Source organism: Dermacentor silvarum, unplaced genomic scaffold (genome assembly GCF_013339745.2).
Source record: "Dermacentor silvarum isolate Dsil-2018 unplaced genomic scaffold, BIME_Dsil_1.4 Seq351, whole genome shotgun sequence".
NCBI classification, from domain to species: Eukaryota; Metazoa; Arthropoda; class Arachnida; order Ixodida; family Ixodidae; genus Dermacentor; species Dermacentor silvarum.
Genome location: NW_023606097.1, coordinates 11,810 through 134,395, shown reverse-complemented (window position 1 = coordinate 134,395; position 122,586 = coordinate 11,810). Strand labels below are relative to the sequence as shown.

Here is a 122,586-nt window from a genome sequence, read left to right as displayed (position 1 = left end):
TTGTTTGTCGTCAGCATAGACACTGATGTAGCCGCAGCTGGCACGGTATGCGCCTGCGTAAGTGACCACTGTCCTGTCTTTATTGCTTTTCCTAAAACTACTGAAAAAGAAATAACTTGCCATGGGGATATCGCTAAATATAGATGTATGTCTAACAAAAATATGACCTCATTCCGTATGCGTATGCTCAGGGAAGATTGATCTTCTGTTTATGATAAGCTAGACCCAAATGAGAGCTATCGTGAATTCTTATCTATATTCACTAGTCATTACAACAAATCTTTTCCTTACGTAAGCGCCAAAGCTAACAGAAAAAGAAGAAAACCTTGGGTAGGGCGGGAGCATATCAAAATGATCAAGAAAAAAAGTCGCCTTTTTAAGAAGTTTTTGCGCACAAGAGATATTAAGGATTTTGAGGCCTTTAAAACTTACAGAAACAAACTAACTGCGGCATTGAAAAAGGCAAAGACCTCCTACTATAACCACATGTTTTCTGACATCTATCGACGGCGCCCAAACCAAGTATGGAAAGCCATCAATCAGGCACTGAACCGCAAAGCGGGTCAGAATACTCTAACGGAAATAACCATTGGCGGGAACAAACTTTCCGGTGTGCCTTTAGCTGAGTACTTCAGTGAGCACTTTTCTAATGCAGTGCAACCACTGGGAAGCATTGCTCATACTCGTATTGCGTACCATAATGCTGATACATTTTTTCTCGCACCTACAGATGAGGCAGAAATAGTACGTACATTTCTTTCCCTAAAAAACAGTAAAGCTGTCGATGTCGATGGATTTCAGGTAGAAGCGATTAAGCACGTAATTGACCTGCTTGCTCCTTCTCTAGCTTACGTGTTTAATCTAGTCTTTCAGTCTGGCTGTTTCCCAAATCTCATGAAAATCGCAAAAGTTTCTGTTATATTTAAAAGTGGAGATATTAATGATGCTAATAATTACCGACCAATTTCAATAATACCTGTATTCTCTAAGGGATTAGAGAAAATAATACTCTGCCGCGTAAATAGCTTCTTTAACAAACACAATATACTTTCAGAGTATCAGCATGGTTTTCAACGTGGTAAATCTACACAGACTGCGCTGTTAGCTCAAAAAGAATTGATAATTAAGAACATCGAAGAAAAAAAGTTTACGCTTGGTGTTTTCATTGACTATAGCAAGGCCTTCGATACCCTAAACCATTACATTTTACTCGGGAAGTTGAACGCTTATGGGGTACGTGGTGTATCTAATGCATTGTTTAGTTCATATCTGTCTGAGAGGAAGCAATGCGTTTCAATTGCTAACTGTTTTTCTTCTTCTAAAACCATTTCTTGTGGCGTGCCTCAAGGAAGCATATTAGGACCAATGCTCTTCATTATCTACATAAATGATATTGTTAAGATAAACAATGATGCCTCATTCCTACTCTACGCCGATGACACTAGTATTTTTGTTTCTGGACAAAATACAACTGAAATTGTTGCCAGAACCCAAAGTGTACTTTCAGATGTGCTGCAATGGTCCACTGCTAATGGGCTACGAATAAATGCGAAAAAAACAAAAGCTGTTTTTTTTCAGATCCCGAGGCATGGAGGTAAACGTGAACCAATCATTAACGCTTGAGGGAATACCCGTTGAAATAGTAGAGAAACATAAAGTTCTGGGTGTGACTTTTTCTGCTCATATGACATGGACTTGCCATATTGAATCACTGACCAAATCATTATCGCGTGCTGCTGGTGTTCTGTCACGATGTAGGCACTTTCTTCCAGAAAAAGCTAAACTTCAGATTTATCATGCTCTGTTTTCTTCCCATATAAATTACTGCCTGTTAGTCTGGGGCACCACAACCCTAAGTAACATAAAAACAATTCACCTATTGCAGAAGAGAGCACTTCGGTACATTGCAAACGTCCCGTGCAATAGTTCTACAGGTACATTGTTTGCTTGCTATAAAATAATCAGTGTGAAACGCATATTCGATTTTCGTTTGATGTATGCTTATTTCTTCGCAAAGGAACAATTCAGAGCGTTTATTAAAGATTCATCCAACATAAGCATGCATTACACGGATTCACGCACCCGCAGCGCCGACAGGTGGCTTGTTCCTCGTTCGCGTACGACCTATTTTTTGCAGTCTCTTAGATTCACAATGCCATCCCTACTTAATAAATATGAAGAGAAAGACTCTAACTTTTCTACGTTTACAAAAAAACAAATGCGTGAATTTTTCTAACTCTTGTGTAAACTTTTTTATAATATACTGTTCGAACACGATCAAGAATGCTTCATTACTCTTTATATCGCGTTTATTGTTTTCGTCATTTTATATGTGTTCACATGAACTCCGAATATTTCAGCTCCAAAACACAACCGTCCTAGAGTGTACTTATATATCCTCATTTGTTCTACTGTTCCATTGTTGTATTTCCACAACCTCTTTTTAAATTTTTTTTTTACCTGCATCTTTTTTTTTTTCTCTTATTGTAAATTTGTTTTTGAAAGTATGCATTTTAACACCGCTGTCATGTACGTGGGCCCTTAGGCATTTTCAAGTGGTGTTATTACCGCTTTTCGCCTAAGGGACCCCCAACTGTCGTTGGAAATAAAGATTTGATTGATTGATTGATTGAATTAGGTTTTGATTTATCCTACATGCGTAATGGACAAATGGTGCAACAGAAGGTCCCTGGATTGATGTACGCAGGCGACATTGTGCTACTAGCGGACAATAAAAAAGATTTACAGATACTTGCGAATATCTATGGGAATGCAGCGACAAATCTAGGCCTTAAGTTTAGCACAGAGAAATAAGGAATTATGACCTTTAATGAAGAGACGAGTAACTTCGTGGTGTCAATTCATCAGCAAGTAATACCCATAGTGAAGCAATATAAGTACCTCGGCGTACACATAAACGAAGGAAAGCATTACTCAAGCAACCACCAAGATAATCTGAAAATAAAGGGGAAGCGGAATGCAGCATTAATGAAACACAGAGCACTGTGGGGCCACAATAAGTATGAGGTGGTGCGTGGAATCTGGAAAGGAGTAATGGTGCCAGCGCTAACATTCGCAAATGCCATTATATGCTTAAAATCGGATATATTGGCGGGTTTGGAAGTTAACCAAAGATCAGTAGGCCGGTTGGCTTTGGGAGCACACGGTAATACGACAAATGAGGCAGTGCATGGAGACATGGGTTGGGCCTCTTTTGAAGTCAGAGAAGCACAAAGCAAAATTAGTTTTGAAGAAAGGCTCAGGAACATGGATGAAAATAAATGGCCGGCTAAAGTGCACAAGTATCTCTACATGAAAAGCGTGGACACAGAATGGAGGAAGAGGTCAAGGAAGTTGGCAACCAAGTACAGGATAATCGAAACTGTAAATAGACAACCAGGGGTCATCAGAAAGAAAGTGAGAGAAATAGAGACCGTGAATTGGATGCAAAGAATGGAAACGAAAAGGACAATGGAGATTTACAAGAATGAGAAGAAAGAAATTAGAAGGGAAAATCTGTACGATAACACAAAGGGCAGTGCCTTGCTATTTGAGGCTCGAGCCGGTTGCCTAAGGACGAAAACATATCGGAACAAATATTCGGAACTAGATGAGACATGTGTATGCTGCAGTAAAGATCCAGAGACCACTCAGCACATCCTAATGGAATGCGACGGGATCCACCCAGCGAGAACCGTAGGTAACGTGCAACTCCCAGAAGCGCTTGGGTTTAAAGTGGAAGGAAACAAACAGATCAGCCGTAGATATCAGCAAGAAACGATTAGAGTGCTGGTGGAAAAAAAAGCAGGGAAAAGATGGATACGACCTGATCTCTTAAAATCATAGGCAGAGGTACAAGCTAAATTTTTGAAAAAGAAAGATAATGAGAGGTATACAAAAATGCTAGATAAAGAACATGTGTAGTATACCTGATTAAATCAAGCAGGCTAGGTGACTATTTGTCGCCACCCCGTTTCAAAGGGGATGCCAATAAATCATCATCATCATCACCAGCTTAGCGGCGCCGGCGGCTTGGCATTCCTCTGCCTCCGCTAAATTTCCGTTCGAAGTGGAGTGAGTAAATCTCAAAGCGCGAAAAAAAATCGTTATTTCACATTAAAGTGATAAGTGTACCAGGCTTCGTTAACATGAAGGTTCCTTGTGCAGGGCGTGGATGACGTGAACACGGATCAATCGGGCAGCACTCAAAGCCCACTGAAGTTACCCTCGCGCGCGCAATTTGTTTCGTCCGGTCTAGCCGTTCATCCATGCATAAAAAAATGAAAGTGTTCGCCCACGTGCTACTCCTCGATCAGAAGAAAATAGTGACTGCACCAGAAAATGTATTTCATGCTTATCGCTGCTTCCATTGACATTCAGAAAACCGTTCAATCATCGTTGCGCTAATTCAATGTGGCCGCGATATAAATCAAGAAATGAAACGGCGCAAGCTTGCGATGTGCAATGCACTAGAGCTGTTCATGGCTAGAACTTAAGATGAGAATGCACATCAGCTATGTAAAAACTCTTTCAAATGGGAATTTATTAGGCGGGACGAAGGCAGGCGTCTATCTTGAATTAGAGCATCACTACCACAGTTTACTGATGAAAATCTGAGCAAATGCCTTTTTTATTCCAATTCCACTTAACATAGGCCATGTATATTATTCATTGGGCTTTCGTCCATTGAGGACTGAGTGACTCTTGCAGGATCTAAAAAGAAGAGGTAACTTTCTTTTTTCTTAAATTGCATATGAGAATGTGCCAATGTAAGCGTGTTTGACAATGCATGCTACAGCCTGTCCATCAAATACACTTACACCCACCACACAATAATCCCCTAGACCTTTTTTTTTTTGCATAGACACAATACGAAAAAACTTGTGCATGAAGCAGATCGATAATTTTAATAGGTGATAACCATCCCAGAAGCTTGCGGTCTCACACACTCCCTCAATGGAAAAATGTATAAAAACATGCAAGCGTGTAATATACACCGCACGCGCATTGTAAAAAAAAAAAATCCAGTAGCCAGGATGGAACAAATTTGAAAATCAGGCACACATCTGCACAGAAAACAGCAGTATTTTACAGTGTGCACAAATATTTCAAAACGTGCAAATGTCACGTAGCTGGACAGAACCATAGTAATGTTGTTGCCGTCTCTTAGAGATACTCGGTTATTTTTTACATTTCGCCTAATTAGATAATTAGTCGTATTTATTGATCAACTTCTCAATTATTATAATTACATTAAAAGTGTCAATTAGAAAATTGTAGAGCAACATCAAAGACTCCCGATACAGCTTTGTATTGCTCAATACGTGCTACGTAGAAGTGTTTTTCCGAGCATGAAAGAAGCTCACGAATACACCCAAAGTGCCTCGAGTGGCCAGTCGCGCGGCAATATTGCTGTATTCGCGGGTTTCGTTCACGCTCAGAAAACACTTTTATGTATCACGTATTGAGCAACAGAAAGTTATTCTGGGAGTTTTCCACGCTGCTGTACAATTCTCATTATACTTTTTATCCAATTATAGCATTAAAAGAGTTGATTAATCAATTATGAAAATAATTATGTAATTAAGCGGAATAAAAAAATAATCTGAGTATCTCCAGGCGACGGCAGACAACATTACCTTGGTTCTGTCCAGCTACGTGACATTTACATATTTTCCAATCTTGGTGCATGATAGTAAACCACCCAGTATATATCTTTTACATGCAGCAAAATTTGCACAACCTACTGCGGCACACAGGAGGTTCTCTCTTCCGCAGCGGCTTTCGAGGTTTATTTGACCGTGTGAGGTTCTTTGGACAGTTTGGAAATAAGGTGGGAATCCTTCTATCGAGCGCTCCGCATAATATTGCCACGTCTCTAGCGCGGCGATGACGACGGCATAAGACACATCGGCACTTATGAAAAACATAGCAAGAAGAACAAGAAGCAGTGACTAGCGCGCGCTATTTTAAAACCGTCCGTTCTTGTTACTGCCTCTGCCGACAAATGCGTTTCGTTTGTCCCTCGAGCTTTCGACGTCGTGACAATATGGCATCGATATCGTATCCTCTGAAAAATGGCTGTGCAGACATGGTCGGTAGGCGCGTTAGAGTTCGGTCTGCCCTCAGATTTGCAGGGCGCCACTGCTCTAGACGACCGCTGTCGGACGGCGCTTTGAATAAAGGCACACGCTCCGCACAAATCAGGTATCCAGAATTGCAGTTCGGAACGAAGCATTTTTTAGCCATTTCAAACGCCCCGCAGAAGGCCGCTGCCACCTTCGTCGAGGGCCCGTGGCGACAATACCCAAGCACAAGCTCATGAAACGAACGCGAACAAAAATCGTGCTTCAAAACAGCGCAACTGCACATGCAAGCAGGAAGACGAAGCAGCGGCGGGACGCGCCTTGCCGCCGAGGCTGGGACCGCATACCGCAGCGCCCTCTACGACGGCGCCAAACCAGCTGCAACCAAGCCGAACATAATCTGGACGCGAGCGACCGGCGCTTCCGCGCGCGTTGGGGGGAGAGTGTCAGCACGTCTCCTTATTCTTACACCGTGCTTGCAACACTCCGCTGCCGCCGCTGCTCTCACCTCCCCCTTCTAGCCACCGTACGGCCGGTGCACTGTCGGTTCGTTTGCCATCTTCACAGCCTGCCGAAGTCGCCTGCTCAGCTATTGAGGTATGACGGCTACATTGATCTCTATTTTATCCATTAGAATAACGGCATGTGTTTTGTTTGCAGGTGCCATCAAGCCCTAAAGTGAGTGAAAAGCCGTACACGCGAAAGAAAGCGCCACTGCACACAAATGCTGTATTTGAGGACTTCGGATCTCGCACCGGCAGCCAGCAATCAACGGCCCGAGTAATCGCAAGTCAACACATCTTCGTAAAGAAACAACTGTTTAGTTCCTAGCAGTGCGAACGTGGTGTTCGCCGGTCGGTACCGCGCAACTGAATGTGCAGGCTCCAGAAAGCGCGCGACGGCGCGCGTCGGCCAGCGGGAAGCCACTCCCTGCTTGGGAGCAATGTGACACGCGTGTGCCGGCCAGGGTCCCGCGCGCCGAGCAGGAGGCAGGCGCACACTATGCACTGTGCTGCCATTTTGTGGTTTCTGCCACACGTATATTCTTGCTTGTGACTGTTCTTTATTCTGAAGCTTGTGCCTATAATTAATCGTCGTAGGGATTGACAGTACAAATAAGTAAATGTGATAATCGAACGATACCTCATTTAATGGTGTTGTCTTTCCCATATTTTTTACTCTGTTTAACATGCTGAAAGGAGTTTCTATTGATTTTATATGTATTCGTGCTGTCCTAGCTTCAGTCATGATATCTGGATCTGTCAATTTTCTTTTTTATCGGTGAGTATATTTGTTATGAACATTATTCATGTGTGCATCTAGGAGTTATGTATAAGGCAGCAATAAAATATTTATTGTTTTTTGAAGCTTGTGTGGGCCTATTTTTTAGGTTTATTTACAGCAGAGCAGTGACAATGAAATGCATTGAAGCACCCGACCAGTTATATATATATATATATATATATATATAGGTGCTTGAATGCATTCCACTATTCATGCTTCAAGGTGTGCGCACACACATCTATATTGTCACGTAGTAGTGACGCTGAAGAAAACAGTCGTAAAACAGTGTACGACGAAACGGGTTGTTTATTGGGCGAACCTGTGCCCACAAAAGCAAGGTACACTCAAAGCACAACGATAGCGGCGAACACAGTCGGCGATCGTCGAAAATCAGATCAGCGGCGAAACGCGTCGGCTTTTATACCTGAGTCATCGAAGGTTCTAGATTAATCCCTGATGCCCGCGTGTCTTCCAGAAAGTTCTAGACAATTCGCGTCAGTCATGCAATCAGATAACAGAAGCGTCGGTGAAAACAGGCAATGGAAAGAAGCATCGATAACGTTCTAGAAACTTCCGATACAGGCGCGTCCTGCGCCGAGCGATAACGTTTAACATTTGTTAGCCGGTGGAAAGCGGCCACCGGTGAAAGATAACATGTATACGTGTCAATACCCTCCCCTTAAAAAGCATCGTCCCGATGCTACAAACAAATGTGAAAGCGTATATAAACAAAACCACGCGTAATAAAGAAAAAAAAATAAAGTAACAAAGTACCTAAGTTAGTCAGCGGGCGTAGAAAGGTTTAAGACGCACCACATGGATGACTTCAGGTTGTGCCCGGCGACGCTGTGATTGCGAAATGCCGTCTGGCACGACCTCATAGTCCAGTGCGCCAATACGTCGGATAATCTTGTAGGGTCCGAAATAGCGACGCAACAGTTTCTCGCTAAGTCCTCGTCGGCGAATCGGAGTCCAGACCCAAACACGGTCGCCGGGCTGGTACTCGACGTAGCGTCGTCGTAGATTGTAGTGTCGGCTGTCGGTCCTCTGCTGGTTCTTGATGCGCAGGCGGGCGAGCTGTCGACCTTCTTCGGCACGCTGCAAATAAGTGGCAACGTCGAGATTTTCTTCGTCAGCGACGTCTGGTAGCATAGCGTCAAGCGTCGTTGCCGGGTTCCTTCCGTAGACCAGGTTGAACGGCGTCATGTGCGTCGTTTCTTGCACGGCCGTGTTGTATGCGAAGGTCACATACGGAAGGATGGCATCCCACGTCTTGTGTTCGACGTCGACGTACATTGCCAGCATGTCGGCGATGGTCTTATTTAGGCGCTCGGTAAGGCCATTCGTCTGCGGGTGGTAGGCGGTGGTGCGGCGATGGCTTGTCTGGCTGTACCGCAGAATGGCTTGAGTTAGTTCTGCCGTAAAGGCCGTGCCTCTGTCGGTGATGAGGACTTCTGGGGCACCGTGACGCAGGAGGATGTTCTCAACGAAGAATCGGGCTACCTCGGCGGCACTGCCTTTTGGCAAGGCTTTTGTTTCAGCGTAGCGGGTGAGGTAGTCCGTAGCGACGACGATCCATTTATTCCCGGACGTCGACGTCGGAAAAGGCCCCAGTAAGTCCATCCCGATCTGCTGGAACGGTCGGCGAGGTGGCTCGATTGGCTGTAGAAGTCCGGCTGGCTTTGTCGGCGGTGTTTTGCGTCGCTGACAGTCTCGGCATGTCCTTACGTAATGGGCGACGTCGGCAGAGAGGTGAGGCCAGTAGTATTTTTCTTGTATCCTCGCGAGAGTGCGTGAAAAACCGAGATGTCCAGCCGTTGGGTCGTCATGGAGAGCTTGCAGAACCTCTGGACGCAATGCTGAGGGTACCACGAGGAGGTAGTTGGCTCGGAGAGGCGAGAAGTTCTTCTTTAGGAGAATGTCGTTTTGCAAGAAAAACGACGCCAATCCTCGCCTGAACACCTTCGGCACAATGACGGTCTTGCCTTCCAGGTAGTCTACAAGGCTGCTTAGTTCCGGGTCGGCTCGTTGTTGTTCGGCGAATTCGTCGGCACTGATGGGTCCCAAGAAAGTGTCGTCATCCTGGTCGTCTTGTGGCGGCGGTTCGACGGGGGCGCGAGACAAACAATCGGCGTCAGAGTGCTTTCGCCCGGACTTGTAAACGACGGTGATGTCGAATGCTTGAAGTCTCAGGCTCCAGCGTGCGAGGCGACCTGAAGGATCCTTCAAGTTAGCTAGCCAACACAAGGCGTGGTGGTCGCTCACAACTTTAAAGGGTCTGCCATAGAGGTAGGGGCGAAACTTTGATGTAGCCCAGATGATGGCGAGGCACTCCTTTTCTGTTGTGGAATAATTTGCTTCCGCCTTCGATAGCGACGGGCTAGCGTAACTTACAACCCTTTCTAGTCCGTCAGTCCTCTGCACAAGCACGGCGCCGAGTCCTACGCTGCTTGCGTCGGTGTGGACTTCGGTATCGGCGTTTTCGTCGAAATGCGCAAGTATTGGCGGCGATTGCAGGCGTCGCTTCAGTTCTTCGAATGCTTCGACTTGCGGCGTCTCCCACTTGAACTCGACGTCGGCCTTCGTGAGATACGTCAGTGGCTCAGCGATCCGTGAAAAATTCTTGACGAAGCGCCTGTAATAGGCGCACAGTCCAAGAAATCTACGCACTGCCTTCTTGTCAGCGGGCGGAGGAAAGTTGGAGATGGCCGCAGTTTTCTGAGGGTCGGGGCGCACTCCAGACTTGTTGATGACGTGGCCCAAAAACAAGAGCTCCTCATATGCGAAGCGGCACTTTTCGGGCTTTAACGTGAGTCCGGAGGTTTTGATTGCTTGAAGAACTGTTTCAAGGCGCCGCAGGTGTTCTTCGAAGCTTGAGGCAAACACAACGACGTCGTCCAAATAGACGAGGCAAGTCTGCCACTTCAAGCCTGCCAGTACTGTATCCATCACGCGCTGGAAAGTCGCAGGTGCCGAGCAAAGACCAAACGGCATGACCTTGAACTCGAACAGTCCGTCTGGTGTTATAAAGGCAGTCTTCTCCCGGTCCCTCTCGTCGACTTCGATTTGCCAGTAGCCGGTTTTGAGGTCCATCGACGAAAAATACTTTGCGTTGTAGAGTCGATCCAACGCGTCGTCAATCCGTGGGAGGGGGTATACGTCCTTCTTCGTGATCTTGTTGAGCCGACGATAATCGACGCAGAAACGTAGGGTTCCATCCTTCTTCTTCACTAACACCACGGGGGACGCCCACGGACTCTTGGACGGCTGGATGATGTCGTCGCGTAGCATTTCGTCGACTTGTTGCCTTATGGCCTCGCGTTCGCGCGCCGAAACTCGGTACGGGCTCTGACGGAGTGGGCGGACACATTCGTCGGTTATAATGCGGTGCTTGGCGACAGGGGTTTGTCGAACTTTTGACGACGACGAGAAGCAGTCCTTGTATTGCAGGAGCAGAGCTTTTAGCTGTTGTTTCTTATGATTGGGAAGGTTCTGATTGACGTCGAAAGTTGGTTCAGGTACTACAGTCGTCGTTGAAGGTGCACTGGAATCCGTGAAGGCGAAAGCACTGCTGGCTTGTACTATTTCGTCGATGTAGGCGACCGTGGTGCCTTTGTTAATGTGCTTATATTCGTGGCTGAAGTTCGTGAGCATCACTCTTGCTTTCCCTTCGCGTAGTTCACCTATGCCTCTAGCGACGCAAATTTCACGGTCGAGCAGTAAGTGATGATCGCCCTCGATGACGCCCTCCATGTCTGCAGACACTTCGGTACCGACGGAAATCATTACGCTTGAGCGAGGCGGAATGGTGACTTGTTCTTCAAGCACATTCAAGGCATGGTAACTGATGCTTGTATCCGGCGGTATCGCTTTGTGTGTTGAAAGCGTTATCGACTTGGACCTTAAGTCGATTACTGCACCATGTTGGTTTAGAAAGTCCATGCCTAGGATGACGTCCCTGGAGCAGTGCGGCAGGATTACGAAGCTCGCCGGGTAAGTGCGGTTGTTTACCGTGACTCGCGCTGTGCAGATTCCAGCCGGCGTTATTAGGTGACCTCCCGCTGTCCGTATATCGGGTCCTTGCCAGGCCGTCTTCACCTTCTTTAACTTGGCGGCGAACGCGCCACTGAAAACTGAATAGTCGGCGCCAGTGTCGACGAGAGCGGTGACGTTATGACCATCGATGAGCACGTCTAGATCGGTAGACCGGCGTCTGGCGTTGCGGTTGATTCGTGGCGTCGGATCACGGCTGCGTCGGCTTGCTCTGCTGCTGCTACGTCGCGTCGGAAGGTCTTCGTTCGGCGGCGATGTGTTGTCAAGGCTGTTGCTAGGCGGCGTGCTGATATCTCGTCGTGATGATTCGCGAATCGTCGTCGTCGTCGGCGGCCGAGGATCTTCGGCATTGCGTCGTACAGCAACCGCACCTCCATCGGTTGCTGCTTTTAGTTTCCCGGGTATGGGCTGGGAGATCGGCCCCGGGTGTGGCCGGCATACAGGCGGCGATGCGGCGAGATGTAGCGGCCTGGTGACGGCGAGCGTGAGGGTCGTCGTGGTTGCCACTGCGCTCCGGCAAGGTAGTCGGCGATGTCACGTGGTCGCTCGCCAAGCTGTGGACGTGGCGCGTTGACGGCGAACCCTCGTAGGCCCATCTCGCGGTATGGGCATCGGCGGTAGACATGGCCGCCTTTCCTGCAGTGATAGCAGAGCGGGCGGTGGTCGGGGCAACCCAAATGTCCGTCTTTCTCGGGTAGCTGCGCTGGGTGACGGGCGGGCGTGCTGGCTGCGGTGGCGGCGGTGAGCGACGGAACTGCGGCGTTATGGGGCCCTGGTGCGAGCGTGAAGGAGGGCCTTGACGACGGGCAACGGCGGCGTAAGTCAGCGCTTCCGGCTGGGGTTGCGGCGATTGCGGCTGCACATCAGGAACTCCAAGTGAGCGCTGAACTTCTTCTTTGACGACGTCGGCGATAGATGCCACTTGAGGCTGCGACCTGGGAAAGAGCTTCTGCAGCTCCTCGCGAACGACTGCTCTGATGGTGTCGCGCAGGTCGTCGGCGCCTAGCGCTTGAGCATCGGCGTAATTGGTCAGGGCACGGCGGTTGTATTGCTTGGCGCGCATTTCAAGCGTCTTCTCGATCGTTGTGGCCTCGGAAAGAAATTCGGCGACAGTCTTGGGCGGGTTGCGCATCAATCCGGTGAATAGTTGCTCTTTGACACCCCGCATCAAGAACCGAACTTTCTTTTCCTCGGACATATCGGGGTCGGCGTGGCGGAAGAGGCGAGTCATCTCCTCCGTGAAGATTGCGATGTTCTCGTTGGGCAATTGCACTCTGGTTTCTAATAAAACTTCGGCCCTTTCTTTTCGCACGACATTCGTGAAGGTCCTCACGAAGTTCTCGCGAAATAGGTCCCAAGTCACCAGGGTGGTCTCTCTGTTCTCAAACCATGTCCGAGCAGCGTCATCCAACGAAAAATAGACATGGCGCAGCTTGTCATCGTCGCTCCATTTGTTGAATGTCGCGGTCCTCTCGTACGTCTCCAGCCATGTTTCAGGGTCTTCAGCTGATGATCCACGGAAGGTCGGTGGCTCCCGAGGTTGCTGCAGCAGGATGGGGGACACTGGGGCTGCCATTGTGGTCGTTGACTTGGCCTTGATCGCTGTGGTCTTCTCGGGAAGAAGTCCGTATTCTGGCAAAAGTCCTTGCTGCCTACGGCTAGCTCGCTGGTCCTTGGCGACGTTGGTCTCGTCCTCCGGTTTCGGGCTTGGGTCGCGGCTTTGCGGGGGCGTCCGCTGCATGGACACAAAAGCACCTCCACCAGATGTCACGTAGTAGTGACGCTGAAGAAAACAGTCGTAAAACAGTGTACGACGAAACGGGTTGTTTATTGGGCGAACCTGTGCCCACAAAAGCAAGGTACACTCAAAGCACAACGATAGCGGCGAACACAGTCGGCGATCGTCGAAAATCAGATCAGCGGCGAAACGCGTCGGCTTTTATACCTGAGTCATCGAAGGTTCTAGATTAATCCCTGATGCCCGCGTGTCTTCCAGAAAGTTCTAGACAATTCGCGTCAGTCATGCAATCAGATAACAGAAGCGTCGGTGAAAACAGGCAATGGAAAGAAGCATCGATAACGTTCTAGAAACTTCCGATACAGGCGCGTCCTGCGCCGAGCGATAACGTTTAACATTTGTTAGCCGGTGGAAAGCGGCCACCGGTGAAAGATAAACATGTATACGTGTCAATATATACCTTGAAGGTCCTGTGAATATCCACAGGACCGACGTGTTGGATATCCACGTCGGACGTCCTACGGACGACCAAAGCGGGTACCTTTGGATTTCCCAGTGACGTCCCTGGGACGTACGCTGGACATTCACGGATATCCCACGGACGTCCAGAATATCCAGAATGGATGTCCGTCGGACGTTGCTCGGATGTCCGTGGTTACTTGGGTACAGGCTCTTTGTTAATGATTCATTACGGGTATGGTAGCGCAAGAGATGAGGTCAACTGCCCGTCCTATTCCCTTGCCTTGTGCTACAGCGCACCCATGGAATATTGCATACCACACCATGCTGTTACCGCTTGCGATTCAGGTTCTTGCGATTGTGTTTTGGCCCGTTTCATAGGCGTATCTACCGGGGGGGGGGGCACTTGCTCCCCCCCTGGCAAAAGTGGGAGGGGCAAAGTATGCCATTTGCCCCCCCCCCCCCCCCCCGACCCCTCACTTTTGCAAGTCGACACTTTCCAACAAACACAGCTGAAGCAAAATATAATTTCTTTTCGGTGACGAAAGCCGATTGCCAATCAATACTGTGTTTTTTCGTGATGCTCCGCCAGTGCGCTTGACACCGTGTACCCTTTGGCTACATCATTGCGGTGCTGTTGTAGGCTTGTTTTTAAGTTCCTAGTTCCGCCTTATAGCACGCCTGGCAGTCTTGGCACGAATTTTTGTGGAACGATACCAGGGTAATTTCTTTTTTGAGGTGGCTTTGACTCTGAAGAGTTGCTGCGTTATTTGCTTGTAGATATGTGGCAGATTAGTGTGGTGGCGTGGAGCAGAGGTAGAATACCCGGCCTCAAATCTGAAGGTCGTAAGTTCGAATCCTACTCCAGTCCACCACATTTTCAGGCATGGAGCGGTGCCTGACACCGGCAAGAAAAAATATATATCGCCGAGAGCTAGTGGGGCTATACTAGTTCAAACTAGGAAGGCCCACTAAGCTTCATCAAAGTCACTCCCTAACCAGAACAGGAATTGGCCTCCCTGGTGCAGTATTCGGCCGCTACCTCCCTCATGACTCCGACAATTAACCCATGGCCCTCAGTTCCCAGTGGCTGCGGAGCACCTGACCAAGGCGGCGGTCAGACCTGCTACGCGGCAGAGGGTGCTAAGAATCTCTGGGTCAAGACAGGCCGCCAATGGCAACTGAACCTGGCAACGTTCAACACGTGCACCCTCTCGAGTGAGGCTAGCTTAGCAGGACTATTTGAATAATTATCAGGCATTTCCTGGGATATTATTGGTCTTAGTGAGGTTAGAAGAACTGGTGAGGCTTACACAGTGCTGACTAACGGCCACGTCCTCTGCTACAGAGGTCTTCCAGATAAGAAAAAATCCGGGGTAGGATTTCTAGTGCATAACAACATAGCGGGCAACATTGATGAACTCTACAGCATTAATGAGAGGGTAGCAGTCGTCGTAGTAAAGCTGAATAGGGTACAAAATGAAGGTAGTACAAGCCTATGCCCCAACCTCTAGTCACGATGATGAAGAAATAGAACAGTTTTAAGAAGATGTTGAACTAGCAATGAGAAAGGTGCAAACTCAGTATACTTTAGTCATGGGCGACTTCAATGCAAAAGTGGGGAAAAAGCAGGTTGGTGAGGAAGCAATTGGCAACTACGGCATCGATTCTAGGAATGCAAGAGGAGAGATGTTAGTCGAATTCGCGGAAAGGAATAGGCTCCGAATAATGAATACCTTCTTCAGGAAGCGCAGCAACAGGAAGTGGACCTGGAAAAGCCCTAATGGAGAAACAAGGAATGAAATTGATTCCATACTCTCTGCCGATCCAAGCATAGTGCAGGATGTAGAAGTGTTAGGTAAGGTTAAGTGCAGTGACCATAGGTTAGTGAGGTCTAGGATTTCTCTCAATTTGAAGAGAGAGAGAGAGTGAAATTAGTCAAGAGGAAACAGGCCAACCTAGAGGCAGTAAGGGTAAAAGCAGACCAATTCAGGCTGGTGCTTGCAAACAAATATGCAGCTTTAGAAGAGGAAGATAAAGACACCATAGAGGTAATGAATGAAACCGTAACTAGGTTGATCTCAGAAGCAGCAATTGAAGTGGGAGGTAGGGCACCAAGGCAACCAGTAGGTAAGCTCTCCCAAAAAACAAAGGACCTAATAAAGAAACGACAGAAGATGAAAATGTCCAACTCAAGAGATCAGATAGAATTCGCTGAACTGTCAAAACTAATCAACAAGAAAAAAGTAAGGGATATTCGAAATTATAACGTGGGAAAGATTGAGGAAGCCGTAAAATATGGACGCGCAGCATTAAATCAGTAAGAAGAAAGCTTGACATAGGACAAGTCAAGATGTATGCACTGAAAGATAAGCATGGTAATATCATCAGCAATTTCGATGACACAGTAAAAGCAGCGGAAGAATTCTATACTGACCTGTACAGTGCCCAAAACAGCCAAGCTACTTTAATTCAAAATAGTGATGAACAGGATACAGAGGCTCCTTATATAACTAGTGATGAAGTTAGAAGGACCTTGAAAGACATGACCAGAGGAAAAGCTGCTGGAGAAGATGAAATAACAGTAGATTTAATCAAAGATGGAGGAGATATCATGCTTCAAAAGCTTGCGGCCCTTTAAACGCAATGCCTCACAACTTCATGTGTACCAGAGAGCTGGAAGAGCGCCAACATTATACTAATCCATAAGAAGGGAGACGTTAAAGAACTGAAGAATTATAGACCCATTAGCTTGCTTTCAGTATTGTATAAAATATTCACCAAGATAATTTCCAATAGAATCAGGGCAACACTTGACTTCAGCCAACCAAGAGAACAGGCTGGCTTCAGGAAGGGATATTCTACGATGGATCATATCCATGTCATAAATCAGGTAATCGAGACATCTGCGGAGTACAATCAACCTCTCTACGTGGCTTTCATAGATTCTGAAAAGGCATTTGATTCAGTAGAGATTCCAGCAGTCATATATGCATTGCGTAATCAAGGAGTACAGGAGGCATACGTGATGAAAACTGAAGACGACGAAGAGGAGAGAACGCGTGAGAAAAAGGCTCGCGCTAGCGCCATCTTTGAGCAGTCGGTTCAATAAACCGCTACCGGCGGACGCGCAGTCGCTTCGTTCCTTACATTTATGGTGCCGTGAAACCCGGGAGACGACTGGCGTCCTGCACCGACGATGGATCGACTGCGACGCAGCAGAGGCGTACTTCGAGCCGCTGCTACAAGGCTCATCTCGTCCGCTACCGAAGCGCTACAAGCCGAGCATCCTTCGCCATCCGACCTGCAAGTTATTCTGGATGACCTGCAGGACAAGGACTCGGCACTAGCAGCGCTCAACGAGATGATTGCCGACCTCATGGACGATGGTGACGAGTATGAGGCGGAAGCCACCGTCGCTCTGGAGTACCACGACAAGATCCGCAACACCATGAGCCGGGTCCGCTTCATTCTGAATTCTGCTGCAAGAGCCGGAGACAGCGCCACACAGAGCGTTCTGAGCGACACCGCCACCCAAGGCGTCTCCACTCAAGCAAGTTCCCGAGCACCGTTACACCGAGTTGCCCTACCGAAACTACAGGTACCCGTTTTCTCCGGTGAACTTCGCGAGTGGCAGGGCTTCTGGGAACATTTCGAGGCCACGATCCATAACAACCGCGAGCTGTCCGACATCGAGAAATTTTCGTACTTAAGATCATACTTAACCGGAACAGCGAAGCGTGCAATCGAAGGTGTGCGTCTGGCGGAAGCGAACTACGCTGTAGCAGTGAAATTGCTCCAAGAGAGGTTCGGCCGTCATACCGCCCTCGTTGACGACCACATCGACTGTTTACTTGCCATTGCGCCCATTGATCGCTCTTCTCAAGTATCGCAGCTGCGGGAACTCTACGAAGAGGTGCACTTTCGTACAAGCTGCCTCGACAGCCTCGGCGTTCCAGCGTCAGAATACGCGGTCATCCTTCATCGCGTTCTTATGCGATCGCTTCCCGAAGATATCGCTATTCTCTACCGTCAACGCATGAAGGAGACTGAGCCCGATGACGGGGCTACTCCGAGGTCGCGGCAAGAGGAGGTGAGAAAGGTCATGAAGTTCCTGCAGGTGCAAGTCGAGAGCAGAGAAGAGAGCCACGCCTCCCGTTCAAGGTGCCTACCGAAAACTACCTCCGCGGGACAAGGGCGGTGCCGACCTTGTCTACCACCGCCGGTACCGTCAGCATTAGCCTTGGCCGCAGGATCAGCATCGAACGAGCATCCCTGCTGTGTACTGTGTGATGACCGTGACCACACCATAAAGGACTGCCACGCCACTTTGTCAGCCCACGAGATCAGACGCCGGCTTGCTGGAAAGAACTGTTGTTTTAAATGTGGCAGAGAGGGCCATGTAGCACGAATGTGCCGCAACGCCGCGTGGATCAAGTGCAAGTTATGCTCGAAACGTCACCTTTCCGTACTTTGCGCCATATGGAACCAAGATCGCAACTACCCGTCTCCGGAGAGCAGGGATCCACTTGTCCACCATGATCCAACGAAAAGTGTCAAGCCGCCAGTGACAAGTGCTCCAGCTAGTAGTGATATGTCTGCACCTGTCTTGATGCAAACGGCCACAGTTTGGGCGTCCGGAAAACACAATTCCGTGTTAGTTCGACTACTGCTTGACACCGGCAGCCAGAGAACCTTTATTCGACGCGACCTGTCCAAAAGGCTCGACCTGCCTTCCCTCGGGACAGAAGACCTCTCTCTCTGGACGTTTGGCACTTCTAAGTGTTCCCGCCCTTACAGCTGTCGAAGTGTCAAGCTCGAACTTCATAGTCGGTTCGACTCACGTAGCGTCACCGTAGATGCGTTGGAGGTACCGGAAGTCTGCACCGTGAAGACTCCAGCCATCGGACCAGATCTCCTCGCACAGTTGCGTGAACGCAAGATGTTTGTCGCAGATGATAATCGACTGGGCGATCGGCCGATACCGACAATCAGTGTCCTTATAGGATCAGATTGCTATTGGCGCATAGTGACCGGAAGAATAGAACGTCTACGCAGCGATCTATGCGCGGTTGAGACGGTCTTCGGTTGGCTAGTGCAAGGCGTCTACCCAGTAAGGCCCGCCAATGCCTTGCCTAATTGGAACTGCAGCGCATCTGCCCTATTCCTTGCGTGTGAGCGGAATGGGCAAGCCGAACCTGACATTGCTGACCCGACGGAGATGTGGCGACTCGATGCAATAGGGATAACCGACCCTCAGGATACCGCTGGAGTTTGTGACCAAACGGCAATGACTCAGTTCACACAGTACGTGCACAAGGAAGCTGGACGTTACGTGGTTCCTCTGATGATAAGGCACCAGGGAAGACTGACTAGCACCAATCGAAGTGTCGCCGAAAACCGGCTCAGACGCCAGCTTCAGCGCTTCGACGGACAACAGGAGCTACTCCAGGAGTATGACCGCACCATCAGTGAGTACTTCAAAGAAGGTCACGCCGAACGTGTCGACACCTCTCGAGAACCCGAAGCGACGGTTTACTACCTTCCGCACCATGCAGTCATCCGTCGGGAAGCTATCACTACGAAGATACGCGTAGTGTTTGACGCCTCTTCCCATGAACGGGGCGAGTCATCGCTCAACGATATCTTGGACAAAGGGGTGAAACTTGGTGCCGAGCTCTTGCAACTGCTTGTACAGTTCAGGATGAACCCAATTATCCTGACAGCGGACATCCGGAAGGCTTTCCTTCAAATTTCAATCCGACCTGAAGACCGCGACGCTCTCCGCTTTCTATGGGTTGACCGACTGCCCGGCGACGAGGGGAAAATACCTTCCATCGTCGAATGGCGAATGACTCGTGTGCCCTTCGGAGCGTCGTCTAGCCCTTTCCTTCTATCTGCTACTTTGCAGCATCACTTCGAAATGTGGAAAAGGGCTCAGCCAATAATAGCTACACGCCTAAAGACATCATTCTACGTGGACGACCTCGTCATAGGAGCTTCCACTGAAGAAGAGGCCCTCGAAATCTACCGTGCTGCATTAGCCATCTTAGCAGATGCAAGTATGGAGTTGAGAAAGTGGTGCTCCAACTCCAGCGTTCTTTGCCATCAATTCCTGAAGGACAACACTTCTCTCGACACCATTGGAGAAGCCAAAGCAACAACAAAGCTGCTTGGCTTAGTATGGGACCGCGAAGCTGACGATATCGTGCTTACCACCAAAGCCGTTTCCGAGTATGTCGCTGCGCACTCAGCCACGAAACGCACCATTCTGCAGTCATTCGCAAGAATCTATGATCCTTTAGGTCTTATGGCTCCGTTCATCATTCGAGCGAAATTATTGTTCCAGCAGCTGTGGCGTAGGAACTCACCGTGGGATGAGCCATTACCGGAAGACGTCGAGAAACAGTGGGAAGGCTGGACATCCGAACTACCAACGCTCTCCTCGCTGCGAATTCCACGCTGCGTCATCTGTCACAATCCGCGACAGATTTCACCGTTTGAACTTCACCTGTTCTGCGATGCAAGCCCACTGGCATACGGCGTAGCCGTCTACATGCGCTACGAGATCAGAGGAGGAACAGTTAAGGTTCAGCTGCTCATGAGCAAGTGCAGGGTCGCACCGCTGAAGACTACCTCGCTGCCACGCCTAGAGCTGCTTGCGTGCCTGTTGGCTGCCAGGCTTTGGAACTACCTCCGAGGAATTCCAGAGACATCCAGCTGTCAGGGCGTGTTTTGGAGCGACTCATCGATAGCCCTACACTGGATTGCTGCTGACGCGAGACGTTGGGAGACTTTCGTGAGAAACCGTGTTCTCGAAATCCAACGCTTGACTTCGGGGTATTCTTGGAGGCACTGTGCAGGCACCGACAACCCAGCAGATTTGCTCACGCGTGGAGTAGCAGCCCAGTTATTGACGCGCAAGTTTTGCTGGTGGACCGGTCCTACGTGGTTGTCACAGCCCCATTTGCAATGGCCTGCGAATATTTGTTCTGCTCCTTCACCGGAGGCCCTTTCTAGCGAGACCAGTGAAGAGATATCCGCTTGCCCCACCGCAGTAGTGGTACTCTCGTCGCCCCCACACGAGCCATTGCTTGAGGTTGCAAGCTTTGGACGCCTCTCCCGATTACCGCGAGTAACGGCTTGGATCATGCGGTTTCGTCGGAACGCTTCGCAGAACATGCCATCTTGTACCGGACCACTTACGGCGTCAGAGTTGCACCAGGCGGAGATGTATTGGTTGAGGCATGTCCAACACTCCGCATTCGCAATCGAAGTCAAGGCCTTGGAGGAAGAACAACGAGTTCCCAACACCTCCAGTGTGCTGACGCTACAGCCGTTTCTCGACCGTGACAGACTACTTCGTGTAGGAGGCCGACTGCAGCAGCTTAACGACCGAGAGGAATTGAAGCATCCGATCTTGCTTCCTTCAGATCACCGGTTCACCGACCTCTTGGTTGATGCAACACACGTAAGGCTCCTACATGGAGGAGTTCAGCTCACCCTCCTGGACCTTCGGGAACGCTTTTGGATCCTCAAGGGGCGTCGCACAGTGAAGCGCGTTCTGAAAGCGTGCTTAGCATGCCGCCGACGGCGCCTACTTCCCGAAGCTGCCCCTGTAGCACCCTTGCCAAGGGAAAGAATTAGTGAAGCAACACCGTTTGAAGTGGTGGGAATTGACTTCTGCGGGCCACTCTATTGTCGTGCTGAATTACCATCCACTGTAAAAGTGTACATCGTTGTTTTTTCTTGTGCTGTGACGAGGGCAGTACACCTGGAGCTCACCACAGATATGACAGCGCAAGCATTTTTGCTAGCCTTCAGACGCTTTGCAGCACGACGTGGAATTCCTGCTATCGTGCACTCTGACAACGCGAAAACATTCCGCTGCAGCGCCAAGCATTTGTGCTCCCCTGTCAAAGACAACGTTCAAGACTATGCCAGCTCTCACCGAATCCAATGGCGCTTTATTGCTGAATGTGCGCCGTGGTGGGGAGGCTTCTGGGAGCGTGTAATCCGCACAATTAAGGATGCACTGAAGCGTTGCCTGGGACGGAGCAGCTTGAGCTACAACGAGCTACTCACCGTGCTTGCTGAAGTTGAGGCGGCAGTTAACTGCCGTCCGCTCACCTACTTGGAGGATGACGTCACATCCGCAGAAGTTTTGACGCCCTCACACTTCTTAGTCGGCAAGCGTCTCGTCACTTTGCCAACAGAACAAGAAAACCCCGCTCTTATTGCTGACGCGCCTGACCTTCGACGACGAGCTCGGCATCGGGAACAGCTGCTTCGCAGGCTTTGGAAGCAGTGGAAGAAGGAATACCTTCTTTTCCTGCGCTCTGCTCACCACAGCAAGCCTGTGCCGTCATCGAACTTAAAGCCCGACGATCTTGTCGTCGTCGAGGACATAAACACTCCGCCTATGGCATGGAAGATGGGCCGCGTCGTTAAGGCGTTTCAAGGAAGAGACGGTATTGCGCGGTCCTTCCTGATACTACTATCGAACGGCCAGCAAGTGCGACGTCCCATACAGCGGCTTTACCTCCTGGAGGCGCACACGTGCAGCGCGGCCGCGGGAGTGTGATGAAAACTGAAGACGACGAAGAGGAGAGAACGCGTGAGAAAAAGGCTCGCGCTAGCGCCATCTTTGAGCAGTCGGTTCAATAAACCGCTACCGGCGGACGCGCAGTCGCTTCGTTCCTTACATACGTGAATATCTTTGCAAACATCTACAAGGATTACACAGCTAACTTGGTTCTCCACAAGAAAAGTAGAAAGTTACCTATCAAGAAAGGGGTCAGGCAAGGAGACACAATCTCTCCAATGTTATTCACTGCATGCTTAGAAGTATTCAAGCTCTTGGACTGGGAAGGCTTAGGAGTGAGGATCAACGGCGAATATCTCAGCAACCTTCGATTTGCAGATGACATTGCCCTATTCAGCAACAATGGAGACGAATTACAACAAATGATTGAGGGCCTTACTCGAGAAAGTGTAAGAATTGGGTTGAAGATGAATATGCAGAAGACAAAGATAATGTTCAATAGCCTGGCAAGGGAACAAGAATTCAGGATCGCCATTAGGACCGTGTATCATTGCGCGCAAAACGACATGGACAAAAGAGGGAACACGTATAACACACACGAAGCGCAAACTATCAACAGATTTATTGCGAGAAGACGTGACCTCTTTATACCTTGCCACAGGCAGTACAGCGCATGACACCAAGGGCGGAACCACACCGACACAAAAAATCCACACGCGCGTGACGTGCTATTCAAATACGCTATTTCCTTAGCTGATAGGGTGATAGATGCCATGCTAATACATTTATCTTTTAAAGTTGTGATGCAGTGGGCCTCAATAATGAGTCGTGTCATCTCATTGTTCGACTTTTCAATGATCATGCACTCTTTGAACATTGGTCTACAGCCGCATTCATCACAATGAAGTGCCAGCCACCCTCCCGTCTTGTTATTTACGTTGTTAGCATGCTCGCGGAGCCGGTCGTTGATGAAACGGCCCGTTTGTCCGACATAAAAACGCTTACATGATAAAGGTATCTTATATACTACGCCGACACTGCATTTCACCCATTCGTTTTCGTGATTCTTGCCACATGCTTTCTTTTCTTTCTTGTTCGGGTTAGTAATTTTGCAAATTTTTCCAAGCTTATTTCCAAGCAAAATTATGGATAATACACGGTCTTAATGGAAAACCAACAAGCCCAAGTGAAAACCCTACTGCAGGATCGCCACTCAGCCTCTAGAGTCTGTAAAGGAGTACGTTTATCTAGGTCAATTACTCACAGGGTACCCTGATCAGGAGAAAGAAATTTACAGAAGAATAAAATTGGGTTGGAGTGCATACGGCAGGCATTACCAAATCCTGACTGGGAGCTTACCACTGTGGTTGAAAAGTGTACAATCATTGCATTCTACCGGTGCTAACATATGTAGAGTGACCTAGAATATGGGAGAGTGTCCAAAGCGCCGCGCGAATGCATGGGAGGAGCGAGGACCTTTTTGTGTGAACTCCCGCGCCGCGGCGCTGCTGTACCGGACCCGTGTTACCGAAGACGGTAACATCTATGAAGGCGATGATGCGCTGCGGTACATCACAGACGTTATCAGGCATAACTTCGGTACGAGAAAAAGCGTAGTTCAGACAACAGATCCAGCAACAACAGAGAGGCTTGAGAGATCAAAATTCAGCATAGAAAGCTTTTATTGGAAAAAGGCAGCAGAAAATGTCCCTAACAACACGGCAGCAGGACCCGATGAAATCCCAATACAGCTAATCAAAAACCTCGGTCCAAAAAGCAAGGCACTGCTGACTAATGCCATAGAGCAAGTGATTAGAACAAAGAATATTCCCGTTGTATGGCGTGAAAGCAAGATGAATCTCATCTACAAAGGCAAAGGAGATAAGGATAAGACGAGCTCGTACAGGCCAGTTACAGTAACGTCGGTGATATATAGAATGGCAATGCAAGCCATAAAATTAGAACTGTCGAAGTGGGTGGAGGAAAACGGTGCATTGGGGGAACTACAGAATGGGTTCAGGCCAGGCAGACGCTTAGAAGACAATATGTTTGTACTAACTCAGTGCATAGAGATTTCAGTAGCTCAGAAAAGACCTTTATGGGTAGCATTTCTAGATGTTAAAGGAGCTTATGACAACGTAGACAGGGAATTGTTGTGGGATATTCTTCAATACGAAGGCATAGATGACGATTTCGTGGAGCTGCTGAGGGAGATATATCGAGACAACCAAGTACAAGTGGCATGGGAAGGCCGAAAAGGAAATGAAATGGTGGGAATTCACCAAGGATTGAAGCAAGGATGCCCTCTGTCACCATTGTTGTTCACGCTTTACGTCAAGGGCATAGAAAGACGACTGGAAAACAGCAAATTAGGTTTTGATTTATCCTACATGCGTAATGTACAAATGGTGCAACAGAAGGTCCCTGGATTGATGTACGCAGACGACATTGTGCTACTAGCGGACAATAAAAAAGATTTACAGATACTTGCGAATATCTGTGGGAACGCAGCGACAAATCTAGGCCTTAAGTTTAGCACAGAGAAATCAGGGATTACGATCTTTAATGAACACACGAGTAACTTCGTGGTGTCAATTCAACAGCAAGTAATACCCATAGTGAAGCAATATAAGTACCTCGGCGTACACATAAACGAAGGAAAGAATTACTCAAGCAACCACCAAGATAATCTAAAAATAAAGGGGAAGCGGAATGCAGCATTAATGAAACACAGAGCACTGTGGGGCCACAATAAGTATGAGGTGGTGCGTGGAATCTGGAAAGGAGTAATGGTGCCAGCGCTAACATTCGCAAATGCCATTATATATTGGCGGGTTTGGAAGTTAACCAAAGATCAGTAGGCCGGTTGGCTTTGGGAGCACACGGTAATACGACAAATGAGGCAGTGCATGGAGACATGGGTTGGGCCTCTTTTGAAGTCAGAGAAGCACAAAGCAAAATTAGTTTTGAAGAAAGGCTCAGGAACATGGATGAAAATAAATGGCCGGCTAAAGTGCACAAGTATCTCTACATGAAAAGCGTGGACACAGAATGGAGGAAGAGGTCAAGGAAGTTGGCAACCAAGTACAGGATAATCGAAACTGTAAATAGACAACCAGGATTCATCAGAAAGAAAGTGAGAGAAATAGAGACCGTGAATTGGATGCAAAGAATGGAAACGAAAAGGACAATGGATATTTACAAGAATCAGAAGAAAGAAATTAGAAGGGAAAATATGTACGATAACACAAAGGGCAGTGCCTTGCTATTTGAGGCTCGAGCCGGTTGCCTAAGGACGAAAACATATCGGAACAAATATTCGGAACTAGATGAGACATGTGTATGCTGCAGTAAAGATCCAGAGACCACTCAGCACATCCTAATGGAATGCGACGGGATCCACCCAGCGAGAACCGTAGGTAACGTGCAACTCCCAGAAGCGCTTGGGTTTAAAGTGGAAGGAAACATAAACAGATCAGCCGTAGAGATCAGCAAGAGACGATTAGAGTACTGGTGGAAAAAAAGCACGGAAAAGATGGATACGACCTGATCTCTTAAAATCATAGGCAGCGGTACAAGCTAAATTTTTGAAAAAGAAAGATAATGAGAGGGGGGGGAGTATACAAAAATGCTAGATAAAGAACATGTGTAGTATACCTGATTAAATCAAGCAGGCTAGGTGACTATTTGTCGCCACCCCGTTTCAAAGGGGATGCCAATAAATCATCATCAGTGGGCTTTCTCCGCTGCGGAAGCCGCGCCAAGGCGGCGGGCGTCTGCTACGAGCATGACATTTTGGTTGCTATTAGCCAACATCGCGATAATTTGGGATATATTAAGTACCATATCACCACAAGGTAATACCACAGTGACTCACCCCACAGAGAACGCGTTTGCCAGCTGTGAATACGGATATTTTGTCTATTTCCTTCTAGCTCGCTTGGTCCGCGCTTACGCGGCGGTTTGAGTAACGCATTCAGCGCGCTTACTTCATTTAGTTATGCGTGGAACGAGCAACGTGAACGTGCTGCAGAAGAAAATAAGCTGGAGACCGCGATAATAACCAAGAGAATGCTAACGCTTTTACACCCTATCGTTTCCTTTCTTTTATTTCATGCGTTCGATTTGCTTTACAAGACTGCAACCGGCGCTCTTTTGTTTCTTTATTAAGGCGAAATGCTTAACTGGGCTCTTGGGAAGCGGAATGTGTGTGTTGGCCGATGCCGCGGTACCAATTAAAAATAAATACAAACCGCGTAACTCTCGGGGCTCGTTCACTTGGTATATATACCAAAGTATAGTGCGGAAAGGCACAAATGTGTGACTAAGATGACTGATGGGTCATGGCATTAGTAACTTGACATACTTGCACTCAAGTCACGATTAACGATAACAATATGACATGTGGTCATATGACGACGGCCAGAAATCCTTCTTATGCTGTGGGTAGTTTAGAAGAACTTCTTGCTGGGCGAGTTGGTGCATAGCTGTATCGGGAAGCGTTGCGCGTACAAACGGACAAACACAGGAAAAAGACGTGAACGAATAGAGCGCAAACTTTCAACTGGTTTTTTATTTGTGTAGAAGCCACATTATGTAGACTGCTTTGACACGTGCCCGAAAAAGGAAGGGGGGAAGGGAGAAGGAGGGCTGGAATCGGCTCTCACAAAGTCTTGTCCGCATGCAATGCATGACAGCTTCTACAATCAGATTAACAGGCTGAATTCAGCCGGCTTCCCCTGCGAGGTCATCACGGCTGTGGCTGAGAAACTTCTTAAGAAGGTGAAACAGGAAAAACGTGGCAGCAGCACTGAGCGCCTGCTCAGAAAGAAGACCACGGTCGTGCCATATATGCACAAAGTCGCCCACAACATAAAAAAAGTGGCCAACAGACATGGCGTCCCGGTGGTTTTTTTCCGCTCCAAAAAAGCTATCTGGGTTATGCCCGAGGATCAATGGAGGACTTCGGGGAAGCGGTTGCGGAGTGAAGCATGCCGAACCGTACGTGAAGTGTGCCACAGGCGTTGTTTACCAAATCCCGCTCAAATGTGGACGGGTATATGTGGACCAAACAGGGCGCTGCGTGAATGAACGCGCGGGGGAGCATGCCTTGTCAATCAAAAAAAGAGAAGGAGCGCACTTGCCCGCTCATTGCATTGCATGCAAAGGTTGTGTGCCTATGTTCCATAGCATTAAAGTTTATAGGCAGGAGTAACGACAAAACTTATCCAGAACTTTTAGGAGCCTTCTATATCAAGAAAAAAGGCGATACTTGCATAAGTGACACTTCTGTTACCCTGTATCGAGCGGAAAATAATTTTCTGCGCAGCTGCTGTTGAATTGAGGTGGGCGTGATTTGCAACCCCCCCCCCCTCCTTCTCCCTTCCCCCCTTCCTTTTTCGGGCACGTGTCAAAGCAGTCTACATAATGTGGCTTCTACACAAATAAAAAACCAGTTGAAAGTTCGTCTTTTTCCTGTGAAAAACGTCTTTTTCCTGTGTTTGTCCGTTTGTACGCGCAACGCTTCCCGATACAGCTATGCACCAACTCGCCCAGCAAGAAGTTCTTCTAAACTACCTGTCTAACACAGAGGGCCCTTTTATGAATGTTTCTCCTACACCTTTGCAAATCAACGCCTGTGTCAACCTCATATCAGCTCAACATGTCGCGCCAGGTACATCGCCTACTGCCTGCGAAAGAGAATCATACCAGAAGATGTAAGTGCAATGTTCGGCTGCTTCAAACCGCGAGTGGGCCTTTTGAGGCGCATATGCAGATATTTAAGATCGGAACTGTGGCGCTAGGTGCGAAGGTTCCAAGATCTTCTACGATCGCTTTGCTATGCCTCTGACCCGGCTTGGCTAGCGGAAACCAAGCTACGGTCTGCCAGACGATTTGCTGCCCAGATGACTGAATTTTGGTGGGCGCGGTGTCTTCACCAGGTCCTCGCCCATACTAGAGCAACGAGCAAGAAGGAGGAGCCAAAAGGCTTTATAGTCCTGGGAGACGTAGTGCTGCCCGAGGAAGTTGCATGCATACTTAACAAGGGCCCAAAGTACAGTTATGAACCTTCGGTTCCTGCCCACGACTTACTAGCGCTGAACCGGCGAGTTTCAAGCAAGGCTGACACAGAAGGACGTGAAAGATGCCTTCTAGAAGGTGTAGAAGCCCTTACAAAAACGGTAAACACGACGTCCACCAAGCACTCGAAGACCCGACTAGAAGCGTAGTTTTGTTCTTCAAGCAAAACAATCTGCGATTATTGCAGGCTGATAAGAATGGAGGATTCGTCGTCTTACGAGAAGAATTCAGCCAAAAGGCAGGTCAAGCTATTGCTAAGAACTTTGTTCGTGTAAAACCGAGTGCCACAAGAATCAAGAGCAGAGCTGCAGCTCTTTGCAGGGATAATGAATTGACTAAGCTTGCAAGTTCGATAACTAACTGCAAAAAGAAAGCGCTTTCAGTTTTCTTTACTGCAAAAACCCACAAGGACTCTGTGCCGTTCCGAACAATTGTCAGTGAGAAGGGTTCATGGCAATTCCTAATTAGCCAATACTTGCAGAAACATTTGAGTGCGTTACAGGTTGAAGACCCATTCGCCACAAAGAACTCTGGTGATGTTGTGCATTTCTTGAAGTCAAATGCTCTTGTTAACTACGTATTTTCTGTTGATGTGGAGGACTTGTGTTATTCGGTACCTCATGATAAATTGTTTGTTGCCGTCAGAGAATGCATTGAAAGGAATGGCGAAATAGCATTTCAAAACTCCGCTGGGGTTGCTGTAGACAGCTTCATGTCCATCCTCGAATTTTATTTGCAGGCCACCTTTATATCTTTAACGATGACTTTTACATTCAAAGGAAAGGTATTTGTATCGGTTCCTGTGTCGCCCCGATCCTATGTGATATATTTTTAGCTGCTATTGACAATACCCTCAATCATGAAGTTTCTAACCAAGGGGTACTCAAGGCTTTTAGGTATGTCGACGATTTTTAATTGTTTTATCCAAACAATAACCTTGACCAACACGGATTCTGTGAATAGTATTTTAACGCTTTTTAGACAATATGGCAATGGTTTGACTTTTACTCACGAACTGCAACTAATGGTTTGTTGCAGTTTTTAGATATTAAATTACAGATAGGCTTGCATAGACTTACAGATAGGCTTGGAGCGTAATGCCAACAGATATGCTGGCATTACGCTCCACGAGCACAGAAAGAGCTTCTTCCATATGATTCTGCGCATTCGAAGATAGTTAAGAGGGCGATTGCAAACTCGTGCCTGGAATCTGCTCTCACAAAGTCTTGTCCGCATGCAATGCATGACAGCTTCTACAATCAGATTAACAGGCTGAATTCAGCCGGCTTCCCCTGCGAGGTCATCACGGCTGTGGCTGAGAAACTTCTTAAGAAGGTAAAACAAGAAAAACGTGGCAGCAGCACTGAGCGCCTGCTCAGAAAGAAGACCACGGTCGTGCCATATATGCACAAAGTCGCCCACAACATAAAAAAAGTGGCCAACAGACATGGCGTCCCGGTGGTTTTTTTCCGCTCCAAAAAAGCTATCTGGGTTATGCCCGAGGATCAATGGAGGACTTCGGGGAAGCGGTTGCGGAGTGAAGCATGCCGAACCGTACGTGAAGTGTGCCACGGGCGTTGTTTACCAAATCCCGCTCAAATGTGGACGGGTATATGTGGGCCAAACAGGGCGCTGCGTGAATGAACGCGCGGGGGAGCATGTCTTGTCAATCAAAAAAAGAGAAGGAGCGCACTTGCCCGCTCATTGCATTGCATGCAAAGGTTGTGTGCCTATGTTCCATAGCATTAAGGTTTTAGGCAGGAGTAACGAGAAAACTTCCCGAGAACTTTTAGAAGCCTTCTATATCAAGAAAAAAGGCGATACTTGCATAAGTGACACTTCTGTTACCCTGTATCGAGAGAAAAATAATTTCTGCGCAGCTGCTGTTGAATTGAGGTGGGCGTGATTTGCAACCCCCCCCCCCTCCTTCTCCCTTCCCCCCTTCCTTTTTCGGGCACGTGTCAAAGCAGTCTACATATGTGGCTTCTACACAAATAAAACACCAGTTGAAAGTTTGCGCTCTATCCGTTCACGTCTTTTTCCTGTGTTTGTCCATTTGTACGCGCAACGCTTCCCGATACAGTTATGCTGTGGGTGTGACGATAAAAACGTGTTGAATGCCAATCTCGATCTCAACGTGTCGAACTTACCCATATATCATGAAGAACTGAGAGCACAGGTAAAGGGTAATAATAGTAATGATAATTTCTGAGGTTTTACGCCCAAAAATCACAATATGGCTATGAGAGACGCCGCAGTGGAGGGCTCCGGTAATTGCGACCACCTGGGGTTCTTTAATGTGCACCTAAATCTATGTACACGGTGTTTTATCCATTTCGCCTCCATCGAAATGTAAGCCGCCGTGGCCGGGAATCAAACCCGCGTCCTCGAGCTTAGTAGTACAACCTACCAAAGCCACTAGCTACAGCACGGCATGTATAGGTAAATTGTACGCGAGAAATATACCCGGCAAAAAACAAGACAAACCAAAATAAATGAAACGCTAACAGTGCAACATTGTATACGTATGCCTCATTTCATAATTACGAGCAGCTTAGAAACGAACATGATGGATTACGTATGTGCAACTCGTCTTTCGCCTTCTTTTGTTGCAAGATCGCAAACACTAATTGAATTTTAACATGAAAGTAACTTTAGGAATATTTATTGCTTATGCTCCCTGGTTCGTACACAGCAAATATACTTACTGATCAATAACTACGTACTTATAGTTACGTAATGAAAGAGGCAACAAATCACCAGAACATAAACGTTTCATTTTTGCTGTTATTGAAGGTAACTATTTTAGGGATATGTAGAATAAATAGCGATATTTGTAGTGCATCAAAGACAATAATTTTCAAGACGATTTTCCGCTCAATAAAATGCAAGCACAAACATCGTCACGCGCCATGAATGCTTGCTAGTTCACGTACAAAATCACACGTTACGCAATAACTATGGTATAATGAGAAGTTACATGTTGGTAATTTTAGAGAGGATTCACGGATTATTAAAACAAGGCTATTGCAGTAATAACTTTTACATAACAAATTAGTAAACGGCTAGGCCAGCAGTAGCTAATCTATTCATTTCAATGTAGAAAAAGAAATGTATTTGGTTTAGCTATATTGGCTGGATCGAATGGCTTTTCTTTCGAATGTCTGACTTTGAAAAAAGCTTTGCTCACGGTGACCCTAAGGTACATCATGCGCGAAGTTTGTATTGAAGAGAAGCGTACAGCAAGAATTGTTCGTGTACGCAATCTTTGAAGCGAAATAAGCCAACAATATTGCGGCGTTAGGGCCGTCTTTGCTCTTCTCTTGCTTTCCCTTACACCTTCTCACTCTGCTCTGTTCATAATAAATATTGCCGTGGCTAAAAAATATTCGAATAGATACATACGCATATAGCTGTAAACCACTACTGACCGTGAGCGAATAGCGCGTAATGGTGAGCGAAGCGGTCACTGCACGCACGTAAGTATTTCACTTGACTTCGCGAGTATTTTACTTTTTTCGTTACTCTTATTCTTGCAAGCATGATGCTATTGCCCGCGTACCCATGCGAATAACGTTTTTTTTTTTACGTTCTTCCTTGCGCGGGCTCATTTAGCACGTTTTCTACGCACTGAGAGTGGCGCACCGACGGGGGGGGGGGGGGATTCGGGGGTTGGAACCCCCCCCCCCCCTGGGGCCGACTTAACCCCCCCCCCCTTTTGTTTAACCCCTTTTTTTTCCTTAAGCATTTGAGTATTGCAACTAAGATGTAAGACGCGCAATCGTCTGCACACTCGCAAAAAGCGCATTTTTTACAATTTCCCGTGAAGAAATCGAAATTAGTGCTGGTAGATGGTACTGGCAAACTGTTCAACCCCCCCCCCCCCCCCCTGGCAGAGATCCTGGGTGCGCTACTGACGCACTCACAGTTACCGTATACCATTCCCGAACTATAGCACCGGAGCTAGGCCGCGCTGGTGAGTTTGATACGTTAGTTTTTGCATTATCTTGCTGCCCAAGCACAAAATAAACGCTCAAAGATGGGTAAGCTCCACGCAGCACCCCACTGTTGAAGTTAAATAGAGTTTAAGTGCTTTGCGTGGAAAATGAACGCAAAAAACTACAGCGCGTAGCAGACGACCCTCGCTTCCCGCGCACTTCGCGAGCTCGAAAAGCCCACGGGTCCGGAGCAGCAGCGGCGCGGCGCGGCAGTTCACCGAAAAAGGCCCTCGCCGGAGCCGGCGCTTTGGACACTCTCCCAAATTCTAGGTCACTCTAACATATGGGCAGAAACTGGGAGGTAACGAAGAAGCTCGAGAACAGTTAAGGACCGCACAGAGAGCGATGGAACGAAAATCTTAGGACTAACGTTAAGAGACAGGAAGAGAGCGGCGTGGATCAGAGAGCAAACGGGATAGCGATATTCTAGTTGACATTAAGCGGAAGAAATGGAGCTGGGCAGGCCATGTAATGCGTAGGATGGATAACCGGTGGACCATTAGGGTTACAGAATGGATACCAAGAGAAGGGAAGCGCAAGTCGAGGTCGGCAGAAAACCAGATGGGATGATGAAGTTAGGAATTTGCAGGCGCAAGTTGGAATACGCTAGCACAAGACAGGGGTAATTGGAGATCGCAGGGAGAGGCCTTCGTCCTGCAGTGGACATAAAATATAGGCTGATGATGATGATGATGAATGTGGCAGATTCGCACTTCGTAACCTATGAATATCCTTGAAATGACTCGCTCACCCCTCGTGCCTAAGGAAGTGAAGCCCGCTTCCTTGTCCTTGCCCTGGCAGGAGGGTTAGCAGCACGCCTTTTTTCCGTCGTTATAGGCTGGTCGGATAGCCATTGTCGAGGAAGTCTTAAGCTCAAGTTTTCGTGCGAGCATAGAACAGCAGTGAAGCATAAAAGTGGAATGTGAAATATATAGGTGAAACTGGGAACTTAAAAGGAAGGCTACAACAGCGCCGCAATGATGTATAACCAAGTGGCACAGTGTGTCAAACGCACTGCCAGAGCATCCCGAAAAAACAGGACACGGTATTGATTGGAAATCGACTTTCGTCATCGAAAAGGAGACGAAATTATCATCCCGCTTGTTCCTTGATTCATTTTGCATATAATATACGGTACACACGATTGACCGGACACGGGGACTCCCCCTGAGCTATACTCGAACGCATTCGTCATTCGGCATGTACATAATAAAGACCGTCATGTACCTCGTTCTTGTGAACAAGGCACCCATATTGGGTGCAAAAACGCCAAAAACATTCTCGTTTTTCTTTCGTTTTTTGGTTGGCGAGTGCTCGTTTTCTTCAACCATCTCGCAATTTTTATGCGTTTTACACGGCATTTAGGTGTTTTTTCCCGGTATCCTCGGCAAACTATGCGAGGAATGTTGCTATATTTCTTCGAAATATGAAGCAATGTTCTGAGTGAAGAGCGGGTAAATCTTTATTCTGTGTAGGTTCATTACAGAGTTTGTAGAAAGTTACTCATTCAAGCATTCCAGAGTGCCATACTGCCACAATGTAAATGTGTTCCAGATTCATAAAACAACTGCACGTTATAAGAACTTGAAATTTTGTCAGAATATGGAGAATTTGAGTGACATGAGTTGCTAAAAATTCACATTCCTGCTTTAAATGGAATTACTGCAGATCATTACTAAACCCTTATTTTTCCATGTGCTTCTTGTGCATCATATGAGATTCGTAACTTGTTTCTAGGGTGTTCTTGGTGAGCTAAACAAGGTAAATGGTTTTATATCTGGGGGAAAGCTAGGGGCATGATATGGGTAATGTGTAGGGGATGTTTCAAATGAGTCGGTTAAATGCGTCTTTCCAGTAAATTACATATGCAAGTGGTCCACAGCATTATTAGCGTGTTTTATGAGCGGTGTAAACTTATACTGCTGCACTGGCATAATTACAACTGAGGTCTAATTTTTGCGAACATAAGGGGAACAATACGCCAAGTTATGTACGATGGTAAATGCGTGTTGATCAAACACAGTTTTGAAACATCGCAACCAAGCATTTGAAAATATCACACTACGGTTATTGCAGCGACAGCTCTACTACTCCAGGTACAAACCCAGAAAACGTCTGGTTCCGAAAATCTGACCTTCACGCTCAGCAAAGGTCAAACTGGGACTATACCACTACCGGCGGCGGCTGCGTACAACCGCTTCCCACGAAACACACACGCAGCTATTTGATGTCTAAAAGATGTCTTGAACGGATAATTCAAAAGTCTAATAGCTGTCCTGGTCAAGACCCTTTTCTAGCCGTGGACGTCTACAGATACTTCGTAAGCCCTGCTAACGTTACGCTAAAAGTTGGCTAATAAACATCTCGACAAGAACAACTTTAAGAACTGTATTAGACGTTCCCAGAATCTGTAATAATGACTTTGGAAACATTACGCAGGGCTTTTATAAAACATCTTGACAAGAACAAGTTAAGATTTTATTAGAATAACGTCTAACCAAATTTTTAATTAAGCTATAAAAAGCCTGCATATTGCTTCCGAAGTCATAACGTATAATGGCTTCAGAAACAATATGCAGGCTTTCATAGCTGTCTTTGAAGTAGCATTTATAGATTGTCATTCTACAGTGACGTGGTAACCAAAATTATTGGCCACTTCTTCCGCATACCATGCATCCGTATGCTAGCTTCATAGTACACATGTTACTATATAGAACTGAAAATTAAAATTGAAGCATTACATTATATTATTTATGATAACTTGCATAAAATTGTTTCACATATATCAAATGTGCAATACACATCCAAAGCAAATGAGCATAACAACATGCAGAAAAAAATTACCTGGCCTTGTGAGAACGCGGCTTTATTGACTAATCAATTAAAGAACATGCAGATTATTTTACAAATTTTATATACAGTAGAAAGGTGACCACAGAAAATAAGACGTAGCTGCAGTAACCACAGCAATCAAGGTCCCTTCCCTCTTGGATGCCACTGGCTGCTCACAGAAGTTCGCTCTGTAATACAACAGTGAAGAAAAAGTGAGTAAGCCACACTTGATTTACAATAAAGATGTGGAATTCGGTATTTCAAATAGCAACATAGTGCCATTGTTTTACCTCGGTCACATTTACTTTATTTAAGCAATACTTTCTCTTAAAATCTTATGCTGTACGACGACGTTCAGAATTATGTTGCAGATATGGTATCAAAAAGCTACTGTAGAGTGAAATTCAACTGGCAACTGGTTTGATCCACACACGACTTTCAGTAGGTCATTCGCAGTTAGATGGTTTGCAACAAATCTCTTACAAGTATGCTATATTTATTTAAGTATGGTGTTGGTGAGTTGTAGCAACAGGTGGCTTAGCCTGACAATCAAGGCCGCAACTGCACCTTCCGAGTGTCTCTTACAATATCCCTGCGTTATGCACCACACGTCAATAAACCATTCTCTTCCTAAAGGGACCCAAAACACCTTAACTAATCATAGAATGGCCTCACTATATTAAAGGACGTCGTCTCACGAATCTCATGCCGCAAAATGTTTTCCACTCCTCCAACTATAAGTGAATTTACCACACCAATGCAAGACTATTTTCCTGCCTGCATGCTAGCGTGCTGGAAGCTACACAGAGAGATGCCAAGAGCAAAGCCCCGGTTACTACGCAATGCAGCACGCTGCTGCCATCTTAAGGCCACACAGAGCTAGAATTTCTGTAATCATTCAACCAATTATGTGAAACTCCGGCTTTACCTCCCAGATCACAAAATAACGTTCGCCAGCACGGGCCTGCCAAAACAAAAGTGGCGTGCAAGCTGTAGCAGGTAACGTATACGTACCGTAAGGAACTGCACCGTATCTGCAGCGCTGGTCAAGGCTTGAACGTGAGCAAAAGACTTGGAAGAGAAGCATGAGCACTGGCGAGCGAACGCGCGGCTCTTTGAATCGCTCGCGGAAACTTCAGCGCGCCCCCCTGGTGCGGTCCAAGACACGTGGTCCAAGAGCAATAGCATTCGCTCAACGGAGCGCACGTTTGCGACTGCGCGTGGCGACTGTTGGTGACGATAGCTGTATCGCAATTCAGGCTTCTCACCGCTGTTCACACAAAGGGAAAGGAAGGCGTGGCTCTGATAAGACGCTGAACGGGCGCGCACGTGTGTGCCCGGCCGTTTTCTTTTTATTTTTTTCTAAACTTTGACTGTCGTGACAGACTCATCGAGTGAAAAATCGGAAAGGAATCAAATAACCCCGCAGGCTTTTTCTCGCTTGTTCACACCAAAGGGGAAAGCAGCGAAAGGCTATATGATGCGACGTTACGGATTGCATATGGCTTGTTAAAGTCGCACGGAATGTAACGCTGCGCATCGGCACGCGCATTTAAATCTTTTTCACTTGTCGCACATTTTCTGACAAAAACATCTAAAAAAGTTCTTGAGTTATACGCTCTCAAGCGTTCACCAAAGTATACCGGTGACGCCAGAAGTGTGCTGTTACCACAGCTGAAACACAATAGCATATTTGATTAACCGTACTTCTTGCTACATAATGTTTCCAACAACATCGTTTAAACGTCTTCGCGTAGACCAAGACGTCTATAGCCGTTTGTAGCCGTTCCGAGAAGTTTTTAAGACGTTTTGTGTTTCGTGGGTTGGGCGCCCGTACCCCTTGCAAGCGATCTGCGATGTGTACAAAGTGCGCCGAGTGCTGGTAGCTTCATATGCGCTGTGCTTTCGACGCTTAGTTCGCGTTGAAGCGAGACGCAGCATGAAGGTCAATTCGCCCGCTGCTGCTGCCGCGCCGAGCAGCGTCTGTGTGTCGTATGTGTGCAATTGCAGATGCGGTAGTTGCTGGAGTGCGCTGAGCAGTGTGGTTTAACTTGGTTTAACCGCGTTGAACTGCGGCAAATCTTTACCCAGGTATCCCAATGTCCCAAGAGAACTCTACGTTTCAGAAATTTATACTTTGAAGGAATAAGCAGCATTTTAAATGCAATGTGTCGCGAAGTTCTAACGGTTAGTGGCTTATTTAGAAGCGTTACGAATAATTCTTGAACTCTCTTCTTTTCTTGCGCGATATATTAGGCTCGCCTGGTGTTTCACTGAACTATTTAAAAAAAGCAGCTTCTTTATGTTTGGTAACTGTAAGGACCAGGAATGGGGATCTGTAGGTAAGCTTAAAATAGATAGGTAATCAATAAATTCCCTATGCAAGTGCTCTAAAGCGTTATGAGCGTGTCTAACGAGCGGGGCAGAATTGAGATCGCTACCCTGGCACACTATGGTAAATGTTCTGGCGAAGTAACATGTGTGTTGGTGAATTACTGGCTTTTAAAATGTATCCCAACACGAAAAGCTCCAATACATTACACGTGGGCATGGTTTCAAACGCAACAGCCATACGGGCAACGTTTTCAAGCATTCGATATAATTACAGAAGTAAAACTTTATTGCAACTGCTCGAAAGAAACGCTTCGCTGGAAATGGGGTAGTAATTATCCAAGGTGGCACACATCTGCTGTCTTTTTTTCTTGTGAATATTGCAAGTAATTTATGTGTATTGTTTTTGTTGCCCTATGACCTCAACAATACTATACGTTACTAGCGATACATTCGTGCTGTAGACATCAACACCAAGTAGAATTTTTTGTTAATTATTAAATTATTTGTAGCAAATATGCTTTTTTATTATTGCGCGCCGTGCTGCTGCTACAGTGCGGGATCAGGGACCTCTGTGAAGCACTCATTGCCTTAATACCTGCATCATCTTGAATTTGTATAGTTCCAAGAAATAAATGCAAATTAAAATAATTTCTCGGGCCTCATGGTCACCATATGTCATGATAAATAGGCCATATAAGAACTAACAGACGCCTTATCCGGGCTCTATCACATAATATTATAGTAATTCGTAATTATAATATATATATATATATATTATATATATATATAGAGAGAGAGAGAGAGAGAGAGAGAGAGAGAAGCAGGTGGTTTGCGGTTGCCCCCCCCCCACTCGAGAATAGTTGGTACGCCACTGGCTCGTTTATCTTACGTTATTGGTATTTCATGGTCTTTAGAGGAACTTCGTTTCCAATTGACATGGGCAAATTCGATTTTCTTTGGCACCTCGGCATGGTTGCGATATATTGCGCTGCTTATTGGAACTTTCTTCTTCTTATAGTTTTTCTAGTTCGCGAATGGATACCGCAATACGCTGCATAACTCGCTAGTGGACACTGCTTATGTGAATCAAGAATCCCCTTTTCGTAAATATCCTGTTATTCCAGGTAGTCACCATTATTTGCAGTTTGTGACTGGTGTCGGACGCTCCGTGGCCTTGTGGCATTTAGTCGGCCGTCTGCCGAGTTCGTGCGTGTGCCAAGTAAGCACGGTGCTTGAGAAGTGCTCGCGCGGTTCTTTCGATTTGTGCGCTCTTCGTGCACTTCGCGCAACACGACATGCCGCGGTTCTTGGTCCTTGTGCATCAAACTTTCCAATCGTACATCAGACAGAGCAGAGGAGTACTAGGCATAACTGGTCCCTGCGGGGAGGTCTAAGTACAAAATATGGTTACAGGGCAACAGTGTTCCAAGAAATAAATGCAAATTAAAATAATTTCGGGCCCTCATGGTTCACCACATGTCATTGATAAATAGGCCATATAACAAACTTAGCTGACAACGCTGACAAACTTAGGTACTTTTTACTTTGTTATTGTTTTTTGTTATTTTGTTTATTACGCATGGTTTTGTTTTCGCTTTCGTGTTTGTTTGGAGCATCGGGACGATGCTTTTTAAGGGGAGGGTATTGACACGTATACATGTTTATCTTTCACCGGTGGCCGCTTTCCACCGCTAACAAATGTTAAACGTTATCACTCGGCGCAGATGCGCCTGTATCGGAAGTTTCTAGAACGTTATCGATGCTTCTTTTCGTTGCCTGTTTTCACCGACGCTTATGTTATCTGATTGTGTGACCGACGCGAATTGTCTAGAACTTTCTGGAAGACACGCGGGCATCAGTGATTAATCTGGAACCTTCGATGACTCAGGTACAAAAGCCGACGCGTCTCGCCGCTGATGAGATTTTCGACGATCGCCGACTGTGTTCGCCGCTATCGTTGTGCTTTGAGTGTAGCTTGCTTTTGTGGGCACAGGTTCGCCCAATAAACAACCAGTTTCGTCATACACAGTTTTGTGACTGTTTTCTCTACCGTCACTACTACGTGACAATATATATATATAGAGAGAGAGAGGAGTGAGAGAAGAAGCAGGTGGTTTGCGGTATGCCCCCCCCCCCACACGAGAAATAGTTGGTACGCCACAGGCCCGTTTTATCTTACGTTATTGGTATTTCATGGTCTTTAGAGGAACTTCGTTTCCAATGTGACACGGCAAATTCAATTTTCTTTGGCACCTCGACATATGGTTGCGATATATTGCGCTCCTTATTGGAGCTTTCTTCTTCTTATAGTTTTTCTAGTTCGCGAATGGATACCGCATATACGCTGCATTTAGTCGGCCGTCTGCCGAGTTCGTGCGTGTGCCAAAGTAAGCACGGTGCTTGAGAAGTACTCGGAAGTCTCGGACGAATGCATTGTGACTGAATGTGGTGTCTTCAATGGTAGTGATCGAGCAGTTGACATGACATAAAACGTGATAATGCTTTAAAGTGCGCATAGCGGCTTTAATTATTCTTGCTCCCTTGGAATGTGCCAACTGATCGTTCTCATTCAGTCGACTGGCATCAACACAGCGGCCACTGGTTAAAGTGCGGAGAACACATGAACATACATTGGGACATCTTCCCTCATCTGCTTTAAAGGGCGTTCTCCAAATCGCTTAAGAAATGCAAGCAATCACACTGCTAGCACAGGAAGGGCGAGTGAACGCAATTTAATTTAAATTAGCTGTCGCTAATTTCACTTGAAATGCTTGGTAAATTTAATGTAGAATCTACATATGTATTTCATTGAGCAGCCTCTTCAAAACAATTCCTGCAATAATTTTTATAGTACCCCTCATTATGTTTGTTTTTATGATCCGGATACAGTGTATATTTTGCATATTTTGTGTACATAACACTTTCATAAGTCATAATAAAAGTTATCATGTCTTTAACATTGTAGCTTACTTGTGCATGCTGTTATGTTTCATTACAAGCTGCAAAAATTTGAAAGAATGCGTAGGCCTCCCCACTTATCTAGCAAGCACACCTAGAGGGAAGTCTTCAGTGCTATACACCTCAGTGCTACCTCTGGTGCTACCAAGTGAAGAGCAAATGCATATACAGGGTGTCCCAGCTAACTTTAGCCAGAATTTTAAAATATGTCGATGCATTCTAACGCAACCAAACCCATGTTGCTTACCATATTGTATGGCGTAAGTCAGTATTTTTTGTATTCTGCTTAATTGCATAATTAGTTAAGAATAATGAACCAACTTCTGAAGCAACGAAGTTAGGAAAGAAGAGTGGTTTGCAAAACGTCCATAAACAGTTTCTAACTTTCTATTAAGTATTATATAGTATTTCCCGCTTACTGCAGATGCCCCAAAATACAAAAAATACCATGTGACATGCCCCCTTGTGCAAAGTACCGCCATCTACTCTTTCATCCGCAGCATCCTCTCCTAAGCGCTTGCTTTTTTCTTTACTTTTTGCTTGCGAAAGCCAAGTCGACGGCGGCGCACCTAGAAAGTCTACGTTGAAGCTTTCAGGTCGGGCGCGCGCCGCCGCCGCCGCCGGCGACTGAGCAGAGGACTTTCAATATGGCTCTGAGGCGGAAAAAAACAAAATATAAAGAAGTGAAAAGCGCGCGCTATCATCGTCCAACCGGAGATACAGGCACGGCCGGACTAGAGGGGCGGCACGCGCGCACTCCCAGTGCGCGTGCCGCCCCTCTAGTCCGGCCGTGATACAGGAGAGAGAAGCGGCGTTTATCAAAGGATGGCGGTACTATATAGGGACTTTATGTGATGATGATGATTTATTGGCATCCCCTTTGAAACGGGGCGGCGACAAATAGTCACCTAGCCTGCTTGATTTAATCAGGTATACTATACATGTTCTTTATCTAGCATTTTTGTATACCTCTTTTCTTTTTCAAAAATTTACCTTGTACCGCTGCCTATGATTTTAAGAGATCAGGTCGTATCCATCTTTTCCCTGCTTTTTTCCACCAGTACTCTAATTGTCTCTTGCTGATCTCTACGGCTGATCTGTTTGTTTCCTTCCACTTTAAACCCAAGCGCTTCTGGGAGTTGCACGTTACCTACGGTTCTCGCTGGGTGGATCCGGTCGCTTTCCATCAGGATGGGCTGAGTCGTCTCTGGATCTTTACTGCAGCATACACATGTCTCATCTAGTTCCGAATATTTGTTCCGATATGTTTTTGTCCTTAGGCAACCGGCTCGAGCCCCAAATAGCAAGGCACTGCCCTTTGTGTTATCGTACAAATTTTCCCTTCTAATTTTTTCTTCTCATTCTTGTAAATCTCCATTGTCCTTTTTGTTTCCATTCTTTGCATCCAATTCACGGTCTCTATTTCTCTCACTTTCTTTCTGATGACCCTGGTTGTCTATTTACAGTTTCGATTATCCTGTACTTGGTTGCCAACTTCCTTGACCTCTTCCTCCATTCTGTGTCCACGCTTTCATGTAGAGATACTTGTGCACTTTAGCCGCCCATTTTTTTCATCCATGTTCCTGAGCGTTTCTTCAAAACTAATTTTGCTCTGTGCTTCTCTGACTTCAAAAGAGGCCCAACCCATGTCACCATGCACTGCCTCATTTGTCGTATTACCGTGTGCTCCCAAAGCCAAACCGGCCTACTGATCTTGGTTAACTTCCAAACCCGCCAATATATCCGATTTTAAGCATATAATGGCATTTGTGAATGTTAGCGCTGGCACCATTACTACAAAAATGTGCGTCGTAATTGGAGTGCCCCCAAACGTTCCGTGTACAAACGAACATGGCATTTAGCAGGGAGATGCTGCTTAAAAGGCGACAGGGCACCGACACAGGCGTTGGCTGCGCGATTTACGCCAGCAAACGTTATCGCTTGCGCTGCGATAACGCTTGCCCTGTCGTGTTTAAGCGGCAGCACACCCTGCTAAATGTTGTGTTCGTTCGTACGCGAAATGTTTGGTAGCTCTGCAGTCACGGCGCGCAAGCGAGCATGTCACATGGTATTTTTTTTTTTTTCGCAGACATGAGTAGTAAGAGGAAAAAAACTAATAGTACTTAATAAATAGAAAGTTAGAAACTGTTTAATCGGACGGTTTGCAGACCGCTCTACAACTTAATAATTTGAATTTAGTTTGCTTCGTTGGTTATTTAATATAAGTTAATTATGCATTTGAACCGAATACAAAAGATAGTTTCATTTAATGCAAACAATAGTCCGCAACCTGCATTTGGTCGCGTCGTCTTAGTGTGCAGCGGTATATTTTTAACTCTGGCTAAAGTTAGCTGGGACACCCTGTATGTGCCAGCAATAGTATGAGGGCAAGAATTCTGCTGAAGCCACTGCATTTGGATTCAAAACATTTCAACTACCAGCGTAGTGCAGGATACATGTCCACTTCGACAAAATGGAGCACTAGTGCAAATATCTGGGCGTACTTGTCCAGGGCAACAAGTGTGTATACATTAAAAACATTTCAAGTACCAGCATGTACGACAGTTCCATTGCAAGAGGCACTGAATAATGTTAAGTGGTGCGCTCCCAAGCAATGGAATACTGCCTGGACTGTGTGCCAAATACTTTTGGATGTGAAAGTTGGGATTCTATCAGCCATCGTCATCTTCCTCGGCCGCCTTTTATATATGGCGCACTCTGTCGCGTGTGTCTCGTGCTTCGTGCTGCGAGGTAATAAAAAAAAAAAGGAGGGAAATAAAAGCTGATTCTGCTCCTGCCATCGGTCCGAACGGTTCTCAGATGTTCCGCTCGCTGAACACATTGTTGTAGTGGACCTAACCTCAGACGTGGTGACGGACGTGATCGTACGGCGAGCACCCCGTCATGGACGATGCCACCAACGAGAGATCAACGACCAGCGCAGAGGGCCTCGCCACATTGGAAATTCACCTGCCGTCCTTTTGGCCACAAAATCCTGCAACCTGATTTACTCAGGTGGAGGCCATATTCGACCTTCGGCACATTACCTCGCAGTGCGCGTGGTTTCTCCATGCTGTCTCGGTACTCTCTAGACAGAAGTAGTTGACGAGTTTCAAGAAGTTGTGGACTTGCCCCACGACACCACACCTTATTACCACTTCAAATCGACGATGCAGGATCGCAAGTCCGTGTCTGCACGCAGGCAGCTTCAGCAGCTTCTAAACCAACAGGAGCTCGTCGAGCGTCGGAACTTCTATGTCGTATGCGGCGGCTTCTGAGTGACTGGGCTGGACACAAACAGGCCGCTGCTGCATGAACTGTTCCTTCAGCGCCTGCCGCAGAATTGGGTGGTCGCCTTGGATGCCGAGCTGGCCAACTGCATCGCTGACAATTCAGCAAGAGGTGCTGCGTAGCAACAACGACCGTCCCGCTGTAGCACCTCGACGATCCGCAGTCTTGCCTTCAGTAAAAGAATTTAGTACCGTTCAGACCGATGGCAGAAGCAGAAGAAGCTCTCTTGTTCTTCCTTTTTTTTAACCTTGCAGCACGAGACATGCGCCGGAGTACGCCGTATACAGACTCGACAGGGGAACAGCGCAAAAAGGCTAAGGACGACAAGGGGACCACACATCAGCTCTGGTGTGTGTTCCTGTTTTTGTCCTTCGTCTTTTCGCGCTGTTCCTCTGTCGAGTAGTACCGACTAGCCCAAGCCTCTAGTTTCACTTAACTAGGGCCAAGCTTCAAAAACGTGCAAAGGCTACGTAGCTGGACAGAACCAAGGTAATGTTTGCCGTCGCTTGGAGATACTCAGATTATACTAGATACTAGAGTTGATTCAAGCGACTGAAAACGCTTGAATCAACTTTCACGTCGCGCTCAGCAACGGAAACCGCTACGGCTGATAATGCCTTGCACCAAACTTCAGGGCATTTGACAAAAATTACGCCCAGGTGCGAAGATAGACAAGATGCTGAAAATAGACAGAAAAGATCAAACCTGCTTTTCTTCGGGTTACAAGACGATCCTAACGAGGGCTGGGCAGCACCTGGACAAAAAATTGTGAAGTTCTGCTCCGAAAATTGAACGTTTCAATGACTGGCGCACAGTTCGAACGTGTGCATAGGTTAAGTAAATTCATAGACGGCAAACAGAGACCCATAATAGCCAAATTCACTTCTTTAAGGATAAGCAGCAAGTCCTTGCATCTGCTTGAAAACTTAAGAGATCGCAATATTCGATGGAGAAGATTTTTCCCTGGCTACACGACAGGCAAGGAAAATGCTGATAGAATTTGCTAAAGCACAAAGAAAACATTTAAACTCTCAGTTGACAGGATGTGCATGGACGGCATATACTCGACCGTGTGAGCAAAGCTGTTTTGTTGGAAAGATAGCTCGCAACTAACACATGTGCGCGAAAGCACCACCAAGGGCCACCTCTTGTCACTCCTTCCTTTCATTTACGAACATTCGAAGCATAATGCCAAAGTGCGACGCCATCTGCTCTTTACTTGAAGACAATGATTCCGATATTCTTGCGCTCACAAAAATCTGGTTGTACCCTGCAATCGCAAATACCGAGGTTCTTGCCGATAGTAAACGCTACAACATATATCGCAAAGATCGCATCGACAAAAGAGGTGGCGGTGTCCTTCTTGGTGTAAAAAACATGCTGACTTCGTACGCGCTAAATCTGGACTCGACCCTTGAAATCATCTGGATAGTCTGACTAAATACGCTCAAATCCTAATTCGCATTTGCTACCGCCCGCCGGATTCTAGCAATACCTTTGTACACGAACTTCGTGCTAGTATCACTAATGCCAAAGATCTGTGTCCCACAGATGTAATTTATCTCATTGATCAGCCGACCCGTGGTGTAAACACGTTAGACCTGTTACTGACGAACGCTCCGGAAACACTTCGGCAGTGTGTTGCCAAAAAAGGCTTTAGTGACCATAATTTAATTGAAGTAACATTGGACTTGCCTCTACCATCACAGAATATCAAAAAAGAAAATCCGGGACTACAACATGGCCGACTATAACAAAAATGAACGCAGAGGTCGAAAATTTTAATCTAGTTTTAACTACTCTTTTGACAATCGGTCTGTAAATGAAAACTGGGCACTTTTCAGAGATAAAATGTCCTCACTCGTGACCAATGTATCCCAATTATCACAATTTCTAATGATAAATGAAACCCTTGGTTCACCTAATCCCTCGTAACATAGAAACAGAAAAAAACCTTGTACTATACTGCGAAGCGCGTTGGTACATCTCTGCTTGGGAACAATACAAACAATGCTGACCAGTTACTGTTCTGCAATATGCAATGCCAAAGATAAATATTTCCACACTATTTGCCTTCCCTTTTGCAAAATATTCAAAGAAATTCTGGCGCTTCATATCCCCTGGCCAAGGCCAAACCAGTTATCATTACTGGATGATAACAACTTTCCTCTCTCAGATTCCGAGTGCTCGTCTACATTTATTGTTTTTCTCATCTGTATTCACTCGGCAAGATCCTTGCGACGTGCCCATATGTCTCGGAGCACCACTACCAGTACATGCAGCCCATTGAAATCATAGTGGATGGGATCGCATGTAAAATTAGAAAGCTTAAGGGCATCTACATCAACCGGTATCGATGATATTAACTCCAAAATGCTAAAAAATACCGTTTTTATATCCAGCACAATATTATACCACATCTTTCAACAGTCACTGTCATCTGGACAGCTGCCAGACTCTGGAAAATTGCTAATAATAACCGATTTTTAAATCCGGAAATACGAATTTACCTGAAAACTACCGTCCGATATCACTCACATGCATCTGCTGCCAACTTCTTGAGCATATAATCGCCTCCCACATCTACAATCACTGGAGACTAACAAATTCTTCTTTCCAAACCAGCACGGATTCAGGAAGGCATGGCATGCGAAACGCAGCTACTGGAATGACCTGACCTTATTCCAACATGAACAATGGCCTACAGACCGATTCCATATTCTTGATTTGCCAAAGCTTTCGATCGCGTCGCCCATTGCCGCCTCATCATTTCTAATTATCTGCCCTTCGATTAGATTCTCTCACTTTATCATGGCTTTGGAATTCCTTTCACTTCGCAAGCAGTTCACGATTTTAATAATACTTCCTCTCACTCTTCCTACGTCTTTTCTGGCGTTCCACAGGGCAGCGTTCTAGGCCGCTTCTTTTTCCTGATCTATATAAATGACCTGCCAAATAACATATCATCAAGTATTAGAATATTTGCTGACGACTGCATGTTATACGAAGCAATAAACAGTCCCGACGACCACTGATCCTTCAAGACGATCTCAACACTATCTCTACTGGTCTAGCACCTGGCTCCATGACCCTAATACAAACAAATATAAATTATTTCTTTCGAACGTAAGCGTGACGTTTCCATTTTTCCTAACCACATACAGGAACAAGCTTTCGCGGGCATCATGTTATAAATATCTGGCGTTTACCTTACACCAGGCCTCTCCTGGTTTGAACACATCACTGCTGCGTGCGTGAAAGCCTCAAAAACTTTAGGGTATTTACGACATAACCTCCGTCATTGCCCCTCAAACGTTCGCAAATCTAACTTTATTCCGCCCACAACTTGAGTATGCCTCATCTGTTCGTCCCCTTCCGCTCATTATCAATTAACATGCTTGAAGCAGTTCAGAACAGCTGCCCCTTACATTTCAAGGAACTATGACAATCATTCAAGTGTGACTCAACTTAAACTTGATCATTCCCTTAAACCATTGGCTATTCGCCGTCAAATGTCTCTCCTATGCCTGTTCACAAGTACATCTACAGCATAAAAATAGCCTCGTTACACCTTGAACGCCCCGTTTTCACGTCACGCAGGCTACATAATCACCTCAGCTTCAGCGCATCTTTGGCAATACGAACGCTTTTAACACACATCCGCACTTCCACAAGCCATCTGCATGTGGAATGATCTTCCCGATGATATCGCCTGATAACCTTACACATTTCGCCACAAGCTTGAGGTACATATTTTTTGTTAATAAAAGCGTAACATGGTCTCGTCATTTAAGTTCTTTTGTTTATTTTGCTACATGTTGCAAGCTCAAAGGCTCTTTTAGGTGCTTATTATTCGCAAACGTATTCTGTTGTGCTGCATTTTTTTTCTTCACTTGCGTTGGAGACTTGTTTTGCATTTTGCAATTTACTCTGTTGCTTTGCGTTTTGATGTTCACCTTGCATTGTAACCCTGTTCATACTAGTTTGCTGTGCTTTCATTGTATTAAGTAAACCCCCTTACTCGATGCCCTTTGGGCCTGTAAGGTATTTTTAAATAAATAAATAAATAAATATTTTGCATTCTGCCTAATTATATAATTGCTCTTCAATAATTAATCAACTTCTCAGTTATAGTTAATTATCAATGAGATAAGTGTCAAACTGGCTCGAGCGGCCAGTCACGCAGCAGTTCTGAGTGTGTTTGGGGGCTTCTATCATATTCTAAAAACGTTTTTAAGTAGCACCTATTGAGCAACAGAAAGCTGTATCGGGAGGTTTTCATGTTGCTCTACAATTTCTCATTGACACTTATCTAATTATAATAATCGATGTTGAAGAATTACTGAAGACTAATTATCTAATTAGGTGGAATAAAAAAAATAATCTGAGTATCTCCAAGCGGCGACAAACGTCCAGCTACATTGCATTTGCATATTTAAAGTTTGGGCCAAGTTACGTGAAACACCCTGTATAAAAAGCGGCTGAGGAAGATGACGATGGCTGCTAGAGGGCGAAATGATAAAGCGTTTCCTCGGGGTTACATGTGCAAAAGCTTCTTGTCATTCAGAGCGCTTTTTTTTTTTACTTTAGGAAACAGGAGATGTGTGTAAAGTGTAATATGGCAGTGTACAAACGTATTCACTGGTTTGATGATTCATGGCGACCTTATGCTTGTTTTTTTTTTTTCCAGAGTGGTACATATGTGCCTCTTGTACAATGCTTTACATATAAACCAAGAATTACTTCCTTGGTTACTTGAATGAAGCTTTCAGTGCAATAGTTCTAATTTCCAGGTTTATATAAGTTTGTAATATCAGGCTTATACATCCATGTCTCGTGTACTAGAATGCTAAGATTATTTTATTTGTAGGATTGCTCAGTCTCATCGTACACTGCAATACAATGATGTACACTTGTGACACTGATTTCCCCTTTGAGTATTTTACTATTTTTACTTGATTGTTGCTTTTGGTTTTATGGTTCTTTTAATTTACACCATTACATCATTGGACTTATCCCAAAGGTAGTATTGTTTTTTTTAACATGTTCCCAGTGTTTGTTTTTGATACAATGCAGCGTTATTCATTTTTGTGTTCTTTTCAAGCTTCTAGATTATGGTAACATTGCTTGTAGGCAGCTACCATGCGATCAAATCACATTTCTCAGTCTGCTTCTTGCAGTTGCTGTGATATCAATCTCTAAATAACTCTAGTCTGTTCATCTGACTGAATCGGCTGTTTACTTTGCTAAATAAGAAACGTTACGAGTTTTGTTTGCATATTGTAGTCATTGTTTATCGGTTTCTAGTTCATTAAAAATTGTATCTCCAAACTTTAGTCATTGTTGGGTACTTTTAATTAATTTACTTTGTATTTCTATACATTTTGCTGAAATCTTGCATTTTTTCAATAAACTTTTGCTTCGTCGTACTGTACGTCCTCATTCCATGCGCACTTGGCGCAAAAGCCCGGGCCTGGACGCTCATCCAGACACGCCCATTTTTTCTTAGCGGGATTTCATTCCCATTTTGGTTGTAAACATCGTTGCTGCATACCAAAGACAGTATTCTAGATTCATTTTCGTGGACTTGTTCATTTTCATGTGACTTGCATGGTAGAGGATGCGTCGGCGTCGATGGGCAACAGTGCTTGGCACTGCACCAGGAGCTCTTTTGCACTCGACACCGACGCTTGGACTCATCTGTAACCCCCGAAAATTAGCTTCAGATTATCGTAAACCTTCCAAGACCATTTCTAGACCCAGCTTTTTGATAACGTCTTGAAAACGTTTAGAAATTGGATATGAATAGCTTTGGCAAAGGGCTTATTGTTTCTTTTCCAATCCTATTTCTAGACGAGCTTTTCGAATATGTCTAAGACATGTTATAGATCGTCTCAGAAAAGTAATTAAGCCGGACATTAGCCGATATATACGACGTTTTACCGACGAAGTTGTCTCACTGATGTCTTCTTTAAACCGTTTTTATCGTCTTGGATAAACGCTACAAAAACGTTATGTACTCTTTTGTGCTACCTGGGTAGGGCGGTACCGCTTATAGTGTGGATATTCGCGACTCCGGCGACATACGTTATAAGCGGTCTACACTGCATTATGAAAAAGGGGACAATAGAAATGTTTGGCAGACGTTTTAATGAAAGGTTAGCCAACAGCCTCCACCCGAGTCTTACTGTGAATAGTTCCATTGTCAGTTGCAATGGTTCTAATGCTTTATGAAGATAGACATTTCTTTTCCGCTTGGTTCTTATCTAGTTATCAATATGTATGCCTTGCCACAGATGCACATGGCCTTGTTCACACTTTTCCATGTGAAGCAGGAGCAGCTTCCATGTGAAACGTGAAGCTGCTCCTGCAGGTATGTTTCCAAGGGGGCCTTTATAGCAAAGAGACTTTTCTGACCGACTTTGTTTCAGGTACCCAAAACTTCTCCAATGTGAAGTTGCCATTTCATTGTAGCTGCTCCCAGGTGGTTGCACTGGTGTGCGTCCAAGCCCTCTTTATATGCAACACTAAACTCATGAAGACAAGAGGAACAGATAACATGAGCCCCGTAATCTGTTCCTCACATCATTTCAGTGCTCTCTGTAGCCTAGTATTTGGACAAACTAGTGTTGAGGGTCTGTGTCGCTGCCCATGGAGGAAATTCGCGACACCATCATGCACATGTGCTATTAGAATATAACTACTATTTTCAGCTTGTCACATCAGAGCTCTATCGTATGTTTCTCCAACTCGGGAACCGTAAAGCACACATAGCACATGGCTCTTGTGGGTGACACTGTGGTGTTTACAAGAAAAGAACCGCTCGCCTGAAGCTTAAGGTTGGTTGAACAAAAAAACTTAACAGAGTTCTTTAGCTTGCTAAAGTGCATTACTGATGGGACTTGTAGACAAAGAAACATGTAAGACAAACACGGTGCTGCTTCCAACTGGAATTAATGCAAGGGTAACAGAACGTATACAAAAAACAACAGATAATGTTGCCCTCAATGTGACCAAGGCGAATATGCAAGAAACCATAGTTCTTTGCTCGATGAGGGCAGTAATGTGGTTTAGCAAGTTAAATGAATTACCCACTTGCCCAAGTGCACACCTTCTTAACAGACTTATCAATGCGTGCATTAATTACGTGGAGGCAACATTCCAGGCCAGGGGCGTAGCCAGGGGGGGGGTGTTCAACCCCCCCCCCAAAAAATGTTTTTTGCGCAACCCCCCCCCCCACTTACCCACCCTTTTTTCTCGTCGCTTCGCGCTGACATAATTCAAGAAACCGGTGCTACTATCACAATTTCATTCCTGGGCGCTTCCGTTTGGGTTGGTAATTTACAGCGAATCATGTCTGCATATGGAAAAAACTGTCACGGTGTTTGTCAAGGCTTTGACACCATGTGGGGTTTTAGGCGAGAATGTGGCGGCCGCATTCTGCAGCAACAAATGCGGCAGCCGCATTTTAGATGAAGGCGAAAATGCTCGAGGCCCGTTTAGATTTAGGTGCACGTTAAAGACCCCAGGTGGTCTAAATTTCCGGTATACATTTCCACCGCTACCCTTCAGGTGCCGGTTAGGCCGCGCTCGCGCAGGATCTAGTCTGCGCTCGAAACGTTTCTTGTATCTGATTGCGCCCCTACGGAAGGCTGGTAGTTACTGTTGTGTTGTTGAATCCCAAACCAGCAATTACGGAAGGCTGGTAGTTGCTGTTGTGTTGTGGAATCCCAAGCCAGCAATGTACACACGAAGAGGTTGATGCCAGGAGTGAAATTCCACTGACTCGCAACAGAATGCACGAAACAGACAGCCGACAAGCATGGATTACTGCTGTGCGCAGTACAGAGTAAGTAAACTCTTGTTGCAGGTGCCGACAGTTCTCGTCGGAGTTCACGCGTCCTGAGAAATTGATTATGTGCACTATGCACAGAACAAGACCGGAGTTCATTCCTGCATCACTAGTACACCAATCAGTCGACGTTCTGTGAGGTACAAGGCCGCTTCCTGTTTGCACCGGCGTAAGTGAAGCAGAAATGAGTTGCACGCACTACTTAAAATGCGTACACATGCTGTGCGGTGAAATATTCTGTACAATTCTGAATCTGTTGACGTAAAGGCAAATGACGGCTGCACGCTCGCACACAACGGAAGACACAGCGGTCCATGCACTTGCCGCAGGAAATGCAACCTTCTTGTATGAGAGAGCAGGGCAACGAAAGCTTTGAAAAAAAAAAGCATTATGCGTTCTTGCGCGTATTTAAGTTTTCTAGAGCAAAGACGCAGCGAACAAGCTATTGCTATGGGAGTAGGTATAGAGCCTGGTCACATGTGCATTTTCACGTGTATAGCCGTCCTTGACTTGTGAAACGCACTTCGCCCCGATGAGGACGACACCATCTACGCTTAACGGAGATTAACAATTAATGATGTCTTCTCCGATCGGACGGGTCGTCTCAATGATGCGTTTCGAAGACTGGTCCATTCATAGGCGCGATGAGAGACCGTTGCTCCAAACGCCCACTGTACCTGTCGTACTTACTGTATTTTACTGAGCTTACTTTACGTTTTACTTAATTTCTTCACAAGCACACCGAGGGGGGGGGGTAGTCCCATGTTTTGATATACATGTATAGAGTCTGCTTAAACTACCGATATTTGTTAGCGAACACGTCACATAGAGGAAAGCAGATGCTTGCCCCCCCCCCCGCTCAGGCTGGTGAACCACCCCCCCCCCCCCCGAAAAAAATTTCTGGCTACGCCCCTGTTCCAGGCATCTATTTTATAAGAGGCACTGCCCACACTAATGGCAAGGGTGGACACAACATTTTGAGCAAAATAAATGTCAGAAAACCTTTATTGAGACAGCTCACGGGGCACTTATGCTGTATATAGTGTGCATAACTGAAGAGTCGGTTGCAAAAAGAAAAATGTACAAAAGTTCAAACAACAAGTTGTATGAAAGAGCAGCATTTTAGTGCTCACATTTTAAACTGCTAATGCAAGCACAGTGTAGCCGTAGCAGTTATCACTAGTCATTGTGCCCACAGAACAAAGTATGAATCATGCACTAGTTGACCTTTTGCTTATACTACTGTAGGTCTCATGCGAAAGCCATGGTAGTGGCAAGACATTTGAAAGCACTTTTGTGCAAAGTGTCATGATTGTGCATTCGTCCATGGGAAATGCTTACTACATAGTGTGTGAACACCAACAAACACAACCAACATCAGTGCATGTACAGGCTTGTCATGCACATGTGTTAGACAAGGCATATTCATTGACATATCCCATTTCATGTTATATAGGGAAAAGTTGTTACCAAAGATATTAAAAAAATATGGCTACCTATAAGACCTCTCCTGAGAAAATGTATTGAAATGAATACCTGAGTGCATTGAAGAGCCTGCTCCCACACAGTGTGTATCCCATTTATCAGAGGCATGAGCACAAGTGTTCTGTTTGTTTTCTGCCCCTATAATAACAAGGTTAGAACAAGTACACTATGGAGGTAGGTGCAAACTTTCGGAGCTATAGGAAACCTGAGAATAATGTAACTTAGCACAATGCTACAGTGCAAGAACTGTGTATAAACTGGAATCAAAAATGAAACCGACTAAACCAGGTAAAAAAAGCACACATGAGCCTTAGCTTGATGACATCATACTGAAACCTGCACTGAATAAAATGCTCTTGAGGTAGTTGTAGGACCTGTATCCCCTGCAATGTTAGACAAAACAGAAAAGAAACCACCGGACAAAATCTGTCACTATGGCAAATAAACAGATTGAAGTAAAGTGCACAGTGAGCCAAGCAAATAACATGCTGCACATAAAAACAAAATAAGTTGAGCGTTACGAGTGAAACATAATGATAACTGATAAGCCAAAGCATGTTAAAGGGGCCCTGAACCACATTTCTTTGAAGTCTCGAAAATATCTTCGAACGAGTATGGTACCCCTAGGAATACTTAAGTGAAATAATTTTTCAGTAAGACCTAGTTCGAGCGCCAATACTTCAAGCACCATATTACCTTTCCCCCCATTCGCATAGTTCAACGCTAGTCGAGTGCTCCACACTAATCAAAATTAGTGAGAGTTGATGGCAACGACACCCAATAAGCAAGGTTTCATTCCTACATGGGCAGGCGCAACTGAGTATGAGCAGACGACAGTTGGCTCACGCATCATGATTGATCTCGGCCGATAGCAGCCATGTATGAGAATCTGCTATATGACGAAATATGGAAGCCGCCAGCAGCACCTTTGAGACGAAGGCTTTTACTGAAGAGAGAGTGTTTGAGAAAAAGGGGAATCTGCACTCCGCCTGCGAGCCTAACACCCCGTGCACAAGTGCAAAATTTGTTTGAGATGTTCAGTATGTGCTATCTGTGGAAAGTGTTTTTTAACCTAGCTCGAGGGGTGGTTCAGGACCCCCTTAAGCAGGCATGAAATGATCACATTGTTGACCTTAAGAATATAACAGAAAGAACGGTTTTGTAAACAAATGCACACTAGGAAAGTTCACTTGAAATAAATAAATAGTTCGAGGCATTTCTAAAGTTTTGTGACCTCAAGTGCAGTAAACAAATGTTTCCTTCTGGCAGCAAGCAGATGAGATTATAACAGTAAGTGCAAAAAACTAAATGCAGCAACTTGTGAGACTCTATGATGAGCAACATACTGTGCAGTTCAAACATTTACCACAAACTTCTCAGACCTGAACTGACTTGCAGATTATGGTGCTGCAACAATAGTGTAAACCGGTTCCAGCTGCCAAGTGACTGTCTGGGAAAACGAGGCCTCGAAGAAGCAAGGGTGTGAATGACAGAAATTTTGGCAGGGTAGGAATAGAAGGCGACATCATGCCCTAAACCTTACACAGGTGGCCAAGTTCTTGGAAGTTGAAGGGAATAAAATCACAAGGGTACTTCGTGTTACAAGTGCAATACCATTGATACCAACACCAACATTACAAACAATCATGAGATGGTGACCTTGCACAACACAATATCCTGGCGAAGGCTGAGCTTTTTTTTTTTTTTTTTTTCAGCAGTGCCTCAACAAGTATGTTGCAAGGAGAAACTAGAACATCCACCACTCTTGACTTGGTTGTTCTGATGTCTGAAGCCAGATCAAAGTGCATTAAAGAAGAGTGCTATGGCACGGCTGAAAGTGGTAACAATGGCCGCTACCACTACATGAGAACATAACACACAACTGAACAAATAAACGCAGACATCAGAAGAATTGCCTCATCGGAATCACATCCACTCCCTGGTGGCACACAACTCTGTTGAGCATGAATTAACGAAAAGAGATATACAGTCAGTGCATATCATATTTGCATGAATACATATAAGTGACAAATAATGTGAAGAGGCACCCAACAGATTTTAAAGAAGAGAGAATTACAGCTAAACAAAACATATTGGGAACATGACCACATCCAGTGCTTTAACTTACATGGCAAGGCACATTAAACCCTTGTGTGACAACTTGCACATGCATGCTGCGTATTATGGTGGCAGATCATCAACTACAGTAAACAGGGCGGCAATATTTTAGGGGTTCTCATATCATGCTGACAGCACAAACATGCATCACCACAGTGCACAAGGCCTTCCTCGGGAAACAGAGTGGCTTTACACCGCCCTGGCCCTCCTGTAGCACAATACTTTCCTAGCATCTCGAAATTCACTCTGTACCAAAGCTTGTGATGTGCAATAGCTATAAAAACCATTCACTGCTTACTTTTGAATGTAGTATAGTATAATTTGCAAGGTGCTTTCCCAAGCTACTGAATTCGCAATACATACAAAAAAAAAGAAAGAAACCAAAGAACCTGCTCCAGATATTCACAGTATTCACTTAACTTTAGGCACCCATAAACACTTTCTTATTTCAACTGTTTCAATAAGTACAGAACATGTCAGGTCACTTTCCAATATGGCCACCACTACAATTGGGCTAAGCAACAGGCAGGTTGGTTTCCACAGTGGATGGCACAGCTGGCAGTGTAGCCACCATTGTTCAAGTGAGCTCAAGTCAGCAGCAGCTGATGATGATGGCAGCCCTGGGACAACCTCGAGGTAGTGAAATGTGCAGCTGGAACTTCCTGCAAGATTGAATAACGAATACATCAGGAATTTCACACTCAAGTGTGTGGGGTCTCATACGTGCTCTTGGGACAAAGGAACGACAACACAGTAGTACAAACAATGAAAAGGGCATTCATTGCACCTTTCATACACTAATACGCGCTAGCCGAATTACTACCCATAGAACATTCACATGGGCGTGCTACAAATCAAGGAAGTCCGACTCAGCGCGACCAGATAATGAGCGAATATGTTCGCCCCATGCTATGACACCATTGTCCAGTCGTTCACGTGTACGGTCACGCGAACGGTGGCGCGTTCGAACGATCTGTCTTCGTCCATACCGGTGCCCTGCTCCCAGCCACGCGAGACGGTCTCGCGAAGCGTGGACCGGCGCACGTGCGGCACGTCCGCATCGCTCGCCGATCCCAACCCGAAGACGCAGCGCCTTCGACCTTTTTCTGCCAAGTCACCCCGCCGTTCGGTGGCGTTAGCATCGCAACACTCGTGCCATCTCTCGCAATGCACCGCAACCAGCACGACCGACGCCGGCGCTTAGCCACGCGCGGTGAAGCGGATTAGAGGAGACGCGTGAGAGTCGCGCATCCCCACATCCCCCCAACCTTAAATCACTACGCATACACTGGCGAAACATGTCACACGGTCTGTCAACGCAGCGTCGCGAACAAATGCGACAATGGCCGTGCCGAGGAAATGTCTACACGTTATCCACAACATGCAAGCCGACATTGTCTCTGGAGTTCACCGCTGGCGTCCGTTGGTCACAGCATCATCTCTGCAGATTCGACGGCACGACTCAAGCCCAGGTGTCCGGAAACGGCGATGCAGAAGTCGGCAAGAGCAAGTGTCGCTCACGCCGACGCGCCCTGCTGGCTCTTTTCCCAGCCGCCGAGGGTAGCGAGCCGGAACAGGCGGCCGCCGAAATATCTGCACCGAACTGGCCACAGGCATCTGCATCGCCTGGGGTAGCTCAATTGTAGTCCGGGGCAGCAGCACTGACGATGTGCAAGTGACAGCAAACCAGGGGTGACTCCGCTCACACTGCGTACGCTCAACGCACTCGACAAACACTAAAGTAGTGCAAGGAAGAGGAATTCAGCATACGTATCGCCCACGTGGTACGATGTTCAATTCGGCTAGCAAAATTTCGGGCGTCTATTCATATGCTAGGTTCACGTGAACAAAGCTTGCTTTCTTGAGTAGAACGAGTAATTTCAATTCGTGCCAGGCGAACTAATGAGGGAAGCAATGTGCGACCCCTAAACACCACGGCCTACCATGTTGTGTCCCTCAACATGCGACAGCCGGCTTTGTAAAGCCTTAGGCCTAATGCGTCGCTACTTTGACAACAACCGGCATCCAAAAACAAAACATCACCCAAAATGGGCACAACAGGCAGCCGCGAGAAGACGTTAGCTCTGTGAGGTGGTCCTACCCCGCTCGGTGCACACAGCATCCGAGGTTGACGGCGCCCACCGTCCCAGACGGTGTCGGAGCGCCCGGTGCCAGGCCGCAATACCAGTCAGCCCGTAGCGGCACCCGTGGCCCTAGGCCACCCGGCTTCCTGAGCCGTGATTTCTGAAGTCAGAGATAGAAGAAGCTATTGACATAAGAAATTCGGCCCACCACGACACTTCCGTACTCACTCGCTTCAGGCTTGCCATTGCTCTGCGGGCGCTAGGCCTCGCTCTTCCAGGATGCAGACCACGTGGCTTCGTACCGACGAGTGTACTTCAACAAAACACTCGTGAAAGCACTTAGCATGTTGAAAAGTTCAAACACGCTACAGCAACCATCGCCTCGCTCAAGAAAGCATGCCGGTGACACTAGCGATCAAAATCCACGCTAGGACTACGCTTCGGTTGAGACAAAGGTTGCCTCGAACCTAGCAAAACTTAAAATTATCGTCCGATGCCCCAAGTGGTTCCCGTTGGGCAGCCAGATGTGGGGTCTCACACATGCTTTTGGGACAAAGGAACGACAACACAGTAGTGCAAACAATCAAAAGGGCATTATAGCACCTTTCATACACTAATACACACTAGCCGAATTACTACCAATAGAACATTCACATGGGTGTGCCACAAATCAAGGAAGTCCGACTCACCGCGACCCGATAGCGAGCGAATATGTTCACCTCATGCTGTGACACTATCGGCTAGTCGTTCACATGTACGGTCATGCGAATGGTGGCGCGTTCGAACGATCCGTGTTCGTCCATACCGGTGTCCTGCTCTTAGCCTCGCGAGACGGTCCCGTGAAGCGTTCGTGTCTGTTGGTCGCCGATCCCAAGCCAAAGATGAAGCGCCTTCAACCTCTTTCTCCCAAGTCACCCCGCCATTCGGTGGCGTTAGCATCGCGACAATGCGCCGCAACCACCACGACCGCCGCCGGCGCTGAGCCACGCGGTGAAGCCGGATTACAGGAGACGCGTGAGAGTCGCGCATCCCCACAAGTGACAGCATGTGATGCAACACTTGGTATTAATCGACAGTACACGGCCCTGGGGATGTAGATTCAGGAAATCTCGGGATGCCCTGTACAGTCCTAGGAAAGCCTGACTTGTTTTAAACATCCCACACATCTATATGCAGCAGAGCCAGGTGCCGGTACTGGAGCTCTGTTAAATTGGAACCACACGGCACGATTTTGGGTGTTGTCACGGCTTTCGGTGGACTAAAGACAGACAGGGACAAGTCGAACGTTTAAGACAAACATTTATAATCGTAAAAACAAACGGCAAAGACAACAGCACTAAACAAACAATTTACAGCACAAGTCAATTCTAGAAATACCCCAAAGTCCTCAGCTACCTTGAATTGATAAGTCCAAAATATTTACATGGCGTCCCTCGACGTGGCCACGTCACCTCGTCGTCGTGGCTTCCGGCGACACGTCGTTGGGCCCGCCGATGCGTCGTAGACTCGAAGTCGCTGTGTCCGACGTTCAGTCCACTGTTTGGCCTGTTCGGGGGTCAGGATGGTGGGGTGACCGAGGCGCCTGGATCGCCGGTCAACTCCGCAAGCCTGCGGATCGTAGCCGCAGGGAATCCGGGAAGCGGTGCCGTCAGCCTGTAGCTGCGGCTTCCGATGGGGCGTTCGCTCAGCTCGCGGGTCGTGGCCGCGGCAGCTGAAGCACAGCTTCCATTGGGTTGCCGCCGTCTCCGCGATTCACCCGTCCTGTTCGGCCTCCAGCTCCTTCTGCCTGCCTGCGTCCAGAGCGTAGCTGGGCTGCTCTCCTCGGCTACGTGTCCCTTCTCCCGTTGGCCACGTAGCTGCGCGTGCACTTTTGCGCTTCTTCTTCTACTTTCATATTGCATTCCTTTTATTCAGCCGCTCTTATTTTCTAACTTCTTTTTTCTTTATTTCTGCCACCAACTCCTCGAGTCTTCTTGTTCTCTTCTTATCTTCTGCTTTTCTTCTTTCTTTCTTCATTTTGTGGCTCATGACAGGTGTAATGGATGAGGGACAAGGGCGTCATTCAACATTGATGCCCACAGGAATTGTGTAGCTGCGTATTTCTGTCGGGAGTAGAAAAAGGCATGTCACATTGCAGTGCACTTGTCTGCTAACAAAAGTGCGGACAAGCTTTCAATAGCTTGGAATACACCTTTATGGATAGCATTTCTAGATATTGCTGCATTATCTTCATCGTGTCGAAATCCTCCATTGACGCTCCCAATGAACGAGAACTTGATGTTCATGTTGACGGTGTCCCTTTGATGGCGTTAATAGATACTAGAGCCCAGTTGTCCATAATGAGTTATAACCTCCGTCGTCAACTGAAGAAGGTTCTCACGCCTGCTACTACACGAGCTGTATGCGTTGCCAATGGCAGCACTGTTTCCGTCACTGGAATGTGTGCTTCCCGTATAAGTATCGATGACCGCCACGTTCCAGCTCTTTTTACAGTGCTGACCAATTGTCCCCATGGTCTAGACTTTCTTACGGCGCATTCAGCTTTGATCGACTGTTCTGCCGGTACCCTTTGCCTCGAACTTCCTCTACTCGCGCATATTCGTGCCGAACAACTTTAGTACGACTGCCTTCGTCCACCTGCCGCCTAAAGCCTGACTTTTGTTGATTTGCCATTATATGTCCCTGTGCCCGATGATGATTACGTCGCCACACCTGTTCCTGATGTCCTTTTGATGTGCAATATCACTGTGCCCCACTCCGCCATAATTGTCGCCGCTAACCGGACATGCCTCCTCGTCGTGAATTTGACCTGACAAAAGCGAGTTCTCCCCCACGGCATATCAGTTGCAAGGCTGCCTGCTATAGGAGATGACCACGTCCCGGCGTTATCCGTAGACGTCTGCTCCGATTCTTCACCATGTCCACAGGATGCTATTTGCCCTGATGCAACATTTCGTCCCGTGATTGCTGCAGACCTATTGCCTGAACAAGCAGCAGCTCTGTGTCGCCTTATGGTTATGCTTGCCAAAGGCATTGTTGAACCCTCGTCGAGCCCTTGGACGTCGCCCGTTTTGCTTGTTAAAAAGAAAGATGGCACATGGCGTTTCTGCACAGATTATCATCATCTAAACCGAACTGCCAAAAAGATGTCTACCCCTTGCCTTTCATTGATGACACCCTCGATTGTCTCCATGGTGCCAACTACTTTTCATCAATAGACCTTCGGTCTGGTTATTGGGAAATTTCTGTAGATGAAAAGGACCAAAAGAGGACTGCGTTCATCACCCCTGAAGGTCTATATCAATTCAAAGTTATACCATTCGGTCTATGTAACACCCCAGCCACGTTTGAATGTATGATGGACTCTGCTTCAAGGGTTCAAATGGTCAACATGCCTCTGCTACCTAGACGACATTCTCGTATTTTCGCCTATATTTGAGACACACCTTGAGCGCTTGTCAGCTGTTCTTCAAGTCTGCCGTGAGGCTGGGCTCCAACTAAATTCATCGAAGTGTCACTTCGGTCGTCGGCAGATTACACTGCTGGGCCACCTTGTCGACGCTTCCGGTATTCAACCAGACCCGGAGAAAATTTGTGCTGTCACGTCTTTTCCTGTACCTCAGTCTGTCAAAGACGTCCAAAGCCCTGCAGCACTCAGCTCCTACTTCCATCAGTTCGTTAAAGACTTCGCAGTGATTTTCCGACCACTTACTGATCTTCTCAAGAAGGACGTGCCATTTATGTGGGTCCCGCTCAAACTGCCGCGTTTACCCACCTGACCAACATTCTCACCACGCCACCTATACTGACCCACTTTGACCACTCTCCTACAGACGTCTGTACCGATGCCAGTGGTCACGGTATCGGAGCCGTCTTAGCTCAATGCCAACAGGGATGTGATCGTGTTATCACCTACGCTACCTGTATACCTACAGGCCTGTGTACCGAGACAATATTAAGGAAGCCTATGACAACATAGACAGGAAATTGTTATGGGATATTCTCAAGCATGAAGGCATAAATGACTAATTCGTGGAATAATGAGAGAGATTTATAGGAACAACTGAGTACAAATTGCATAGGAAGCCCGGAAATGCAATGAAGTGAAGTGGCGGAAATTCACTGTGGACTGAACCAAAGATGTCTTCAGTCTTCATTTTTGTTCCCGCATTATATTAGGGGCATAGAACGACTGGAAACGGTGAATTCGGGTTTGATTTGTCTTGGATTCGTAATGGGCAAAGAGTGCAACAGAAGGTCCCTGGAATGAAGTTTGCAGATGGCGTGGTGCTACCAGTGGACAATGCAAGAGGTTTACAGAGACTTGTGAATATTGTCACGTGGCAGTGATGGCGAAGAACACAGCATCAAAACTGTAAATGATGAAACTAACTTTTTATTGGGCGAACTGGTGCCCACAAAAGCAAGTAACACTCAAAGCACAACGATAGCGGCAAGCACAGTCGGCGATCATCGTAATCTAATCTGCCGATCAAGCACGTCGGCTTTTATACATGAGTCAGCGAAAGTTCCAGAGAAATCGCTGGTGCCCGTGTGTCTCCCAGAAAGCACTACACAATTCGCGTTGTGCATACAATCAGATTACATAAGCTTCGGTGACAACAGTCAACGGACAGAACCATCAATAACATTCGAGCAAGTTCCAATCATGCAGGCGTGTCTTGCGCTTAGCGATAACGTTAAGTTGTTAGTGGGTGAAATGCAGTCCCCGAGAAAAGGATAAATAAGTACGCGTGTGAATGCCCCCTCTTAAAAAGCATCGCATCGTCCCGATGCTACAAAGAAACAAAGTTCCAGAGTTAGCGCTGGTAGAAGGGCTTAAGGCACACAACATGGACTATTTCAGGCTGTGAGTGGCGGCGCTGTGATTGCGAAATGCCGTCTGACACAACCTCATAGTCCAGTGCACCAATACGTCGGATGATCTTGTAAAGTTTCTCGCTAAGTCGCTAAATCTTCGTCGGCGTATTCGGGTCCAAACCCAAACACGGTCGCCAGGCTGGTACTCGACATAGCGTCATCGAAGATTGTAGTTTGGCTGTCGGCCCTTGCTGGTTCTTTATGCGCAGGCGGGTGAGCTGTCGGGCTTTTTTGGCGCGCTGGAGATAGGCGGCGATGTCGAGATTCTCTTTGTCAGTGACATGCAGCAGCATGGCGTCGAGAGTCATCGTCGAGTTCCTGCCATAAACCAGCTTGAACGGCGTGATCTGTGTTGTTTCTTGCACTGTCGTGCTGTATGCGAAGGTTACGTATGGCAGGATGGCAATCCCACGTCTTGTGCTCGACATCAACGTACATTGCAAGAATGTCAGCGAGAGTCTTGTTAAGCCGCTCCATAAGGCCATTCGTCTGTAGGTGATAGGCAGTTGTCCTCCTGTAGCTTGTTTGGCTGTGTTGCAAAATGGTGTGGGTGAGCTCTGCAGTGAAGGCCGTTCCTCTGTCGGTGATGAGGTCTTCTGGGCCACCATGTCGCAGCAGGATGTTCTCGACAAAGAATTTAGCAACTTCGGCCGCACTACCTTTAGGCAGAGCTTTCGTTTCGGCGTAGCGAATAAGGCAGTCAGGCATGATGATCCACTTAATTCCAGATGTTGACGTCAGAAAAGGTCCCAACAAATCCATCCCGATCTGCTGAAATGGTCCACAAGGAGGCTCGATTGGCTGTAGTAATCCCGCTGGCCGTCGTTTAGCAAACGAGGACGCCATTTTGCAGCGAAACAAATACAATCCTCGCCTAAATGCCCAAGGGACAACGTCGGTGTTGCCTTCCAAATACTCGACGAAGCTTTTTAGTACTGGGTCTGCTTAATGCTGCTCAGCGAAGTTTTCTGCGCCTATTGTTCCTAGGAAGGCGTCGTCATCCTCGTCACCTTGCGGCGGCGGGTCAATGGGGGTGCGTGATAAGCAGTCAGCATCAGAGTGCTTCGGTCCCGATTTATAGATGACGGTGATGTCGAATTCCTGGAGTCTCAGACGCTGGGTGTGAGGCATCCTGAAGGGTCCTTTAAATTTGTCAGCCAACACGAGGTATGGTGGTTGCTTACAACTTTGAACGGTCTGCCATATAGGTAAGGGCAGAATTTCGTGGTAGTAGCCCAAATGATGGCAAGTCAATATTCCTTTTCCGTCGTAAAATAATTAGCTTCTGCTATTGACAGCAACCGACTAGTGTAAGCAATGACCCTTTCAAATCTGTCTTTCCTTTGGACTAGGACGGCACTGAGGCCTAGGCTAGTCGTGTCAGTGTAGATGTCGGTGTCTTCATTGAAGTGGGCGAGCACTAGTGGTGACTGCAGGTGCTGTTTAAGCTGTTGGAAGGCATCCGCTTGCGCTGCTTGCCACTTGAAATCGACGTCTGATTTTGTGAGAGAGGTTATTGGGCCTGGCGATGCACCAAAAGTTCTTGACGAAGCACCTGTAATAGGCACACAAGCCAACGAATCTGCGCACTCCCTTCTTGTCGATGGGCTGTGGGAATTTAGCGATGGCAGATGTCTTCTACGGATCAGGGCGGGCTCCAGAATTGCTTATGACGTGGCCCAAGATCAGAAGCTCATCGTAAGCGAAGCGGCACTTTTCCAGCTTCAGAGTGAGCCCTGATGACTAGATGGCCTCTAGTACTGTCCCGAGCCTCCTAAGCTGATCTTTGAAATTCCCGGCGAAGACGACGACGTCATCTAAGTAGACTAGACAGGTCTGCCATTTCAACCCTGCTAACACCCTGTCCATCCCACGCTGGAAGGTTGCAGGTGCTGAGCAAATCGAATGGCATGACCTGGAACTCATGGAGGCCATCTGGTGAAATGAAGGCGGTCTTTTCGTGATCCTTCTTGTCAACTCTATTTGCCAGTAGCCAGTCTTGAGATTCAATGCATTGTCTATCCATGGGAAGGGGCATACGTCTTTCTTTGTGATCTTGTTCAGCAGATGATAATCGACGCAAAAACGTAGGGTTCCGTCCTTTTTCTTCACCAACACTACAGGAGATGCCCACGGGCTTTTCGACGACTGGAGGATGTCGTTGTGTAGCAATGCAGAGATTTGTTGCCTTATAGCTTCCCATTTCACGTCGAAACTCGGTAAGGGCTCTGGCGGTACGGTCGAGCACACTCTTCAGTTAATATGCGATGCTTTGCATGTTTGTCGAATCCTCGATGACGTCAAAAAGCAGCCTTTATATTGTCAGAGAAGGCTTTTGAGCTGTTGCTGCTTACTTTTGGGGAGACCAGGATTTATGTTGAAGTTTGGTTCGGGAACTATGGTCGTCGAGGTATATGCAACGCCTTGCTGGTTTCCACAATTTTTGTGATGTATGTGGTCGTCGTGCCCTTGTTGAGTGCTTGAACACCTGGCTGAAATTTGTCAGCATCACTTTCGCTTTCCCTCTGTGCAGTCGAGTGATCCCTCTTGCGACACAAATTTCCCGGTGGAGGAGTAGACGTTAGTCGCTCACGATGACGCCTTCTATGTCTGTGGGCATTTCGGTGCCCACAGAAATGATAATGCTGGAGCGAGCGGGATGCTGACGATCTTCGAGCGACCTCAAGGCATGGTGACTATGAGCACTCTCCGGCGGTATCACTTGGTCTTCGGATAGCGTTGTCAACTTCTGACTTCAGGTCGATGATTGCGTCATGTTGGTTCAAGAAGCACATGCCGAGAATGACGTCTTGTGAACATTGTTGGAGGATAATAAAAGTGGCAGGGTAGGTGCGGTCATGCATGGTAATTCTTGCCGTGCAGATTCCAGTCGGTGTTATTAGGTGCCCTCCAGTGGTCTGAATTTAAGGGCCTTCCCATTCAGTCTTGACTTTCTTCAACTGGGCTGAGATGGGTCCACTCATGACAAAATAGTCAGCTCCCATGTCGACTAAAGCAGTGACAGCGTGGCTGTCGAGAAGCACGTCGAGTTCGGTGGTTCTGTGTCTTGCGTTGCAGTTTGGTCTTGGCGTCGGATCACGGTTGCATCGTGTTGACCTGTGGCTGGAATGTCGCGTCGTCAGGTCTTCTTTTGTAGGCATATTTTTTTGCTTCTAGGTTTCATCAGGATGGTGACATCTTGTTGATATGTCGTCGAGATATTCTTTTCAGTGTCCTCGGTGGCGGCGGAGGTTCTCCGTCAGTTCGACGGACAGCAACCACACCTCCATTGGCTGCTGGTTTTAGTTTTCCGGATGTGGGCTCATGGACTGGCCCCGGGTTGGGCCTGTGTATGGTCGGCGCTGTGGCGACAGGTAGCGTCCCGTAGACGGTGAACGGGAAGGCCGTCGAGGTCTCCACTCAGTGGCTGCGATGTAATCGGTGATCCTACATGGCTTAGCACCAGGCCAGAGGACATCTCTACGCATTAGGATTTCCCGCAGTGCTATGCTTCAAACCCAGTGCCTCCCACACATGAAGTAGATGCTCTACCAGTGGCCACCATTGCGGTTGCTGGCTGCCCTTCTTGGAGATAACCACTCGAAACGGGCAGTCTTCCTAGTTTGTCTTAGCTGTGAAGAATGGAGTCAACAACCGACCAAATTTCGGCTGTTTTTAACCCTGGAAGCCCAAGACACGTGAAGCGCCGAGACCAAAAAGGAAGCTGTGAGTTTTTGTGAAACAGGATTGTCCGGTCTGGCTTCCAGGGTGAAGAACTGCCAAGCGGTGGCATTGATGCCATAGTAACTGGAACGATTCATCACCATTTGACTCTCTCATACGCATGCACCGGCCTCTGAACGAAGTTGTGCTACTGCACATATGGAGTCAGCTCCTCTCGCATGGTCGAGTATGCTTCGTGGGGTCCCCCCAACATGCACTTTAGCGAACCTCAGACGAGGACACCAGGTGCCAGGCGAGCATACAAATTGCACACGCATTGGTCACAACATGTGGGGATGCGCGACTCACACGCGTCCTCTGATGTTGTTTTCCCCGCATGGCTCCCGTCTCCTGCAATCCGGCTTTGCCGCGTAGCTTTACGGTGGCGGAGTTGCAGCGTATTACGAGAGATGGTGCTAGTGTTGCGCTGCTGACACCACCTGACAGGGGGGGGTTCATCATCATCATCATCAGCCTATATTTATGTCCACTGCAGGATGAAGGTCTCTCCCTGCGATCTCCATTACCCCTGTCTTGCGCTAGCGTGTTCCAACTTGCACCTGCAAATTTCCTAACTTCGTCATCCCACCTGGTTTTCTGCCGTCCTCGACTGTGCTTCCCTTCTCTTGGTATCCATTCTGTGACCCTAATGGTCCACCGGTTATCCATCCTACTCATTACATGGCCTGCCCAGCTCCATTTCTTCCGCTTAATGTCAGCTAGAATATCGTCTATCCCTGTTTGTTCTCTGATCCACACCGCTCTCTTCCTGTCTCTTAACGTTACTCCTAAGATTTTTCGTTCCATCGCTCTTTGTGCGTTCCTTAACTTTTTCTCGAGCTTCTTTGTTAACCTCTAAGTTTCTGCCCCATATGTTAGCACCGGTAGAATGCAATGATCGTACACTTTTCTTTTCAACGACAGTGGTAAGCTTCCAGTCAGGATTTGGCAATGCCTGCCGTGTGCACTCCAACCCAATTTTATTCTTCTGTAAATTTCTTTCTCATGATCAGGGTCCCCTGTGAGTAATTGACCTAGATAAACGTACTCCTTTACAGACTCTAGAGGCTGACTGGCGATCATGAATTCTTGTTCCCTTGCCAGGCTATTGAACATTATCTTTGTTTCTGCATATTCATCTTCAACCCAATTTTATACTTTATCGATTAAGGTCCTCAATCATTTGTTGTAATTCGTCTCCATTGTTGCTGAATAGAACAATATCATCTGCAAACCGAAGGTTGCCGAGATATTCGCCGTCGATCCTGACTCCTAAGCCTTCCCAGTCTAAGAGCTTGAATACTTCTTTTAAGCATGCAGTAAATAGCATTGGAGAGATTGTGTCTCCTTGCCTGACCCCTTTCTTCATAGGTAACTTTCTACTTTTCTTGTGGAGAACCAAGGTAGCTGTGGAATCCTTGTAGATATTTGCAAAGATATTCACGTATGCCTCCTGTACTCCTTGATTACGCAATGCATATATGACTGCTGGAATCTCTACTGAATCAAATGCCTTTTCAGAATCTATGATAGCCACGTAGAGAGGTTGATTGTACTCCGCAGATTTCTCGATTACCTGATTCATGACATGAATATGATCTATCGTAGAATATCCCTTCCTGAAGCCAGCCTGTTCTATTGGTTGGCTGAAGTCAAGTGTTGCCCCGATTCTATTGGAAATTATCTTGGTGAATACTTTATATAATACTGAAAGCAAGCTAATGGGTCTGTAATTCTTCAATTCTTTAACGTCTCCCTTCTTATGGCTAAGTATAATGTTGGCGTTCTTCCAGCTCTCTGGTACACTTGAAGTTGTGAGGCATTGCGTATAAAGGGCCGCAAGCTTTTCAAGCGTGATATCTCCTCCATCTTTGATTAAATCTACTGCTATTCCATCTTCTCTAGCCACTTTTCCCCTGGTCATGTCTTTCAAGGCCCTTCTAACTTCATCGCTAGTTATAGAAGGAGCTTCTGTATCCGGTTCATCACTATTTTGAATGGAAGTAGCTTGGCTGTTTTGGGAACTGTACAGTTCAGTATAGAATTCTTCCGCTGCTTTTACTATGTCATCTTAATTGCTGATGATATTACCATGCTTATCTTTCAGTGCATACATCTTGCCTTGTCCTATGTCAAGCTTTCTTCTTACTGATTCAATGCTGCGTCCATATTTTACGGCTTCCTCAATCTTTCCCACGTTATAATTTCGAATATCCCTTACTTTTTTCTTGTTGATCAGTTTTGACAGTTCAGCGAATTCTATCTGATCTCTTGAGTTGGACACTTTCATGTTTTGACGTTTCTTTATTAGGTCCTTTGTTTCTTGGGAGAGCTTCCCTACTGGTTGCCTTGGTGCCTTACCTCCCACTTCATTGCTGCTTCTGAGATCAGCCTAGTTACGGTTTCATTCATTACCTCTATGTTTTCTTCATCTTCCTGTTCTAAAGCTGCATATTTGTTTGCGAGCACCAGCCTGAATTGGTCTGCTTTCACCCTTACTGCGTCTAGGTTGGCCTGTTTCCTCTTGACTAATTTCACTCTTTCTCTCTTCAAATTGAGAGAAATCCTAGATCTCACTAACCTATGGTCACTGCACTTTACCTTACCTAACACTTCTACATTCTGCACTATGCTTGGATCGGCAGAGAGTATGAAATCTATTTCATTCCTTGTTTCTCCATTAGGGCTTTTCCAGGTCCACTTCCTGTTGCTGCGCTTCCTAAAGAATGTATCATTATTCGGAGCCTATTCCTTTCTGTGAATTTACCAACATCTCTCCTCTTGCATTCCTAGAATCGATTCCGTAGTTGCCAATTGCTTGCTCACCAACCTGCTTTTTGCCCACTTTTGCATTGAAGTCGCCCATGACTACAGTATACTGAGTTTGCACCTTTCTCCTTGCTAATTCGACATCTTCATAAAACTGTTCTATTTCTTCATCATCGTGACTGGAAGTTGGGGCGTAGGCTTGTACTACCTTCATTTTGTACCTCTTATTCGGCTTTATTATGACGACTGCCAATGGAAACTGAACCTGGCAACGTTCAACACGCGCACCCTCTCGAGTGAGGCTAGCTTAGCAGGACTATTTGAGTAATTATCAGGCATTGCCTGGGATATTATTGGCCTTAGTGAGGTTAGAAGAACTGGTGAGGCTTACACAGTGCTGACTAACGGCCACGTCCTCTGCTACAGAGGTCTTCCAGATAAGAGAGAATCCGGGGTAGGATTTCTAGTCCATAAGGACATAGTGGGCAACACTGACGAATTCTACAGCATTAGCGGGGGGTCACGCCGGCGCAAAAGGGAGAAGGCTCAGCTGTTCCTCTTTGGTGGGGGTCGGTGAGCGATGCAAGCGTCCCACGCATGCGCCGATCCCCGCTTCACGAGACCGTCTCGCGTGGCTAGGAGCAGAGCACCGGTATGGGCGAACGCGGATCGTTCGAACTCGCCACTGTTCGCGTGACCGTACGCGTTAACGACTAGGCGATGGTGTCATAGCATGGGGCGAATATATTTGCTCGCTATCCGATCGCGGTGAGTCGGACTTCCTTGATTTGTCACGCCCATGTGAATGTTCTATGCGTAGTAATTCGGCTAGCATGCATTAGTGTATGAAAGGTGCAATAAATACCCTTTTGATTGTTTGCACTACTGTGTTGTCGTTCCTTTGTCCCAAGAGCATGTGTGAGACCCTACAAACGATAGGAATGTCACAGCTCACATGCTACTGTCACCCTGCACCTCACACGACTCTCCGATGCCAACATCACTACACCTAGCCTTCCTGCAGCTGTTAACACTTTGACACAAACATCGTCAAACGCTGCAATTGGATATGCCAACGATATCCCCAAAAGATGCTCCAGAGACACACAGCAAGGCTGTGCAGGTGAGGAGCTTCTCTCAAGCTGACTATCTATATATTTATTTATTCATTTCACATACCCTCAAGCACCAAGGCATTATATAGGTGAGTGGGGTACATGCGAAAAACAATAACAATGATTACAACAAATTTAAATAATGCAAGTGACATGTGCAATGGATGGAATCATTAAGAAATCAAATAACAAGAATACTATGACATTCAAATTATATAAACCAAGCAACATCTGAAATAGACAAAAGGAAAATACGGCGCGACAGCGCTTGTGCGAATACGGCGATGTGGCCACGTGCATGGTCACAGTTGACAAAAAGCAAACAAGGTTTGGCAGAAAAGTGCTCTGTGTTCGATTGACACGATAGCATCAGGAATGTGGTTCCAGTCGTTCATTGCATGTCGAATAAATGAACATAAAAACCTGTTTGTGTGACAAAAAGTGCCTGTTACTTTATGACGGTGATCAAGTCGAGATGACAGATAAATAGGTGCTAGAATGAGCTCACTGCTAAGGATAGATGATGAAATACTTTATGAAATAGGCATAAGCGAAAAGCCTTTCTGCGCAGTGATAAAGATGGCACGCATAAGTTGCTTTTCATACAGTTGATAGCCACAACTTTTTTTAGTGCACAAAGCAGAATGCAGGACTGAAAGGAATGATGTGGACACAGCGCTGTACACATAGTTCCTTTCAGTCCTGTTCCTTTCTTCAGGAATTCACTGCAGGCGAGTTTTATTTTTTTCCGAGTCTTACATGCTGTTGGCCGCACCTTCGTATCTCATTTTTAATTAGCTTGGTCCGAGTTAACTGGGACACACTGTATATGTGTTGTTTCATTGCCTTGAGCACATTCTTGTCACTCACACCCATTGACCTAGTTGTGTGGCCTGATCCAACTTTAGTTGCTTGCCTTTTATGTTTCTCCTTTTTTTACCACACACACTGGGGAGAGCCACTGTAGTGGCACCCCAAGCGGCCACCTTAGATGGCGATCGGCCAGGAACAAACAAGAACATTCCCGCTGGCTGGAATGGCATCTCTGGCCAGCTCACAATAAAATGTGGACCGGCTGCCTACATTTGGTGACCAGCAACTTTAGCCTGCAAGGCACAGTTATAAGGTCGTCCTATGAGACACTGCTGGCCAAAGCTGGTCAGTGAGAAGGCGCACCACAATGGGAGCTGTCCCTGATGCTCAGACGTAGGGCTGCCAGCCAGGAAACAGGCGGCTCAGGTTGTGTGGGTCCCTGGCCTGCTGGATGAGCAGGTTCACCTGTCCTGCTACGCTCAAGGGCGCGCCCTCCTCCAGGCCTCGCAGCTTTTGCTCCAGCCGCAGGAGCATGCGCCGCGCCAGCCGATTGTCCCCTGCAACAAAACCCAACGCTTAAGAATGCCTCAATCATTACAAACAGTTTGTTATTATTATACATACATTCACTGTGAGGCATTGTTGTAGGTGGGTGTTTAGACTGGAAAAAGTACAAAGCACAACTTAAAAAAAGAAACAAACAACACATGGGTAGGCATGAAAATATAGATACACTCGAACCTCGTTATAACCAAGTGAAATTATCCTGCCAATGGATATAATGAATAAAATAAAACCAATAAAACCAAAAACATACCCGGCCGTTGCGCACCGAGTACCTCACTTTCTGCAGGGTTTGGCACTCCTTCGCCGCGGCAGTTCAAAACGCCCCCGCACCATCGCACGTTGCTACGATCCTGCTTAGAAGCTCACTATATCGCACTTCCTCACTGACAAAGTCCCTAGATAAACCAGTTTTCAATGTAGCGCCACTCCTCCTCCAACCTCCTCTCCATCACTGTACATAAGCACTGCCAAGAAAGTTCATAACTAATGAGGCCATACAGAAAAATAGGAATTTATTTTCTCATCAACTATAAGTAGGTCTTTATAAAAGCATTATTTCACACACAGAGTAAGCTTTCGTTTATTTTCTAGTACAAGCTATTACATAAGGAAGAATAATCAGCCCAGTCTAACTGTCAACACTCTCCAGGTTGTATTTTATACACTAGCCATGGCTTCTCACATGCTACCTTGCATGCGCCCACTTCGATCCCCACGCTCGTTACTTGCTCTCCACTCTGATGGCAAAATAAAAGGCGAAATCAACCATCACTAAGTCTTGCCTCATTCTGAGGGCAGGACACTATCTATGTTTTGTCATTATTGAGATCAGCTCTTTGTTTTGATGCTGTTAGGCCTACACAGATGATGCCAAGATATAAAACGGGTTTGATTTTAACCTAGCAGATGGCACCACAGCCTTAGCACTGATGCGGAACGTTTTAAAAGCCTAATCGTTCATTGCGTTATTATTTTATTTTTCTTCTTTCTGTGATTTTCCATGCCAAAACCAATTCTGATTATGAGGCACGCCGTAGTGGAGGGCTCCAGGTTAATTTTGACCACCTGGGGTTCTTTAACGTGCACTACAACGCAAGCACATGAGCGCTTTTGCATTTCGCTCCACTGAAATGCGGCTGCCGTGGCCGGGATTCGATCCCGCGATATCGTGCTCAGCAGTGCAACGCCTTAGCTAACTGAGCCACTTCGGCGTGTTACATTATTATTTTCTACTCCGCTCTTGTATGGTACACAATGACGGCGACGAGCAAACGCCAACTAGGCAGATGACGTGGTGTGGGTGAGCAACATCAAAAGGATGTTTGCCCGTGTTATCAGCTAAGCAAACCTCAAGGCACTGCTGAGAAAAAGTACTGCAAATCAAATGAAGCCCCAGCACTAAACTCGGCCTATAGTTACAGCACCGAAACATTTGCTGTTGTGATGTATCACCGACGCCGGCATCTGGCTGCGCATTCGCTGCAATGGCCTGCTTATACAGCAGTTCTGGGGACCCGACGTAGGCGGCATCTCGTTATAAAAAAAAAAATCACTGCCCAAGCACTCCGTACAGATGGTTAACCAGCGAAGCTGAAACGTGTGGTCCCGGTGTTTATGACTGGGTTAATTCCGATGGTTCATTAAAGTATTTCTCAATTATTGGTTACATCTTTGTTTTTTACAGCGAAGCTGTTAAGGCCTAGGTTCCCCAGGATCATGTCCACGTGTAGAAAAAACTTCATCATCACATTGGCTCGAGCATCGTCCCTTTTTCCATAGCTGGCTCGTTGGCACCCCTTGGTTTGCACTCGTGCTGTTGGATGCTGTGCCAAGCACGCGTGCTCGGCACGCGCAGATCACGACCGTAGACCGACCGGCGTGTACAGCAATTTCGGTTCCATGTGCGTGGTGGTTTGGCTCCATGTGCGTGGCGGTTTCCCGCCAGTTATGCCTTAGCACAGCTGTCAAAACGGATGACTGACATGACTGATAAGCCATGACATCAATAATATCACGTGTTCGTATTTATGTTACGATTAACTATAATAAAATCCCGGGTGGCGCATACCCACATTGGATATGTGGGTATGAGACAGGGAAATGGGTATGAGCCAGGAATGAGAAGGAAAGATGGAAGGAAGGAAGGAAAGAAATAAATCACGTGTGGCTCATACCTGCGTTGGATATGTGGGTATGAGCCGCCGAGCAGAGCGGGAGAGATCTTACAGGATCCTGATGCTGCTGTGCAGTGTGCCACGGCTATGAACACAGTGGCTCATACTATGGTCTATGAAGATGGGGCAGACTTGCGCAGCAAACCACTACTTGGCCATTGTGCCAGGAGAAAACAAGACGTCGGTGTCCTACTCTTTGACGAACATGCCGAAGACACTCAATATAATCAATAATGATAATATATAAATTCACTATAGCAGACCCACCATAGTCACAGCTTCGCTGGCTTCCATCTTCACAGTAGCGGAAAAGCTCTGCGTTTTTTCTTTCTTACTTTCTTTGCATTAATGAGGTTACACGTTCGGCTGCGACAGAGAGAACAACGTCACTCACGATATGCCCGCAGTCTGCCATTGTCGCTTGGGTTCAATGTCTCGAGTTTGCGCGGCGGCGTGGTTAGCAGCATTCGCCCGCTATTGCCGCTTGCAATTCTTCGAAATTCAATTGCTTCAAAATTAAATCTGTCCATTACGTAAGACAATGAATGGCTCATACCCTCTAAGCAATGGCTCATACCCCAGTAAATGCGGCTTCTCCATTACGACGACAAAAGTGAAGAAATTCTATGGTGGAATAATGAGCGGCAACGGAGCCAGCTGTCGAAGAAGACGACAAACTCGGCAGCAGTGGCATGAGTGCATGCCGAGCAGCACAACCCAAGGGGCGCCAACAAGCCAGCTGCGAAGAAGATGATGCTGATGCAATGATAGTTTCTGTGCACAGGAAATAGACAGACCCTTTTTTGTTTCGCCTAGCCATATAAGGCTTCGCTTTAACACTTGCCTTCAGTGGAGTATCTCATAAGCGGCGTTTAGCAGAAGGCTGCGAGGTATGAGAACACAGGTGCTTGCACAAGGTGAATATAATTTGTACGTCTACTACCATGCCACATTTGCATATTGTTGCACAACAACGAACACTGCGGATGCTTAAATGCTACAGACATCGGTTGCAGGTGACAAATCACGGATGAAAACATTTTGATGTGTTCGCCTTCCTTATTGCCTGAGGCGCCAGTAGCTTCCACAGAGCTGGAAGGAGCTTCTCATGCAGATTTTTTATGCCAGCTGCCGTGGTACACTCTAAAACACCATCCTATGTGTTGGCTATGACGCCTTTTCTGCCAGAGGAAATCCGACCTGATAATTGGCGCATGCGCCCTAGTTTGAATCTTCTGCAATAATATCACCTCTATCACCAAGTGCTGAAGCAACGAGTCTGCACAAGCCGCCCGAGGTTGTGGGGAGCTCACACCGCCATCTTCTCCTGCGTACGCTTGTCGTCGCATGCGCACGTAGCGCACGCAGCTGGAGCCGGGCGGACACAAGAGAGAGGCACTTGACCTCTCCCCGTTCTCGCTCGCCTCTCGCGACGCACGCACCCGCACGGGAAGAGGGAAGGCATCTGACGGGCGAGGAGGACATTCCCCTCGCGAGAAGGTAAAAAAGTTGTCACAGTTTCACCTGAAAGGCGAAGCATCAATTGCGATAGCAAATTTGTAGAGAGCTATACAGAGTAATGAGTAGCTTTATCAGCTGTATAAACTTGGACATGCAGCAGCACCGGCCACATGCAGAACTTGCCGACGCCGTCGGCGTTTTGGCTGCCTTCGCACAAAATGCGTGCGGTGTTGGTGACTGTTGCCAGAGCCTCTGATGTAAATAAGCACTTGGTGCCGCAGCTAAACTTCGCCTCCCTTCCCTCCCCCTCCCCCCCATGGCCTTTCGTGTGTCAGAAGGAGGCGCGTTTGCTCTACATATATGGTGATTGTAAAGGAGGAAAGAGACGCCTACTTCTGCAGCCCTTAAGGAAGCACGGCGTAGACCGCGCGTTTGTTCTCCGCCGTGGGTTCACTCCCGTGATAGCGCGCGTCCCTCGCGCCCTTTCACTCGCACATACAGCGTTCGGCAGCGCGCGGCGACGATTTCATCTTCATTGACGTCATACGGAACCTCACGGCGACGGCGACGCCGATGGCAGAAATCTGCTTTGGAGTGTCCATATAATTGCTATCGCAATAAAAGGTATAAAAGAGCGCAACCAAGGGACCCCCAGGGCTCTCTGACCTCGTTACACCTGACCTGCCCCTATGGATATACCCGCTGCAACCCGTGAGTGACCTCGCTTGCTTGACTTCTACACGCAACGAGGCAAGCCTATTTTTCCTTTTTATAGAGTGGACTTCCCTCTGCAAGTGTGTCTTATTGCTCACAGCAATAAATGTTGTTGAATTGTCTCGCTTGTTGCCTTATTCGCCCGAAACCTACGTAGCTGCGATCGCACGCGCTACAGGTTGGGGATCGTACCCCCACATGTTGCTGCCGTATGCCCAGAATGCCAGCCATTCCTTGGATGCAGTGGCACCGCCTATTCAAGAATTGTCTCCTAGCATCAGGGAGCAACGCCAACCCACCTGTGTGCCATTACTGCTGCACTGTTTGGGTGTGGAAGGGCAACGCTTGTACTACGCATTGCCGAAAAAGAAAGCGTCGACACCACATGCAGTGCAAAAGGACGAAAGCGGCACGAGCGATCAGTATGATGCAGCGGTGGATACGTTGGACGCCTACTTCACTTTTAAACAAACGTCGTCGTGGAGTGACATTGGTTCGGACAACGCACCCAACAGCCTGAGAGGCCGCAGTTGCGTTCGCCACGCGTACCGTGAACTTTCATCGAGTTGCGACTTCGGTGAGGAAGTTGACCAGCTTAGCGAAAACGAGCAACCATGTTCTTCGGGAACACCTACTTCTAGAAGGAACTTTGCTCAGTCTTGAACGTGCGCTGACTATTGCAAACAACATTGAAGATGCTACGAAATGAACCGTAGTATGTAAGTCCTTACATATATACCCTGTATTCAAAACCCCTCCTGTAAAAATCCCAGCAACTGATTGACAGTATGCTGAGATAGAGTGGAACCTCGTTGATACGATTCAGCGTAATACGTTTTTTGAGATGATACGTTTTTCTTTTGTTTCCCGGCCAGCATTGCATAGGAGCAATGTATTTTCATATATATATGAAAATACATTGATATGGTTTGGTATATGGTTGATATGACCACATTTTCACCTGAAATTGGATGATACAGCTGCAAACTGGTATTTCTGAAACTCGTAGCTTTATATTCAAGTGTACTAGATTAAATTACATTCCAACAAGCCATGAACAATGTGTTAAAGGCCGGCGACTATAGCAGAAAAACGCATGCTGCGCGGCGCGGCGGCATGCCATGAAAGCTGCCGAGAAGCAGGTTTTTCGTGCCGTGGGAGGGATCGGTCCTGGCCCAATTTAAATTGCTGCACGCCCCGGCGGCAAACGAGCCGCAAGCAAAGCAGACCACTGAGTGCTGCCCCCTTCAGTGATGTACGTGCGGGCACGACCGGACTCGAGGCTTTTTAAAGAAGCAAGGGAGCGCGCGCCATCCAGACCGACCGTGGCGCGGGAAACTGGTGTCGTGCGGACCAGCCCTAAGGCTATATTCTCGCACTCGTAAGCAACGTTACTAGAACCAACTCAGTTTCGGAGCTCCGCATATTGGCCAGCGCAAGCACGTGGGCCCCGCGGTGGTCGCACGAACTAACGGCGCTGCAGTCGAGTCCGGCTACCGGTTGGCCGCGTTGGCTGCTGCTGCAGTGGCGCGGCAGCTTGGTATTGCACACGCATTCGCTCGTCTGCGTAAATTTATTAAGGCGAAAGCCTTTTATGTCTTATCTTTCAGTCGACCTTCAATGTCCTCGAGCGAAAAACTGTGTTGTCGAAGTGAAATCGTACACGATGACGACTCGGTGTAATAATTCACTTACTACACCACTCATCGTATCTTACCTATATACAAACACTCACGCAACAATTGTGATGATGTGCAGGTCACCATCGTTATCGTCTTCTATAAGTAAGCAATGCTCATGCAACAATCATAAAGGTGCGCAGGTCACCATCGTCATTGGTTAATTAAGATACGAGTTAATTCAGGCACTCTAACCTGCGACCATCAGTGGGAGTTTAACCCTCGAACTTATGTGGGAGTCGAACCCGCCACCTTTGGCATTAAGGCGAAATTAATTAAGGTACATTTAATTAATATACAGTTAATTAAGGTACTCGAACCCACGGCCTTTGCTGTTAATTAGGGCAACATTAATTAAGGTAGCATCAATTAAGGCACTCGAACCGGGACTTTTGGTCAAAAAAACAAGCAAGAAGTAACAATGCATTGGAATGAGAATGTCAAGTAATTTAATGAATGTCTCTTAAGCACGCAGGCTTTCGCCTTCACCCTGTTTGACGTATGCTAAAGTGACTGTCAATTTCTGCTCCACTGAAAAGCTATACTGCCTTTGCAATTAGAGTTCATGGTTTTCCCTATGAATGACAGCTTCGCAAGCGCAGCACGAACCCTGAGGGCGATGTGAACGCTTGGATTTCAACGGCTATGCTACACTGAAAGGCTACTGCGACATCAATTGTGACTAGATGTGCCCGCCACATCAGGCAGTTCATAATCGATTATGCGGGAGGGGGACAAAAACAGAATAGCTAATGAGGGAAGAAGCAAAAAAAAATGTGGCTGTTTCGCCGAAAGGCGAAGCATCAATTGCGATAGCAAATTAGTAGAGAGCTATTCGGAGTAGGGATAGTAGTTTTACCGGCTGCATAAACTTGGACACATTCCTCCCAATTATGTCATTATTCACAAAGACCGACCTTCCCGTGGTGGTGGCGTCGCTTTACTAATCAAAAAATGCCTTTCATATATATGCCTTCCCGTTGTGACAGACGCCGAGGCCATTTTCTGTCGGCTTCTTTGTGATGGCACCCCATATTTATTGGTTGCATTTATCGAAGCCCATCTTCAGGTTACGAGTGCATCACCACAATTCAAGACTTCATGCAACATCACGTACGCAGCTCTCGTGTCCTGCTAATGGGAGACTTTAACATTCTGGACATTGACTGGACTACACTTAACCACACATCGGCTGCCGCGGACGCACTGATAGACCTAATGTTGAATTTTAACCTTCATCAAATCGTATCATCTCCAACGCTCACACAAAACACAACTAAAAATATACTTGACTGGATACTTATTAGCCAGCACTTTCCAATAGACCAGGTTCAAACTGATGTAGTAGAGGGCATATCTGACCATAGCATACCTATCTGCTTGCTGCCGCTCGGCTTTAGCTTTGCAGATCAACAGCGTAGATCAACTGCAACCGATTTTAAAAGGGCAGACGATAACAGTGTGCTAACCCATCTCGCAGATTAGTTTGAATTTTTTCACAGCTAGCTTCCGATGCAGCCACTGATACTAATCTAATTTGGCTCAGGTTCAAATCTACTGTTATCCACTGTATTACTAACTTCATACCAACGAAACTAAGGAAACCAACAGTGAACAATCCTTGGATAACACGTGAAGTAATTCAGGCAAAGCAAGAATAAAGACTGCGCAGGGTTGAAAAACACAAACTGCGAGCTGTCCATTCGGCACAAACTACACTGCGCGAAAGCAGGGTTCCGACAGAAAGCAAAAAATGCCAAACAATACTACTTCAGCGTCACCCTTCCTAGTTTTATTAAAAGCAATCCTAACAGGTTTTGGGGACACCTTTGCACTAATAATTCACGGCGTCGCACACGGGTCCCGAGGAAAGAGAGGAAAAACTAATATCACAACAATTTCTTTCGCTCAGTATTCACCCCAGATAACGGTATCGATCCTCCCATTTCATCCCTTGGTCCATCAAGCATTGATTGTCTTGAATTCACAGATGCAGGAATACTCAACCTACTGCTAAACTTCGATCCTAAAAAATCCAGTGGCCCAGACGATATTCCAAATGAATTCCTTAGAAAATATGCGGAATGGTGCAGCAAGTATCTTGGGCTAATTTTCCGTAAATCACTTACTTTGTCTCAGCTACCAGATGACTGGAAAATTGCCAAAATAATACCCATTCACAAATCAGGAGATAAGTCTTCGTGCAAATTACGTCCGAATATATCTTACTACACTTCGGGTAAGTGTTCGAACACATTATCCAAAACACATAACCGTTTTTCTTGAGAAACTAAACTTCTTGTACCCTAATCAGCATGGATTTCGTAGCGGTTTGTCCACTATCACCAGCTAACCGAGGTAGTTCATGACCTCGCACTTTACATCAACAACCGCGGCCAAATGGACATGATTTTACTTGATTTATCAAAGGCCTTTGATTGCGTATGTCATAGTAAACATCGCAAAACTAAAAAGTGTAATCAGAGAGGATTAAATTTTTCATGGATAAAAGATTTTCTAACAAACCGCTCACAGTTCGTGCTTTTCGAAGGTATTAAATCAGAAATTGTCCCTGTAACTTCTGGAGTTCTTCAAGGTTCCGTCCTGGGACCACTATTATTTTAATCTTTAAAAATCATATTACAGAAAATATTGACTGTAGTATCAAGCTCTTCGCAGACGACTGCATTATTTATAAGGAAATTCACAGCCTCACAGACCACCTTAAACTCAACGCGTCCCTTGATTAGTTAGTAGACTGGTGCGCTAAATGGCAAACGTCCATTAATTTAAAAAAATCCGTAACCATTGCAGTAACACGTAAACAGAACCCGTCCCAATTCACTTACACTATTAATGGTAAACCACTAGCGAGTGTTCAACAACATAAGCATTTAGCGTTACGTTGATGTCAGACCTCAGATGGGACACACACGTTGCCAACATGGCAGCCGCACTACGCAGCCATTCTATGTAAAAAGATGTTTAAGAATGGCACCCGCGTCCTCAAAGCTTCTAGCATACACTACATTCGTAAGACCAGTTTAGAATATGCTAACACGGTTTGGTTCCCTTATTCCCTAACTAGTATAACAAAATTGAGTCAGTACAGCGCAAAGCCATAAGATTTGTGTATAACAGTATAAACGCACGGACTCTCCCACTAACCTTCCGACTTCTTCTGGCATTAGGACTCTATCCACAAGAGCAAAGCAGGCACGTCTCAAGTTTTTGTACCAACTACTGCATCACTGCTATAAGATAGATGTGTCTAAGCATGTCGCATTTTCACAGTCGCGCCCGACTCGTCATAAGCATAAATACATATTAATTGAATATTCTTTCAACAACGACTCGTTTGGGCAATCGTTTTTCCCACTTACGATACGTGAATGGAATCGCTTACATCCAGATATCACGGGTGCTGAACAGTGTCCCCTTTCAGTGCAAAGTTAGAACATACATCTAACCTCTATGAGCACGAGATCGCGGGATCGAATCCCGGCCGCGGCGGCCGCATTTCGATGGAGGCGAAATGCAAAAACGCCCGTGTGCTTGCGTGTAGTGCACGTTACAAGAACCCCAGGTGGTCAAATTAATCCGGAGCCCTCCACTACGGCGTGCCTCATAATCGAACTGGTTTTGGCACGTAAAACCCCAGAAAGAAAAGAACATCTAACCTCTAGTACCATCGCCATTGCACAGCACACTCTCTCATTTGCACGCTAGTTCCGTTTTCTTAGATTGCTGCACTTATACGATGTATTTCCTTTCCTAATATTTGCTGGTGATGGCCAATGAAATGTGTACCGGTTTTCTTGGTGAAAGGGATTGGTTATGCTGTTGCACATAACTTCGTTCTTATACTATCACTTGCTTGCTTCTTTATTCCATTCCCTTTTTTTTAACAGATTGCAATCCTTTGCCTGATTGTGCTTCGCGTTTTTATTTTTCTTTCCCAGTATTATTTCCTGTTATTTGCACATTGTGCATGATCGACAAGGCGTTGATTCTCTTTGCTTGGCAAACTGGTTGTAATCCTTCCTTGTGGTTGTACTTCATTTCGTGTGCGCAGTATGCATGTTTTTGAAATGTTAACCTGAATTTGTGCGTGATCTTTGCTTTAAATGCCCTGTATAAGAGCGCATGTTTACAAAATGTCGATTTTTTTAGCATGATTGTCTCTTTGTAATGCCCACCTGCTATGCTCTCAACTGAGAGTGGCAGTATTGAAAATAAAAAAAAAATAAAGATTCGCTGTGGGGATGCGCGACTCTCAAGCGTCCCCTGATGTTGTTTTCCCGCATGGCTCCCGTAATCCGGCTTCACCGCGTAGCTTTACGGCGGCGGAGCCGCGGCGCAGTGCGAGAGATGGCGCGAGTGTCGCTATGCTAACGCCACCTGATCGGCGGGGTGACTTGGGAGCGAAAGGTCGAAGGTGCTTCCTTTTTGGCTTGGGATCGGCGACCAACATGCACGAACGCTTCACACGTGCGCCGGCCCGCTTCGCGAGACCGTCTCGCTGGCTAGGAGGAGGGCACCGGTATGGACGAACACGGATCGTTCGAACGCGCCACCGTTGGTGTGACCGTACACGTGAACGACTAGGCCATGGTGTCGTAGCATGGGGCGAACATATTCACTCGCTATCTGGTCGCGGTGATTCGGACTTCCTTGACTTTTCGCGTGCCCGTGTGAATGTTCTATGCATAGTAATTCGGCTAGCGTGCACTAGTGTATGAAAGGCGCAATAAATGCCCTTTTGATAGTTTACACTACTGCGTTGGCGTTCCTTCGTCCCAAGAGCCTGAGTGAGACTTCACATCTGGCTGCCCAACATGGACCTCTTGGGGCATCTAACAATAATTTTAACAGTTTTGCTCGGTCCGAGCCAACCTTTGTTTCAACCGAAGCGTAGTCCTAGCGTGGATTTTGATCACTAGTGTCGGCGGCGTGCTTTCTTGAGCGAGGCGACGGTTGCTGTAGCGTGTTTGAACTTTTCAACATGCTAACCCTTTTCGCGAGTGTTTTGTTGGAGTACACTCATCAGTACAAGAGCACGGGGTCTGCATCCTGGAGAGCGAGGCCCAGCGCCCGCGGAGCATTGGCAAGCCTGAAGCGAGTGAGTACGGAAGCCTCGTGGGTGGTCTGAATTTCTTATGTAAATAGCTTCTTCTATCTCTTTGACTTCGGAAGTCGCAGCTCAGGGAGCCGGGTGGTCGTGGGCCACGGGTGCCGTTAAGGGCTGACTGGTATTGCGGCCTGGCACCGGGTGCTCCGACACCGTCTGGAACGGTGGGCGCCGTCATGTTGTGTGCACCGAGCGGGGTAGGACCACCTCGCAGAGCTCACGTCTCCTCACAGCTGCCTGTTGTGCCATTTTGGGTGATGTTTTTTTTATGCCGGTTGTTGTCAGGGTAACGACGCATTAGGCCTAAGGCTTTACGAAGCCGCCTGTCGCATGTGGAGGGACACAACCTGGTGGACCGTGGTTTTTAGGGGTCGCACATTGCTTCCCTCATTAGTTCGCTTGGCACAAATTGAAATTACTTGTTCAACTCAAGAAAGCGAGCTTTGTTCGCGTGAACTTAGCATATGAATAGACGCCCGAAATTTTGCTAGCCGAATTGAACATCATACCACGTAGGCGATGCGCATACAGAATTCCTCTCCCTTGCACTACTTTGGTGTTTGTCAAGTGCGTTGAGTGTACGCAGCATGAGCAGAGTCACCCCTGGTTTGCTGTCTCCTCGACAAAGTCAGCGCTGCTGCCCCAGACTACAATCGAGCTACCCCAGGCGATGCAGATGCCTGTGGGCAGTTCGGCGCAGCGATTTTGGCGGCTGCCTGTGTCCGGCTCGCTACCCTTGGCGGCTGGGAAAAGAGCCAGTAGTCACCAACGGCTACAGCGGCTCTCGTCGGCAGGGCACGTCGGCGCGAGCAACACTTGCTCGAGCCGACTTCTGCGTCGCCGTTTCCAGAGTCCTGGGCTGGAGTCGTGCCATCGGATCTGCAGAGGTGGTGCTGTGACCAATGGACGCCAGCGGTGAACCCCAGAGACAATGTCTGCTCGCATGTTGTGGGTAACGTGTGGACATTTTCTCAGCGCGGCCACTGTTCAATGTACTAACTTTTGTTCGCGACGCACGCGTTGATAGACCTTGTGACATGTTTCGCCGGAGTATGTGTAGTCATTTAGGGTTAGGGGGATGTGGGGATGCGCGACTCTCACGCGTCCCCCGATGTTATTTTCCCCGCATGGCTCCCGTAATCAGGCTTCGCCACGTAGCTTTATGGCGGCGGAGTTGCAGCGTATTATGAGAGATGACGCTAGTGTTGCGCTGCTAACGCCACCTGACGGCAGGGGGTTAGGCGGGCGCAAAAGGGAGAACGCGGTTCCTCTTCAGGTTGGGGTCGTGAGTGATGCGGACGTCCCACGCGTGCGCCGATCCACGCTTTGCGAGACCGTCTCGCGTGGCTAGGAGGAGGGCACCGGTATGGACGAACACGGATCGTTCAAACGCGCCACCATTGGCGTGACCGTACACGTGAACGACTAGGCCATGGTGTCATAGCATGGGGCGAACATATTCGCTCGCTATCCAGTCACGGTGAGTCGGACTTCCTTGACTTGTCGCGCGCCCGTGTGATTATTCTATGCATAGTAATTCGGCTAGCGTGCATTAGTGTATGAAAGGTGCAATAAATGCCCTTTTGATTGTTTACACTACTGTGTTGTCGTTCCTTTGTCCCAAGAGCCCGAGTGAGACCCCACAAAATAGAAGAGAGGAAAGGCAGGGAGGTTAACAAGACGCACGTCCGGTTTGCTACCCTGCACTGGGGAAAGGGCGTATAGGGATGAAAAAAGAGAGAAAGGAAATAGAGAGCACAGTTTCGCGCACATTTGAAACTTCGCACAAAGTCTACAGACGGTCGCCAAGACCTGTCGACTTGAGGTAGGCTTTCGTGGCTTTCTGTGCCATCGACGCATACGGCCATGGTCCAAGGATCTTCATTTCCGAAAATGGTCGAGAGTCCAGCCGGTTCAATGCTGCCCGGAGAGCTTCACGCTCGATGTCGAACTGGGGACAGAGACATGGGGGTGAGTGGGCACGGCAGACCGGGAATGAGCATGTGGTCTAATGGGCCATTCTTCTGCCTTGTGCAGGTGCTTGTTTTTGGACATGCCGGACCGACCAAGCAAGACGAAAGCTTCACTGGACTGATCGATCATCAGATTCTTCAAAACATCACCACGCGACCCCAATCTACAGCAGCGTCATGAACGTCGCAGTGCTCGGTGCCTCACCTTCCTGGCATCATACCTCCGCTGACGCGTGGCGTTCCAACAGCGCCATCTTTCCTTCACGTGACTTCACCGCATCAGGCTATAAAGCAAGAGCTTCAGGCATTCCACTTCAGGGCACGGCAGACCGGGAATGAGCATGTGGTCTAATGGGCCATTCTTCTGCCTTGTGCAGGCGCTTGTTTTTGGACATGCCGGACCAACGAAGCAAGACGAAAGCTTCACTGGACTGATCGATCATCAGATTCTTCAAACATCACCACGCGACCCCAATCTACAGCAGCGTCACGAACGTCGCAGTGCTCGGTGCCTCACCTTCCTGGCATATATCTCCGCTGACGCGTGGCGTTCCAACAGCGCCATCTTTCCTTCACGTGACTTCACTGCATCAGGCTATAAAGCAAGAGCTTCAGGCATTCCACTTCAGTGGGCACGGCAGACCGGAATGAGCATGTGGTCTAATGGGCCATTCTTCTGCCTTGTGCAGGTTAGTCCTTACTACAGCTCCTTAAAGAGCGATTGTCGTTGTCTTTTGGTTTTGCCGTGCCCACAGCACTGTGTCTCAATGGCATATGATGTGTACTGTATGTGCTTGCTTCTCTTGTGCGGAGACGTTGTGGGGATTGAGGGTTGCGCCGGCATGATTGCGCGCGCTTCGCCTGCTCTGCCATCCCTCGCCATCGTTCCCCGCTGGCCTCCTTCTCCGCCCGCGCCGCCTAACGGTTTCCCGCGGTGGCGCTGCGCACGCGGCGGTTGCGGTGAGGGCGGGAGCGCTGAGTCACGACGCGGCCGGTTGTCAGCTGCTAGCGGGGAAGCGTGGACTTCTCTCGGGACCAGCACAACGGTACATTCATGCTTTCCTCTCGTCCGCCGACACCTTTGTGACTAGGACTGGAGCTCGCGCACGGTGCCTTTGCCCGTGCGGGGAGCGCGTACTTTGTGCTGATCCTTCCCGACGCTAAGCCGACGAGCGGTGCCATTAGTGCTCGCGCGAGGTCGTACCTCGCCGAGCCGCACTTGCCGAAAGCCTAAGCCGAAGGATATTGCCCGTGCTCTCGCGAGTTGACCCATTGGTATCGCCAGAGCAAGTAGCATAGCCGCCGGGACTTTTCCTAGCGGCGTGTCCCAGCTTGAGCCTGTGCTCTCGCCGCGACGTGCTATAGGCGCCTGTTATTGTATTTTCGCCCTGGTGCGGGACCCCTTTGGCTCCCCGCCGCGGGCGTTTGTGCAGTGCTGGTGCCGATGGTTTCAGTAAACGGTTTCCGTCAACTCAGGGCTTTACTGTGTTTTTGCGTGTGTCGCTCGGTAGCCCCTTGCGGCCTCTGAGCTCGCGCGCGAGCGGTGCTGGAGGCGACGGCTGATGCGGCCCTGTGGCTCGCTAAGCTCGAACCCGCGGTGGTTGGTCTCCTGTGAGACACCAAGAACCCACAACGTTGAGTTAAATCCCGGCCCTGACACAGATGACTCTAGTACTCGTCAATTGCTGGAAAAAATACTTTTGGGTCAGAATAAGTTAGCCGAGGATGTAGCGGCGCTGCGCAATCAACAAACAAACATGGAAAAACGTCTTGTAGATTGGGATGCTCGTTTCTCAAAATAGAAAAGCAAGCTGCACGCGTGGACAGCCTTGAACGCACGGTAAAATCCTTGGAGGCCAAGATTACTGATTTGGAGGACAGGAGTAGACGTTCAAATTTAGTGGTATTTGGCGTATCACAGGATAAAGACGAGACAGAGGCAGTGCTGCGCCGCAAAGTTTTAACTGACATTTTCTCCACTAGGCTTGAAATAGCATGCCAGTCAGTTGGCCGAATTCATCGCCTTGGTAGGCCTGGTAAATCCCGAGCAGTCATCTTGCACTTTCAAGCTTACGAAGAAAAACAGCAAATTATTAAGAATGCTTACAAATTGAAAGGTACCGGTATATCTGTACAAAATGATTACTCACCAAACACACTCAGGAAGCGTAAACTTCTGTGGGAGAGTGCTTCAGAAGAAAGACAACAAAAAGGGAAAGTCGCTTTAATCAACGAGAAACTTCATATAGATGCCAACCTTTTTATTTGGAATGACACAGAAAACACTAGAGTAAAAATTGGAAAGTACAACAATTCTAAGAAAGACTGACTTCAAACCCTCGGTAATAAAGAACTACGAATAATAAATATCAATGCCCGTAGCATTGTCAACCAATCTGATCAACTTGAGGCTGTTATCATGGGCTATAGTCCGCACATTTATTCTAACCGAAACCTGGCTACACAGCGGAATCAATGATGAAGACGTGTTCCCGCCTTGTTATCATGTTTTTCGTCGCAATAGATCACCAGAGGAGGCTGCTGTGCTGCTTAAAAAAAATATATCACCACTCTTTTGCGTCAGGCTGACGATATAGAAACTATTAGCATAAAGGTTTCTTGCTGGGGACAATCTTTCCTGTTTTTTGCAGTATATCGAGCGCCTGGCTCACCATCCCAATTTCTGAGTGATTTGTGTGCGCATATCACGTCATTCGTACACAAAACAATTTTTTAATAGGAGACTTTAATCTTCCAGGAGTTAATTGGGAACGTATTTCTTCCAGTGTAGAACTTGCTCCCCATGTCAGCTATATGCGTGACATAATCCTATGCGACAATTTACAACAAGTTGTAAATTTACCCACGTGCGTGCATAGTTCCTCGTCATCAGTACTTGATCTTGTGTTTGCTAGTAGAACAATCGAAACTTTTTCAGTGTCGGTAGAACACGGCATATCTGACCATGAAATGGTGTGCTTTTCACGTAGTTTGGAAAAATGCAATCTGAGTAAAACGAAAGTGTTTTAGTGAAGGACTTTTCGCTTGCCCAAGACGAAACTATTTTAGATTATCTAGATGTTCACCTTAGCAGCTTTCAAGGAAGCAACGTTAGAGAACTTTGGGACCGGTTCAAGGAACTTTGCACATACTGTATTCAAAATTACGTACCAAGCAAAACAAAGAAAACGGCGAAAGTTAATCCTTGGGTGACGCGAGAAGTCATTCACTTAAAAAGAAAAATAAAACGCTGGAGACGAAAGAACGCCCCTAGAACAAAAATCCAAAACGCGCAAGCTACGTTGAGCTCGTCTATTGGGCATGCGAAACGGCGGTACTTTAATCATATCTTACCCAATTTTATTCGCACAGCGCCACAATATTTGGGCATTCCTCAGTAAAAAAAACAAACCAGTGGAGCAAATAGTTGATGGTGGCATTCTTATCGTCGAAAAGCAAAGTATTGCGGAACATTTCAACGCATACTTCCACAGTGCCTTTACCAATACAAATGACCCTGCGCTTCCTTCTTCTTCATCGTCCGGTGCGAACCCGGAGCTTGTATCTGTACCTGGCGTAGTTTCCATGCTCCTTCACTTGAAAACCAAATCTACCCCTGGTCCCGACAACGTACCGAATGTTTTTCTGCGTCGATACGCAGAAATGATGTCCCTGTTTCTTGTTATTATTTTTCGTGCATCATTATCCACAGCAACCCTTCCTACTGACTGGCGAACTGCACGTGTAGTGCCAGTACCGAAGAAGGGTGACCTAACACTTAAGTAACTATCGCCCAATATCGCTAACGTCAGCGTGCTGTAAGATGCTAGAACACATTATAGCTAACTTCATTACTAATTCTTAATGATAACAACGTTCTTTCACCTTCGCAGCATGGTTTTCGAAAGGGTTTTTCCACTGTCACCCAATTACCAGGTTATCCATTCTTTTGCGAATATTTTAGACAAATCCGGCCAGGTAGATGTAATATTTTTAGACTTCAGGAAAGCATTTCACCTTGTTGCGCACTCAAAATTGATTGAAAAACTTTGATTAATTAACCTTCCTGTTTCATTATTAATTGGGTTTCAGCGTACCTAAGGAACAGACAACAGTTTGTAAGCATTGACACTTACAATTCCCGTGAACTGCCAGTTACCTCAGGTGTCCCTCAGGGTAGCGTTCTAGGGCCTTTATTGTTTTTAATATATAATGATATTACCAGCGTAATCACTGAACCTGTTCAAATAAAAGTATTCGCCGATGATTGTGTGCTGTTTCGTGAAGTAACCAGCCGCGGTGATCAGATAACCCTGAACAATAACCTTCAAAATCTTCTTTGTTGGTGCAGTCGCTGGAATATGGAACTAAATGCTAACAAGTCAGTGTACATGAAATAACTAAAAAATTAAATAGCCTATCTTTTCCTTATGCCCTAGGATCTGTACCGCTAACCGAGGTGAGGGAATATCTTGGCGTCACAATAACAAATAGCCTAAACTGGAATACTCACATTACTAACGTATGTGACTCAGCCTTTCGTAAACTTTGTCTGCTACGTCATAAATTAAAGCTAGCTCCCGTTGAAACTAAACTTTTAGCCTACACATCACTAATAAGACCAAAACTTGAGTATGCATGCATAGTATGGGACCCTTACACCAAAACTAACATTGATGCACTAGAAGAATTCAGCGTAAAGCAATCAGATTTATTTTCTCAAAGTACCGCATGACTGATTCCCCGACAGCACTAATTAAAGAACATGGTATCCAAACACTGGAAATGAGAAGAAAAATCCAGCGGTTAAAATTCTTTTTCTTCTTAAAAATAACCTCCTTTCCCTCACCCCAGAGCCTTATGTAACGCCAATGGTTGCACGCCGAACACGGCATCGCCACGCTGACTCTTTAACTCCCTATAATGCCAGAAGTAACGTCTTTAAGTATTCTTTTTTCCCACGCACTATTACGAATTGGCACAATTTACCTCAGTCGCTACTAACCAGCATTGATTCCCTTGACAATCTCATTATTGACATGTTGCTCTCTTGTGAATTGATTGCTGAAGTTGATCCTTGCGTTATTGTTCTTTTACTTCGCTTAAATTGTATTGATTCATTTCTAAACATGTTCTTTATTTGTTTTGGAAATTTCTTCATTACACGAACAAGTGTTCTTTTCCGTGCTTTGTACTCGCAGCTGATGGATTGGAGTGGTATTCTGCGCACTCTTAATTTACGTCTGGTATTGGTATTATCTCTTTTTATCATTGTATGTCGCTCCTGCTTGGGCCACGCCAAGGCCTGCAGTGTATAAATAAAAAAATAAATAAATAAATACATAAGACATGTTCAATTGTTTCTCTGGTTCCACAAGAGTCGCACATTGGCGTATCCCCCATTCCAATGCGGAACGAGTAGGCCTTTGTAAATGCCACCCCGAGCCAGAGGCGGCACAATACTGTCGCCTCAGAGCGGGAAATGTTTGATGGCACTTGAAGCATCAAGGATGGGTCAATTTTGTGGAGATGGCACTTCGGGTTAAGAGAAGACCATATTTATGTGTCATAGCTTTAGCCACGATATGAAGTTTTCCTGCAGTGTCGGTCCTGGATAAGGGGGATTGGGTCTGGTCGGCCTTCCAGGTGAGCAGGCCAGGCGGCTTCATCAGCAAGGTCATTACCAGCAATGCTGGTATGTCCCGGGAGCCAGTGAAATATAATTTCATGCCCTTTAGCGATAGCTTCATGGTGGTCTTCTCTTATCTCTTAATATACCAGCTGCTCATGAGTCCTGTGATAAATGGCAAAATGCAGACTCTGAAGTGCTGCCTTAGAATCACAAATATGACCTATTTCTGAGGTGTCCCTTGCAGGAGGTATTGTACAGCAGCATGCAGGCAGCAAGCTCTGCCACCGTTGATGTTGTGACGTGTGACAGTTTGAACTTGAGTGTGTTTTTCGTAGCCGGACTGACAACAGCACCTGAAGAACTGGTAGATGAGACGGAACCACCAGTATAGATGTGTATTCGGTCCCAGGGTCCCATTAATTAATAGCAGCGTCATCTGTTGCAGAGCTATTCTTGGGTGATTGGCCTTCTTCTTTACGTCCAGAATACTTAGACGCACCTGAGGCTGTTGCAGGCACCACAAGGGGAATGAAGGCCTTGCTGCTGGGCTGTATCCTGATGGAAGGCAATCTGGATTGGTGACAATAACTTCAGAAAACGTGGAACGAGGTCTCTGCGAAAGCAAAAACGCCAAGTGATGATCGGGGACGTGGGAAAAATGATGGATATGCGCTCCGAGACAATCGAGTGCAACGTATGTTTGGATCGGATGATCTTTGGTGAGGACGATTGTTGCAGGTGTTGACGCACCGCGAGGAAATCCTAAGCAAGTGCGCAATGTTGGCCCTGTAAGTTTTCTAACGAGCGAACATTTGAATTGCATATATTGGACAACACTGGAAGGCTGTAGCGTAGGTATCCTAGAAATAGAGCTCTGTACGACTAAAGCATGGAGTCTGTAGACGCAACCAAGGACGGAAAAAATTCAGGACAGGAAAGAGCGTCACTTGCAACTAATTTATTGAAAGCAGACAAGAGTCAAATTTATAGGAGAAGATGGCCTTGTGTGCACGTACATTTGCGCACGTAACTCAAAGTTTGCATCGTTACCCAATCATTTGGGTAACGATGGGTAGCATTGGTAGCATTTGGGTAGCAATGGGTAGCATTTGGGTAACGAATCAATCATAGTTGCAAGTGACGCTCTTTCCTGTCCTGAATTTTTTTCCGTCCTTGGTTGCGTCTCAACACTACGGAATATGGAGTCTTCTGTTTGCACAAAAAACGACCGGCGAGTTATGTAGTCGGATAACCAACGAAGCATGCGGCCGCCGATTCCAATAGTCTCCAGGGAGGTGACGATGGCATCATGTGCAACGTTGTCATACGCGCCTTTCAAGTCAAGAAAGAGCGCAACTGATATGCGCTTACGGCTTTTCTCCTGCTGCACAAATGTCGTGAGGTCAATGACGCTGTCCATTGAAGAACGACCCCTACGAAAGCCTGCCATGGAAGCGGGGTAGATATTGTAACGCTCGAGATACCATCCTAGATGTGCAAGGACCATCCTTTCCATAACCTTGCCGATGCAGCTGGCAAGAGCAATAGGGCGATATGCCACCAAGCCCAACGGAGATTTTCCCGGCTTTAGTAATGGTACCAGCCGACTTAACTTTCATTGCCGGGGAACTGTACCTCTAGCCATGAGTTGTTAAAGCTGTTCAGAAGTGCTCTTCTTGCCTCTTGTCCAAGGTGTCCCAGGGCAGAATAGGTGACACCGTCAGGGCCTGGAGAGGATGATCGTTTAGAGACTGCCAGGGCAGCTTCGAGTTCTTCCATGGTAAATGACACATCCATTTCCGGTACCTTAGCCACTGGGAGGTCACCTACATCAACGTTGATGTTGACAGGCTCGCCAGTGACTCTCGCACAGAATTCCTCCGCCACACCAAGCTCTGTTTGGCCAAGATGGAGGGCCAAAGCTGCAAATGGGCGTCGTTGTTGTGGGGATGAACGAAGACCATGTACTGTCTTCCAGATATGTGAAAGCGGCTTGCGAGGGTCCAGTGACTTGCAGAATGTCTTCCATCGCTCTCTGTCTAGTTTGTCTATGCGACGCCGAATTTTCTTCTGAATGTGACGTGCGTCTCTCAGATCATAAATTGATTTAGTGCGTCTGTATTGTTGTTCTGCACGCCGTCGAATCGCACAAAGTCTTTCAAGTTCAATGTCGAAATCCATTCGGCTTGATGACAATGATGATGAACACTTGGAAACCTTAAGTGCTTCTGCGATGGTGTCGACGATGTCGCCGGCGAAATCTCCCCCACATGCTTCTTCCATAAGCGACGTAAACATAGTCCAGTCAGTCCTCTTCAAGATACCACGAGAGAAAGACCGAGTGAGTCCATTAATCGTTAGGTAGGTGGGAATGTGATCACTCCCATGAGTCTCGATGTCGCAAAACCATTTAACATGTGATGTGAAGTTCCGTGACACCAAAGTCAAGTCCAGGCAGCTGTTATACGTAGGACACCGCAGATACGTCAGGCTACCATCGTTCATGACGCAGAGGTCATAATCAGAGGCAAGCAACGCAACATTCCTTCCCGTGGAGTTTATCTTGGTGCTTCCCCAAAGCAAGTGGTGCGCATTGAAGTCCCCAGTGATGACCAGGGGCCATCAGTTTCCTTTAATATGTATTTCAGCCTTTCAGGGTCAAACCGCCTTGATGGGGTGATGTAACAACCAATAAGAGTAAAGGCCATTTTATTCTTTTTGACGCGGAGGCATACGTATTGGTTGTAGTCATGAGGCTGAACAGCATGCGAAACATAGTTCCAAGTCCATGCGGATGCAAATGAGAACGTTGCTCCGTTCCTCGCATGTGGAAGAAGCAAACGCTTCGTAACAGATAGTCTGTAGGGCTTTGATACGTTCGGTTCACAAATAACAAGTATAGGGAACCGATTCTTCAAGACAAATTGGTGCAAATCCGATATGCGGGACTTCAAGCCTCTGGCATTCCATTGAAAAATCGTTGCACTTCTAACTTCAGTGCGAAAAGAAAGTACTGGGTGAGCCATGATGCTTATAGGAGGCTTGCAAGTACTGGATTCAGTGCATCGAGTATTTGCAATGCGCTTTGAGCTGTTGGTGTCTGCAGCTTTTTCAGTAGCATGCGAATCGTATTCATTAGTGATCGCACCATTATAACCACTTGCCGATCCTGTTCAGTCAATTTGCCGGCAGGAGATGCCCAGGATGGTCGACTTCCATCGGCGTCCAGCGATTCTGCTGGTGGTTGCATTTTGGCAACGCAGGCCAGGCTTCGGTGTCCGTATTCTTCACAGTGCCCTTGTCCTTTGTAGGCCTTTCTGATGTCAATGGCCTGGGTGGCAGTAGAGGAGCTGACTGTGGACATGGCACACGCATCACCGATGCAGAAGCTTTCATGAAGAACCTTCGGCGATGGGAGCGTCGCTTCCTGATTTTAGCGGCGGCTTCTCGATGAGAGGAATGATCTCTTGCCATCTCTTTTAAGATAGCAATTTCCTTCTTAATCTTAGGGCAGTCTTTCGATGAGGCCTCATGAGATCCGTGGCAGTTTGGACATTTCATGACAGTGGCGGCACATTTATCCGCTGCGTGTGGTTCAGCGCAGCGGGGGCACACTGTCTCGCTCTCACAGACGCTGCTCACGTGTCTGATCTTCATGCATTTACGGCACTGTAGAGGCTTCGGAATAAAAGGCCGGACAGGATGCCGAAAGTGGCCTACCTTAACATGAGACGGGAGGCAGTTGCCCTTGAAAACAATCTTCACGCAACGTGAGTTGTCCAGGTGGTAGACATCAACAATGATGTCACAATCACTTGCTGCTTTAACCAGAATCGGCAAGTCATTGCTGAGGATATATTACACCACATGATATATTACATGATATATTACACCAGTGATGACATCAGAGCCCAGTGGTACGTGAGAGCGCTGCGCACCTGCATGCCATCAAGATCTGTTACCTTGCGTAGGGCGCTAAGAGCACCCACATGCAGAACATCAACCACCAGTACATTTTTGCAGGTGTTCACTCTAATGTCCGTGATTTCATTTGGCACCACGGTCTCCAGCAGCATCGAGACAGATTGCCTGATAAGCCGCTTCATGTTACCGTTGGGTATCACAGGCATAAACAGAATGGTGTTGGCGTCGGAGTTCCGCATGGGCTGAACAGTACTGGAGGACAAAGAGGACCTGGTGTTCCTAGCTTCTCTTCGCCTTGCGGATCTGCAAAAGTTCGAAGCCTTCGTCGTCAGAAGGGTCCTCGCTGCTGAGCGAGTACATATGGGTGCCTTCGCTGTCGCTGTCAGTCTGGAGCCCGATCCGCTTCCTGGAGGCAGCCGTCGCTGACGCCGCCGGATCCAGCAGACGCCCTGGGCGGTCCACGTCCATCGCCACCGAACAAGGCGCAACGCCTGATCGATACACTGGAGATTTCACAAAAATATCCAGAGGTATAAAAACAACACTCCGCCAAGAGACACTACGTCGTCGTCTTTTTTCCGACAATATTCGAGAAGTTGATTAATTAATTAAGACTAATTATGTATTTAGGCAGAATGCACAAAATAATCTGGGTATGAGGCCGCTAGGGGACTAGAGTGTGCGGACGCGGTTCGTATCGGCTCCGCCAATTTCTGGTTCCTGTGCCCAGCTAAATCCTTCCTAGGACCCACCAAGGCGCTCAACGGATCCAGGAAGGTACACGGACCCTAACCACTACCATCTTTTGGATGCGCCCTGTGATATCTGAGAACTATTCAGTGAATCCTCTGGCAGCCACGTCACTGCACTAAGCCTCGCCTCATCGAAGTGAGCCTCGCCGGCGCGGCGCATTCCTCACTCCCCAACAACCATGAGGGAGCTAGTGGAAGGAGAGATCATTCCCCCGCAGGACTATCACCCTGGTGAGTGGCAAACTGTGCTTATCGAAATTGGGCCCCGGGTTCGAATTCACCCCCAAAACCGATCTCAACGGCCTCGGTTCAAGCTAAGCCAAACGCCAGCAACGCCAGTGCACCGACCGACGCTGCGTCTGTCACCCTTCCAGCCGCGTTCAAAGAGACGCCACAGCTGCTACGCACGACGCCGCGGTCGTACAAAGAAGTAAACAACTCGCCGCATTGCCAGCGGGAATGATAAGAGTTGTTTTTCGCCCGCGAGGGGGGCTCTCCCTGGAGAAGCTTCCAGCTCCAAGTCTCCTGCAGGCATTGCGTACTACACCCAGCTGCTCAGTGCTGGGTGAAGTGTACATCAGAGTTCATCCCACAAACATTACATTCACGGTGGCAATGGTAGTGGAGGCAACAGCTCTCGCTTTGGTGAAAATACAGGAAATCACTATAGATGGGAACAAATACCCGGTAGCCACGTACATCGCGGCCCCTCCAGCGGCAGTCAAAGGTGTGATTTCCCGAGCATACTGGAATGAAACACCAGAACAAATCTTAAATGACTTGCAGCATTGCAACTCGGAGGCCAACATCATAGCGGCCCGACGCATGGGGAAAACTGCATCCATTCTAATAACCTTTGCATCTGGTCCTGTACAACAGACCATTAAATTATGTGTGTGGTACACCGCTGCACCGAGAACAAGGGCAGCCCTGATGCCTCTACAAACTGTCGGAAACCTGGTCACAGGTACGATGTATGCCCTCTTCCAAAAACTGGACTCTGCCTATGGTGTGGCGAGAAGCACGATACGCAAGAGGACCCTTGCAAGCCACAATGCATTCTTTGTGGGAACCACCTTACCGGTACAGGCTCATGCAAAGCTAGGACACCCCAGCCTCGAAAACAGACAGTGACGAAACCCCAGACGAAACCCCACCCCTAGTGCCTCATCAAGATCGTCAACGAGCATGGACTAAATAAAGCCATTAGTACACCCCCAACCTCACTGCGGGAGGAATACACCTGTGGGAAGAGGTAAGGCATCTCAGGGCAGCCGTTAACTCTATCCCTCCCAGCCCCTCCATTACCAACACCCCAACTCGCCACACCCCATCCCCAAAAGAAACGCCGGCAAGACGACACTCCAGACAGATTCCTAATTAAAAGACTTTGCCCAACAGTTAGAAGCCAATATTCTGGCTCAAACTCAAAATTATATTGCAGCCACCATCACTAAGCTTACACAAATGATTATTAGTCAGGATAACCACCATAATTCTTCAAAAATGCCACAAATAATTGCTAGGATGTTTTCACATACTCCAGCCGGCAACCCCATAGCACCTCCCATGCTTTGCCCTCCCCACCCTCCAGCATGGCCTTGCTGACGGGAAATAATCTCCCATTACCCATTCTACAATGGAACTGCAAGGGGTTTCGCCGCAAACGAGACCCCCTGCAGCAGCTACTCTCTGCTTCCTCCACACCCTCTGATACAGTAGCACTCCAGGATGCTGGCACAAATGTATCGTTGCCAGGATATGCTCTGGTACCCTCTGACATCACTACAAACCCCAGTGTCACCACTTATGTTCAAAACTTTGTACCTACACTTGCCATGTACTGAATTCTCCGGTAGCCCACACATTTCTAGAATTAATCCCGTCCACTCACAAATCCCATCCCCTCTTCATCCTTAACTGTTACCTCCTTCTGAGGCAACCGGTCTCAGAATTAATCACTCTCATTAAAGCCACCACCACCGTTGCAAAGAAGGACCCTCTCATTATCTTAAGGGACTTCAACTGCGCACATGCACACCAACAAGAGAGGAGCAGAACACCCTTCAGATGCAGGGCCTTTCTATATAATGATTTCAGCAGACCTACGAGAATCGGCAACAGTGTGTCACCCCCACTAGCCCAGATCTGAACTTTGGCCGCAATCTTCCCACACCAGTCTGGCGGAACTCCAATGAGGCTCTGGGCAGTGATCATTATATCCTAACGCTTGACTTTGCCAAAAAAGCTAAAAAGCAACCCTGCCCGCATGACTAGCCGGGATAATCTTTGTAAGCACAGAGAGGGCAAAACATCCCCTTTTAACCTCCACACATGGATGACAGAACTCAAGCAGGACGTTCAAGCTGTTACGCAAACGTTCGACGCCACCCATGAAACTCCGATTGCAGATAGTAGGTTAGCGCACCTACTGCAAGCACAAAACAGTATTCTCACGCGTTGGAAAACCCAGAAACAGAATCAAAACTCAAACTGGCACAACTTGAAAAACAAATAGAAGAGCCCAGTGCCCCCCTTAGTAAATCTAATTGGCACCAAATATGTGACGGACTACGAGGTAATCTTTCCAACGCCAGGGCCTGGAATCTTCTTCGACATATGATCGACCCCACTCAAACTAAAAAGCAAACCCGACTTACACTGAAAAGGCTTACCCATAAAAATTGATGTAATCAGCAAGCACTCTTAAGCGAACTTCAATCAACTTATACCACTGTGGGCCAAGCAGTATCATATCCCGACTACACAGGCCCTGATCAACCCTCCCTCGATGCTCCTATGATGGAGGTTGAAGTCAGAACAGCCGTCATTAAGCTCCGAAACTCAACTCCTAGAGATGACCAAATCACTAATGTCATGCTCAGAAACCTAGATGACCATTCTGTTTGCCTTCTCACAGAGTACTTCAATGAGTGCTGGGAAATGGGGGAGCTACATGCTGAATGGAAGCGTGGAAAAATAATTTTCATCCCCAAACCCAATAAGTTCATCAATGCCCGAAATCTCCATCCCATCTCTCTGACTTCGTGCCTGGGCAAACTCTTTGTGCATGTCATCCTCAGCCGTCTTGCGCAACAGATGGAATCCCATGGACTATATCCCCATAGCATGGTAGGATTTCGCCCTCATCTCTCGGCACAGGACGCCCTGCTACAGATTTCACATGCCATCCTCAATGATATGTTACACCACACCAGAGCAATCCTGGTCATAGACCTCAGTAAAGCATTTGACAAGGTTAAGCACAGTGCCATCCTGCAGAGCATCCAAGAGCTGCAGTTAGGACCTAAGACCTAGTATATTTGGGCCTTCCTAAAAGGGCCCCGCACTGCCTCCCTGAATATAGATGATATACAGACGCCCTCATTCACCCTTGGTAACATTGGCACCCTGCAAGGGGTGGTGTTATCCCCATTTCTGTTCAATATTACCCTCATTGCCCTGGCCAAAGCTCTCAGCCGCATCCCACACTTGGGACACACACTTTACGCGGATGATATCACGGTTTGGACCACATACGGCTCGGATGGCGACATAGAATCGACACTTCAATAAGCAGCCACAGCTATAGCTACCCACGCGGCAAACACTGGCCTTGAATGCTCCCCCACAAAGCAGCACTCCTCATAATCCGGCCGCGGCATGTCCCTGTCGCCCCCATCATGATTTATCTGCCTGAAACTCCCATACCCCAAACACCCACACTCCGCCTTCTTGGCCTGTACTTACAGGACACGGGAAAAAACAATCTTACCCTGAAATCACTAAAACAGTCCACTTACTCCGTCATCCATTTTCTTAGAAGGATTTCAAACTCGTGAGCCGGATTAGACGAAGCAGACAATCTCAAGGTGCTGCATGCCTTTGTGCTCAGTCACATTCTCTATGCATATCCTAACCTGAACCTCTCCAGTGCGGACAAAAATAAAATCAACGCTTTAATCCGCATGGCTACCAAAGCAGCGCTCACCCTACCAAAGAACACTAGCATGGACAGGCTCTTAAAATTAGGAATGCACAATACTATACAAGAACTTATAGAGGCACATCGACAAGCACAATACTTTCGCCTGGCTGGCACAGAAATAGGACAGCATATACTGGACTCTCTCGGAATTCGCATACCCGCACATGTAGATTTAATATCTCTCCCTTGCACCATGCGTGTCGCGCTTATCATCAAACCCCTCCCTAAGAACGTCCACCCGGAGCACCATCAATCCCACCGCATCGCATGAGCCAAAGCTTTCCATAACGCATATGGCACTTTAGAGGATGTGCGCTGGGTGGACGCCGCTTGTGGTCCAGACCGTTCTGTAGCTGTGGCTTATCATCCAGCAACCCCCCCTCACCCAGTTCATAGACTCCCCCTGTACCCCAGAAGAAGCAGAGGAAGCTGCTATTGCCTTAGCAATCGCTCAAACCAATGTGGCTTACATAGTTAGCGACTCTACAACAGCCATTCTTAATTTTGCCCGCGGACGTGTCCATCCCCCAGCGTGGCAAATATCGAGAATGTGCGTCCAAAATTCTGATAGACGTATAGAGCTTGTGTGGGTGCCAGCTCACTCTGGCAATCTCGGAAATGAGGCCGCCGATAACATAGCCCGAGGACTTGTTAGCCGGGCAAATGGCGACCTCAGCCGGGCTTTCTCGAGGGAGCGGGCACACACGTTCTCCGATATTACCAAACAAGCACGCCTTGCCTCGATGCTACCCATTTCCCCACCCCCCGACTATCCCACTCCCAAGAAAACCTCTGGAGGCGACTCTAGACCCGAACTCTTCCCACCCCTCAGCTCCTATTCCACTTCCGCCACGTTTCACCAGAGTGCACACTCTGTGGAGAGTCGCATGCCACCTTAGACCACATCCTCTTCGGCTGCCCTGCCGATCCTCCCCCACGGGAACAGCCCGCCATCGGAACATGGGAGGAATGGGAGGCCCTCCTTGCGTCGCAGGACCCGGACACCCAACTTCGCTGCGTGAACCGGGGTGCCAGTGCCATGACACACGCGCGTAATGTGAGGGCTGTGCGGAGGCCCTGGGCCCTTGAAGGGTCCAAACTCACTAGCTTAATAAAGTTTTTCCATCCATCCATCTGGGTATCTCCATGCGATGGCAAACAACATTACCTTGGCTCTGTCCAGCTTCGTGGTACTTGCATATTTTTAAGTCTTGGTGCATGATAGTTAGGACACCCTGTATAAGCTATGCACTTCCTTGGAGAAAGTTACAGTCGTATTGCGCGGTGGCCCACACCCAAGTTGGCCCCCATCCAAATTTGGAGTTGGCCAACCCCCAAACCCCCAAATTTCATTCGGCTCACCTCTACTATAAGCTTCCCCATGCATTTTCTATGGAGCCCTATGTATCCCTATGGGTATTGCCTCTGATCAATGTTTTTATTGTTCCTTATCTCTTATAAAGATACCAATCATCTACATTTATATTATAATGAATAAACATTTTAAGTTCGCAAATTACACATTTTGCTTGATGGACCTGTGGTACTCGCCAAAGAATGTTTACGCATTAAAAGTAGTGCTTAGCTGACAACTTGTAGCCACTTGTGCAACCCGGCGCAAAACACGTCAGCATATCACATGCTCGACACAAGCCAGGCTTCACACCTCCGCAGACCAGCTCAAGCACTCAAACCTCCGAACGAATTTCTGCAGGATGCAACAAATGCGCAGCACCATAACAACCACATGGGACGCAGCTGTAGCAAAGGCATGCAACTGGAAGCGCTGCCGGTAGCGCGACTCGATCGCAGCGCCGTTAGTTCTCACGACTGCCACGGAGCCCATGTTTTCAGTGGAGCTGTGAAACTGAGTTGGTTCTATTAACGTTGCTCGTAGTATTGTCTGCTTGCGTCAGCTTGTGTCAGCTTTCGCTCACGCTTGTTTTGATTGGCTTTTCAGGCGAGATCTTCATGCGGTCACGTGGCTGAATGAAACGCCTGCCCTCGTCCACCAGTCATATCGCTCGTTGTGTCACGCTGCTCTACAGTGTTCTTGATTTGAAATTACTGGCCTCGTGGTACTGTTACCTCTGTAGCTACGTCATGGAACTTGTTAGCTTTCAAAAGAACTTACTTACAGACTTTGAAAAAAGAAAGTTCAGCGAAAACTGACGAGCTGTTCTAAAGTTGCTCAATAAAAGTGTGTTGGCTGCAATTCGTGTGGTGTCGTGATGCTGCTCCACATAACACGTGTGTTATGTGGAGCAATATTACTCGATGACACAGGATCTTAGCTAGTGAGTTTGTCACCAAGTAAGCCTGTTTTGTGATGTTTTGGGGCTTGCTTTGGATGATACGATACTTGGATGATACGTTTTATTTTCTGGTTTCCGCGAAGATCGTATCAACGAAGTTCCACTGTAAATGAATTTTTCGTCATGTTCATGATAACAGTGACACAAAAGGTATAGGCGACCTGCCTCACACATGGCGCTATAAAGGATGTGCCAAGAATCAGGCGGTTGGTGGAAAGTGATGCCAACAATGGCTTTCTGTTGTCTCGCCCACCATCGAGGCCTGGGCACTGCCATGCAGTAGCAATGTGCAGTGCTTCCCTCCACGTATTGTTAGAACACGGGGAGAGAAGCTCCAGCTGGTATTTGCATTCGGCGCACATGTATACATACACTCACAGACACCGACCAGCAGCCAAGCCAAACTCAGGCGAGCAGGCAGAGAAAGCAAGAAGATGGGACTTTGCTGTACAAGAATGCTGCCGCTGCTGTTGTAGTCGTAAACGTAAAAGAAGTCTGCAGTCTTCTTTTAAAGGGGCTTCTATGCATTGTCATAGCATCGCACATGCCTTTCCTCACCTTGCATGTAGGGCAACTCTGGGGATGGGCGCTGAGGGGGGGGGGCGCCGTCAGCCTGCAATGCTGCCACACGTTCGGGGCTCAAGGTCCACGAGGAGAGCGGGTCGTGCAGCAGGACCTCCACCACCGTCACCAGCAGCTCTCGGGAGGCACGCATCACCCTGGTTCGCTCGCAGCATCTGGCCATGATGGCACAAGCCACATTCCACGCTCCACATGTCCAGGGAACATGACTGTGCAATAGCTGGAACTGCCGACAATTGGCAAGACATTGGGAAACATTAAGAGTCTGCGCTTTGGTGATTTGCTAATTCATATTGTGCATGAGGTGTGCTTCACAGAAAAGAACAGAGTGAGGCATGCCCTTATTTCTGCATGTCCACATTTATAGATGCTCGTACAGCAGCAGCATCCCATGGCTGTACGATGACGTCAACTTTCAATAACGTCATTTGCTAAAGTGCATGTGTCTGCCTCACTCTGTCCGTCTCACCCTAGCACAGTTGGGAAACAGTCAGCTACATATACGCGCAGGTACTGTTGTGCAGATACATGTGTCGGCAATAGACGTTTGGTGTTCAGCTATGCTGGTACAGCTTTGGTGATGGACCTGGGCCCAAGAAAGCAGCCTTACAGATTGCAAAGTTGAAATGTTATGTTGTGCCACATAGCAGGTGTAAAGGGGTTTCTAATTTCTTGTTGCAGGCATGACGTGGACATACACGAGACGATGCACAGCATTACCTTCCACATGCATTTCCAGTTTTGGCTGCCATACCACCCCTAAAGAGTCATGGGACACATTGTGGGGGTAAAACAAGACCACAAAAAAAAAAGAAAATTACCAGCAGACACCTTCAAATCTACACTGATTACTACAAGGTGTATTGTATAATGTGTGTGAAGATATATCAACTTTCTATGTGTCATCAGAAGGTGCTATGTTTGTAGCTTTCATAACCAGGTGCCTCATTCACACTTGCTTCTTCCCATAATTTTTTTACTCTGGGAACAATTAAGGTCATGCAGAGCGGTGACATCGAATCATGCAGTGTACCGTCTGTGCTTTTGTTCATTCAAAGGCTGAAAACATCCACCAAAATACAGTAAAATCTTGGTGATACGAATCTCGCGGGTCACATGAAATATTCGTATCACCAAATTCGTATCATCAAAACATTACGCAAAATCAAGAAAAAATGTAATTTTTTTACCAGAAGAGATTCCTAATAGTGGAACCCCATGATACCTTCCTCGCTGCTGCGTTTTCCCGGCTGCTACGTCGCGTTTTCGCGGTCCCGACCTAAACCTCATTGACTTCCACGTACAGTCGAATCTCATATTTCGAACGCGAAGGGGCCCCGAAAATTTTTTCGAAAAGGACGTATTTTTTGAATTATTCGTGCACCATAGCACGATGCACGAACGGTGCGAGTCGTGAAATATTGCGGCACACAAGAGCATAAGGAGCGAGGGCCATGAACTGCCCACGCCCCCAACGCTGGCTTCCCGATAACGGCAGAACACAAAACTTCAGGGTGTGGGCGGCGCTGGCACGGCGACGGGTGCACGTGGAGATCGTGTAAGGTGAGGGGGAGGGCGGCAGGGAAGTGGATTTGGCCTCGGCAACTCTGCTGCTTCGGTGGCTCCCCTCGCCCTCCTTGTCAACTCCCTCACCTTCGACTGTCACCGTGTGCGCCCGCTGCCGTGCCGGCGCCGCCGCTCCAGCCAACCTGGCGCCAGCTCCCCGAAGTTTCGTTTTCTGCCGTTATCGGGAAACGGGCGTTTGCCGGCGTGGGCAGTTTCGTTGGCCGGCCTGGGACAGCGCCGCTGCTTCCCTCTGCGCCGTAGCCACAGTGTGCAAGGTCAACACGTAACTAAAAAATAGAGGAAGCATAAAGAAGGATTCACTGCCATTTTCTCCGCGTGGCTGAGACGTCGGCACGTACACGCGTGTTCCGGCACAATGCCATTTGAGACCTTGCCATTTGAGAGAGGGTAAAATTTCCGCCGCGTTTTTTTTTCTTTTTTAAATTTTTTTTGTTCGCGCACGGCATTGAGGGGTCTCTTCTAATAAGCTTTACTCTATGGCAGTGCCGGAGCAATGCCGGTCGGAGGCGCCGCCGCATGATTTGGCACGCTGCTGAGAGCATTTTATGTTCGAATTAACCGTCGCAAATGCTTTCGCGTTCCATTTACCAGCGTTTTTGCAGAGCCACGTGTCTGTGCCGGTCGCTCCGCTGGCTCGCCTGCCGCCGCTGTTGATCACGCATTCGTATGATCCGCAGCGGCGCTGCAACGCGTTCGGAACAGCTGATTTTTTTCGTATTGTGAGCAATGTATCTCGGCCGGGGAATGTTACGAATTTGTATCACACCGAAATTCGGACCAGCCGGGATCGTATCACCGGGGTTTTACTGTATCCATCATGTGCCTGCCATAAAGATAGAAAAAGCCTGCCATTTTCTGGAGGGAAACAGCCATAGAAGCTATAGAAGATTGGCATGGTGCCATCATGGGGCATTTCTGTGCCAACAATAAAGCATGCTGAGAATCTCCACTTATTGCACCTCTGGCACAGTATGGCCAATTATTAAACTATTTGACGACTGACGATCACCATCTAGAGCAAGAGTATGTTTGTTTAGGCCAATTACTCACAGGTGATCCTGATCAAGACAAAAATTCACTCGAGAATAAGAAATTAGTGGGATCGAGCACATACGGCAGGCATTACCAAGTCATGACTGTCAATTTACCGCTACTCTTGATATGTACCACTCTATATACAACACTATGTACCACTCTATATGCCAACACTCATTGGCAAACACCTCGAATGAAGACCGTATACCAATTGAAATATCATTAATATACAACAAAAAACATAGTGGTCCCAACACTGCGCTTTGGGGAACTTCCGACTCAACTGGTGCATATTGTGAAGATATACCCTTCAGAACAACAGCCTGTTTCCGCAATAACAAATATTTGGCAATGCCCACTCTATTATCTTACCATCCAAGTGATAAGCTTTAATTTGGAAAGCAGGAGACTGTGTTCGACTACATCAAATGCTTTACAGAAATTTAAGAAAGTGCAGTCCACAACTAGTTCCTTATCAATTGCTGAGGCTAAATCGTGAATAAACTCTACCAACTCTACCAACTGTGTATTGCAAGGTAAACCACATCTGAAACCATGTTGGCTGGGGCTTAGGAGATTATGTTTGGTTAAATGGACCATAACGCAACTATATATTACATGCTCCATAACTTTGCAGGTTATACTATAGTTAGGGAAACGGGTCTGTAGTTCTGAATGGAGTTTCACTCCATTCATACATACACATACTCTTATGTATGGGCACGATTTGCGCTAACTTACAATCATAAGGCATGTCAATTTCATTGAGGGACTTCTGGAACAACTGAGTGAAATGAGAGCATAACGCGTCCGCACAATTCCTTATAATAGCAGCAGGAATGTCATCAAGGCCGCATGCCCTTAGCCTGGTTCCCATCTTTTAACTTACGGATACCTTCGACACAAAAAAAAAAGCTCTCAAAACTAAAATAACCAAGAGGCAAAGATCGCATATAGCATATAAAAATGACAATTTAACAAGTCCGAAGCTCTAGAAAAGAAATCAACATCACAAAAAAATGTACAGGTTTACAAGAGGAGTGAACAGAATTTTGTAAACACGAGACAACCACCAACGAGTTGACGCGAAAACAGAGTATAAAAAGTAAAAGGTGATAGTACAAGTTGCTCACAAGATGTGCAAAAACAACAGTGCACACTGCTATGAATGTACTGGCCCTTCTCCCTGTAACAGTATACAGTGGAATCTCGATAAGATCACGGCTAATACGAAATTCCGGATGATACGAATTTTTCTGAGGTCCCGGCCGAGTGCCATTACTTTGCAATGTGCTAGAGAACGGTTGTTACGAATCGATTTTTGACCCGCGTCGGTTGATACGAATAAACGCCGCCCCACCGACGCCCGCGAAAAAGAACAGCGCGTAGTCACGTGCATTTTCCCTTTCTCTTTTGGTGCGGAGGCGCGGACGCGGCGCCGGACAGCGCGAAAGCCGCGACTGGGCGCAAAGAGTTGAAGCGGTGGTGCTTTTGTTGCTTTTGTGCTTTTTTTTCTCTCTTCGCTCGCTGCAGCGGCCGCGTTCCCCACGTGCGGCCGCCGCAGCAAGCGAAGGTTAGTGCGGTCTATCGCTTCAACGGAAACTGAGCGGCGTAAGCACAGTGCATACAAAGGTCAGAGCCGTGTGGAGATCGCTTTCAAGATACGGTGCGCGCGACAACACCGACAGCCAGCACAGGCACAAAGTACAAGAATGCATTTGTTGGCAGAGTAGGAGCCGCCCCCACTCCTTCCCTCCTGCGCTACCTTCCCGCTTTCCTCCTTTCGCGTGGGGAGTTTGGGTCCCCAGTTACCCTTGCGCTCGGTTGCAAGATATGCATTTGGCGCCGCAGCACAGCGTCGCCCCCCCCCCCCTCCCTCCCTCCCTCCCATAGCCCATGGCCTTTCGTGCAACGGAAGTCGCGTTTGCTCTCTGCTGTGCATTCACTGTCCTGAAGGCGCGCGTCCCCCGCGCGCTTTCACTTGCACATACGGTGCGCGGTGACAACTTTATCGCCCTTGGACTCATGCTCCACATCTCATGCTCCTCCTCCGCATTGCCCTCGTTGATCTCCTCTCCGTCGGTGGGCACCCTTGCTCGCTACCGCCCTTGTCGGTGAGATTTTCCCAAGGAAGCCGCAATTTCGTCTCACGCGGCTGCACTGTAAGCGGTATGCGTATACATGATTCTATGGGAGGGTAAACAGTCGGAAAAGGCCGCGTTGTAGCCATTCTGCACTATAAACGGCTACGTTATAAGTGGTCTATACTGCAAATACTTTTTACGTACGTGTGCCTGAGTGTGTTCACCTCTCGACTCTTTAATTTAGCTAGTTTTGATTGAGTTTCGATGATACGATTTCGGCTAATACGAATTTTTTTCGTGACCCCGTGAGGGTCAGGCAAGACCTGCCCGTCCCAACTGGGAGCGGCCCGCGGTGGCTCCTCCCCCGTAAGGGGTTCTCGGAGTCGCTCCTCAGGACCTAAAATAAAGTTCACTGCCTGCCTGCCCACCCCGTGAGATTCGTATCATCGATATTGACAATGGCTGCTTTTAATGCAATGCCACGCATCATGGTTCTTAAGCTTCATTAAACAAGCACAACTTGGCCAATCAGGTATTGAGAACGAACATGTGAAAGCAGGACGTACCTACGGAATGTTCCTTCCACACCACAGATGCCCATACCATCCACAACATCTCTAGTCAGGCGGAACGGCACCGTCTCCGGTGTGTTGAGCACACGGCCTTGTTCAAATGCAACACCTGAGGAAAGCAAAGGGCAGTTTCAACACTGACGAAACCTGCTTAATGGTGTAAAGGAAGCAAAATCTCATCGTGTAAAGCGCTTCTGCTACTTGGAAACCACATGTAGAGGGACAAGCATCAGCATGCGTTATCAATAAACTGTGCGAGGCACATTCCGAGACCAGAGTGCACACCTCTGTTGATTGTTTAATAAAAGAAGTGTTTGTGCTCAGTCTGAAGGCGCTCGCTGCATAGTAGAAAGTATGGCGAGATGGGCTTGTTGGTTCACCTTGAATGGCAGTAATGGAGCGCTTAGTAAAGACGAGGACAAAAAAGGAGATGCTCGTGTGTTTCCTTTTCAAATGTGAAGCATTTCTTGCCAGTGGCTCAGTCTGTTGTCCCGCATCCCACACCCCCACAGCGCATGCGCATCCCCTCCCCCCTCTCTCCTCTAGGAATCCTGTACGGAGCGGCGCCCACGTCCCACACCCCACAGCGCATGCGCGTCCCCTCCCCTCTCTCTCCTCTCTTATGCTCCCCCTTTCTCTCTTCTAGGAATACTCTACGGAGCGGAGCCCACATGCCACACCCCTACAGCGCATGCGCGTCCCCTCCCCTCTCTCTCCTCTCCTAAGCTCGACCCCTTTCTCTCCTCTAGGAATCCGGAGCGGCGCGCTAGACAGTGGTGCGACAGCTGCATACTCCGCTGGGGGCGCCACGCTAGTTCCGTGGTATGAAAATGACGGAGTGCGAGCGCCTCATTCTCTCTCCTGTGCAGCGCTGCGATGAGCGCTCGGGCCGCTACCGCGAAACCATCTCCCGCTCAAGCTAACCATCTCTCCGGTGCTTCGCATCCACACATAGTTCCCTTTAGCGGGAGATGGAGTAATCTATTTGTCCTCGTCTTTACTAAGTATAATTTATTTATTCAATAATTTGCTTACTTTAAATACCTGCAGGGCATTACAGAAGGAAGTAGGGACATCAAATACTGTAAACACAAATACAATTATCAGGTCACAATATGATCTTGAAGTGCATTTTTAAAGTCACTCGAATCGGTAATAGCCACAGCGAAGGAGGCGGGCAAGTGGCTCCTGTCATTACATGCTTCAGAAATGGAAGAATGAAAGTGTTGGTTAGCATTATGATGACGGTCAATACGAGGTATGAACGGGACAGTAGCTCTTCCTTAAGCTATGAGAATTATGGTAATAAATCTTATTAAATAAGGTGAGACATGTTATTTTTCTACGAGACGGAAGTGATGGGCGATGTAACGGCATTTTCATTGATGATACTGCCACGTAGTAGTGACGCTGAATAAAACAGTCGCAAAACTGTGCATGACGAAACTGACTCCCTACTGGGCGAACCCGTGCCCACAAAAGCAAGCCACACCCAAAGCACAACGACAGCGGCGAACACAGTCGGCCGATCGGCGAAAATCTGATCAGCGGCGAAACGTGTCGGCTTTTATACCTGAGTCATCGAAGGTTCCAGATTAATCCTTGATGCCCGCGGGTCTTCCAGAAAGTTCTACTCAATTCGTGTCGGTCATACAATCAGATAACATAAGCGTCGGTGAAAACAGGCAACGGAAAGAAGCATCGATAACGTTCTAGAAACTTCCGACGCCGAGCGATAACGTTTAACATTTGTTAGCCGGTGGAAAGCAGCCACCGGTGAAAGATAAATGTATACGTGTCAATACCCTCCCCTTAAAAAGCATCGTCCCTATGCTACAAACACGAAAGCGAAAACAAAACCACGCGTACAGAAAGGGACAAAAATAACAAAGCAACAAAGGACCTAAGTTCATCAGCGGGCGTAGAAAGGCTTAAGACGCACCACGTGGATGACTTCAGGTCGTGCGCGGCGCCGCTGTGATTGCGAAATACCGTCTGGCACGACCTCATAGTCCAGTGCGCCAATACGTCGGATGCACAGGAGCTTTGCACACCCAGTGCAAAGCTCTTGGACTCCAGCATCGCAGCCAACACCGTTGCGAGAGAGCCACAGGTGGGCCAATGGATTCAGCCCAACGTCGTGCGCCCTGTGGACCTTCCCAGTGACACCCGGACGAAGTTCACGACTGGAGCGATTGGCCCAAGTTGCCACCCAAGAACAACGCGGATCAGAAGCGTGCAATCATAGTCGAGTCCTATCACCGACGGGTGCATCTGCATCACGAAATGCTTCACCACACCACTACTCCTTTGAGTACCTAATATCTGTAGGAATATCTATTGGCAATTTCCTCAGCGATGCTGGCTGGTTCCGTGAGAGTGAGAAGGTTCTGCTTAGCTGTCTTTCATTGTGTCGTAAGATAGATGACTACAAGCACTGGGTGTCTGCGCTGGAATGTTGCCTAAGGCAACATTCCAGCACGTACAGCAGTCGTACTGCAAGTTCACAGAGGCCATGGATACCTTGGAGGAGACCAAGCAGTACATTGTCAAGCTCACCAATGTGGGCCACTCGCTCAACCTGGCGGGCCTCTACTCCGAGTTCTCATCACTCTACTCCAGCCGTAGCCAGTACAAAGAGGCATATGAATGGGCTATGTAGGCTCTAATGCACCTTAATTCCAATGCACACCCTAAGTCAATTATTAATGTCCTCCGACAAGCTTCGAAAGCATGTGTTGTAAAAAGGGAATTCAAGCAGGCGGAGCTCCTGATTAAGCAGGCACTTCACATGGCCTGGGAGCATTTTGGTCGGGAACACCCAAAAACAGCAGACACCCTTCTTGACTATGGCTTCTACCTGCTGAACCAGACTCTGTGAGTCACTGTACGAGTCTATAGGAAAGTCTTGGATATACGGCAAAGTGTCCACGGTGGCAACAACCTCTATGTTGCCCTTGCACATGAAGATCTTGCTTACTCATTCTATGTTCTCGAGTACCAACCTGGAAGGTTTCAGAATGCAAGAGACCATGCTGAAAAGGCCATGCAGATCATGACCCGTCTGCTTCCTGAAGACCATTTACTCCTGGCTTCTTCAAAAAGAGTGAAAGCGCTGATCCTGGAGGAGATAGCTATTGACAACACCGACAAGGAGCAAGAGATGCGGCTGCTGCAGGAAGCATTGGATCTACACGTGTCAGCACTGCGCCTCTCATGCCAGGCCTTTGGGGAGATAAACATTCAGACAGCCAAGCACTATGGAAACCTTGGTCGTCTCTACCAGTCGATGCGACGCTTCAAGGAGGCGGAAGAGATGCATCTGAAGGCGATTGACATCAAAGAGAGACTACTTGGACCTGAGGATTACGAGGTGGCCTTGTCGGTCAATCACCTAGCTTCACTACAACTATGACATAAAGCTCTATGAGCAGCTGAGCACCTCTACCTCCGTTCTATTGCCATTGGAACAAACTGTTTGGAGAGGCATATGGTCTGAAGTACGACTACCGGGGCCTGCTGAGGGTTTCTATGGAGATGAACAAGACCAATCAAGTGCTTCGCTACACACGGGTGCTAGAAGAGTGGCGGCAGCTGCGTCAGCACAGTCTGCGTGAAGGCCACAATGCTTCCCCATTCATCTTTTGTGTCTGCAAGGTGCCCCCCGAGGATACCTACACATACATCACCAGCCTGCGGTAGAGTTGCCCACCAAGGTTCATAGATGTAATCGAGCCCTCTGCAATGCCTGAAGTGTGTGTACTGCCAGTCCCAGAGTTGGTCACCTGGCTTTCCTTACTGTCAGTGCCCTGGCCCATGGTTTGTCCATCAGCACTGCAGTTCAGTTGCAGGGCCATAAGGATCCCTCTTTGCCTGGCGTGGAACGCCTTATAAACTTCCGATACAGGTGCGTCCTGCTCCGAGCGATAACGTTTAACATTTGTAGCCGGTGGAAAGCGGCCACTGGTGAAAGATAAACATGTATACGTGTCAATACGCTAGGAAGATGAGAGTAGTAACAGAAAATGAAACATGTTCAATTCTGAACAGCTTCAATGGTGGCTAGTGAGACTTTGAATGAATGAATCCTACAGAGCTGATACATATTCTAGTTTGGAACGAACAAAAGCTTTACAAAACAGGAGTTTAAGAGGTGCAAGCACTCAAGCATGCGGTTAGCCCTATCAACAACATAACTAATGTGCGGCTGCCAAGGAGGTTAGCGTTAATGTGGGCTCAAAAGTATTTGTAAGTAGTTAATTCCACAAGAGCAGAACCATCAATGTAATACTTGCAAGCACTTCTTGAAAGTTAACGAGAAATTCTCAATACTTTGCACTTGCTTGCATTTTGTTTCATTTTCCATGTGTTACACCTTCTAGTACTATTAATACAACTAGTACAGTGCAACCTCGTTCATACGATTCTGCGTAATACGTGTTTTTTTCCCGGCCAATGCCTCATAGGAGCAATGTATTTTCATGCGGTTGATTTGATCGCATTTTCACCTGAGATTGGATGATATGACTGCAAACTGGTATTTCTAAAACTCGTAGCTTTACATTTAAGTGTACTAGATTAAATTACATTCCAACGACCCACGAGCGAGTTAAGGACTGGTGACACTGGTGGAAAAACGTGCGCCTCAAAAGCGGCCGCGAAGCAGGTTTTTTCGTGCCGTGGGAGGGATCGGTCCCGAACGGAATTAAATTGCCGCGTGCCCCGGCAGCAAACGAGCCGTGAGCAAAGCAGACCAATGAGAGCTGCGCCTTCATTAATGGAAGAACATTGGTATCATGCGGACCCGCCCAATCACTATTTTTGCACTTGCAGTATCGTCTGCTCGCACTTGTTTTGGTTAGCTTTTCAGGCAAGATGCGGTCACGTGGCTGAATGAAGCGCCTGGCCTCGTCCGATAGCCGTTGTGTAACGTTGCTCTACAGTGTTCGTTTGTTTCAGAATTCTTGGCCTCGTGGCGCCGTGACCTCCATGGCTATGTCAATGAAACGCAAGGTGCTGATTTTGAAAGAAAAACTCGATATCATCAGCACCGAAGGAGGTCGTGACAGCTGCGGTGACTGGTGCTCAACTGCTGGCAACGCACTCGCAGCGTGAGACCCTCTTCGGGGCTTCATCGCAAATGTGCAGTTGAGTGAGGAAACGGCGGCTTCGTCTTTCAAAAGAACTTGTTTACGTCTTGAAAAAAAAAAGAAAGTTCAGCAAAACACGAGCTATTTTAAGGTTGCTCAGCTGCGGTTCGTGTGATGTCAAGTGATGCTGCTCCGCATAACACGCATGCTATGCAGAGCAGTATCACTCGACGCCACAGGAAGTTTTGCTGCGAGTTTGTCACCAAGTAAACCTGTTTTCGTAGGTTTTGGGGCTTGCTTTGGATGATACGATTTTTGGATGATACGTTTTATTTTCTGGTTCTCGCGAAGATCGTATCAACGAGGTTCCACTGTAATATTGTTAAAGACAGAGCAGAACATTGTTGATACGATCCAGTTTTGTACGATTTTCCAGTGCCAACGTTTGTGATTGCAAATGCAAAAAAGTGACCCAATACCGTTATGCTTCTTTTTGCCAGTTATAATATGTTTCTGGAAAACATTTTTTGGCACCGACGTTCAGTCACCAAAATATGATCATATGATACGTTTTCCAGCTGCTAGATCCTATGTGAACAAGAAAAGGTGTGAGGTACGCGCAACTGAGTGTAGGCACCCACAATGGCAGCTTCCCCACAGTACTCGCCAACCCTGCTCACAAAAAAATGCCGCCACTTACTCGGTTCCCTATTCCAGTATTAACAAATCTCCTTGCGGGCCTTCGTACGTCGCCATTCGCAACTATAGCCGCCAACCCAATTGCAATAAGCATAATTCACCCACATGTTTTGCAGCGCATGTAGCATAGGAAACGTCAATGTCGCATGGCACATGCGCGAAAACGGGGCTTTCAGAATGGCCCAAGAAGCCTTTCTAAATATCAAGGAAAGAAAATGATAGTGTCAGTTCGTCAACCTGTATAACGGAAACTTTCCCTTGACGCGCACGTGTAGATGGCATTTTGATAGCTTTGTTTTCGTGCATGTGCTGTTTGTGTCATGTATCTCCTAGTTATCCGTGAGTACACAGTGAGAGTCTGTGCTTGTCCTACGTACCCCCCCCCCTTTTAAATTTATATATTTATAGTTATTTATCGTTTACCCACAGCACCTATCGGCATTACAGTGGGGGGCTTTACAGACATAAGAAATTAAAGCAGGTAAGCATGACATGGGGTTTCGATACATAACTATTGTGCACTCACTCAGAGGCATACACAGGGTGCACCAACAAGAAGAGAAACACGAACAGATTTACTTGTTCAGCACATCTTGCGTAAAAAAAAAAGTAATAAGAAACAACAACGTAAGCACACTGTCAACACAGCCTAAAAAGAAAGAAAGTTTCATGGTTACAACTTCTGATGTAAAAAATGAAAGTCGTGTGTATCACTAGATAAAACAAAAAGAACAACAACATACAAGTGCACCAAAAGACGAGGCACAATGTGAAGCAGCTGAAAACATTTTGCGTGCTAGTATCATATCACAACACGGAGTGCACTTTGTGAGGCCTCACAAACCTAGTGGTTTCCAGTCTAACACACTCGAACCTCGTTATAGCAAAGTTGAAAGAGAGCCGACATTACTTCGTTATGTCCGTTGCTTCGTTATATCCATTACTGCCATTACTGCAATATTGGCAGTGGTGCGCACAATTGTAAACATGGAAATACGAAGATGGCTTCGCTGCCTACGAAACCACTACGTGGCCAACATGCGATGAAATTTGAATAAAACCACAAAAGAATCTTCAGTGTGTGTAACATGCGACTTAGCACCTTTCGCGTCCGCTTTCCACTTGGCTCGTCATGGTCGAGCAGCACGTGGTGATCGAGGAGGCAAGGTACTTCGCCGCGCACTCCGAGATTGCACCAATGCCAATGCGACCTCGGAGTCCACGCCAGCTGCCAGCCAGAGGGAGAAGTGAATGCAGGGCATGACCCACACGCCGGGGAGGTCTCTGAGGCCAGACTAGCTGCGGCTGCTTAGTGGCACTAAGTGAATGCACCAATTTAACACCGCGGCGCGTAGCCACACAGCATGAGATGGCGCGTGCAGTTGCGCGTGACCCCCCGATATTGCGCCGGGAGATTCGGAGGCCACGCCAGCTGCGCCTGCGCGCCGTGCAGAAGTGAATGCACCAATCTTTCGCACCGCCACGCGTGGCCACGCAGTGTGGCGTGGCTCGCGGAGCCAGGCATGCTCGAGAGAAGTCAGTGGGGAAGTGCGATTGTAAGCTGCGGTGTGCATGCGTGTGCAGCTAATCGCAGCAGCGAGAAAGACCAGTGTTGCTCGATGACGTATTCGATGCAGGGACATGGGAGTTTTGAATTGCCGCAGCGAACAGCAGTCATCATCATCGCATACCAGTTTAATAAGATACAATAAGCTGCAAACATCCTTATAGATGAGTTACCTGAAAGCTGATGTCATGATGTATGTGGGTCATTCCACGCCAACTGTTCCAACCTTCACGCTCCCCATCAGTGATTTTTGAAAAAAATTGAGGACTATCTATTTAAAACAAGAAGTTTTCCTGTAAAACATTTTTGCAATAGAAAATTTAGGCACCACCAGGAAACATCTGAAGTTTTTTTAGAAAGCTCAAAAGCAGGAGTTGTAAATTGCATTGTTAAAAAATTTGCTCTTCTTAAATCAGGCGAGGACAGGATCTTCCATGGAGAATGAACATAAGCTTTTCACTTAAAAAGGTTTTATCGATCTTTACGTTGGCGTGAGTTCTTATACGGTCCATATGCAGAACTTGGTCCATATGGGAATTTTTTGGTAGAAAGATAACTTTTACCCAAAAGCGATATTGTCGCGATGCACAAATCTCAGGAGGTTTATTATAGAAGCACCGCGCCGTACTCGGGAGAAGGAACCAGAGAGGCGCCAACAACAAGAATCTCTTCTTTCTCTCTAGATGCCCTCCGGAATCTCGAGCAGCCCGGTCGTCGTCTTTGTCGGCGCCAGGGTGCACTGTGCACGAATACCGACGCGGCATTACCCTCCCCCAGAGCGAGCATCGTCCCGATGCTGATCAGATCGTGGCAGAAAGACTCGTAGTGATAGCTTGGCGGTGTCCACTTCACTCTGAATGATAAGGCTTCATGCGCACTAAGTGCACTACCTCAGGCACCTGTTGACGACGTTTCGAGCAGCATGAACATCACCAACCACCTCGTAGGTCACGTCGCTAATACGGCGTAGAACCTTGTATGGTCCGAAGTACCGGCGTAGAAGTTTCTCCGAGAGCCCTCGGCGTCGGACGGGAGACCAAATCCAGACTCTTTCCCAGGCGTATAAGCGGCAAATTGGTGGCGGAGATTGTAGCGTCGTGCGTCGCGTTCTTGCTGACTAGTTATCCTGACGCGGGCGAGCTGTGTTCTTCGGCGCATTCAGTGAAATCTGCGGCATCTGCATCTGAACCATTGCAGTCATGAGGCAGCATAGCGTCAAGCATTGTAGTGACTTCTCGACCATGGACCAGAGCGAAAGGCGTCATTTTCGTTGTTTCTTGGCGTGCCGTATTGTATGCGAATGTGACGTATGGTAAGATTGTGTCCCAGTTCTTGTGCTCCACATCGACATACATGCAAAGCATGTCTGCGATGGTCTTGTTGAGGCGCTCGGTAAGCCCATTTGTTTGTGGATGATAGGCCGTCGTCTTCCTATGGGCTGTGCCACTCAGCGTGAGCACAATTCGCAGAAGCTCAGCTGTGAATGCGGCTCCTTTGTCGGTTATGATGATCGCTGGAGCACCGTGTCTGAGGACAATGTTCTCGATAAAGAATCATGCTGCTTCAGCTGCCGTGCCGCTCGGAATCGCCTTGGTTTCCGCATATCGGGTTAGATAGTCCGTCGCGACTATGACCCATCTGTTGCCGCTGTCAGATAGTGGAAAGGGACCCAGGAGGTCTATGCCAATTTGAGCAAACGGCGTTTCCGGTACTGGAACGGGGTGCAATAGCCCAGCGGGTTTAGTCGGTGGTGCTTTGCGTCGCTGACACTCAAGGCATGTCCTCACGTAGTGCTTCACCTCGTCTGCGAGCCTAGGCCAGTAGTAGTTTTGTTTGATTCGTGCTAGTGTTCGCGTGTAACCAAGGTGGCCCGAGGTGGCTTCGTCGTGGCAGGCTTGCAAGATTTCGCGGCGCAGAACTTCGGGAACTACTAGCAGATGGCTCTTCCCTGTTGGAGAGAAGTTCTTCCTATAGAGAACGCCATCGCGCAAACAGAATGAAGGTAGACTCCGGGAAAATAATCTTGACACCTTCGTAGCTCGCCCTTCCAAGAACTCGATCAAGGTGTTGAGCTCTCGGTCGGCTTGCTGTTGCTGAGAGATGGCGGCCGCATCAACAATCCCTAAAAAGCCTGCGCATTCATCCGCATCTGCGCTCGGTGATTCTATAGGTGATCTGGAGAGGCAGTCGGCATCAAGGTGCTGTCTTCCCGATTTATACACCACTGTCATATCGTACTCTTGCCAAACGTGCCAAACGTCCGTACGGGTCTTTCATATTGGTCAGCCAGCAAAGCGAATGATGGTCGCTTACTACTTGAAAGGCGCGGCCGTATAAATACGGGCAAAACTTCGTGACTGCCCATACGACGGCCAGACATTCCTTCTCCGTGGTTGAGTAATTGGACTCAGCACGTGACAATGTTCGACTTGCATAAGCAACTACTCTCTCGGCACTGTCTTGCCACTGAACAAGGACAGCTCCAAGGCCCACGTTGCTGGCATCGGTATGGATCGCCGTTGACGCATCCTCGTCAAAGTGAGCGAGTACTGGCGGAGTTTGTAGACGCTGCCGTAACTCGTTCAACGCCACTTCTTGCTCCTCTCCCCATACAAACGCAACGTCGTCTCTAGTGAGGCGGGTGAGTGGAGAGGCGAGATGTGCAAAATTGGCAATAAATCGTCGGTAATAAGCGCAGAGACCCATGAAGCGTCTGACCGCCTTCTTATCCGTAGGCCGAGGGAACTTTGTGACTGCTGCAGTTTTATCGGGGTCAGGCTTAACTCCTTCTTGACTAACTACATGACCCAGAAACTGAAGCTGTTCAAACCCAAAGTGACATTTTTCAGGTTTCAATGTGAGTCCCGCGGACCGTATGGCTTGAAGAACTGACAGCAGCCGCTTTAGATGTTCTTCGAAAGTGGCGGAAAAAACAATCACATCGTCGAGGTACACCAGGCATGTCTTCCACTTCAGACCGGATAAGACAGTATCCATGAGCCTTTGAAACGTGGCTGGGGCCAAGCATAAGCCGAAAGGCGCCAGAACCTTGAATTCATAAAGCCCATCAGGCGTCACGAATGCCGTCTTCTCTCGATCACGCTCATCTACCTCTATTTGCCAGTATCCACTCTTAAGGTCCATAGAGGAGAAGTAGCGCGCATGCCGTAGCCTGTCTAAAGAGTCGTCAATCCGCGGCAGCGGATACACATCTTTCTTTGTAACATGATTCAGCTTGCGATAATCAATGCAGAACCGCAAGCTACCATCTTTCTTTTTGACAAGCACCACAGGTGATGCCCATGGGCTGTTCAACGGCTGGATGACATCATCCTGTAGCATCTTTTCAACCTGCTGCTGTATCGCCTCGCGCTCTTTCTGAGCTACACGATACGGGTTCTGTCGGATGGGTCTTGCTGTCTCCTCCGTGATGATGCGATGCTTTGTCAGCGGCGTTTGACCAACTCGCGACGTAGACAAGAAGCAGTCCTTAAACTGTTCAAGCAGTTCCATAAGCCGGTGTCAATCTGCAGGTGTTAAGCTCGGTCCAATATCGACGGCAGGTGTGCATGGCATTGTAGGAGCCTTGGCTTCTCCTTGCATAGCAAAAGAGTCTTCAGTGTGGTCGATATCATTGAGATACACGACAGCGGTGCCTTTACTGATATATCGACGTTCGTTTGTGAAATTTGTCAATAGAACATCTGTACGCCCGTCGACTAAGGAGACGATGCCACGGGCGATGGCGACTCCTTGGCGGAAGAGGAGGGTGGTTGCATGTTCCGCGACCGCTTCTTCGGTGAGCTGTGTGCCACAACTGACGGAAACAAGGCTGCAAGACAGTGCGGTATGCAGACGTCCTCGTCGATAATACGTAAGGTGCGGCGCTGTCGCTCTGTTCCATTGGCCATGTCGTTAGCAGGAGAAAACGTTACTACGCCATCGCGTATGTTGACAACGGCACCATACTCCCTTAAGAAGTCCATGCCTAAAATGAGTGATTTGCAGCACTCCGGCAGAATCACAAATGTGGCGACAAAAGCTGCGTTCCCGATCGTGAGCCTTGCAGTACATTTGCCTGTAGGAGTCATAATCTGGCCGCCAGCATTGCGAATATAAGGGCCCGTCCATTTAGTCCTGACTTTCTTGAGTTTGTCTGCCAGCGGCTCGCTCATAATTGAAAAGTCCGCGCCAGTGTCTACTAAGGCCGTCACTTCGTGCCCGTCAATCGTAACAGCGAGGTCGGCAGTCACAGTTTTGTCGGCATTATTTACGTTTTCCGCGCCTTCCGTTCTCGGCAACAAGGGGGGATTTTCGGCAATTTGAGGACTTGCAACCTTCCCCCTTGAGGTCGCTGCTTTCAGTTTCCCCGCCGTGGGCTGGGAGAACGACCTCTCACGACGTCAGCAAAAGTGCGGCTGTTCGGCGAGGCGAAACGTGCTGGAGACGGTGAGAGCGACCGGAGATTCGAAGAGCTCACTTGCCGGCCAGTGCGGCTGTCGTCGAAGGGGACACGGTTTTCGTCAGCCAGGCGACGCGTAGTGCCATATGGGCCACTCTGGTAGCCAGCTGGGCGATGAGGGCAGAAACGATAGATGTGTCCTGGTTCGCCACAATTGTAGCACAATGGCCGCCGATCTTCAGTGCGCCATATCGGTCCTACGGAGCTGGGGCCATCTGACAGGTTCCCTTTGGGCCCAGGCTGCGACAGGAGGCCGTTGACGGTATTGTGGCGACGGCAGGGAGGACAAGGGACGGTAAACAGCGTCTGTATGGCTGTATGTGTTCGGCTGGTACGGCGGCTCAGACGGCGACGGACGGCGGACCGCGTCTGCGTAGCTATATGGATTCGGCTGGTATGACAGCTCGGTACGAGGCTCGGAAGGGGCAAGCACCTGTCGGAGTTCCTGTCGTACCACTTCAGCGATGGAGGCAACCGGGAACTCGTGCGGCGGTGCGAGCCTAGCGTTCTCCTTCGCAATTTCCTAGCGCACAATCTGGCGTATCAACTGGCGCAAGCAGGATTCATCGTCCGTAACCAGTGCTGCGGCTCCTGTCGGTGCCCGGCAATCAGACGATCGTACTGTTGGTACCGCTGCTGCAGCGCCCGCTCGATTGCTGTGGCCTCTTTAATGAACTCGTCCACTGTTGTCGGTGGATTGCGCACAAGGCCAGCGAACAGCTGCTCCTTGACACCACGCATGAGATGGCTGAGCTTTTTAGCCTCCGGCATGTTGGGATCTGCGCGGCGAAACAAACGCGCATGTCTTCGGCAAACATGGCGACACCTTCATTTGGCTTTTGGATGCGCGTATCGAGAAGGCGCAGTGCGTTTTCACGTCGATTTGTGTCCCCAAATGTGTCGAGAAACCGACGCGAAAAGTCCTCCCACGTTGTCAGACTTCCCTCGCGGTTTTCAAACCACGTCTTTGCACTTTTTCGAGTGCGAAATAGACGTTGAAAAGCTTCTGGTCGGGGCGCCAGTGATTCGATCTCGCTACCCTTTTATATTTCTCCAGCCAGTCCAACGCATCTTCATGCGCGTCACCGTGAAATGGTTCAGGAATCCGAAGGTTTTGAACGGTTACCTGAGTTGGGCTGCTTGGAAGTGCCATTGCTGGAGCTGGGGTGGCGGCCGTTGATGAAGACGATGTTTGCAAGACGCCAAATTCGGGGCTCAAACCTTGCAGGCGGCGGCTCGTGCGGTGCACAGGCGTCTCGACGCGTGGGTGTCTTGTGGGGCTAGATGCAGGGCTGCTCGTAGGAGTGCCGATCATGAGGCGACGGTACCCAGCAACTCCACCAGTGTCGCGATGCACAAATCTCAGGCGCTTTATTATAGAAGCACCGCGCCGTACTCGGGAGAAGGAACCAGAGAGGCGCCAACAACAAGAATCTCTTCTTCTTCTCTAGATGCCCTCCGGAATCTCGAGCAGCCCGGTCGTCGTCTTTGTCGGCGCCAGGGTGCACTTGTGCACGAATACCGACGCGGCAATATTTTATAGTAACTAATAGCTAGAAAATTGTACTGTAGTACCGTAAGCGAAAAATAATTTGGGACGGATATAACATGAAATGGCCAGTACAGCTGGCGAAAAAGTTGCAAAAAAGTTAGTTTTAGCTTGCTTAGTTGTAAATTTAGCATTGAGGTAGTTGGGGCAAAAATACGCCAAATAGTCTATTTATTAGCAACATCCATTGTCTACAGACTGAGAAACTTTAATCAAATTACTTTTTGTATTAAGCAAGAAAAAAATTTTGAAGATGTGTTATAGTGGTCTCTGTGCTTGCACGCGTCCTAGCAGTAAGTAGAACTTGGGCGGACGCAAAATTGCCCGAGTCAATGGAGGAACATCGAGAGAAGATAATCAGCTCCTCAAGTGTTTATTTGAGTACTTTATGTGCCAGTATTAGCCTAGCCAATAAAGAATGCGAGCCCCAATAGAGAGCATTTAACCGGAGGTCGCCTTACACCGATGGCCTGCATAGCGTCGTCACGCGGAACCGGGTAGTTACGCCGGTGTGTACAGAGCGCAGTTACGTACACTAAGATGTAGAAATGGGCAAAAACATTATGATTAGGAAGAGAATCTGTTGCTTTATTGCAGCAAATATGTAGCAAATATCGGCCAGCACAATCGTGTTTTTTGCAACCATGTTTCTCCAGAAAAAAACAAGTGACAGACAAGACTGTACAATGCCCTAGTATAGGCAGACGTCCTAGCAGGCGTGCTCAGATCATTCCAAAGCAAGGCTGTGAAATTTTGCAATCGAGTGCAGGATATCCCCAGTGTGGCTTGCACATTGAGGAAAGGCACCTTTCAGTTGGCGATATGTAGCAGTTGTGCCACTGGAGAAGCTGTATCCATGAAATTACTTGTCACACTTTTGTGAAGACCCTTGTACAGTATAGACCACTTATAACGTAACCGTTTATAGTCCATAACTGGCTACAACGCGGCCTTTTCCGACTCCTGTTTACCCTCCCATAGAACTCCATGTAGTATATATGCATACCACTTACAGTGCAGCCGCGTGAGACGGAATACTGGTTATAATGTGGCAAAATCTCGCTGACAAGGACGGCAGCGAGCACGCTTCTCAACAAGGTGCGTGCTCCCGGCTGGCGTATGCATTATACTGTCGCGTATACTCTGCTATACAAAACACGAATGATATCCAGCAAGCGTAAGCGTCGACCGCGATGCGAGACGAACCTTGTTCTCTTCTTTCAGTCCCCCTCGCTGTGCCACACCATGTGGCATTACCCCCTCTTCAAAAAAAAAAAAAAAAGGATTACTACATAGGCTTGACGTGAGAGCGCCGAGATGGCCTAGGACAACACACAGGCTGTAGTGACAATCACTGTTGTGCGATGTAGTCACAAAGCACTCAGGGACGAGAAACAAGAAAAATTAGCCTAAGCTGCTGAAACGTCGGCTATTAGGGGCTATAGTATGGTTTCAACCGCACAACATGCACAATCTCAGATTGCGGTTGTCGACGTCGGGGAGGCTGGCCTAAGTCAGGAAGGACTTCGTAATTCACGTCACTAATTCGCTGCAACCTCTGTAAGGTCCGAAGTAGCGACTCAAAAGCTTCTCAGATAGTCCTTTTCGGCGCACGGGAGTCCAGACCAAGACTTGATCACCAGGTTGGAACTCGACTTGCCGATGGCGGAGATTGTAACGGTGCGCATCGATGCTCTGTTGTTTCTTTATGTGCACTCGGGCAGCTGACGGGCTTCTTCCGCGTGTTGCACGAAAAGTTCGGCATCTGGGCGAGATTGAGATGATCGATGTCGTCGCACGGCAGCATTGCGTCTAACATAGTCTGCACTTCCCGCTGTAAACGAGGTAAAACGGCGTGAAGCGTGTTGTTTCTTGCGTAGCAGTGTTATAGGCAAACGTACGTAAGGGAGTATCTCGTCCCATGTCTTGTGTGTCGACGTACATAGACATCATGCCAGTCATCGTTTTGTTCAGTCATTCGGTCAAGCCGTTTGTCTGCGGATGATAGGCAGTTGCCCTTCGGTGGGTCGTGTAGCTGAGTTTAAAAACGTCTTAATGAGCTGTGCCGTAAAGGCTTTGCCTCGGTCTGTGATGACATGCGATGGGGCGCCATGGCGGAGGACGATGCTCTGTATGAAAAACTGGGCAACCTCAAAGCTGTGCCTCGAGGCAGCGCCTTTGTCTCAGCATACCGCGTCAAATAATCTGTGGCAACGATTATCCACCTGTTGCCAGAAGATGACACTGGAAACGGGCCCAGAAGATCCATGCCGACCTGGTTGAAAGGTTTGCTAGGTGGGTCAATTGGATTCAGCAATCCCGCAGGCTTCACAGCTGGCGACTTTCAGCGCTGGCATTCACGGCAGGCTTGGACGTACCGCTTAACACACTCGGCAAGTTTCGGCCAGTAGTAGGATTGCGCACTCTATCAAGCGTTCGCGTAAAAACCAATGGCCAGACGGAGGCTCGTCATGACAGGCGAACAAAACTTCGGCATGGAGGTCTGCTGGAACGACCAAAAGGTATCTTGTTGCAGGCAGCGGAGTTCTT

The 122,586-nt window shown here is 47.5% G+C and overlaps 1 long non-coding RNA gene and 1 pseudogene across 1 annotated transcript; one reads left to right on the top strand and one right to left on the bottom strand.

The window, feature by feature from the left end:
* Positions 1 to 55,038: 55,038 nt before the first annotated feature.
* On the bottom strand, positions 55,039 to 101,499 carry LOC119434969 (uncharacterized). The gene is made up of 3 exons (XR_005188719.2): positions 101,368 to 101,499; positions 70,863 to 71,056; positions 55,039 to 55,776 (listed from the first exon to the last, which is right to left on the bottom strand). It is a non-coding gene; the product is annotated as an uncharacterized LOC119434969 (long non-coding RNA).
* A 7,203-nt stretch (positions 101,500 to 108,702) lies between these two features.
* LOC119434967 (amyloid protein-binding protein 2-like) lies at positions 108,703 to 110,394 on the top strand (annotated as a pseudogene).
* Positions 110,395 to 122,586: the final 12,192 nt, after the last annotated feature.